The following is a 135,490-nucleotide window of genomic DNA, read 5'->3' on the forward strand; positions in this document are numbered from 1 at the left end:
AATCAAACTTTCTTTATATAGAACTTTTCATGCAGAAAAATAGAAGAAGAGAAGAAACCATACACATACACAATTAACTGTCATGTTAGTTTAAAGGCCTACTGAAATGAATTTTTTTTATTTAAACGGGGATAGCAGATCTATTCTATGTGTCATACTTGATCATTTCGCGATATTGCCATATTTTTGCTGAAAGGATTTAGTATAGAACAACGACGATAAAGATTGCAACTTTTGGTATCTGATAAAAAAAAGGCTTGCCCCTACCGGAAGTAGCGTGACGTAGTCAGTTGAACATATACGCAAAGTTCCCTATTGTTTACAATGATGGCCGCATGAAGTGAGAGAGATTCGGACCGAGAAAGCGACAATTTCCCCATTAATTTGAGCGAGGATGAAAGATTTGTGGATGAGTAAAGTGCAAGTGAAGGACTAGTGGGGAGTTGAAGCTATTCAGATAGGGAAGATGCTGTGAGAGCCGGGGGTGACCTGATATTCAGCTGGGAATGACTACAACAGTAAATAAACACAAGACATATATATACTCTATTAGCCACAACACAACCAGGCTTATATTTAATATGCCACAAATTAATCCTGCATAAAAACACCTGCGTGTTTGTTACGCTAGCTCCTAGCTCCTCTGCTAGCTCCTAGCTCCATAGAACACGCCAATACAATTCAAACACCTGATCAACACACACAATCACTCAGCCCAAAAGACCGTTCACCTAACCCAAGGTTCATAAAGCTTATATATTTTTAAAAAGTTACGTACGTGACGCGCACATACGGTCAAGCTCTCAAATGTTTAGCAGCCAAGGCTGCATACTCACGGTACCTGATATTCAGCTGGGAATGACTACAACAGTAAATAAACACAAGACATATATATACTCTATTAGCCACAACACAACCAGGCTTATATTTAATATGCCACAAATTAATCCTGCATAAAAACACCTGCGTGTTTGTTACGCTAGCTCCTAGCTCCTCTGCTAGCTCCTAGCTCCATAGAACACGCCAATACAATTCAAACACCTGATCAACACACACAATCACTCAGCCCAAAAGACCGTTCACCTAACCCAAGGTTCATAAAGCTTATATATTTTAAAAAAGTTACGTACGTGACGCGCACATACGGTCAAGATCTCAAATGTTTAGCAGCCAAGGCTGCATACTCACGGTACCTGATATTCAGCTGGGAATGACTACAACAGTAAATAAACACAATACATATATATACTCTATTAGCCACAACACAACCAGGCTTATATTTAATATGCCACAAATTAATCCTGCATAAAAACACCTGCGTGTTTGTTATGCTAGCTCCTAGCTCCTATGCTAGCTCCTAGCTCCATAGAACACGCCAATACAATTCAAACACCTGATCAACACACACAATCACTCAGCCCAAAAGACCGTTCACCTAACCCAAGGTTCATAAAGCTTATATATTTTAAAAAAGTTACGTACATACGCAAAAAAAAGTTGCGCACATACGGTCAAGCGATCAAATGTTTAGAAGCCAAAGCTGCATACTCACAGTAGCACGTCTGCGTCTTTGTCATCCAAATCAAAGTAATCCTGGTAAGAGTCTGTGTTGTCCCAGTTCTCTACAGGCGTCTGTGTATCGAAGTCAAAAGTCCTCCTGGTTAGAGTCTCTGTTATCCGAGTTATTCCATCTTGACTGCATCTTTCGGGAATGTAAACAAAGAAGCGCCGGCTGTGTACTGTTGTGGCTGACTACGTTCGAAAAATACGTCCATTTCGCACCGACAACTTTCTTCTTTGCTTGCTCAGCTTCCTTCTCCATAATGCAATGAACATGATTGAAACAGATTCACGAACACAGATGTCCAGAATACTGTGGAATTATGAAATGAAAACAGAGCTTTTTCGTATTGGCTTCAATGTGGAAGGCATACCCGTGTTCGCCGCGCGACGTCACGCGCATACGTCATCCTCAGAGGCGTTTCGAACCGGAAGTTTAGCGGCAAATTTAAAATGTCACTTTATAAGTTAACCCGGCCGTATTGGCATGTGTTATAATGTTAAGATTTCATCATTGATATATAAACTATCAGACTGCGTGGTCGGTAGTAGTGGGTTTCAGTAGGCCTTTAAGTATAAATACGAGACGGAAATGTTGACAGACACATAATCCAATCATATTTAATTTAGTCTTGTTGATGGGTGGGTCAAGTTCGGAATATATCTAATCACAGCGCTTTAATGTTGACATTGAAAGCCAATCAGGTGGTTTTCCTTGCGAGATCAAGAAGTCACCGCCAAAACCAAAATGTCTGGCTTTCACATGTTCCACATTCTACATGATATATGTGTACACCTGGGACAAATTGAAGAGAACACATTTTATTTTTATTCCTATGATGTCATCAGCCGGCGAGTCATCGATCGTGACATCTTCACAACTGTAAATCAAATCTATTATTTGCTGCTATTGGTATTGCGCCAAAAATGTATTCCCGCCGCCTCGCGAGAGCGCATACCACTTTGGGCTTTGTCTGTCCACAACTGATTACTACTGTAAATGTAAGACATACACTTATTTGTGGTTATCATAAGGATATGCTTAATTTGAAATTATTTAAACCTTTACCTAGTCCGGTAAATTACAGACTTAGCCATTTTTCTATGGTATAAATGAGATTGTAAAAGACTGTTATTGATCCAATGTTGATGTGCTAAAACATCTTTCTTGTTTAGAAGCTACATTATAACTGCTCTTTGTTCACACACATAATAACTAATAATCAAGTGTTAGGATCTATTTATTTAAGAGAATTACATATTTGATAATGAAGAACATATTGTACTGTTTATGAGTTGAAGTACCCTTTATACCCATTAAGAGTTACATGTATGATAATAAAGTATACATAGTACTGTTTACGTGTTGAAGTACCATTTGAAAACCCCAAATCTACATGACCCTTAAGCTGACCAATACACTGGATTTTAGTCATCTGGAGGCGTGTCTTAATGAAATTAAACAATGGTTGTCCGCTAACTTTTTGCATCTTAACGCTAAGAAAACAGAAATGTTGATTATCGGTCCTGCTAAACACTGGCACTTATTTAATAATACTAGTTTAGCATTTGACAACAAAATAATTATGTAAAGTGACTCGGTAAAGAATCTTCTACCCAACTCTGTCGTTTGAGTCACACATTAAGAGTGTTACTAAAATAGCCTTCTTTCATCTCCGTAATATCACTAAAATGTGTCGTATTTTGTCCACCATGGACACTGAGATTATCATTCATGCGTTTGTTACGTCTCGTCTCGATTACTGTAACGTATTATTTACGGGTCTCCCTATGTCGAGCATTAAAAGATTACAGTTGGTACAAAACACGGCTGCTAGACTTTTGACAAGAACAAGAAAGTTTGATCATATTACGCCTATACTGGCTCACCTGCACTGGCTTCCTGTGCACTTAAGATGCAACTTTAAGGTTTTACTACTTACGTATAAAATACTAAACGGTCCAGCTCAATCTTATCTTGCTGCTTGTATTGTACCATATGTCCTGGACAGAAATCTGCGTTCTAAGAACTCCGGCTTATTAGTGATTCCCACAGCCCAAAAAAAGTCTGCAGGCTATGAAGCGTTTTCTCTTTCGGCTCCAGTACTCTGGAATGCCCTACCGGTAATAGTTAGAGATGCTACCTCAGTAGAAGCATTTAAGTCCCATCTTAAAACTTAAAATTAATTTAGACACATTTAAATAGACCCCTTTTTAGGCCAGTTGATCTGCCGTATTTTTTTCTGCTCTGCTGCCCCCTTCTCCTATGTGGAGAGTTTTTAGGTGGCCGTGGATCAGTTTCCACGGAGGAAGTGCTAGCTGTTCCAAGTCAGGACCCGGGATGGACCACTCCTCCTTACATCAATTGGGAATGTCTCTGCGCTGCTGACTTGTCTACATACAAGAAGATCCCCTGCTGGCCTCACCATGAACTGGGCTCTCATGTTATTAACCGTATCCATTCGGCATCCATTGCACCAGGGTGACACATTTGTAAATCAAAGCTATATAAGTAAGCTTCAATTGAAATGCACAAAGAAAAGGGTATATTTGATGTCCAAAGCCATGACAAGTCGTTCTCTTGACAAGAAAAGACTATTTTATCTTTGAACACTGTGAGACGAGGTCACTGGAGCGAATGCGGGCTGGCGTGCTTTGCTGCTTGCAGAAAGGAGCTTATTTTCCGTGTTTGGATGCAGTTTACTGCATTGATAACATAAAATGTGGATTGTTACTGTAACTGCTTTAGTAAGATGGGGTAAAAGCTCAACACAATGGAAAGACAGGCAGAAGGCAGACAGTAGGCAGGAAGTCTTTATAATTATTTTTCTTTATTCTTTTCATCAAACATGTCAAGACACCTTCTCAAACAAAACACAGACTCTGTGAAAACAAGAACCGTGTATAAAGAGAGTAGGGACAACTAAACAACAGGCGCCATGTTTGCTACCAAGGACGTGTGCGGTTGTGCCCAGGAAGCATGCATTCTGGTCCTTCTGACATTAGTTTTCCTGATTAAATAAACCAAAATATTATGTCTAAATATAGTTCCAAACATACACCAGCACTTAAACTTACAAAAGCACATGTTTTTATTTTGTCACCGTCAACGTAAAATTTTGCAGCTGTCGATCTCACGATCCACTCTTCCCTCACACAGGTATTAGAACTCCTTCACTTGGGGCAAGATCTCCTCCCCAACCCGGAGATGGCACCCTTTTCCGTAAGAGAACCATGGACTCTTACATGGAGGTGCTGATTCTCATCCCATTCTCTTCACACTCGGCTGCGAACCGATCCAGTGAAAGCTGAAGATCGTGGCCATATGAAGATATAATCTTGCAGCCACCAAACCGGATCCCCTCAACGCCCTGACTGCGCATAGAAATTCTGTCCATAAAAGTTATGAACAGAATTGGTGATAAAGTGCAGCCCTGGTGGAGTCCAACCCTCACTCGAAACAGGTCCGACTTACTGCCGGCAGTGCGGACTAAGCTCTGACACCAATCATACAGTGAAGGGACCGCCACAATCAGACGGTCTGATACCCCATACTCTCTGAGCACTCTCAACAGGACTTCCCGAGGGACACAGCCAAATGCCTTCTCCAAGTCCTCAAAGCACATGTAGACTGGTCGGGCAAACTCCCATGCACTCTCAAGGACCCGGCCGAGAGTATAGAGCTGGGCAGATGATCCCCAATGTCTGTTATAAGTACACCATTTGTAATATTATTATAAAAATAATTGGTAAAAATTAGGGCTGTGAATCTCTGGGTGTCCCACGATTCGATTCAAAATCGATTCTTGGGGTCACGATTCGATTCAAAATCGATTTTTTTTCAATTCAACACGATTCTCAATTCAAAAACGTTTTTTTAATTTATTTTATTTTTTTAAAAATTAAAACAATACACAACAATACCATAATAATGCAATACAATTTCAAAACCAAACCTGACCCAGCAACATTCAGAATAGCAATAAACAGAGCAATTGAGGACACACAAACGTGACACGGAACAATCTAAAAGTAGTGAGACAAAAATGAATATTATCAACAACAGTATCAATATTAGTAACAATTTCAACATAGCAGTGATTAAAAATCCCTCATTGATATTATCATTACAAACATTAATAAAATAAAAAAAATTAACAATAGTGTCACAGTGGCTTACACTTGCATCGCATCTCATAAACTTGACTTCACACTGTGTCCAATATTTTCCACAATGATATAATAAGTCATATTTTGGTTCATTTAATAGTTAAAACAAACTTAAATAATGGATCCCATATTCCAATATATGACTCATTATTATCTAAACTAAATGCAGTTTTTTCTACCGATATCATCTCCATAGCTTGTGTGTACCAGTCAGTATGAGTTGGACTATCAACATCTATCCATTTTTTTAATATTACCCTTTTTGATATTATGCATATTGAAAGAAATGCATTTTTACACTTTGATGACACGTTACTAAATTGATGGAGATCCCCAAGAATACAAGTTTGCAGTGTCATTGGGATGTTTATATTAAGGACTGATTGCTTTTTTTGTTGTTTTCAACCATAACTCTTTTATTCTCTGACATTCCCACAATAAATGAACAAGAGTTGCCTCGGCTGCCCGACACTTCATACATAACTTGCTATCTACGACACCAATTTTAAACAGCTGAGAAGATGTTTAATGCAATCTATTCAATATCTTAAATTGATTCAGTTTATCTTCAATGCTTCAAACGGGCTTATTGGCATTTTTCCAAATATCATTCCATGATATGTCTCTTTCATCTAAAATGTTTAAGTCCATCATCTATTTCCGAACACATGCATCATTTGCATTTCTAGTGTGGTGTTCATTTATCATCCATAAAATAGTTTAATTAATTTCTTAAATGTATCTTGATTAAAAAGTTCCATGTGTTCCAACTATCGTGGGATCACACTCCTCAGCCTTCCCGGTAAGGTCTATTCAGGTGTACTGGAGAGGAGGCTACGCCGGATAGTCGAACCTCGGATTCAGGAGGAACAGTGTGGTTTTCGTCCTGGTCGTGGAACTGTGGACCAGCTCTATACTCTCGGCAGGGTCCTTGAGGGTGCATGGGAGTTTGCCCAACCAGTCTACATGTGCTTTGTGGACTTGGAGAAGGCATTCGACCGTGTCCCTCGGGAGGTCCTGTGGGGAGTGCTCAGAGAGTATGGGGTATCGGACTGTCTGATTGTGGCTGTCCGCTCCCTGTACGATCAGTGTCAGAGCTTGGTCCGCATTGCCGGCAGTAAGTCGGACACGTTTCCAGTGAGGGTTGGACTCCGCCAAGGCTGCCCTTTGTCACCGATTCTGTTCATAACTTTTATGGACAGAATTTCTACGCGCAGTCAAGGCGTGGAGGGCATCCGGTTTGGTGGCTGCAGGATTAGGGCTCTGCTTTTTGCAGATGATGTGGTCCTGATGGCTTCATCTGGCCAGGATCTTCAGCTCTCACTGGATCGGTTCGCAGCCAAGTGTGAAGCGACTGGGATGAGAACCAGCACCTCCAAGTCCGAGTCCATGGTTCTCGCCCGAAAAAAGGTGGAGTGCCATCTCCGGGTTGGGGAGGAGACCCTGCCCCAAGTGAAGGAGTTCAAGTAACTAGGAGTCTTATTCACGAGTAAGGGAAAAGTGGATTGTGAGATCGACAGGCGGATCGGTGCGGCATCTTCAGTAATGCGGACGCTGTATCGATCCGTTGTAGTGAAGAAGGAGCTAAGCTGGAAGGCAAAGCTCTCAATTTACCGGTCGATCTACGTTCCCATCCTCACCTATGGTCATGAGCTTTGGGTTATGACCGAAAGGACAAGATCACGGGTACAGGTGGCCGAAATGAGTTTCCTCCGCCGGGTGGCGGGGCTCTCCCTTAGAGATAGGGTGAGAAGCTCTGCCATCCGGGGGGAGCTCAAAGTAAAGCCACTGCTCCTCCACATCGAGAGGAGCCAGATGAGGTGGTTCGGGCATCTGGTCAGGATGCCACCCGAACGCCTCACTCGGGAGGTGTTTAGGGCACGTCCAACCGGTAGGAGGCCACGGGTAAGACCCAGGACACGTTGGGAAGACTATGTCTCCCGGCTGGCCTGGGAACGCCTCGGGATCCCCCGGGAGGAGCTGGACGAAGTGGCTGGGGAGAGGAAAGTCTGGGCTTCTCTGCTTAGGCTGCTGCCCCCGCGACCCGACCTCGGATAAGCGGAAGAAGATGGATGGATGGATGGATGATTAAAAAGTGCATCTTCCAGTTCATGGCTATTTAAAGACATACTTTCAGAGGATATGCATTTATTTACAGCGTGTTTTAAAGAGATACAATTAAAAAATATATTTCTGGGTACATCATATTGATCAACTAAATCATTGAACGATTTAAAATAGTTTTGATTAATAATATGATGAGGTTTAGTTATACCTCTGTATTTCCATGTTGTCCATTTAACCACATTTTTATTAATTATGATATTAGGATTGTACCAAAGCGGTTGATTTACAGATGTCATTGACTTGATTCCTAGTATTTTCTGACACCGTTTTAGAATGTTAAAGATGGCTTCTATTGGGTTCTGCCTCAACTCATTAGGTATTTTTTTATATAATATAAACTCCCCACATCAATGTCCAAATTCATTACCATATTTTTTTCTATGTTGATCCAGTCCTTATCTGCAGAAGAATTAAATAAGTGGCTTGCTTGTTTACAACCGAAGGAGATATAATAATGTAAGAAGTTTGGTAATTGTAGTCCTCCTTTATCTTGTGTACAAGACAATCTTAAGTATGAGCATCTGGCCTTCTTTCCACACCATATAAAATGTGATATCATTGTATGTATTTTCTTAAACCAACTTTTATTAATGAGGAAAGGCATCATTTTCAGTATATAATTAACTGCTGGCAGTATACTAATTTTTACTGAGTTCACCCGACCCCAAAGTGATATTTGGAGACGTGACCAGCGTTCCATTTTGGATTCTATCTTAGTTTTTTAAATGTTTAAGATTTAGATCTCTGCTTGTATAAAGGTTTGGTGTAATGTGTAATCCTAGATATATGATTTCTGCCTCTTTACATTTAATTTTGGAGTTCTGAACTTGTGATTTCTTACAGTGTTTATTAAGTGGTAATATGTCACATTTGTCCCAATTGACTTTATACCATGATAAACAGCCATATTCAGTGATGACATTATTGATATAGTGAAGAGAGGAGTTAACATGTGACAGGTGGAGAATTATGTTGTCACAATACATCGATAGCTTATTATACTGAGAGCCAATTTTTATACCATGAATATTATTTTCACTTCTTATTTTTGCAGCTAAGGGTTCAATAACCAAATTAATTAATAATCCAGATGCAGGACTGTTTTACTCCTCTTTTTAACGAAAAAGGTTCTGAAATATGATTATTGGTTTTGACTGATGCCATGGGCCTTTTAAAAGGCATCTTAATCCATTCTATAAAATTATCTCCAAATCCAAATTTACATAATGTGCAAAACATAAATGACCAGTTTATGCGGTCGAATGCCTTCTCATGCATCAACAGTACATACTGCTGTGGGATAAGGAAGACTTCTAGCATAGTAAGTAACATTAAACAATTTCCTTGTATTGTCTGAAGATTGTCGACCTTCCATGGTCAGTATGAATTAATTTTCCTATTACATTTGATAATTGTGTGGCTAAGATTTTTGCCTAGATTAAAAAGGATTCTCTATTCATTCAATACATAGGATTTCAGCAGGATCTACCCCAGTCTGCTGACATGCAAGCAGAGTAGTAGATTTTTGTAAAACGCTTTTATAATTGTAAAGGACAATGTTTTATCAACTGATTGCAATAATGTAAATTTGTTTTAACTATTAAATGAACCAAAAATATGACTTATTTTATCTTTGTGAAAATATTGGACACAGTGTGTTGTCAAGCTTATGAGATGCGATGCAAGTGTAAGCCACTGTGACACTATTCTTTTTTATTTTTTTTATAAATGTCTAATGATAATGTCAATGAGGGATTTTTAATCACTGCTATGTTGAAATTGTAACTAATATTGATACAGTTGTTGATAATATTCATTTTTGTTTCACTACTTTTGGTTTGTTCTGTGTCGTGTTTGTGTCTCTCAATTGCTGTTTATTGCAGTTCTGAGTGTTGCTGGTTCGGGTTTGGTTTTGCAATTGGATTGGATTGTTATGGTATTGCTGTGTATTGTTTTGTAGGATTGATCAATTAAAAAAAAAATTAAAAATAAGCCGATTTTTAAAAAATGAGAATCGATTCTGAATCGCACAACGTGAGAATCGCGATTCGAATTCGAATCGATTGTTTCCCACACCCCTAGTAAAAAATACTATCAATAAGCGTGGCACAGTGTCCTGTGATTCTGCTTGGTTTTGTCATTTTAGGATTTAAACTGATGCTATACATTCTATCAATAAAGTCATCAACAGACTTTTGCTTATTAGGGTTCAATAGGTCAATAGTAAAGTCACCACATAAGAAAATTACTCTTTGACCGATGTCCATAAAATTTGTCTTGATCCAGTCTTCAAATGTTTCAATACTTGACTTAGGTGATCTATATTTACAACTGATGAATATTATTATATTATCATCAACCCACGTTACTGTGACAGCGATCATTTTGAGGGGTTTGTTGAATTGTTCTACGAAGTGCTTCATGTTGCTATCCGGATTCCGCATACAGAGGTAGTAGCTACAGCTACAATGACAACGACAAGTATTAGCACGACAGATAGTGATGACAATCACATCGACAAGTATTACAATGACAATACTCCAGCACAGACTGGCTGGCAAGGCAGGTTTAAATAGCATCTGGCTGATTGACACCAGGTGTGGCCAGGTGCTAATCAGCCGCAGCTGAGGGAACACAGCGCTCAGGGAGACAAGCAGGAAACAACCAAAATAAAAGCGCTGACAGGAAATAAAGACAAACAGAGGAAAAACTAAAACATAATCAAACTGTCAGGCACAAGCCTGACAGTAGCCCCCCTTCCCATAACGGATACCAGACGTTCTAGAACCCCCCCCCCCCCCCCCAAAAAAAAAAAAAACAGTCCAAAGTCACGGGAGGTTGGAGGGAGGACAAGGCGGTGGGCCGGCCAGGCAATGTGTCCCCGCAACCAGCGGGGAAGAGTCAGGTGGCGACGGCGAGTTGAACGCCATCACAATTGGCTAGGCGGCTCGTCCGCCGGCGTGGGAGGACCCACCAGAGAGGATGGTGGAGCCCTCTGCTGGGCCACCGGAGAGGATGGTGGCGCCCTCTGCTGGCCCACTCGAGAGGATGGTGGCGCCCTCTGCTGGCCCACCGGAGAGGATGGTGGCGCCCTCTGCTGGCCCACCGGAGAGTATGGTGGCGCCCTTTGCTTGCCCACCGGAGAGGATGGTGGCGCCCTCTGCTGGCCCACCGGAGAGGATGGTGGCGCCTTCTGCTGGCCCACCGGAGAGGATGGTGGCGCCCTCTGCTGGCCCACCAGAGAGGATGGTGGCGCCCTCTGCTGGCCCACCGGAGAGGATGGTGGCGCCCTCTGCTGGCCCACCGGAGCGGATGGTGGCGCCCTCTGCTGGCCCACCGGAGAGTATGGTGGCGCTCTTTGCTGGCCCACCGGAGAGGATGGTGGCGCCCTCTGCTGGCCCACCGGAGAGGATGGTGGCGCCCTCTGCTGGCCCACCGGAGAGGATGGTGGCGCCTTCTGCTGGCCCACCGGAGAGGATGGTGGCGCCCTCTGCTGGCCCACTGGAGAGGATGGTGGCGCCCTCTGCTGGCCCACCGGAGAGGATGTTGGCGCCCTCTGCTGGCCCACCGGAGACGATGGTGGCGCCCTCTGCTGGCCCACCGGAGAGTATGGTGGCGCTCTTTGCTGGCCCACCGGAGAGGATGGTGGCGCCCTCTGCTGGCCCACCGGAGAGGATGGTGGCGCCCTCTGCTGGCCCACCGGAGAGGATGGTGACGTCTGCTGCTGGCCCACCGGACTGCATGGTGACGTCTGCTGCTGGCCCACCGGACTGCATGGTGGTGTCTGCTGCTGGCCCACTGGACTGCATGGTGGCGTCTGCTGCTGGCCCACAGGACTGCATGGTGGCGTCAGCTGCTGGCCCACCGGACTGCATGGTGGCGTCTGCTGCTGGCCCACCGGACTGCATGGTGGCGTCCTCTGCCGGCCCACCGGACTGCATGGTGGCGTCCTCTGCTGGCCCAACGGACTGCATGGTGGCGTCGGCTGGCCCATGGGAGTGCATGGTGGCGTCTGTTGCAGACCCACTGGGGTGAGGAGTAGCTGTGCCTCCCCAGCTCCACCTCCTCATGCTCTCTCAGGGAGAGCATGTCCAGAATTCCAAGCTGCTGTTTTGAGGCATGTTAAAAAAAATTATGCACTTTGTGACTCCAATAATAAATATGGCAGTGCCATGTTGGCATTTTTTTCCATAACTTGAGTTGATTTATTTTGGAAAACCTTGTTACATTGTTTAATGCATCCAGCGGGGCAAAATTAGGCATAATAATGTGTTAATTCCACGACTGTATATTGATATCGGAATCTGTAATTAAGAGTTGGACAATATCGAAATATCGGATATCTGCAAAAAAGCCATTATCGGACATCTCTACTTATTTGTATTTGACTTTGATAAATGGATTTATATTATTATTTGGTGCAGCTGGGCTGGAGCAGGAGGGAATAGAAAGAGAAAAAAGGAAGACAGAGGGGGAAATTGTGGGGACAAGAGGAGGATAAGACAGAGAGATAACAACAACAACAACAATACCAATAACAACAACAACAACAACAATAGAACAACATCAGCAAATACGATATGTACAAACATGATGGTAAAAGTGAGAGCAAAGAAGCAGTTAGTGAAATAAATAATAATACAGAAATTACAATAAACATTATTACACTACAAATGGAGCAATACAAATACCAATAGAAATAACACTATTGATATTGAATAATAACAATAATTACCTCTATTATCAACAATACAATTGTTCAAATGCAACAATACATATATGTAATGATAACTTCAAATGCAAAATAAAGCAGACACATGGAGGGGAAAAAAGAGAAGCCAGCTATATTAACCTTGTACATTGTTATAGTACTAATAGGTTACGCTTTGTCAGTGTGCCATGTGTTACCCAGTTTACTATAGGGCACCAACGTTAATATGTGTTTGATGAAACTTGCTAATATGCATCAGTGTATGTATGCATATGTACTTGTATATGTACAGAATGTGTATATGTATGTTTGTACTTGTATATGTAAATTTCAATGAAAAGAAGACAGAAGTAATGCACCTAGTGGTACCTATGAGCTCCCCCCTGTTGACTTTGGCCCCTTGGCTTTGCACGTTAAGCCCATGATCACCAACCTGGGCTTTCTTATTGACATTGATTTTAAATTGGACCGTCAGATTGGCACATTGGTGAAAGCCAGCTTTTTTTTATTTACGTCAGCTGGCCAAGGTTAAAAACCTTCTTTCTAGGCAACAGTTTGAGACAGTAATCCATGCCTTTATAACATCTCGGCTGGATTACTGCAACTCTTTGTACGTTTGTATTTTGGAATTAGTCAATCCTCCCTCTCATGTCTGCAGCTGGTCCAAAATGCAGCTGCCCGCTTTTAACTAACAAAAGAAAAAGAGAGCACATTACTCCTGTTTTAGCCTCCCTCCACTGGCTGCCTGTGTCTTTTAGAGTCCATTTTAAAATGATCTTACTCGTTTTTAAATCCTTACGTAGTCTTGCCCCACCTTACCTCTCTGATCTGCTCCACCTCTATGCCCCCACCCGGTCCCTCAGGTCAGCTGATCAGCTGCTCCTGGAGGTACTCAAATCAAAGTGCAAGCTCAGAGGGGACAGAGGCTTCTCTGTTGTGGGTCCCAAATTCTGGAACGATCTCCCTCTCAATGTGAGACAGGCCCCTTCTTTGGCTTCTTTTAAGACCCTTCTTAAAACCCAATGTATTCACTGGCTTTTAACCCAGCATGAGACTTTAAACTGTTTTTAACTTTTTTTTTAAACTTCTTAAACTGTTTTTAACTGCTTTTTATCTAAGAAATTGTTCTTAGGGTAATTTGTATTTGCTTTTTCAATGTGTATTTTACTTCTGTTTTAAATGTTATTTTTTAGTCTGTCCTTTGCCTGTATTTCTTTGTGGTGTACAGCCCTTTGTTCTTCAACTGTGGTTGTTTTTAAAGGGCTTTATAAATAAAGTTGGTATGGTATGTTATGGTAAGATTGTACTTATTAGTTACAGGCTTAAAGGAACAAGTCATTGATTATATATATATATATATATATATATATATATATATATATATATATATATATATATATATATATATATATATATATACAATGTACGTGTTTTTTCTGAACGTATGGAATAAAATAATGTATTTTGCGTCAATCCATTTAGTTTTTAAATGCACTGGATATTTTCATTCTCCAACACACCGTTGTATTCATCCATCCATCCATGTTTCTGCGGTGCTTTTTTTTTGTGCTGGAGCCTATCCCAGCTGCATTCGGGGCGGTACCATGTATTTGATATTCCAAAGACAAGTCTACAGATCACATGACCATACAGTTGCTCTGTGGGGAAGACCCTGCACTGTGCTCTTAATTGTCAGCCTCCACAAGGTGGCAGTAAAAGCTTGACTGCGCGTGCGTAATTGTGACCGTGCGTGGGAGTTCCTTCTCTCTCTCGCAATTCCGGGGTGTTGCCAAGCAGCCAGCTGCACATCCTTGCATGCGGAGGTGTCTTTTAGTCTTATTATAACCTCCCATGTACCACCACCACCACCACCACCACCTCTGTTCCGAGCATGCCGCCTACAGAGCCCCAAAGTCCCCGCAGCAGCGCAGGCTTCCCCCGGCCGAGGACACGGCTGGGACGCTTTGGTGAAGCGTGTTATCGACGCCTTGTCCCCATTGATGAAATGACGAACATGTGTGCAGGTTGTGACGTCACTCCTGCAATAAAAGACCACGTGACCCTCGCAACGTGTGAGTGGGCTGCACTCTCCACTCCCCCTAATGTGTCCCCCCCCCCCCCCTATTCTTTTTACAATCCTCACTTGAGGCAATACCCTATTTTCCGGAGGAGGGAGGGGTGGTCTTGTCGTGCGCGGGCGGCGTGTACGCGCACTACTCCTAGCGGTGGTTGGCTGCTACTGAATAAAAAAAACAAAAAAAAACCAGAGTCACCAACCGAGCGTAGAGAGAGAGAGAGAGAGAGAGAGAGAGAGAGAGAGAGAGAGAGAGAGAGAGAGAGAGAGAGAGAGAGAGATGGGCATCTTGTTGGGATGAAACACGGAGCAGTGTGACGATGACGGCGAAAGGCAGACATAAAGGTAAAAAACCATGCTCCTTTTTGCGTGTGTGTGTGTGTGTGTGTGTGTGTGTGTGTGTGTGTGTGTGTGTGTGTGTGTGTGTGTGTGTGTGTGTGTGTGTGCTGACAGCGGTGCTGATGCTGCGGTGATGGGAGGAGGAGGAGAGGTGCGGGGGGTTCAAGGATGCTGCCACGAGAGGGGGGGGGGCTGCATTTTTTATTTTTTATTTTTTGGTTTTGACGTTTTATCGTGCCTTTCACTTCCGATGTTGACGTTTACACGATGCATGTGCGCGCTTTTCATTGTTGGAGACCTCTAGATGTGGACCACAGCTGCGGCTGCTAATCGATCGGGGTTTTTAAGTGAAAACTTTGGCGTCACATTTTGGCTTGATGGCCGCCCACTTTTGCAGGTCCTTTGTTATGATCAGATGTATTACAGGTATATCCTTCAAACACGAACATGACAGTCCTCAAAGGCCTCGTCCATGTTGAAGACTCCTCCTTGGCTCCCACCCCCCCCACCCCCAACCCCCCCTGGTTTCCACTGGCGGTCAAATGAGAGACAAAATGGAGTGAGGGGATGCATGCATGCATGCAGGGCTGCCATGATGGCGATGGTGATTCGTGCCGCGCTAATGATGTTATTGCATCATTGGATTGATGGAACATTTCATGGCCAGGCATGTAGGAGAGGTGGGCTTTGCACACGTTGTCCTGTTTTATGTGGCCACAACATGACAACCCCCCCCCCCCCGCGCCCTTCCTCACGTCATGTGCGACGATGCCTGGTCGACTCTCTCTCTCTCTCTCTCTCCCTGGTAATAATGTCACAAGGTCTCTCTGCCGGAAGAAGCCGAGGTGACAGCTGGACGCGTCGCTCGGGCATGCCCCGGTATTCCGTGCGTGAGTCGTGCTCACAGGAAGCTGGGGTGTGGGGTGCATGTTTGCCACGTATAGCTATGTAGTGGGTGTGCAAGCACAAAACTACACTGTGCACTATAGATCAGTGGTCCCCAACCTTTTTGTAGCTGTGTCTCAGTGGTTCTTAACCTTGTTGGAGGTACCGAACCCCACCACTTTCATGTGCGCATTCACCGAACCCTTCTTTAGTGAACAATAAAATGTTGTTTTTTTTTCAAATTCAAGACAAAGATATATGTTTTTGGTAACACTTTAGTATGGGGAACATATTCTAAGTAACAAAGACTTAATTTAGAGTTTTTTGGACACTAGGGGAACATATTCTAAGTAACAAAGACTTAATTTAAGAGTTATTTGGTTAGGGTTAGGGTTAGGGTTAGATGGTTCGGGCCAGGGTTGGAGGGTTAGGGTTATAATAAGGCCATGCCGAATAAGGCATTAATAAGTACTTAATAATGATTAGTTAAGAGCCAATGTGTTACTAATTTGCATGTTAATAAGCAACTAATTAATGGTGAATATGTTCCCCATACTAAAGTGTTACCATGTTTTTTTACTGGTGCACAAAATGAACCGTGCATGAACATCACCTTGTTCAAAGAACAAAACCAACACAGTGCATGAACTCACAACAAATTACACACCTGCAAATCAGTCTGATTTCTGCTGTTGCCGTATCCGTAATACGCCGATAGGGAGAAGTTTTTATTTACACGATGAGTCGGGTGTGTTTTGACCTCCGCCAAACCCCTGAGCCCGACTCACCGAACCCCTAGGGTTCGATCGAACCCAGGTTAAGAACCACTGATCTATACTGACATATAAAATGTAGGAACCAGAAATATTAATAACAGAAAGAAACAACCCTTTTGTGTGAATGAGTGTAAATGGGGGAGGGAGGTTTTTTGGGTTGGTGCACTAATTGTAAGTGTATCTTGTGTTTTTTATATTGATTTAATAAAAAATAAAAAATACGAAGGTCCTGAGTTCAATCCCGGACTTGGGGTCTTTCTGTGTGGAGTTTGCATGTTCTCCCCGTGACTGCGTGGGTTCCCTCCGGGTACTCCGGCTTCCTCCCACCTCCAAAGACATGCACCTGGGCATAGGTTGATTGGCAACACTAAATTGGCCCTAGTGTGTGAATGTGAGTGTTAATGTTGTCTGTCTATCTGTGTTGGCCCTGCGATGAGGTGGCGACTTGTCCAGGGTGTGTACCCCGCCTGAGATAGGCTCCAGCGCCCCCCGCGACCCCGAAAGGGACAAGCGGTAGAAACATGGATGGATGAATAGAAGAGGCAATTCCTGAAGGAATTGTGTGTGAATGCTCCAATGTTGAAGTTGAACCGAAATGCTGACAGAATGTACCGTATTTTTCGCACTATAAGGCACACCAGATTATAAGGCGCACCTTCAATGAATAGCTTATTTCAAAACTTTGTTCATATATAAGGTGCACCGGATTATAAGACGCACCAATGCACCCATTAGATGGAGCTGCGCTGAAGGGAATGTCAACAAAACAGTCAGATAGGGCAGTCAAACTTTATTAATAGATTACAAACCAGCGTTCTGACAACTCTGTTCACTCCCAAAATGAACAAACAGCTGTTATATTATTTTCCCCGAAGTAAAGTCAGTGACGTGGTGTTTTGTTTATCTTTTAACAACAGCAAGGTATAACATGTAGTGCAACATTTATATCACATAGTGGAGGGGAACTTTTCCCTGATTCAATAAACACGTAAAAAACAGTGATACTGTTACGGTAAATCAAACGTTAGTGCAATCACAATATAGTAACACTCAAAATAGTGCAGTGCAATAACAATATCAATAACGCAACGTTGCTCAAAGGTTAATGTCACACAACACAACACACAAAATAAACATGTAAAGCTCACTTTATGAAGTTATTCCTCATCCACGAATCCCTCAAATTCTTCTTCTTCATAGTCCGAATTAAACACCATTGATTCGTTTATGTTAAATTCTCTCGTTGCTGCTCTATTTCCGTGTTCTACTGCGTGACTGATCGTCTTAAGTTTAAACTCTGCGTCGTAAGCGTATCTCTTAATAGGAGCCATTTTTGGGTTAGAAGCACTTCTTCTTCTACGGGGGAAAATGAACTCGGCGGTTGCTTACCGTAGAAGAAGAAGCGCTTGTTCTTCTACGGGGGAAAAAGAAGTTGGCGGCTGTTTACCGTAGTTGCGAGACCTAAACTTTATAAAAATGAAGTTTAGGTTTGTTGTGGCTCAATATTGGTCGATATATAAGGCGCATCGGATTATAAGGCGCACTGTTAGCTTTTGAGAAAATTGGAGGTTTTTAGGTGCGCCTTATAGTGCGGAAAATACGGTAGTATGAATGTAAGAATAGTTTGAATGTTGGAATGGTTTGAATGTTGAAGAGCTGACGCTCAACTGAGATGCTAATGGAATGTAGGATGTATTTAGAAATGGTTGAAATGTTGAAATCGTTTAAACACTGAAATGGTTTGAATGTTGTAATGGTTTGAATGTTGAAGTGTTTGAATTTCCAGGAAAACCGGAATTTGGTTTGGAACTTGGGAAAGTGTTAGTTTGAATGTCCATGATGAGTGGAATGGTGAAAATGCAAAAAAAAAAAAAAAAAGGAATTATGGTAAATCTGGTAATATTTTTTAGAATTGTTGAAGTAGAGCACATAATTCCTGAACAGGCTGAATATTTTGAAGTTGGAACGGTTTGAATGAGATGAAAAATGTGGGAATTGTGAAACTTTGTAGAATGTCCCATTGATTTCAATGGGAATTTCCCCCAAAGCTGGAATTTTTTTGAAAATGGTAAAAAAAAAACTGGAATGGGCTGAATGAGTTGAAATGGTTGGTGTTGAAATTTCGCAAATCGGTCGAGAAATGTTTAAGTAGTAACATGTTGAATAGAGAAATGGTATTACGGAATTCTGGGAATTTCGGGAAAATCTGGAATTTTTCCAGTTCAAAAAACAACTTCGTATTTTGTCCCGATTAAGAGGAATGTTTTGACGGAGGAATGGTTGAAATGCGTTGAAAAATGTGGAAAATCCTGGAATTTTTTTGAACTTGGAAAAATTATAGTTTGAATTTCCAGAATGGTGGAATGTGTTGAAGGTGGAATGCTTTGAATTGGTTGAAAAATGTGGAAATTATGAAAGTTTGAAAAATGGCCAATTCATTTTGAATGGGAAAAATGTCCAGGAAAACCTGAAATTCTGGGAAATCTGGGAATTGTTGGACTTTGTCAAGGGAAACCCTGCGATTCCTGAATAGGCTGAACAGTTTGAAGTTGGAACGGTTTGAAATCGGATGAAAAATGCGGAAGGTAGAGCGTGCCAAAATCTAGAGAAGAAGAATAATAATAAGTTGAATAAATAGATGAATGTTGGTGTAGAAAACCATATGTGTGAATGCTTTGGAGCATTCACACAATTAATTTCTCCCAGAGACAGCACGGTGGTTGGGTGGTGTTGCCTCACAGCAAAAAGGTTCTAGGTCCGGAATTGTGTGTGGAGTTAACATTTATCTTGTGTTTTGTGTGTGGGCTCTATCAGGCCTTTTTCCCTCCCACATGTTAGTCAGTGGGAAAAAAGGTCCATGGTAGGGGGCCGAAATAAGAAAAAAAGAAATGGCTGTAATAGCGATGACGATATTAAAACCATTGCATGTTGTACTTATGTGGAGCTAAGCAGAAGTACTGCGGCTCGAAGGGTTAAAAAGGATGAGAAAATAGTGCTCCAGGTTCATGGCTGTGTCACAACTATACACTTAAATGAGTACAGTGGAACCCCATCCATCCATCCATTTTCTACCGCTTGTCTTTTTCGAGGTCGCGGGGGGAGCTGGAGCCTATCTCAGCTGCATTTGGGCGGAAGGCGGGGAACACCCTGGACAAGTCACCACCTCATCACAGGGCCAACACAGATAGACAGACAACATTTACACTCACATTCACACACTAGGGCCAATTTAGTGTTGCCAATCAACCTATCCCCAGGTGCATGTCTTTTGATGTGGGAGGAAGCCGGAGTACCCAGAATAACCCACGCAGTCACGGGAAGTTTCCGAGCCCAGGATTGAACGCAGGACCTTCGTATTGTGAGGCACACGCACTATCCCCTGTACCACTGTGCTGCACGTAAATGGCAAGGCCTTGACCTTCGATCCCTCAGGCGGTACTACATCAAAAAGCAACATCAGTGGAACCAAGATTGATAAATTCCATTGGTTCTTGAACAGGGTTAGTAAACAGAAAAGTTTGTATATTGAAGCAATTTTGTCCATAAGACCCAATGTAAATATGAATAATTGGTTCCAGCCTCTACAAAAGTATGTGTTTTAATAAAAGCTAAAGTGCTATACCAGGGACATTCATCGCAATAGTTTTGTGGGCCACATTTCCAGAAAGCTAAGGACCGGGGGCCAAACTTCTCCATTCAGTATTAGTCTTATTTTGTATATTCCGAAGAACCAGACACCAAAGGTAGTATCGGTAGTATACTAGCGAGATTAGGTCCATATTCTTATTTTCACAAAAAATGTTTTGTGTTGTTATTGTTCATGTTTACAAACGCAGGGAATTATTCCTTTGACACAGGAGGACTTTGAGGGCGAAAATGATTTAAAGTATATATACTAGTCTTTACTTTTGTTTAGTTACTGCGTGGGCAGCACGGTGGCACCGGTTTATGCGACGTCACGTGGGTTCACTTCCTGTTGCAGAAATGTATGGATCTTCATATTCATCACTACAGCGCACAGCCTGTAGGTTCAATGTACACAATACAATCTCAGTTGCATAGACAGCGATGTGTTTATACACGTTTAGATTGGGCTATATTGTTTTTAATTAGGAATTATGTTATTGTCTCTAGTATTCATGTTAGCATTTAAGCTAGCTACTGTGCTAGACGCTCCCCCAGGAAATGAGCACTATCGCCGTGAGTTTATCAAAGTGCGGTAATCAATCACGATTTTACGCTAATTTCACTTTGAAACTGTAACACTAACTGTAGCATTATATTTGTAATGCAGAGGAACATCACACAACTGGGCAGCACGGTGGACCAGGGGTTAGTGCATCTGCCTCACAATACAAAGTTTGATCCTGGGCTCGGGATCTTTCTGTGTGGAGTTTGCATGTTCTCCCCGTGACTGCGTGGGTTCCCTCCGGGTACTCCGGCTTCCTCCCACCTCCAAAGACATGCATCTGGGGATAGGTTGATTGGCAACACTAAAATTGGCCCTAGTGTGTGAATGTGAGTGTGAATGTTGTCTGTCTATCTGTGTTGGCCAGGGTGTACCTCGCATTCCGCCCCAAACGCAGCTCCAGCACCCCCAGCACCCCCAGCAATCCCGAACGGGACAAGCGTTAGAAAATGGATGGCTGGATGGATGGTTACTGTGTACAGTTGACTTTCTTTTTTATCAATCAATTGTATGTAATTAAAAGAGAATAAGGATCCAGTTTAAATATTGTGTTGATAAGTTAAACTGTCAATAGCGCTCAGCATAAATATGTTGGAATATGTATAGTTAATACATGTGATTAGCTTGGTATCGGACTATATCACATTGGTATCGGAATCGACGGCATAAAACTCTGATCAGATAATTCCTAGTAAATACAGTGATGAAAGTTGGAAAAGGAACCAAAATAAAGTAGCCGAAGCTGTCCCTGTGTCAGTCTTGTGACTGACTGGCAGTCAGTACAGAATCTACCCCACCGGGATAGACTCCTGCTTCTGGCGTTGGAGTGATGGATGTTTGTTTATAAATACATATATGCTTTTACATCACGGCTCCCCCTGCGTTGTAAACATCCAGGCCACCAAAGCTCAGCTGCCTCCACACTAGAGCAATTGTGCAGCTTATACCCTCATGCATTAGTCGTAATAGCACACACACACACACACACACACACACACACACACACACACACACACACACACACACACACACACACACACACACACACACACACACAAACAGAGCGACACCACACTGCAATTCATCACACCTGGAGAGAATGATTTAATGTGTTTGGGCTGAAGGGGGATGATGGCATCAGTCACACAGACAGCACTGTGTCGCTCAGACTGTTGCCTACGTTATGGATTTTAGTGCTGTTTGTCAGATAGAAGTGCACGGAGACGGAGCCAAAGGACAAAGCATACCCGCAGGAATGGACAGAAAGTGTGGGGGCGAGGCGAGAGAGAGAAGAGCGAGAGAGAGGGAGTGTGTGACAAGGCCACAGAGGACTCTTGCTGGAGCAGGGAAGCACAAGAGGAGGGCCAAGGCCATGAAAATGATCTTACACCTTTCTAAAGCGCTTATGATGGAAACCCTCCACAAGTTATCATAGCCGAATATGTTATTGATACTGCAGAGGACTGTACTATAGTTAAAACAAATAAATGCATTCTATATTATTGCATATTTATTGGCGACAATGTTTTCTTTGAAAAGCTTGGCATTAATTCAATTAGCATCTGTTAAGAATTTTCAGATTTAGATGTATGTTTAAGGTGTGGTGATCTCGTTCTGTGCGATGTGGAAGTGCAGTGTTGTGAGGTTGGTGGTTTTAGGTAATCCCCGGTTTTATTTTTTTGCCACTCAAATTTATGAATGGTCGGTCTGGTAAGAGAACTTCACTGGATTTCCTGGAAAGCTTTTGAATTTTCTCACGGCACAACTTTAGGAATTTGCTGCGCAGTAATGGTTGTAGCTTTTTTTCTGAAAGTGGGGCCAGGTGTAAGAATTTAGAAACTGAAGGATAGAGATCTAACGCTGTTAACGTTTCTTGTCATGGTTATCATTATTATCACGGTATTGTTGAATTTGTATGAATTGTACTGTACTTGTAGGTGATGTACGATACCACTCATTTTCTTTCCGATCCGATACCGAGTACAATTTAGGGTGGTAAATGAGTTATTTGAGTAGTAGATAGTAGTTTTTTTTAAACTTTTGTTTAGTTACTGTGTACTATTGACTTTGTTTTGATCAAACAATTGTATATAATCAAAAGAGAATAAGGAACTAGTTTAAATATTGTGTTGATAATGTTAAACTGTCAATACCACTCAGCATAAATACATTGGAAAATGTACAATTTATACATGTGATTAGCTTGGTATTGGTATCGGACTATATCGCATTGGTATCGGTTTCAGTTACGCGACATAACGTAACCAATCCAACACCGATATTTTGTGCAAATATACCCAGTGTGTCTGCTAAAACTAAAAAAGTTGTGTATTTCAAATAACAACATATCATAGCATAAAGAATGCAAGACTAGAGTTACTTATTTATTTCAAACTCTGTAGCATATTGAGGTAGTGGCATGGATATATATAGCCAAACTAATACAACAGAAGGGCAAAATCATACAAAGTACACAAAAATGGTGTTGCAAGTCATTAAAAAAGGAATTACGTAAAATAATAAAAGCATTAAAACTATTCGAATAAAAAGTGATTGATAATTCAGTTACATGAACACATTAACGTAAAAAATACTGAACATGTAAACACCACTCAACAAAAGGATCTGACACATTGCTTCATTCACAGGTTTAGTTACTTTTTTTACACTGTGTTCCTGTTAATGTTACACATGATCTAAAATAAGTGTCAAAAGTATCGATATTTTAATTTAAGAATCCATATTACAGCATAACTATCTGGTATCGGCGGTATCAATATTTCAGTATCGATCCGCACATCACTAGTACTTATACACACAATGAAACCTTTTAACCAAGTTTTGGCTTACCTACTCAGATGTGATTATACAAGTTTAGATTGGTGTGACTTTTCTTAATGCGGAAAGACGTTAATGCTGCTAGTTATTGTAGCATTTAAACTAGCCAGCCAGCCTTTAGCGTACTTGCTTGCTTCTTCAGGAAATGAGCAGTATCACCCGTCCATTAGTTTATCAAAGTGTAGTTATCAATCACGCTTTTACAATAGTTTTAATTTAAAGAAGAACTATGTAACTTTTCGACCTGTAAAGTTTGAGTCAAATATGTTGGTTCCTACTGTGGAAAGATCAGTCCTACTGAATCATTGTGGTATTATTGTGTCAGTTTGTATGTACGTGACAGTAGTTTCTGACGATTTACAACGCAATGCGCTGGTCCTCATAGGAAATGTGGTCTGCATCGGTCCACTGGTGCTGCTAAAATCAAACAAAACTGAAAGTTCTTAAGTGGGGCTTAATTTAAAATGGTAATACTAACCGTCTGGAGTTTTACTGCGGTCCATCATTAGTACTGTTTATTGTTACGTCCCTCATCTCCAAATATAACTACCGTAATTTCCGGACTATAAGCCGCACCTGACTATAAGCCGCACCAGCTAAATTTAGGGGAAAATACAGATTGCTCCATATAAAAGCCGCACCCGACTATAAGCCGCAGGGTTTTGATGTGTAATTACCGTAGTATATAGGGGTTCCTGCTACCACGGAGGGGATTGTCAGGACAGAGATGACTGTTTGGGAACGCAAAGCGTCCCATTTATTAACAATAAATATTTCAATCATTCAATCAAACTTTCACATCTTTGACATGGCGAACAGCATTCGTGCAGAGTACAAATAATACAACGGTGCAAAGTAATACAAAGTGCTCGCCTGTACGTTATCAAAATAACCAGCCTACCGGTATATGAAAAGTCAGTCTTTAATCATTGTGTCATTGTCTTCCTCCTGCGTACTAAAACCACCAAAATCCTCTTTGTCTGTGTCGGAGAAGAACAGGCCGTAAATAAGCCGCACTCTTGTATAAGCCGCAGGGACCAGAACGAGGGGAAAAAGTAGCGGCTTATAGTCTGGAAATTACGGTACATATATTCAAGGAGTAAGGCAGCAATGGTGGGAAAACATTTTTTTCCGAGAGATGCAAATAAATTCCAAAGTAGTCAACACTACTATCGCTAATACTGCCCATGCATTGTGTTTGGCAGCAGTCAAGGATCCAAATTAATCTAAAACGTCTTATTATATTGCTGATGGTATCATAAAATGTGGCCATTGCTTGATGAAACTAAACCTGAGCGAGCTTTATCAAATAATAGCATCACTCAATTGTGCCATTTTATTATTGTAGCTTGAAAAATATGGGAGGCCATCTGTATTTTAGCCCTTTCTTATCAGTGGAAACAGAAAACGGAACACAAACAAAGCATCACATTAAAAATAGGTACAGTCTGTTGATGCAATGCCTGTAAGAGAGATAACAAAAAGGGGAAGAGTAGGCAATGAAACCGATGAGGGAGCACAGGTCCTCCATTGTACGAGTATGTGGGGAAAATAGTAGCAAGCTACGTCTCACTGTAATGCCCTCCAACAGACCCTTGTTACAGTGCACATTTTGGTTTGTAAGCACAACCGTCGCTAAAAGTGTGAGTCATAGCTGTGTTCCATTTATATGTCCCACACAGTCATTGTGATGTGACTGCTGGCTGAGTAGAGGATGTTGTTAGTTACATCCTCACTGGATGCTTGATGGATAGTAATAGTAGTGTTTTTATTAACAAATCAAAACGTTGCTCTCTTGATGCCTGTTGTGCTTTTTTAAAATTTATTACAAAACATTTACTATTACCAAATGTAACTATTTAGGAAATGTTGCAATGTAGATTGACAAAATTGCTCTAATCACTGGAATTCTATTTGCTGAACTACTTGTCGCTAGGCCTTCTATTGTTTGAAGGGAAAACTACAGGCTTAAACAGACCCTCAATAAGGACAATACTCTAAAAAAATATGATACATTTTCCACATTATTTTACCATTTAAATTACTGCTCAGCATTATTTTAGTAGCATTGCATTGTTTAGCATACTGTATGCATGTGTGTGTTTACTAGGGATGCTCTCATCAGGGTTTTATGCTGCCGCATCTGATACGAATCATCCATGAATAAGATCGGCCGATACTAATACTCACCGATCACATGTATCAACTGTAAATTTTTCCATGTATTTATGGAGAGTTCGATTACTTTAACATAGGGCTGGGCGATATATCGATATACTCAATATATCGCGGGTTTGTCTCTGTGCGATATAGAAAATGACTGTATCGTGATATTTGAGTATACATTCTCACGCAGTTGCTTTTAGCTGCGGGCTTTACACTACATGTATTTCCCACTCTTTCTTGTCTCTCCTTCTCGCAGAGACATAAAACAAGCGCACCTTCTTACAAACGTCACATGTGCAACGTCACACGCTCCCGCGGAGCAGAGAGGTAGCGACATGGTAACGTTAGCTGTGATGCTAACGGTGCGGTGCAGGTGGTAATACGAAAGAGAGAAGGTGCGAATCTGGTAACAAATGGAGGAATAATTAATTCCCAAGAAAAACAGCCCGGGGTCCATCGTCTGGCGGAGTTTTGGCTTCAAGCGGGAAGATGTTGAACATTTGTGCGGCAAAAGCGTTGTTGCAAAAAGTAGCAGCACTGCTAATGTAGCATCATTTGAAAAGTCACCCGCTAGAGAATGAAGAGTGCTTGAAACTGCATGTCAACATCTCCGTTCGGTGCCACAGCCAACAAAATGCCGAAGCAACTATTTCCAGATCAACACCGTATGAAAAAAAAAATCAACAACAGAAGGAGATAACGTCCGCAGGAACTTACCACATAGTGAAGGACATACATTATTTGATTTCCTATTATGCAGCTCATTTTTATTTGACACTTATTGAAATGTTTTGTGTGACATCATCAGAGGTGGGTAGTAACACGCTACATTTACTCCGTTACATCTACTTGAGTAACTTTTGGGATAAATTGTACTTCTAAGAGTATTTTTAATGCAACATACTTTTACTTTTACTTGAGTATATTTATAGAGAAGAAACGCTACTTTTACTCCGCTCCATTTATCTACATTCAGCTCGCTACTCGCTACTAATTTTTATCGATCTGTTAATGCACGCTTTGTTTGTTTTGGTTTGTCAGACAGACCTTCAAAGTAGGATCCATGCATGCCTGCGTTTCACCAATCACATGCAGTCACTGGTGACGTTTGACTCCGTTTCACCAATCAAATGCAGTCACTGGTGACGTTTGACTCCGTTTCACCAATCACATGCAGTCACTGGTGACGTTTGACTCCGTTTCACCAATCACATGCAGTCACTGGTGACGTTTGACTCCGTTTCACCAATCACATGCAGTCACTGGTGACGTTTGACTCCGTTTCACCAATCACATGCAGTCACTGGTGACGTTTGACTCCGTTTCACCAATCAAATGCAGTCACTGGTGACATTTGACTCCGTTTCACCAATCAAATGCAGTCACTGGTGACGTTGGACCAATCAAACAGAGCCGAGCAGTCACTTAAACAAGTTGAAAAACTTATTCGGGTGTTATCATTTAGTGGTCAATTGTACGGAATATGTACTGTACTGTGCAATCTACTAATAAAAGTTTCAATCAATCAATCAAAAGTGTGAAGGAAAAAAGATACTTTTTTATTTCAACCGTACGTCTCTCAAGAAGTTTTAGCTACTTGTAAATCATTAATACTCGCCTTCATTGCGACAAATAAAGTATGTTTCTTACAAGTATCATCCCTGCAGGACGAGGAACAGCTAAACATGCTTCACTACACACCGTAGCTCACCGGCGTCAAAATGTAAACAAACGCCATTGGTGGATCTACACCTGACATCCACTGTAATGATACCAAGTACAGTAGCATATCTAGTCGATACTACTATGATTACGTCAATATTTTTTATTATAATATAATTATAATATTTTTTTGGCATCACAACATCTTCTTTCGTTTTTAAAAAATTTAATATTATGTTTATAAACTCAGGAAATATGTCCCTGGACACATGAGGACTTTGAATATGACCAATGTATGATCCTGTAACTACTTGGTATCGGATTGATTCCCAAATTTGTGGTATCATCCAAAACTAATGTAAAGTATTCAAACAACAGAAGAATAAGTGATTATTACATTTTAACAGAAGTGTAGATATAACATGTTCAGAGAGAAAATAAGCAGATATTAACAGTAAATGAACAAGTAGATTAATAATTCATTTTCTACCACTTGTCCTTCATAATTTTGACAAAATAATAGAATGGAAAATGACACAATATGTTACTGTATATGTCAGCAGACTAATTAGGAGTTTTGTTTGCTTACTTACTAATTAAAGACAAGTTGTCTTGTATGTTCACTATTTTATTTAAGGATAAGCTTGCAATAAGAAACATATGTTTAATGTATCATAAGTAAATAAAGCCAATAATGCAATTTTTTGTAGTCCCCTTTATGTAGAAAAGTACCGAAAAGTATCGAAATAATTTTGGTACCGCTACCAAAATATTGTTATCGGAACAACACTAATCTCGTATTACATACAATTGTTGAGCTAAACAAAGTCAGTATTACACAAAAACTAAACAAAAGCAAAAACTTCTATCGACAACTCATTTAATCCTTTGGTTTATGCCCTCAAAGTCCTCCTGAGTCCAGGGAAGTATTTCCTGAGTTTGTAAATATGAACATAAACAATATCGACCTAATTACTCGAGGTAATTAACTGTACTTATACTACTTTTGGTACTGAGACCACACATCTATGGATCAATCTGTGTACTGACTGTGACAATGCTGACAAACTAACAGTTGTTATGTTATCCTCTCTCAAACTCGTATTATTCTACTTGTTAATTTCCTGTTACGTGGTTCAATCTACACTTCTTAAACTTTACTAAGCAATTGTTTCTTCTGTTGTTTCAAGCTAGCCTATTAGCATGCCTGCTCTTGGCCTGTTCACAATGTGTAACATGTTTAGCCCCCTTTCAAGTGACAATGTTATTTGACAACGATTAAGTACTCAAAGAGTGAAGTGAAGTGAAGTGAATTATATTTATATAGCGCTTTTCTCTAGTGACTCAAAGCATGTGGGTGGCACTGGGAGCAGGTGGTTAAAGTGTCTTGCCCAAGGACACAACGGCAGTGACTTGGATGGCGGAAGCGGGGATCGAACCTGCAACCCTCAAGTTGCTGGCACGGCCACTCTACCAACCGAGCTATACCGCCCATATAAGAGGTCATATTATGATTGTTTTTCTACATTTAAAACATTTCCTTGTGGTCTACATAAGATGTAAAGGAGGTTCGTTGGTCAAAAATGTTCATAGATTATGTAATACAGACGATCTTTAAGCCCCTTCTGGCCGTCTCTTCAGGATGTGCCTTTTGTGTGCGGTCTTATTCACGTGCCTTCACTTTGACCTTGTCTTCTCCCCGTCAGCCATGTTATAGTTTTTAGCGCTTCCATATCGAGTCTACTGACAGATATAATTTAGAACTACTGCTACTTTGTATTAGAAATGACAACAGCGGAGGTTGCATGTGCATGTACGAGCCAGTATGACCCACATGAGGATAGAGAAAAAGAAGGAAATTATTGACTACACAGTCAGACTGTAATGGCTGTCTCGCGCAAAGCTCTCCAGGTTAAACTTTACCATATATGGAGATATCCACTAACGTCACCAATGGGAAAAACGTCACAAATTGGGCAAATTCCAAACTTCTTTTTTGGAGAAAGTATGAAGGAAGGCAAGATAGTTTAATGAATATTTCTGCCATGCCTCTATGGCAGACCTGGGCATTCTGCGGCCCGCGGGCCACATCCGGCCCTTTGTGCGTCCCTGTCCGGCCCGCGTGAGGCCAATTATAAATTACAAAATAAATTTAAAAAAGTATCTATGTCGAGTGTGCAATACAACGGTGCTGCTTTTGTTTTGAAAATCGTTATTTGTATTACTTCCGTGTGGACGTATGCGTGTGCGTGATTGTGAGCGAATGTGAACAGCTGCAATCGCAAATTACAAAATAAAGTTGAAAAAACATCTATGTCGTGCGCGCAATACAACTGTGCTGCTTTTATTTTGAAAAGTATTATTTATGGGCGTGTGTAACCTGCGAGTGAAGGTGCACATGCAGCGACAAGTGATGCACGCTTTACACCCGAGACGCTAAAAAGAGAAAAGTTGATGAGGAATGGCGTGTTTCCAACAAGACATGGACTGCCAAGCAACGTTCCCTCTAAGGTGCGCGCCTGCGCAATTGCGCACTGCTCAAGCGTCCGCTGCGCGCAGCAAATATATGCCGCGCACCAAATCAAATCCCATCTGAATTCTAAACAAAATAAACATATTTATTCTATGTCATTTTGCAATGCAACTTTGAGTGACAGTGACAACAAGCGGCCCTAACGGTGTTCGTCAACACCGTTCAATTGAACACCGTTCAATTATTGTAACGTCTATCGAGATGCTTCGAGGACAGGAATTATATCCATCACTTTATTGAGCAAAACTGTTTATATTCGGACATAACCACACCAAAAACATGAATAAAACACTTCTATCTGGAAAAACTAGACATTTTCTGCCGTACAAACCAGGCCAAAAGCAACTTGTCATCTGTCACCAACACGCATACCACTAAGCCACTGGTGCGTTTATGGCCACACAAAAAGTCGGACAACTCAAACACCACACAAAGTTACACTATGACTCCTCAGTCATATGTGTGCTTATTTTACTGTCATTTATTATTAATGTTAATTTATTTATATTAGTCATGGAATGCTGTTACACACACTATGTTGAAGTATTACTATTATTATTAATTATTATTATTATTATTATTATTATTTATCTTACGGTATATATCAAAAATAATATTGAGCAAAATTGAATTGAAATATTGTGGATGTGGCCCTCAAGCAGTGCTCGGGTTGCTCATGCGGGCCCCGGTAAAAATTAATTGCCCACCCCTGCTCTATGGTTTGCTTTCAAATATTTGGAGCTTATGCAGATCCCAAGTACACAAAATCAGGTACCAATAGGCAATAAAGGTAGTTTTTTTTATAATAGGTTCCCTCTAAGATACTAAGCAATGCAGTTTATTTGACCAAATGGAAATTATTAATTAATTTAGAGAAGCAGCTCCACATTGTGTATGGAGATACATACCGTAATTTCCGGACTATAAGCCGCACCTGACTATAAACCGCACCAGCTAAATTTAGGGGAAAATACAGATTGCTCCATATACAAGCCTCACCCGACTATAAGCCGCAGGCGTTTTGATGTGTAATTACCGTAGTATATAGGGGTTCCTGCTACCACGGAGGGGATTGTCGGGACAGAGATGACTGTTTGGGAACGCAAAGCGTCCCATTTATTAACAATAAATCTTTCAATCATTCAATCAAACTTTCACATCTTTGACATGGCGAACAGCATTCGTGCAGAGTACAAATAATACAACGGTGCAAAGTAATACATGAACACTTCCTTCGCGCAAACTGTCGCTGACGCTCTCCTACTCTTTGTTTTGCTCTCGTTACCTGGCGCCAGATGTCTGCCTCGGTCTCGCGCATCCTCGGTAGTGCGCGCCCCTGGTTACCGTAAGCCGTAAAAAAAAACGCACCGTTGTATAAGCCGCAGGGACCAGAACGAGGGGAAAAAGTAGCGGCTTATAGTCCGGAAATTACGGTAATTAGCTGTTAGCCGCTTGTCAGCCGGCGGACTAAAATTAAATAGTGTCAGCCAGAAGGCATCTGTGTTTGTTATTGGGATTAAAAGGCATTAATTGGCTGTGACGATCACACACTTTTTCACAAAAATCGACTGATACTGATCGGCACAATCCTATTGTTTACTGTATAAACTATGTACTGTATGTCAGTACGTTGTTTTGCTTTGTTGCGGACATTAGTCACGTTTACAGTAAAACAATAGGTACAAGGTTTACACACAATAATACACAATTGTTTAGAGGGGTTGTGCATGGGCCAAGTAATAATCCATTAAATTTAGGTGATTATCTTTACGAAAGGAGCAGACATAGGCTGTGTTGTCATCTGAGAGGCTTTTACACTGCCTGCTACAGGATATTTTCTGTTTAAAGAGTAGGGAAGACGCTGCCTGTGTGAAAGGGAATGGCAAAAACTTGTTTTGAAGGCAATATCACTGTCTTGGTCGTCACCTGTCTGGGTATTTGCTGTGCTGTGACGCTGTGTAAAAGCACAGACATTTATGTTTCATTTGCTTGAAAATAAGATGCAAAAAATGCAATGATCAAAAAACACTGCAAATGTAAAGGAGCAGAAAGGAGTCTTTCGGATATGGCCTTTTTTTTCAGTTGCACCGTCTTCAGTATTGTGGCTATTTTGCAGGATCTCTGTGTAAAAGAGGCTATAGTGGCGTCAATGAAACGGTCCAGCTCTTAAAAATCATAGCGGCATCAGCATTGTTTGTTATCCTTCAAGAACCAGGAAGTGTCCTGCTAACCACCTAACTACCGTATTTTCCGAAGAATAAGCTGCTACTTTTTTCCCAAGCTTTGAATCCTGCCGCTTATTCAAAAATGCGGTTATTATAAGGATTTTTTTCCCCCACTAACGGCTAGATTATGGAATGGATTAAGCAAAGAAATCAAACAATGTACAAAAATGATCCACTTTAAGAAACTGTTCACTCTCAAAGTTTTTAAAAATTATCCAGGAAGAAGTATCCTGATAAACATCTTGAACATTGTTAAAAAAGGAGAATATTTTATTCATCTCATTAAGGATGAATAAAGACATCAATGGCTTTTCTGTTTTATTTAATTGGCTGTTTTACTGCCGTGTTACAGGCACCGTTTATTAAGGTATGCACATAAACATTTACAAAATCTGTAAATATATAAATATGTAATTTCACAATGTACAGGTAGATATCTGCAGCTTACAGTCTGTTGCGGCTAATATCTGAAAAAAAAAAAAAAAATCTAAAATTTAGTGGGTGCGGCTTATATAGTTCGGAAAATATAGTAGTTGTATGTATACCAGGGGTGTCAAACTCATTTTAGATCGGGGGCCACATGGAGAAAAATCTACTCCCAAGTGGGCCGGACTGGTAAAATCACGGCACGATAACTTAAAAATAAAGACTACTTCAGATTGTTTTCTTTGTTTAAAAATAGAACAAGCACATTCTGAAAAATAATATTGTTGTTGTTGTTGTTTTTTACACTTACATGTTGCGGTTAATAGTATTCTATCTTTATTTGTCGCTATTAATACTTTCTGAATAAATTATGTGATAATGTTCATCAGTCAACTCATTGGTGTTAATTTCCAATCTATCAAGATAGAAAAATATCAACATCAAATTACAGGACATTATTTATGTAGTTTGCTCATTTTCCTCAACTGGTGCACTAACATAATTTGGTTTATTTTTTTTTTACATATGTAGCATCATCTACAAAGATACAAAGAATTGCTATTGCGACATCTAGTGGACACATTTAAAACAGCAGTTTCTTTCATTCAAAAATTTCAGCTCATTTTTGTACTTAGCAAACTCATCCCGCGGGCCGTACGTTTTTGACACCCCTGATGTGTACACTACACTACAATATAGTCATTATAACAACTAATCAAACAGTTCCTAAGTCATTTGTTTATTACAGAACACCGAGCGTCACTTTCAGAAAGTAGTCCTATAAAGAGTGAGTGGTTTCATGTCAATATAAGAGTACTCTTAGGCGTATCAGTTCACCAAAGCTGAATGATGGCCGTATCTAATATGCACACATGCATGCATGTATTCATGCATGCACAAACGCACCACTTCTGGCATGGCTTGGGGCACTCTGGGCACATTTCCTTTTAGTGCAACATGTTCCCGTCCCCTCATGGCTGCCCCAAGGCCTTGTGTGAGCTGCATTTTAGGATAAGTGTGTTCGATTTGTGTGTCGTCTCACGAGCAGGGGGTCCCACCTTGACAGGTCTGTGTGTGCCCAGCGAGGAGGGCGGCAGGGCACTGTCTATTTATAGAGAAGGCACTCCAGGGAGAGAGAGAGATTGTCTAACGAGGGCAGGCTGTTGGGAGATAGACAGATAGATAGACAGATAGACAGATAGATGGATAGATAGATAGATAGATAGATAGATAGATAGATAGATAGATAGATAGATAGATAGATAGATAGATAGATAGATAGATAGATAGATAGATAGATAGATAGATAGATAGATAGATAGATAGATAGATAGATAGATAGATAGATAGATAGATAGATAGATAGATAGATAGATAGTACTTTATTGATTCCTTCAGGAGAGTTCCCTCAGGAAAATGCTTGTTGTGTGTCTTTTTGTGTACACAGATGGCTCTTCATGTGTGTAGTGTGCATTAATTGAATGACTTCAAACGTATCTTTGCACCACCACCTTCAAATACCCATGCTTCTGTCAGCTGATGTGGGTCAACGGCAGCAGATAAACATTAGCACAAAATCACAACTATCAGTCCTCAGTTTGTGCTACTCCTTTCTTTTAAAGACTTGCTCTCATTCTTTCATCCTCCACTTCTTCCAGCTTCATTTATTCATGCGGCGCCCAACAACAGAATGAAATGTGTGTGATCATGGTATAAAGGCAACCTACATCTAGTGTCGCGCACACTGCCACTCTCCATTCTGTACCCGTCACAATGAAGTCATCATTTCCATGCACTTCTCTACTTGGCGTCTTCTCCACCTGTTTGTAGGACACAACAATATCTTCCGTCATGTCCTCTGTTCCTGTCACTCCCGCCATCCCGCAGCAGTGCGAACAGTGCCTCTCTGTCGTAAAAACTGATGAAATCGCCCCGTAATTGATTTGAGCCATTATGAATGGTGCACTCAATAATGGGCGGACGGATTCTGATCAGATTCTGCTCCAGTTAGGGTATTAGGCCAGCCCAAACGAATTTAGGGGCTTTGGTTGAAAGCCATGTCATAGATGTATGCTCAGGCTAGTGACATTTTTGGCAGAGCTGGCGGCTTCGCCACTTCACTTCATAAATTCCACACCAGGGAGTTTGGCTGTGGAGAGTGGGCCGGAGGACGTAAACAATAAAACAGTCGATTGTGTAGGAAGCTAAACGTGATCGTGTCCATAGTTATAAACTGGAAAACAATAGTTTTAAAGTGAAATGTTTATACTATTTACAAAATGTCACACGCATACTTAGAAAACCACATGGTCACAGCCTCAACCTGCCTGTCTACTCAATCTGCAAAAGAAAAGTAACAGTATTGATTGGGGCACAGACACAAAGTGGAAATTTAGATAATCAATCATTGAAAGTTTACTTGTATAGCCCTTAATCACAGATGTCTCAAATGGCTGCACAAGCCACAACTACATAATCGGCTTAGATCCCACATCAGGGCAAAACTCAACCCAATGGGAACAACATGAAACCCTCGAAGGGACCGCGGATGTGGAGACCCCCCCTTGGGTGACCGGTGCAATGGATGCCGAGTGGATATGGTTAAAGGCCTACTGAAATGAATTTTTTTTATTTAAACGGGGATAGCAGATCCATTCTATGTGTCATACTTGATCATTTCGCGATATTGCCATATTTTTGCTGAAAGGATTTAGTAGAGAACATCGACGATAAAGTTGCAACTTTTGGTCACTGATAAAAAAGCCTTGCCTGTACCGGAAGTAGCGTGACGTCAACAGTTGAAAGGCTCCTCACATTTCCCCATTGTTTTCAATGCAGCTAGAGCGATTCGGACAGAGAAAGCGACGATTACCCCATTAATTTGAGCAAGGATGAAAGATTTGTGGATGAGGAACGTTAGAGTGAAGGACTAGAATGCAGTGCAAGACATATCTTTTTTCGCTCTGACCGTAACTTAGGTACAAGCTGGCTCATTGGATTCCACACCCCCTTTTTTTCTATGGTGGATCACGGATTTGTATTTCAAACTACCTCGGATACTATATCCTCTTGAAAATGAGAGTCGAGAACGCGAAATGGACATTCACAGTGACTTTTATCTCCATGACAATACATCGGCGAAACACTTTAGCTACGGAGCTAACGTGATAGCATTGTGCTTAACTGCATATAGAAACAAAATAAATAAACCCCTGACTGGAAGGATAGATAGAAAATCAACAATACTATTAAACCATGGACCTGTAACTACACGGTTAATGCTTTCCAGGCTGGTGAACGACGCCATTGAAGCTAACTTAGCAACCAGACCTCACAGAGCTATGCTAAAAACATTAGCTATCCACCTACGCCAGCCAGCCCTCATCTGCTCATCAACACCCGTGCTCACCTGCGTTCCAGCGATCGACGGTGCGACGAATGACTTCACCCGATCACAGATGCGTTCGGCGGCCCGGAGACGGAGGAAGTTAAGGTGAGTTCGGCGGCTAGCGCGTCTGTTATCCACCTCTCAGTCCTCCTGTTGTGTTGCTATAGACCGCCGCTAATACACCGATCCCACCTACAACTTTCTTCTTTGCAGTCTTCATTGTTCATTAAACAAATTGCAAAAGATTCACCAACACAGATGTCCAGAATACTGTGGAATTTTGAGATGAAAACAGAGTTTTTTGTATAGGATTCAATGTGTCTGCATACTTCCCGTTTCAACGAATGACGTCACGCGCATACGTCATCATACATAGACATTTTCAACTGGAAGTTTAGCGGGAAATTTAAAATTGCACTTTATAAGTTAACCCGGCCGTATTGGCATGTGTTGCAATGTTAAGATTTCATCATTGATATATAAACTATCAGACTGCGTGGTCGGTAGTAGTGGGTTTCAGTAGGCCTTTAATAATGTTAGAGTCCAGTCCACAGAGGGGCCGGCAGGGGATCCTCTTGAATGGAGACATGTCAGCAATGCAGAGAACCCACGCAGTCACGGGGAGAACATGCAAACTCCACACAGAAAGACTTTGAGACCGGGAATCGAACCAGGGACCTTCAGTATGTGTTTGTGAGTAATGTGTTTAATTTGACCTATGCATTTACCTGGTCACTGAACAAATTATAACCTTCAGCCTTTCAGGTAACCATCCAAAGTTAAGGTAAAGGAGCACATATGTCCAAAATAAATGGCGTGATTAATATGCATATGTCCATTATTATTGCAATATTTTTTTGTGATTTTTCACATGAGTTAACTTGTTAATTTTGACACCGCTAATAAATATATATTTGTTAGAATGTGTACCGTATTTTTCGGAGTATAAGTCGCTCCGGAGTATAAGTCGCACCGGCCGAAAATGCACAATAAAGAAGGAAAAAAACATAAAAGTCACATTTTTTGGGGAAATGTATTTGATAAAACCCAACACCAAGAATAGACATTTGAAAGGCAATTTAAAATAAATAAAGAATAGTGAACAACAGGCTGAATAAGTGTACGTTATATGACGCATAAATAACCAACTGAGAACGTGCCTGGTATGTTAAGGTAACATATTATGGTAAGAGTCATTCAAATAACTATAACATATAGAACATGCTATACGTTTACCAAACAATCTGTCACTCCTAATCGCTAAATCCCATGAAATCTTATACGTCTAGTCTCTTACGTGAATGAGCTAAATAATATTATTTGATATTTTACGGTAATGTGTTAATAATTTCACACATAAGTCGCTCCTGAGTATAATTCACACCTATAATTATAATTCACAACTATGAAAAAAACTGCGACTTAAAGTCCGGAAAATACGGTAATTGTATATAAACATTATTTTCAAATAATTATCTTTTTTCTTAATTAATAAAACACTATATTAATATTTTCATATTTTATATACTGACTTTATAGTTTATAGATGTCAAAACAATTACAGGAGAGGAGCCATGGCGAGAATGACAAAATAGAGTTATCAGGCTTTCCCAATCTGGAGCCAGATCTCTAAAACTAATGCTCACCTTCCAGAATGGAATTACCGTGTGGATGAAAGGCCAAAACTAGGTATGTGCAATATTACCACATACAATGTAGTAAAAACAAAAAAAGGATCCTATTGTTGGCAATGTGATTCTAACCAATGTAGTGTAGCTGCAGCATTGCTGCTACTTTGCAGGAGCATTTTACGTCACTAAAGGAACTTTATGGTGAAAGCTGGTGAGAGCATGAATGTTAACAACATTTCAAAAACAAAGACCACAATGGAAGCTAAACCAAAAATTGAATGCCAAAAACAGGATTTGTTTGGATTTAAAAAATCAGACAGGGACCATCAACAGTAGGCTAATCTAGAAAAAATGCCGCCAACAAGTCATTGCTAGCGACTTGAACACACCTATTTATTTCTATCACTCAAGACACGGCATGAAAATAGCTAAAAATTACCTCAAAACTACAAAGTGATGAAGAGAAAAACCCACAAGCCTAACAGAGTCGTTGTCCAAAGGCACGGACTGTGACAAGCAGCCCTGCAGACATTTACAAATTATAGATGCCATCTCCTTTATCCATATGTGCAGACATGACCCAATAACAATCTCTGTCGAAAAGAAGGGCTGGTACTAAAACCATTGTTTTGTCCACACACACACACACACACACACACACACACACACACACACACACACACACACACACACACACACACACACACACACACACACACACACACACACACACACACACACACACACACACACTTACTTATATTCATATATATATATATATATATATATATATATATATATATATATATATATATATATATATATATATATATATATATATATATATATATATATATATATATATATATATATATTAGGGCTGCAACAACTAATCGATTAAATCGACTAAAATCGATTATAAAAATAGTTTGCGATTAATTTAGTCATCGATTCGTTGGATCTATGCTATGCGCATGCGCAGAGGCATTTTTATTTTTTTTATTTTTTTTAATAAACCTTTATTTATAAACTGCAACATGTACAAACAGCTGAGAAACAATAATCAAAATAAGTATGGTGCCAGTATGCTGGGTTTTTTTCAATAAAATACTGGAAAGGATAGAAATGTAGTTTGTGTCTTTTATCCGATTATTAATCAATTAATCGAAGTAATAATCAACAGATTAATCGATTATCAAATTAATCGTTAGTTGCAGCCCAAATATATATATATATATATATATATATATATACTGTATATACTGTATATATATAGACACATATACATATATACACATATCTACATACTGTACATACAGTATATATATATATATATATATATATATATATATATATATATATATATATATATATATATATATATATATATATATATATATATATATATATATATATATATAAATATAATGTGTGTGTGTATATAATGTGTTTTATAGCTAAGAGGAGAAAGGCTTTTTTGTGGACCTAAATAATATTTAGTTTGTGGCCCTTTTTCAGTCTTAAATATTACTGGTCTAACACGATAGAAGCTAGGGCTGACTGGAGCCTAGTGAGTATTGGAATACAATCGTCCCTCGCCATATCCTGCTTCAAAGTTTGTGGCTTGTAACTGTAAAGGTGACAACGTGGGTGTTATTTTATTGACTAAAGTTAAGTTAAGTTAAAGTTAAAGTACCAATGATTGTCACACACACACTAGGTGTGGTGAAATTTGTCCTCTGCATTTGACCCATCCCCTTGGGGAGCAGTGGGGAGCAGTGGGCAGCAGCGGCGCCGCGCCCGGGAATCATTTTGGTGATTTAACCCCCAATTCCAACCCTTGATGCTGAGTGCCAAGCAGGGAGGTAATGGGTCCCATTTTTATAGTCTTTGGTATGACTCGGCTGGGATTTGAACTCCAACCTACCAATCTCAGGGCGGACACTCTAACCAAAGGGCTTTCTTAATGGTAAAAAAAAAATAATCAAGAAAGTCGTACAGTTCACGGGGCTGTTTGCAACATATACACAGATGCCTATAGGGTGGCAACTTTCCAATGTGTTTTATAAAGTATATCCCGCCCTCTTACAGCTTCCAGAACATAATGACATAATTACGTACGTATGTAACACATGCACGTGCATTAGCTTTAGGTGTTGTTAGCTAATAATAGCAATTTGGATAGCTAGCGTTATATTCTATCATAACAACAACATGACTGCAAATTGTTGGTTGCTTCTCTTGTACTGCTTTTGTTTAATTACATGAACTTTGTAATTGTGAAAAATATAGACAATTGTATTCTGTTAAACCATTAATGGTAACATAAGCTAGCCAGTGGTGTTCTTTGCTTTGAAAAATGTTACCGTGAGGAGGTTGCAAACAGCACCTTAAAGTTGTTTTTTTAGTTCCTTGTGGAAATTAATTTACCATGACCAGTCCTGGAACCAATTAACAGCAAATACTGTATTACTGTGGGGACCAGAAGTATATTTGGCTATGGGGGCTTGAGTGTTTGCATAAGAGACACAACCAACAAAAATCAGTTCAAGTTGATCAGAGATTAAGAAATAATGTATTATTAATATTTTACAAGTTATGTATGGATTTGTATTTACTAGCCAATATCCCAACATTGATGGCATTAATCAAAATAACGGAAGAGATTACCAATGCAATAGATAGTAAACAGTGTGCCGCTGCAGTGTTTATGGATTTAACAAAAGCATTTGACACAGTTAATATCTTAATAAAAAAAATAGAACAGTATGGCATCAGAGGGCTGGTCTTGAACTGGGTAATATACTACTTGACTAACAGGAAACAATACCTGAAGCTTGGCAAACACATGTCTACAGCACTAAATATATATTGTGGCATGCAGTACCCCAGGGATCAATAAAAAAAACAATTGTTCAATCTGTATACAAATTACCTTTGTACAGTTACAAGGGACTTAAAGTTAGTCATACTTGCTGACAATACGACTGCATTTTGTTCAGGGGAGAACACACATAAGCTAACACAAATAATAGAAGACATGAACAAATGAAAGAGATGGTTTGACAAAAACAGAATCTCTGTGAAACTAAAATAATGCACGAGAGAAAGTAAAAAACAAATACAAATAGACAAAACAGACATTTAAAGGGGGAAATAAATCACATTTGTATGTGTAATAATAGATGATAAAATGTTTAAATAAAATATACAACATAAAGTAGCAAGAAATATTAATGAATAAAATCAAACATGTGTTGGACCAAAAATCACTCCATATTCTCTACTGCTCGCTAGTGTGACCATATTGAAATTTGTGCAGAAACATGGGGAAATAATTACAAAAGTACTCTTATTTTACTAACCGTGTTACAAAGAGGTCAGTTAAATTAATACCATGTTATGTTGGCTATCGAGAACCCTTTATTTATTGAATCAACATTTTTAAATTCAATGATTTAGTGCATTTGCAAAAAGCAAAAATTATGTACAAACCCATCCATTTTCTACAGTTTGTCCCTCTCGGGGTAACGGGGGGTGCTGGAGCCTATCCCAGCTGCACTCGAGCGGAAGGTGGGGTACACCCCGGACACGTCGCCTCCTCATCGCAGGGCCAACACCAACAATTATTCTCAACAAAAGCGGAGAAATATAACCTTAAAGAAAAATCAAATTCAAAACATTTGTATGCTCGTACAAGACTTTTTTTAAAATGTGGAATTGAATTATGGAATTGATTAAGCAAATAAGTCAAACAAAGTACTTATATGACCCAGTTTAAGAAACTGTTCAAACTCAAAGAAGAAGAACCATGATAAACATCCTGAACTTGAAAAATAAAATAATCTTAATACATCTTATGTGACTTATAACTTACTTAGCTATTCATTTATGATAACTTTATTAATTATTTATTTATGTATTTAATATTTATCTACTCATTAATTGAGTTATTCACGGTTGTGTTACAGATTGAATTAATTAAATAGGCTCTGCTTCTTCCTACACCGTTTCAGACATGCTGTAATGAGAAACTGGAAATCGGTGATGTATCATATTGTAATTGTATGCATGTTCGAAATAAACTTAAAGCCCTACTGAAATGAAATTTGTTTATTTAAACGGGGATAGCAGATCCATTCTATGTGTCATACTTGATCATTTCGCGATAATGCCATATTTTTGCTGAAAGGATTTAGTAGAGAACATCGATGATAAAGTTCGCAACTTTTGGTCGCTGATAAAAAAAGCCTTGCCTGTACCGGAAGTAGCGTGACGTCGCAGGTTGAAAGGCTCCTCACATTTCCCCATTGTTTACACCAGCAGCAAGAGCGATTCGGACGGAGAAAGCGACGATTACCCCATTAATTTGAGCGAGGATGAAAGATTCGTGGATGAGGAAGGACTAGAGTGCAGTGCAGGACTTTCTTTTTTCGCTCTGACCGTAACTTAGGTACAAGGGCTCATTGGATTCCACACTTTCTCCTTTTTCTATTGTGGATCACGGATTTGTATTTTAAACCACCTCGGATACTATATCCTCTTGAAAATGAGAGTCGAGAACGCGAAATGGACATTCACAGTGACTTTTATCTCCACGACAATACATCGGTGAAGCACTTTAGCTACGGAGCTAACGTGATAGCATCGGGCTTAACTGCAGATAGAAACAAAAGAAATAAGCCCCTGACTGGAAGGATAGACAGAAGATCAACAATACTATTAAACCATGGACCTGTAAATACACGGTTAATACTTTCCAGCCTGGCAAAGCTTAACAATGCTGTTGCTAATGACGCCATTGAAGCTAACTTAGCTACGGGACCTCACAGAGCTATGCTAAAAACATTAGCTATCCACTTACGCCAGCCCTCATCTGCTCATCAACACCCGTGCTCACCTGCGTTCCAGTGATCGACGGCGCGATGAAGGACTTCCCCCGATCATCGATGCGGTCGGCGGCTAGCGTCGGATAGCGCGTCTGCTATCCAACTCAAAGTCCTCCTGGTTGTCTTGCTGCAGCCAGCCGCTAATGCACCGATCCCACCTACAGCTAAAAGATTCACCAACACAGATGTCCAGAATACTGTGGAATTTTGCGATGAAAACAGAGCTGTTTGTATTGGGCTACAATGTGTCCCAATACTTCCGCTTCAACCATTGACGTCACGCGCAAACGTCATCATATCTAGACGTTTTCAACCGGAAGTTTCCCGGGAAATTTAAAATTGCACTTTATAAGTTAACCCGGCCGTATTGGCATGTGTTGCAATGTTAAGATTTCATCATTGATGTATAAACTATCAGACTGCGTGGTCGGTAGAAGTGGGTTTCAGTAGGCCTTTAACACCATAACCAAAACCATTAAAATTCAGGTATGAACAATAGACAAAAAGACTACATTGAGAATTACAATTTAGTTCAATCCAATATGTTCAGTAGTCATGTGTTTATATTCCAGATAATGTCCAAAGTTTATATAAGAAGGTAAAAAAAAGGGTTGATAGGTCCGAGGGGAAAATAAAAGTTTTCGATATCGGCTATTGCAGTAAAGCCAATTCAAAACTGCAATGCTGCTTCGGCATTAATTAAAGCAATAAACTAAACACAATAAATACACAAAACTGTGAAAAAAACAATGTTATTTAGACATTATATCTTTGGGGAAAAGGGTCAGCTACAAAATACATTGAAATAGTATAGTCGTTTTAGAAACATGGCCGTAAATCCGTCACGGTGACGGCGTTCCAAGTGACGCTAAATGAGCAATTATCTCTATGGGCTTTTGAATAGATGCTGCTAAACCGTACTAAAACTAACACAAAAGACACGTTGACTCACCGCTGATTAAAAGTTCTGCAGCGACACAGTATAATTGTATCCATGAGGTCATTCAGTCAATCAAAGTAGAACACGCAAACACCTGCAAGAGCATCACGATTCCGTTGATGATCAGCTACTGTGGCCCTAAACAACCACATAGAGTGTTTACGCCAGGGGCTGGCCATGAGTACATGTGCAAACTTCACTCCCTGATGCTTTGAGAGTCGCGCTGGACAACAAGGTGACAGCTCAGGCTTTTGGCTGGTTGGCTCGTACTCTCTTCTCTCAATCTGCAGATTCTGGTCCAAAACTGAGGCTGTGTATCTAAACATGAAACTCCTGTGACAGGTGGAAGGGACATTTATGGTTGCTTCCAAGTATAGTTTCTCTCTCAGAGCTGTGTCTCTGCTGGGGCTCGACACTCTCATACCTATTTTCACACTTGCACAGTTACAACTCTCCCGCTCTACACACACATTCATACCTACAAATAAGCAAGTTGTTTTGCTTCCAAGCAGGAGCATGCATGTGTTGACTTGATGTGTACTAGCTTGTGTTGTCTTTGCAACAGAATATTACAGAATGATGCAGCCAGCAGAGGTGGGACCAAGTCATTGTTTTGCAAGTCATAAGTAAGTCTTAAGTCTTTGCCCTCAAGTCCCGAGTCAAGACAGGCAAGTCCCGAGTCAAGTCCAAAGTCAAGACTGGAAAGTCTCAAGTCAAGTCCCAAGTCCTGCATTTTGAATTTCGAGTCCTTTCAAGTCCTTTTAACCACAGACTAATATATTTACACAGACTGTGTATGCTTTTAAAGGCCTACTGAAACCCACTACTACCGACCACGCAGTCTCATAGTTTATATATCAATGATGAAATCTTAACATTGCAACACATGCCAATATGGCCGTGTTAGATTAGTAAAGTGCAATTTTAAATGTCCCGCAAAATATTCTGCTGAAAACGTCTCGGTATGATGACGTTTGCGCGTGACGTCACGGATTGTGCGGACATATTGGGACACCATTGTGGCCAGCTATTAAGTCGTCTGTTTTCATCGCAAAATTCCACAGTATTCTGGACATCTGTGTTGGTGAATCTTTTGCAATTTGTTTAATGAACAATGAAGACAGCAAAGAAGAAAGCTGTAGGTCGGATCGATGTATTAGCGGCTGGCTACAGCAACACAACCAGGAGGACTTTGAGTTGGATAGCAGACGCGCTACCGTGAGTACAGCTTTGGCTTCCAAACATTTGAACGCTTGCCCGTACGTGCGTGCCGCTATGTGCATGTCACGTACGTAACTTTGGGGAAATATATGTGCTGTATGAACTTTACGGAGGTGAACGGTACTTTGGGCTGTGGGATTGAGTGTGTTGTGCGGGTGTTTGATTTTTATTTGTGGGTTATATGGACAGGAGGGGGGAGGTGTTTGTTATGCGGATTAATTTGTGGCTTATTAAATATAAGCCTGGTTGTGTTGTGGCTAATAGAGTATATATATGTCTTGTGTTTATTTACTGTTGTAGTCATTCCCAGCTGAATATCAGGTCCCACCCGCCTCTCACAGCATCTTCCCTATCTGAATCGCTTCCACTGCCCTAATCCTTCACTCTCACTTACCTCATCCACAAATCTTTCATCCTCGCTCAAATTAATGGGGTAATCGTCGCTTTCTCGGTCCGAATCGATATCACTGCTGCTGGCCATGATTGTAAACAATGTGCAGATGTGAGGAGCTCCACAACCTGTGACGTCACGCTACTTCCGGTACAGGCAAGGCTTTTTTATCAGCGACCAAAAGTTGCGAACTTTATCGTCGATGTTCTCTACTAAATCCTTTCAGCAAAAATATGGCAATATCGCAAAATGATCAAGTATGACACATAGAATTGACCAGCTATCCCCGTTTAAATAAGAAAATTTCATTTCAGTAGGCCTTTAAAACGCTCTTTTTATTTATTAAAACAAGTGCATTTTAAATTGCAGGGACAAAAATAGTGCTGACATCACTTCATAATAGCACTATCAACCAGTCATTTTAAACATTTAACTCATTCCTTTACAGAATAAACACATTTGAAAAAACAAGTGCAACTTTACTTATTTGCACAAAAGTGTTAATATTGTATTTCCATGGCATATTGCATTGTAACTAGTTCCACAGCAGTTTCTATCCTGTTCTTACCTTATCTCATTGATCTCATGTCATACTGTATGTGTGTCGATGTGTGTGTACACATGAAAAACATAACAAATACATGAACATAACAATGAACAGAGTTGTACTTTTTAGATGTCAGAGCCCTATGCAATATGTACACATATTGTTAATATAGTATACATTTTAACTGACCTTTATTTGACTATGTTTGTCTTTTTGTAGGTGGCTAAAATATGCGGTGCTGCTGACCGCCGTCTAACGTTACGTTACTGTTCGTGATACATGGACTAACGTAACGTTATGTATGGGTACCTCATGCAACCCTGCTTAAAAAAAATCCCTTGACAAAAAGTATGAATAAGGTAGCGAACTGCAGTGGACGCAAAAGATTGCCGTGTTTGCAATGACGTTATAACCATATACATCTTATAAGTAGACGCAGCATTAGCTGCTGTGGCACGAGAAATTCGGCCGCCATCTTGAAGTGGTGATGAGGAGCCGGCGAGCAGCCTAAGCCGACAGTTGACAGGTAGAAAACAAAGATGGTGTTCAGCGTTTTCCTGCTCAAATGAGCGGACTGTTGCAAATAGGAATCGGGGGATTACTTTTCACAAGTAAGATTTAACATTAACGTACTATTGGTTGTATTTTGTGAAAAGAATATTACCACAGAGTTGAGAAGGAGCAAAGATCTTCAATATTTGTATGTGAAAATCACAAAGAAATCTTCTGGGGGAGGATGACCCCCCCTTACAGGGGCTTGGTTTACAAAGTTTCAGCCCCACCTAAAACAAAATTCACCAGCCGCCACTGATTATGATGCATTCTCATTTTAGGCAAAGTATAAGACAATACTTTCTTAACAGTATAATTGTAACCAGGAATAAGTCTTCAAGTAACAATATTCAAATACTAACATTGTTGGGTAAGACAGAATATGTTTTTTTTTTCTGAATCCAGTGAAACAGATGGGTGGTTTTAGCTGATATAAAGACTTTCAGGTGTTTATATATGTTTGTGTTTAAGTATTTGGCAGACGCTTTTATCCAAAGCGACATACATACAAAATACATATAAAACAATCAGTGTAAACATGATCATTTAAGGGAAGAATGTAATACAAAATATCAATACAAAGTGTCAAGACAGAATAAACTATCTGCTGCTGCAGCAACAGAGATACAGTCTATAAGATAAATAGATATTTAATGTATTCATACATTGTTAACAGAACATATTTTTTTTATATTTTAATTACAATTAATTAATTAATTAATTAATTAATTAATTAATTAATTAATTACAATTAATTATATTGAGTAAAAATTGCCTGTCTGCGTTCAGGCTTGTCACACACTGCCATCTCGTATACACGTACGCACACAGAGCGCCTGCAGGCAAACAAAAGCAGTCCAAGAAAAGCAAGTAACAAATTGCAGTCTTGTTGTTGTTATGATAGAATAAACAGTCAATGATAACTAACCCGAGCTATCAAAATGGCTATAATTAGCCAACAACACACAAAGCTAATGAGCGTGAAAGTGTTATGTACGGGCGTAGTAAGGTCATTACGTGCTAAAAGACGTAAGTGGGCGGGATATAATATTTACAACACATTGGAAAGTTAGCGCCTTCTAGTGCCATATTATTGTTATTATTTGAGTGTCTTCTCTTTTAATTTGTAAAGGTTTAAGATTGTGTTTTAATGATAAAGGCAAAATGAGGTGGCACGCTTCACCCACGGTTTATGCAACGTCACGTAGGTTCACTTCCTGTTGTAGACACGTCTGTGTATGGACCTTCGTATTCATCACTACAGCGCACAGCCTGTAGGATCAATGTACACAATACAATCTCAGTTGCATAGACAGCAATGTGTTCATACACGTTTAGATTGGGCTATATTGTTTTTAATTAGGAATGATGTTAATGTCTCTTGTATTCATGTTAGCATTTAAGCTAGCTATTGTGCTAGATGCTCCCCCAGGAAATGAGTTTATCAAATTGCGGTAATCAATCATGATTTTACGCAAATTTTATTTTGAAACTGTAACACTAACTGTAGCATTATATTTGTAATGCAAAGGAACATCACACAACTGATGAATTGCATTATGTACAGCAGGGGGGCCCCCACTTTTTCATCAGGCTAGCTACTTTTCAGATGACCAAGGCGAGGTGATCTACCTCATCTTCAAATATATATATATATATATATATATATATATATATATATATATATATATGCAGCTGAGATAGGCTCCAGCACCCCCGTGACCTCGAAAGGGACAAGCGGTAGAAAATGGATATATATATATATATATATATATATATATATATATATATATATATATATATATATATATATATATATATATATATATATATATATATATATATATATATATATATATATATATATATATATATATATATATATATAGATCTATATATCTATATATATATATATATATAGATATATAGATCTATATATATATATATAGATATATATATATATATATATATATATATATATATATATATATATATATATATATATATATATATATATATATATCTATATATATATATATATATATATATATATATATATATATATATATATATATATATATATATATATATCTATATATCTATATATATATATATAGATATATATATATATATATATATATATATATATATATATATATATATATATATATATATATATATATACACGTACGTATACAGTCGTGGTCAAAAGTTTACATACACTTGTAAAGAACATAATGTCATGGCTGTCTTGAGTTTCCAATAATTTCTACAACTCTTATTTTTTTGTGATAGAGTGATTGGAGCACATAATTGTTGGTCACAAAAACATTCATGAAGTTTGGTTCTTTTATGAATTTATTATGGGTCTACTGAAAATGTGACCAAATCTGCTGGGTCAAAAGTATACATACAGCAATGTTAATATTTGGTTACATGTCCCTCGGCAAGTTTCACTGCAATAAGGCGCTGTTGGTAGCCATCCACAAGCTTCTGGTTGAATTTTTGACCACTCCTCTTGACAAAATTGGTGCAGTTCAGCTAAATTTGTTGGTTTTCTGACATGGACTTGTTTCTTCAGCATTGTCCACACATTTAAGTCAGGACTTTGGGAAGGCCATTCTAAAACCTTAACTCTAGCCTGATGTAGCCATTCCTTTACCACTTTTGACGTGTGTTTGGGGTCATTGTACTGTTGGAACACCCAACTGCGTCCAAGACCCAACTTTCCGGGCTGATGATTTTAGGTTGTCCTGAAGAATTTGGAGGTAATCCTCCTTTTTCATTGTCCCATTTACTCTCTGTAAAGCACCAGTTCCATTGGCAGCAAAACAGGCCCAGAGCATAATACGACCACCACCATGCTTGACGGTAGGTTGGTGTTCCTGGGATTAAAGGCCTCACCTTTTCTCCTCCAAACATATTGCTGGGTATTGTTGCCAAACAGCTCAATTTTTGTGTCATCTGACCACAGAACTTTACTCCAGAAGGTCTTATCTTTGTCCATGTGATGTCAGATGTGTATGTAAACTTTTGACCACGACTGTATATATTTATAATTTACATTTATTTTAGAAACAGATGGTTTTTTTTAACATGCTAAAGGTGTTTAATAAAAATACAACCATGTTTAACACATGTATCATGTTGTAATTGTATGCATGTTCGAATCAACTCAAACCACAACCATAAAATATACATTCCTTTCTTTCATGAAGACAAAAATATACGTTGGTGTATCATTAACTGATTCTGATGACTTACATTGATTGGAGTCGGGCAGGATTCACAGTAGTGCTGATAACTTCCACATTTTTGAATTACATTGTGGAGGTGAAAATAAGTCCTCCTTTGTGTCCTGTGGTTGGTTTTGGCATCTTATTTGTCCAGCTTCCATACTCTATTTTTAAAAACTTTACAAGAAATACATTGATGGCAAACTCTGTAACTTTCTTGCTTTCTGACACCTTGCAAGCTTGGTTTCAGCACCACTATGCATGGGTGTAATCTACCATCTTTTGTGGAATTCTCCTGGTCAATGGTAGCTGTTACGCTTCTTCGCTCTCTACGCTTTCATCTGCTTTCTAGCCATGGTGGTCAGGTTCTAAGTAGTTCAGCAGTTTGAAGCCCAGGAACTGTTAAGTGTTCTCAGCATGCGGTCACAGAGGTCCACACAACCCTTGTTAGGGCCTGAGCAGCAAAGGCTGCGAGAGCCCTATTGTAATTGCTTTGTGCATGATTTTTCTCTCGCTTTGATCAAATTTTAGAGGCCCTTAACGCGCAACTCACCAATTTTTGCTGGCGCGTTTGATCTGGCAAACATTTTTTATATTGACTCTCTAGTGCCCCCTTAAAAATGAGAAAAGATTAGCCACCGCCACCAGTTTCACGTATTGTTACGAACATCGCTGGAAACGTCTAAATTATGACAAGACCCACATAAAAGTCTCAAGAACCTATAATTGAAAACAAACAAAGTTGGCCATTTTGGTTTCCGTCCGTCATTTTTTAAGGCCAAAAAGAGGGGTTGTACTTTAAACAAACTCCTCCCAGGGACGGAATGCGGTTAAAATGACAGATACTAGACAGATGGGTGGTGATAAATTGGGAAGGAATTTTGCTTTTGCCTTAGGATGTGGGCGTGGCATGGCGCCACACTTCGATTGGCGTTAAAAATGTTGATACAAATTGTTCAACATTTATAACTCTGCTCCACAAATTAAGGTCTTAGTCATAATTGGTAGAAATCAAGATATTGACAGCCTGAAGTGCTGGATGGGCCAGTATCTTTTGGTACCCATTCGTGGGGGGTGGAGACTGGCGGCGAAACCTGCTCCTCGCCATTAACCATCAAACCGTCATTAGTTCACTTTAAATGGTTGGCTCTTCTTCCAAACTGATATGAGGCTTTTAGGTTGGGGTCTATTCATGACTAGACGTTGATCTTAGGGGTGTAACGGTATTGTAGATACCGCGTAATACTGTGACGCCTGACGGTAGCAAAACAAAAACCTGGTGTGGAGTTTTAGGCGCTTTAGTGTTGGCCTGGTTTGAAAATAAACTACATCTCCCAGAATCCTCTGCTCAGCCCGGGGTGCCAAGGTGGGGGCGTGGTACGCCGTAAGCAGGAATTGAAGTGTGTTCGTAGTCGATGAGAGGAATTACTTTTTCGGACATTTCCTGAAAAATGTCATCAAAACCTATTCATGACCGCTTGAGTTATGTTGCTAACAAACACACAAACAAGCCCTGGTGAAAACATAATCTCTTTGGCGGAGGTAAGAAAGTCTGCATGCATTCTACAAAGCAATAAATGCTTTTGTCTTGAGCGTTTCTAAGGCCACAGAGAGCAAGCCGGTCACATTGCATCGCATGGAGGTAATCACCAAAATAATTGTTCAATGCGGGAAATATGAGGAAACTGAAAAACTATCTGAAAAATCCTCGATCCATCCATCTATTTTTGTACTGTTTGTTTCTTTAATGGAGCCTATTCCAGCTGCACTTGGGCAGAAGGCAGCGTACACCCTAGACAAGATGCCACCTCATAAACTGTCATCCAGAAAATATATTTGAAGCCAGCAAAGCCAAACATCATTGTGAGGTATTTACATTATTAAAAGTACATTTTTAGTTACCTTTTCTAAGAAACAACATATGCCAGACTGACATAAAGATGTCCACTGTGGAGGACACTGCTTGTCAGAAAGTAAAAGTTGATAGACACTTAAGTGAACATTATTCTTTTACACCGGATATTTACATTGTCACTTTAAAGACACACAACTGTAATTTAAAAAAAAAAAACATGTGCTTGAAACAGTGGATCTCCCTGCACAATTCTTTGCACTTAAAATGTATGTTTGAACTAATAAATATGATTAGAATCTTTTAGTAATATGTTTCTGTTCAACTGCAGTAAGTGTGTTTATCCTAAACATTCCTGCCACTCCATTTTATACACTATAATATTTTTAAGAATTTTTTTTGTTTGACATATACCACAATAATATTGTACCGTGGACCTAATACTGTGATAAAATTGTACCGTGAGATTTGATACCGTTACATCCCTATTTGATATCGACACTAAGATCGCCCCCTTGTGGTGGGAAATTATACCAGTGGTAACTTCCTTCTGCATACTCCGATCTTCCTGAAATTTTTGGTGGTGGGTCGTGGCATTAGAAATGACGTGACCACATGTGTCATGTGTTCCCGCCAACTTGTGTGAACACAGAATTGCAAGGAGGTGCCAAAGCCCTCTCAACGCTGATATATAATTGTTGATGACTGAAATATGCTGATAGTATATCTTTGTACCATGAATTGATTAACGTAGACCTCGACTTAAACAAGTTGAAAAACGTATTCGGATGTTACCATTTAGTGGTCAATTGTACTGAATATGTACTGTACTGTGCAATCTACTAATAAAAGTTTCAATCAATCAATCAATCGCTGCTCGCAGCTTTAATTGTCATTGAACCTTTCTGACTGTGGGTCTTTTTCTTTCTTCGACCATTTAATGCAGACCTTTCTAGGATCTTTCCTGTGTGCAATAGATGCCATCTTCACTGCTTTGTTGTTGTATTGACCATCACTAACGCTTCTCTCCATTCTGTTTTCTACAGTTTGTCAACAGACAACTGACATTACTTTGGGACATGTTTTGTTTTTGTTTTAGTTCCAGTTGCTGGAAAGCCCATGGCCAGAAATTAACATAATTGATGCTAAGTCAGTGGTTCTTAACCTGGGTTCGATCGAACCTTAAGGGTTCGGTGAGTCGACTTCATGGGTTCGGCGGAGCCTCCGTCGCAGAGGTCAAGACACACCCGACTCATTGTGTAAATAAAAACGTCTCCCTATTGGCATATTATGGATACCCTCAAACAATGTTCCCTCTAATTTTCCATATGCGTGAGCAAACGCAAAAACTCCTTGAGCATTCAGTGGAGCACATGTGAGCACACCTGTCCCAAACCTGACTAAATAACAAATTCAATGTTCCATCCATCCATCCATTTTCTACCGCTTGTCCCTTTCGGGGTCGCGGGGGGTGCTGGAGCCTATCTCAGCTGCATTCGGGCGGAAGGCGGGGTACACCCTGGACAAGTCGCCACCTCATCACAGGGCCAACACTAATAGACAGACAACATTCACACTCACATTCACACACTAGGGCCAATTTAGTGTTGCCAATCAACCTATCCCCAGGTGCATGTTTTTGGAGGTGGGAGGAAGCCGGAGTACCCGGAGGGAACCCACGCAGTCACAGGGAGAACATGCAAACTCCACACAGAAAGATCCCAAGCCCGGGATTGAACTCAGGACTACTCAGGACCTTTGTATTGTGAGGCACATGCACTATCCCCTGTGCCACCGTGCTGCCTGAAACAATTAAATGTTTTATTATTATAATCAAATGACAGCTGTCATTTCCATGAGGTTATTTTATAATATAAGTGTTTTGGCCCACTTACAATGGCAATAACAAAAAAATGTGTTTGTCATGAGCTGTGTACTAGTATTGTATGTCTGGGTGGAAAACGAAGAAAAGGAACAGACTTTGCTGTGAAAATAAATAAATGATTGTATTTTATCATTTATCATTTAAAATGACATGAGAGTTGCACTTGCCAAGGTGACGCCACGCATATCTGAACTGGTCTCTCAAAGGCAACAGCAGAAGTCACACTGATCTGCAGGCGTGTCATTTGTTGTGAGTTCATGCACTGTGTTGGTTTTGTTCTTTGAACAAGGTGATGTTCATGCATGGTTCATTTTGTGCACCAGTAAAAAAACATAACTTTTAATTGAATTTGAAAAACATTTTTTTATTTTTTTTCACTGAAGAAGGATTCGGTGAATGCGCATATGAAACTGGTGGGGTTCGGTACCTCCAACAAGGTTAAGAACCACTGTGCTAAGTAGAGGTTGAAGTGGTAAAGCTTTAACCATACGTGGCAAGACGGCTGCTGCCCCAATTCCCAACCTGTGATCAGCAAAAGTATCCTTCCCTTGAAAAACTTCAGAGAATGAGAAAAACTTCTTAAAGTGTTGGGCATGGCTTGCCTGGAACAAATTGCTTGCAGGCACAGTGGCACGTAAAAAGGATCATTTGCTCAGACTTTTACTGGTTTCAGCAGGCTAAAGTCATCTTGCCATACTCCATCCTCTACAAAGAATGTATTTGTTCTTTGTTTAATTTGTTCCATCCAAGTCATTGAAAATCTTCAGCGAGTTCTTTAACTTGAAGAAGCTGTTCTGGCTTATTATTGGCCCTTTGGACATGTTGATTCTAGGAAAGCCAAGGCTGATTGCTTTTTTCACTTAACTGAATACAAGCTGAGGAGGGACTGCAATGAAAGTCATTTACTACAAAGGATTTGCATCTGATTATGAAAAATGTCACTTAGATTTTCAAATGTCAGTTGTCCAAACATCACTAAGCCCCTGAAAAGTGCATACCTCTTAAATCTGGAAGTAGTTTTGGGGGGCACATTTCCAGAAAGCTAAGGACCGCGGGCGGACTTCTCCATTCACAATTATTCTTATTTTGCAATTTCCTGAGAACCAGCGTACTCTGTGGTAGACATTAGATCAGTGGTTCTTAACCTTGGTTCGATCGAACCCTAGGGGTTCGGTGAGTCGGCCTAAGGGGTTCTGCGGAGCCTCCGCCACGGAGGTAAAGAGACATCCGACTTAACGTGTAAATAAAAACTTCTCCATATCAGCGTATTATGGATACCCCCAAACAATGTTCCCTCTAATTTTCCATCTGATTTGCAGGTTTTTTGATTGATTGATTGATTGAAACTTTTACTAGCAGATTGCAAAGGAAGAGAATACAGAGTACAGTTTACCCAGTACAATACATATTCTGTACAATTGACCACTAAATGGTAACACTCAAATACGTTTTTCAACTTGTTTAAGTCGGGTTCCACGTTAATCAATTCATGGTAATGTGTGTAAGGTGTGTAATTTGTTGTGAGTTCATGCACTGTGTTGGTTTTGTTCTTTGAACAAGGTGATGTTCATGCACGGTTCATTTTGTGCACCAGTAAAAAAACATAAGACTTTTTCTTGAATTTGAAAACAATATATATATATATATATATACATATATATATATATATATATATATATATATATATATATATATATATATATATATATATATATATATATATATATATATATATATATATATATATATATATATATATATATATATATATATATATGTATATATATATATATATATATATATATATATATATATATATATATATATATATATATATATATATATGTATATATATATATATATATATATATATATATTTCACTAAAGAAGGGTTCGGTGAATGCGCATATGAAACTGGTGGGGTTCGGTACCTCCAACAAGGTTAAGAACCACTGCATTAGATGTTGGTCTATTTATTTTGCCAGAGTTATGATATTCAGAAACCAAATAGCCCTGTGGGGCTACAAGGCTTGCGTGCGCACAAACGGTATTTTGACCAGATTCAGAGGTTATTTCATTACTTTGTTTGTTGTCTGGATCTGTGGCTAAACTGGCTATGGAGCTAAAATCCAGTGTGACTTTCACATTGAAATATTACGACGGACATTAGCCTGAATACTCACAGAGGAGAGTGTGGCGTGTTCGCAGCGTCAGCAGGATAGAGACACGACAATAGTAAAGAGGGAGGAATAAACACAGACAGGGCAAGAGGAGTGCAAAACAGAGACAGTGGCAGAGTGAAAATGTGTGTGTGTGTGTGAGTGGGTGTGCAGAGAGAGAGAGAGAGAGATGAAGTGAGAGCCAGGCCTACTTTTAGCATATGATCTAGGCCATTATCTGTGTTAGCACTGGTGGGGCTGGAACAGGCTCAGTGGATTGTGTGTAACAATACCTTTAATGATCTCACATGTGTGGGTACCACCCACACATACGTGTTTTGTTTCTTACCCTCATTTCTCAAGTCCGCGGTGTGCCCAACATGTCTTGTTTGTATGTGACTCCTCACATGCAGCTGTGCACCCTCGCCGTATCACCCCCCTCCCCCTCGTTAGTCAAGCTCTCCCCCCCGCTCTCCAGCGGTGCCCTGAGGGCCCTCATTATGTAAGAAAGACATTACTGCAAAACCGAGGCAGGCAACCCTGATAAGTGTAGCAGCCCCTGCTTTATTACAACACGCTGTAACCTCCATAACTCACACACAGAGTCAAAGCCTGCAGCTCCGAATGGAGAGCACAGAGAGGTCTTATAATGTTTGAAGGCGAGGTTTTTTTGAAGGAAACATCAATTAATAATGTTCTGCTTCCCTCATTCTCTCTGCGCACGAGCTGGCTTTTTTTTACATGAGTTAATTCTTCATTTTCAGCCATTGAAATTTAAACTCTCAATCTCCCCTCCGCAGCGGTCCCCTTCCCCTTGGCCCACCGGCTCACCATGAAGGAGGTGTTCGACGCCGAGGGCCGGCCGAGGGTAGACCTGTTAAAAGCGCACCTCACCAAGGAGGGCCGCCTGGAGGAAGCGGTGGCCTTGCGCATCATTGATGAGGGCGCTGCCATCCTGCGCCAGGAACGCACCATGTTGGACATTGAGGCGCCAGTCACAGGTAGGAAGGATGTCCCTAGCAACGCTTTTGGCCTTCCATCCTGATCCAATCACTTTGGCCTCAAATCAGGTCCGATTTCGAGTCCCAAGCCAATACTTTGACAACAGATAATAGAACTGAAAATGTTTTTTTTTAGCAAGTAACTAAAGTTAACACAAAGCTCATCTTATTATATTTACAAAGTGTTAGTATTGAGGTAAATCAGAGGATGTATTCAATTTGTGGTATCGAATGCTACATTTTTAGACAAAATAAAGTGGTTAGTTCCCAATAACTAAAAAAAATCAAAAGAAAAATACTATTGACTCCAATTGAAATCATTTTGGTTTGTGTTGGAGTTTGTTAACAATGAAGTGAAGTGAATTATATTTATATAGCACTTTTCTCTAGTGACTCAAAGCGATTTTACATAGTGAAACCCAATATGTAAGTTATATTTAAACCAGTGTGGGTGGCACTGGGAGCAGGTGGGTAAAGTGTCTTGCCCAAGGACACAACGGCAGTGACTAGGATGGCGGAAGAAGGGATCAAACCTGGAATTCTCAAGTTGCTGGCACGGCCACTCTACCAACCGAGCTATACCGCCCCAATAACAAAAACCACCAAAATAAATGTTGTAATAAAAACAATAACAACAAAAATATACATCTTATTACTTCAGTATTATTTATATACTGATACCACAGTAGGTATCGATAGCATCAATATCTAGATTGATCACCCCAACTTTACATTAATGCAGGGGTCTTCAATGTTTTCCAGGCCAAGGGTCCCCAAAGTGATGTAGAGATGGAGCGGGGATTCCCTCCTGTATACAATTGTAAATATACTGGTAATAAAAGTACTTTGTTAAAGTTAAAGTTAAAGTTAAAGTCCCAGCGATAGTCACACACACACTAGGTGTGGTGAAATTATCCACTGCATTTCACCCATCCCCCTGTTCACCCCCTGGGAGGTGAGGGGAGCAGTGAGCAGCAGCGGTGGCCACGCTCGGGAATTGTTTTGGTGATTTAACCCCCAATTCCAACCCTTGATGCTGAGTGCCAAGCAGGCAATGGGTCCCATTTTTATAGTCTTTGGTATGAACTCACGACATTCCAGTCTCAGGGCGGACCCTCTAGCAAGTACAATTATTAGGGATGTCCGATAATATCGGACTGCCGGTATTATCGGCCGATAAATGCTTTAAATGTGATATCGGAAATTATCGGTATCGGTTTCAAAAAGATCGGTATCGGTTTTAAAAAGTAAAATTTATGACTTTTTAAAACGCCGCTGTGTACACGGACGTAGGGAGAAGTACAGAGCGCCAATTAACCTTAAAGGCACTTCCTTTGCGTGCCGGCCCAATCACATAATATCTACGGCTTTTCACACACACAAGTGAATGCAAAGCATACTTGCTCAACAGCCATACAGGTCACACTGAGGGTGGCCGCATAAACAACTTTAACACTGTTACAAATATGCGCCACACTGTGAACCCACACCAAACAAGAATGACAAACACATTTCAGGAGAACACAACACAACATAAACACAACAGAACAAATACCCAGAACCCCTTGCAGCACTAACTCTTCTGAGACGCTACAATATACACCCCCACCTCAACCCCCCCCCCAACCCTGCCCACCTCAACCTCCTCATGCTCTCTCAGGGAGAGCATGTCCCAAATTCCAAGCTGCTGTTTTGAGGCATGTTAAAAAAAATAATGCACTTTGTGACTTCAATAATAAATATGGCAGTGCCATGTTGGCATTTTTTTCCATAACTTGAGTGGATTTCTGTTGGAAAACCTTGTTACATTGTTACATTTGTTGTGGGCATCACAACAAAATTAGGCATAATAATGTGTTAATTCCACGACTGTATATATCGTATCGGTTGATTTCGGAATCGGTAACTAAGAGTTGGACAATATCGGAATATCGGATATCGGCAAAAAAGCCATTATCGGACATCTCTAAAAATTATTATTATTATAGTTATATTATAGTTATTGTGTAATAGTAAAATATTCAAATACTGTATAGCGCCTCTAATAGCTAGCAAACTATCCATCCATCCATTTTCTACCGCTTGTCCCGTTCGGGGTCGCGGGGGGTGCTGGAGCCTATCTCAGCTACAATCGGGCGGAAGGCGGGGTACACCCTGGACAAGCCCCAATTGTTAGCTAGCGGCGTTGCACTGAGAATAGACGACACCTTTATTGCAGCTTGCTCTCAAACTTGAACTAATGTTCTGACAAGACAGGCACCTTCCTGGAAGTCATGCAACTCCTGCATGTGTGTAACAAGGAATAGGGAAATGTAATTGTGTCTCCCTGTGCGTGCGTCCCTTTTGAAGGACTCTTTCACGTGAGTACAATCACGTGAAACGCTGGGACACAGCTGCGAGTAAGACTGCACCACCAAACCGGCGAGAAATGCGACTAAGAAGTGTCTCCAGACTCTAATCAGCACGATGGTTAGCGGTTAGTCCTGCTAGTGCGACTCCAAGGAGACAAACAGAGCGATGTGTTGCACAGGCGTTCACACCTGTCGCCATTAAATTACAGCAGTGCGGTCTTTAACGCATGCGGCGTTAGACTCCATGGAACTGAAACAAGGCCTCAGCAGCCCGGGAGAAGTTAGTTAATGCCGGCCAGAAACGTGGTCAACGTGGTAATGGGAACCCTGTGCCCATGCACAGTGGTTTCTGGCGTGGGCGGTCGCCCCTTAACGAGGCTTCAAGACAACCCGCTGTGAAAGTCTTTAATTTGATATGTAGCACAGCTTGCTTTTTAAATGTTAATATCCCAGACGGCCACCCTCGTTTAATTGTGGCAGCCAAAATTGTGGTCATAAATAAAATGATTAATTGTGCAGCCCTAACATTAATTAACCAGTCAAAAAACATTTATTTTTTACATCAAAGATATTAAAATAGTTTTCATATTTACATCCTGAAAATGCCAGTTTTAACTCAATAGATCACTCCATACTCGCCATTGTTTTACCTAGTTCTGCTTCCAGTGCCTTGCCGCCAACCAAATACTGTAGCTTACCCAGTGGTGTGCCGTCAGGGCCAGCAAGGCCTTGTCTGCTGGCCTAACATAACTAGAAATCATGATCATAATTAGAGATTAAAGATAAAAAAATGTTTTAGTTACTTTCCCTAAATATCTAAAATTATTCATATTCTCTTCATGTCATATTATGCTCCTTCCAGCGCTGTTGTAGCTTATGTTGCCATGCTGAACAGACACATACAGTGATAGACAGCTGCAATAGCCAATCAGATGATGAGTTGTTGTCAGTAAGGCCTTCTAGATCAGTGTTTTTCAACCACTGTGCCACGACACACTAGTGTGCCGGGAGATACAGTCTGGTGTGCCATGGGGGATTACCGTAATTTCCGGACTATAAGCCGCTACTTTTTCCCCTCGTTCTGGTCCCTGCGGCTTATACAAGGGTGCGGCTTATTTACGGCCTGTTCTTCTCCGACACCGACGAAGAGGATTTCGGTGGTTTTAGTACGCAGGAGGAAGACGATGACACAATGATTAAAGACTGACTTTTCATATACCGGTAGGCTGGTTATTTTGATAATGTACAGGCGAGCACTTTGTATTACTTTGCACCGTTGTATTATTTGTACTCTGCACGAATGCTGTTCGCCATGTCAAAGATGTGAAAGTTTGATTGAATGATTGAAAGATTTATTGTTAATAAATGGGACGCTTTGCGTTCCCAAACAGTCATCTCTGTCCCGACAATCCCCTCCGTGGTAGCAGGAACCCCTATATACTACGGTAATTAAACACATCAAAACCCTGCGGCTTATAGTCGGGTGCGGCTTATATATGGACCAATCTGTATTTTCCCCTAAATTTAGCTGGTGCGGCTTATAGTCGGGTGCGGCTTATAGTCCGGAAATTACGGTATCTAATTTCACCTATTTCGGTTAAAAATATTTTTTGCAAACCAGTATTTATAGTCTGCAAATTATGTGTTGTTGTTGAGTGTCGGTGCTGTCTAGAGCTCGGCAGAGTAACCGTGTAATACTCTTCCGTATCAGTAGGTGGCAGCCGGTAGCTAATTGCTTTGTAGATGTCGGAAACAGCGGGAGGCAGTGTGCAGGTAAAAAGGTATCTAATGCTAAAACCAAAATTAAACAAAAGATGAGTGCCCCTAAGAAAAGGCATTGAAGCTTAGGGAAGGCTATGCAGAACCAAACTAAAACTGAACTGGCTGCAAAGTAAACAATAACAGAATGCTGGACGACAGCAAAGACTTACTGTGTAGCAAAGATTGCGTCCACAATGTACACCCGAACATGACATGACAATCAACAATGTCCCCACAAAGATGGATACAAACAACTGAAATATTCTTGATTGCTAAAACAAAGTAGACGCGGGAAATATCGCTTAAAGGAAGACATGGAACGGCTACAGGAAAATACCAAAAAAAAAAAAGAAAAAGCCACCAAAATAGGAGCGCAAGACAAGAACTAAAACACTACACGCGGGAAAACAGCAAATAACTCTAAATAAGTCATGGCGTGATGTGACAGGTCGTGACAGTACACCTACTTTGAGACAAGAGCTATAGTGATGCATGCTTGGTTATGCTTTAAAGTCATATCCAACAATTGCAACAACAACTTTTTATTGTCAACTGGTTTTTGTTTTTTAATGATTTCTGCTGGTGGTGTGCCTCCGCATTTTTTCAACGCAAAAAATGTGCCTTGGCTGAAAAAAGGTTGAAAAACACTGCTCTAGATGGCCTCACGTTGAATGTGACATTTACGTGTCCTGTGATTGGATATGTCTCTCAACACAAAGCGTTGTGATAGCCAATCAGATCACAAGGTGTTGACAGTAGCTGCTCTGTTACAACTAAAAGTTGTAAACTCTTGTTGTTAAAGTGTATCATGCTTGTCATTTAATTAACATTGTTACATGTATATTTGTCGCCATCATGTGGTCAGGGCAGTTAATATATCTTTGAGAAATGTGTACTTTGAATCAAACTTTATTGACCGGAAGTTGCATAAGCCAAGCAGAGAAATTTAATTGCTGATGCGTTTTAATTGATTTTTAAATACGCCAGAAAATAACCCGTTTTGTACACTGTTGATGTGATTCAATGCGCAGTAGGGTGTAAATGTGTTCCTGTATAGTATTTCTCCAGCAATGATCATGTGGTGACATCAATTATGGTATTTTGAGAAGTAATCATTGAAGTCGGCGCTCACTGAAGGCCTAGGTGGGAAATGCACGGCCCGCCATTGAGCTTACCAGTACATAGATATTATATTGCATGGTAGATGACGTTCTACCAATATGTTGATTATCACACAATCAATAAGAAACAAGTCAGTAGAGGGGGAAAAAGCCCTAATCATTTACAGTGTTAATCAGACTCCATTCGTTGATTTATTATTCTGCGTGAGGAATCTGCCACCCTTTGTTATAAGAACTGCACTGAGCTGATAGACCCAATTGGCTGTTCCACGCCTCACATTAGCGGCTGCTGGCTTGGGTAATGCCTGCATGTATTTCCTTGACAGGGAAATGGTCTGATGCAAGGAGAATATGGAGGGTGGTAGCTGGGGATAGATTGAGATCGATGGAGAGCAGAATGGAAAGCATTTTTCTGAGACGCGAAGGCAATCAGACCCAGACTCATCCAATACTTACTGTGTGCATGTGTGCCTGCGTTTGTGTGTGCGTGTGTGTGTGTGTTTATGCAAATCTAAGTGGTGAGATCAATCTGTGTGGGATGTTCCAGTGTAGGAACATTGCTCGTCTTTCACGAGTACAGCTCTCTGGGGACAACAGAAGACAGACAGGCAGATGGGGAAATGGTCCAATAGAAACTGTTGTTTTTTTTCCCCAACCTGCTGCTTCAAGCAGAGCAATATTGATATCCACCTGCAGACACAAACTGTAGTATAGAGAGATACCGTGGAGGCAAAAATAAAATGCTGCCTTTCAGAAAATTCCTGGACTGTTCGGGTGGTCTTAGGCCATGTCTACATTAAGTCATTTAACCCGTTAAACAAATAATAATTTAGCCTAAGCCCCGTTTCAGCCACACTAAACCAACGTTTAAGGTCACCCTCCTCGGACAAATTTTTACACGGGTAAGTGCGCCGTGTATTTCTTGAATCTCCTGCTCTTAGCTTTGTATGGACTCATTGATCGTTTACAAACTGAGTTCGGAGAGGAAGTGACGCCAGGAAGACCGCGCCCACACAGGAAGTGACGTCAGAAAGAACACGCCACAGCCAGCTTCATAATAAAGCGGTTTCGTAACTCGGAGCTAACCACTGGAAATATGAAGGCGCATCATCCAGACATGCTGTGTTTCTCAATCTTCTACATGTACAGACGCTTGTGAAAATCACACATGAACGATTGCAGCTATTTGGGATACAACACATCTCAGACGGCAAGAGAACTTTCCAATGTTGAGGTCAGCTGTGAGTCTACTTAGCGAAAAACTTTGTCCATTTGTCGAAGGAGAGTCAATGAGAATGCGAGCTCCCGTGGATGTGATAAAAAAAGGTAGCGTGTGCTTTGTATTACCTGGCCGTAGAGGGAAGACTAACTACAGAAAACGGCGAATGTTTTTGGACTGGCAAAGCAGACTGTATCAGTTTATGTCCGCGATGTATGTCGCGGACTCAACATCTAGGTCCAGAGTATATTATGTCGCGGACTCAACATCTAGGTCCAGAGTATATAAAGTCACCAAAAACGAATGGACAATGAAAGTGACGGCAAAACAGTGAGGAGTGTCCTGACCAGATATCTAGATCCCTAGTTTGATTGTTGTAAAATGTTCTTTATCACATTGTTTACGTGTCTAATAAAGATTTGATTAATTTATGATGGCTCAGGTGTGATTCACTACAATAGCACACTGGATTCCAGTTAATTGAAATACCACAACACTGGATATTGTTCAGATAAGTTAAGTTTAAGAACACACAAAGCAACACTGGAGATGACTATGACGTGCGCATTTTCCGCGCATGCGTCTAAGGTTGCGTTGCGCCGGCGGACGGAGGGAGGGAGGGGGTCTTAAACGGGGGCATTGTTGTGTGTGGACAAGGATAAGGTTAGGTGGGATTTACCCTGCATAGCCTTATCCGGCTTAGTGTAAACGGGGCCTTAGAAGATGATTCGCCTCTCATCAATTAATGCTAATCAGTAGATAGGACAGCTTTCTCTAAAACAACCTGAACAGCGATCAATTCAACTCCATACATGGACCTGGATGAACGAGAATATTCACAGGCATATTCCAGAAAACTGTTCTTGCTTCTAAATCTGACCTCAAGCAAAGCCTGTATTTCTCCAGATATGTACTGTAATGTGTCAAAGTGGCTTATTGTCGTGTGTGTGTGTCATTCCCAGTGTGTGGAGATATCCACGGCCAGTTCTTTGACCTGATGAAGTTGTTTGAAGTGGGAGGCTCCCCTGCCAACACGCGCTACCTCTTTCTAGGGGACTATGTGGACAGAGGCTATTTCAGTATTGAGGTAAGAGTGGATTTATTTTCCAGCACGAGCTGGATACACACCTGTTATTTAATACATGTGCTCCAATACAACAGCTGTTGAAGAAGTTACACCAGTGCTTCACTCTCCATCGTGAATATAAATAGTATAATTTGTCTATAAAATATTTGTAACTATACCTCTGCATAACCTTGTAAGCTTATTACCATTAAAGGAAACAACACACCGGTATTTCCTCGTCTCCCACCATGGTTACAGTGAAGCCAAGTGCTACATAGGTTTCTCATATTCTGGTTTCTCATTTTCTGAGCTACACTTATTTGCACAGTTTGATTGACATTGGTGCTATGTGCACATGGGACCATTTTGATGGATATGGCTAAATGGTTGATTGTTTTGAAGCTTAATTGTTAATACTAACATGGTCAATTCGAAATAATCGGAGGGTTGTGGTTAAAGGTGCATTAGATTTTTGGATGAAACACAACTTTAAATTCAGGTTGATGATTGGGTGGACATATGTTTATATGAGGATTTGGATGGTTTGACGGTATTAGATGGGAGGGGTGGATATGTGTAGGGGGGGGGGGTGTGGATGTAGTTCATTGTTTGACGAGTTGGTTACTGTTGGAGTTAGTTGCTTTAAAACGAGAGTAGAAAAAAAATGAGTATGTAGGGTCTGGGTGATGTGTAGTGTAACAATAAAGGAGGGCATCTGTTGTCGTCTTAAGATTATGTGGGAGGTCGAGGATGGTTGAGCTAATTTAAGTTGTTAACTGCTAGCCTCAAAGACATACACAGAATGTTTGTAAATAAATAAAGAGGCGGCCGAATTGGTTGGGGTTACTATCACATTAAAAGCACAGAACAGCTCCATTTCAAAGAAGAGAGGAATAGTAAACAGAAAGTGAACAGAATTATGAGAATGGAATTATAATAATAGTTGTTAAAAATTTGGAATAAGGATATGTGTTGGTTTTTGGTGTTTGTTTGTGGGGGTTTTCTGCTTCATGAAAAAATGCATCCAGGTGAGATCATTTGAGAGGTTTTCACATAACTAATGGACGGATTTAGATAAAGATTTAAAAAAAATGTCCTAAATTGTTGCTGGAAGAAGTGTTTTTGTAGTTTTCATTATTATTCATATATGAGCTTGTCAAGATACTTGACATTCATTCTGTCACCATACCGTACAGACCAGGGATTCTCAGACTGTGGTACGGGTACCACAAGTGATACGCAAAATAATCACTAAATTACATATTTTGTAATGTAACAGTTTTGGTTTCCTGTATTCGAACACAGTGTTACGGTTCAAACTGTGTGTAATTTTACAATATACTTGATAAATAAAACTTCTGGCTTGTTTTTAATGAATACTTAGCCTCCTATGCTACTGTATTTTAATGTTGATCTTTATGGTGGTACTTAGAGAGCCGAGTGTTTTCTGAGGTGGTACTTGGTGAAAAACTGGTATAGACAAACAACCAGCCATGCATTTTAGGTTAATCAAGGTTTATACTTTCTTTTGGGGTTTTTTCCTGGTATGTAAAATAATGCTAAAAAAATCCACAGTATAGCAACCTTTCTTACCTTAATTGCCATGGTTATTTTGTTTCGAGGAAACCTTTAGTGTTGATGCGCATGCATGCGCATGCTGAGTAGCGATGGGTAACAAATTTTACGGGTAGCACATTTTCTTAAAACACCGGTCGAACTTATCGTCTTCACCCCTATCAGCGTGGTGGTTGGTTGGGCTTTTTGTTGTGAAACGATACTATTTGACTCAAACTTAGATTCAAATAAATGCACACGCGGTAGAAAATGGATGGATGGATGGATGTTTTGGAGTAATTTGAATAGGCTACGGAAAACAAATTGCTCAACAACTTGAGTTTAATGCACAATTTGAAATGCACAGTTTGCATGTTCTCCCCGTGACTGCATGGGTTCCCTCCGGGTACTCCGGCTTCCTCCCACCTCCAAAGACATACACCTGGGGATAGGTTGATTGGCAACACTAAATTGGCCCTAGTGTGTGAATGTGAGTGTTGTCTGTCTATCTGTGTTGGTCATGTGATGAGGTGGCGACTTGTCTAGGGTGTACCCCGCCTACCGTCCGAATGAAGCCGGGATTGGGTCCAGCACCCCCCGCCACCCGGAGAGAGACAAGCGTGGATGGATAATAATTTTTGTTTTTAGCATTTTTTTCCCCCCAAAATTTAAAAATGCTCCCCGCATGCCTAAACTTTTCAGTATGTGACCCATAGTGGAAAAACTTTAGGCATTTGTGTCCTACTTATATATCTGTATAAAATACACTGGTTCTAAAGGTATGCTGTTATTTTGCAATACTAAGATGTACAGTATAGTGCCGCTAATCACTATAGCTGAAAACTAGAGCGCCAATTGCTCGCTATCTTAAATACTAACATTAATATAATATAACAATTATTTATTCATGTTTTTATTTTAAACCTGCAAGGTATAGTGAGTTGGAAGGACATTTTAATTTGGCTACAATTTAGCACATTTACATTTTATATGCTGATTAATGTGCATTGTACAATGTAACAAAGATATAACAAATAAATAAATGATAAATGGGTTATACTTGTATAGCGCTTTTCTACCTTCAAGGTACTCAAAGCGCTTTGACAGTATTTCCACATTCACCCATTCACACACACATTCACACACTGATGGCGGGAGCTGCCATGCAAGGCGCTAACCAGCAGCCATCAGGAGCAAGGGTGAAGTGTCTTGCCCAAGGACACAACGGACGTGACTAGGATGGTAGAAGGTGGGGATTGAACCCCAGTAACCAGCAACCTTCCGATTGCTGGCACGGCCACTCTACCAACTGGCACGGCCACTCTACCAACTTATTTAATGGGATTTTATTTATCTTTTCACTGTGATTACTCAAAAATAACAATGAATTAATATCAATAGTGTCTTGCATTATTGATGTTTTTAAGGCTCTAATTACTTCACATCAAACATTGCTTTCTGCAGGTTTTGGGCAGAGGGGGAAATACTGCATATTTCAGTTTTATTGTAAAAAACAATGTTGTCTTGACAGAAAAGGCATAAAATCTTTTTGGTTTTTTAAATTTTATATCAACCTGAAGTTCATATACTGTAGAGATTTACTGTAAGCGTTAAATAAATAAAAACAATAATAATTTGACTTGTTTTTAACATTTTAATGACTTAGACCCTTTATGGTCCCTGGGAGCCCTAAAAGGTAAAAAAAAACCAAAATCCATATATTTTGTTATGATTTGAAAATGAAAACTATCAAAATGGCCCTCGCAGGCTTTAATTTTTCCGTGTGTGGCCCTCAGTGGAAAAAGTTTGGACACCCCTGCCTTAATCCGTCCCAGGCTCCACAAAAACAAGTAAATAGTACAATATCAACGCAGTACAACTACAGTAGTTTTATGGTGCAATAAGCGTTCTACATATCCTTCCGCCTACTCCCATGTAGATAGTTCTCTTTTTGTGTGTGTACAATATTAATAAATCATTGGAGTGTGTCTTAATCACTAGACATCACATTGTGAGAACCTCCTTCAAATTGTTTTCATGTCTTGTTTCCACGAGGCAGTTGTTGTCGTTGGCTGTATTGTGCACACAGTGTGTTCTTGTGCAATAACGTTACTCTTGGCATACACAATAACTTCAGTTATTTCTAACCACATTAGCCTCATGCTATTACTACATTTGAAGTTGGCTCGTTTTGTTTTTAAGAACATAGATGACAACTGCAGCGGGTGAAATCAAACATAACGCAAACGCATGTGACCTGACAGAGCCACCGGTGTAATATGATCGGATTCCAGTGACATAAAGTAACTCGATGCATTACGATCTTCATTTATCAAATATATGGACGTTTTTCTTTCTGTAGTCTGTACCAGTGTTTCTTAACCACCAGCCATTTAGAGGGCCGCCAAAAAATATGCGTTTTGTTACAGTGATCTGTATGGGCTGCAGCGGTATTCAGTTGTAATACACTCTTTTTTTTTACCACTTGTGGCAGTAATGACAATCTCAAACTAACAGAAGAATTCTGGAGCTAAAGTTGTTAAGAAGTTTCTTAAGCCCCAAAATTATAGAATGATGACTAAAGTGCTGAAGCTGTATTTTCATTTGCACTTCAATTTTATTGACGGTTTATTTAATGAATACACACACACACACACACACACACACACACACACACACACACACACACACACACACACACACACACACACACACACACACACACACACACACACACACACACACACACACACACACACACACACACACACACACACACACACACACACACAAGCACACATTCTTGTATTTTTCACCTTCTTGGAACCTCCGAAAAATGCCTGCCTCTTTAGGACCACCCTTTCTAGATATTTAAAGATTTCTATTTTACAACATTAATAATATAAACAAACCATGCAAATATAAAAAAGGTAAGCTTTTAGTTAATTTGTTTTCATCTTTGAATGTTTTGTTTATAATTGGTTTTTAATCTTCATTATTTACTTCAAGTTATTACAGTATGTCTTTATATACATATATACATATATATATTTTTTTTAAATTAATTTGGGCCAAAGGGGGCGCATTCCAATTTCTTACACACACTTGTTATTACATATGTTGGCCAGAGGGGGGAGCACTTCACATTTTTACACACACTTGTTATTTCATATGTTGACCAGAGGGGGAGCACTTTTAAAACCGACACATAGTCAATTTGAAAAATCCCTCCTTTTTGGGACCACCCTAATTTTGACAGATTTCACCACCAGGGGTGCAAATGAGACATTCTCTATTAGACACAATGGTTTTCCATATTGGGACCATGATGTATGTCCTAACTTGTTCACCGGTCCTCATATGGACGGTTGATGTCTCAAGAAAGGTAGAAATTAGAGATGTCCGATAATGGCTTTTTTGCACCCCTGACAATATTCCGATATTGTCCAACTCTTAATTACCGATTCCGATATCAACCGATACCGATATATACAGTCGTGGAATTAACACATTATTATGCCTAATTTTGTTGTAATGCCCCGCTGGATGCATTAAACAATGTAACAAGGTTTTCCAAAATAAATCAACTCAAGTTATGGAAAAAAATGCCAACATGGCACTGGCATATTTATTATTGAAGTCACAAAGTGCTTTATTTTTTTTAACATGCCTCAAAACAGCAGCTTGGAATTTGGGACATGCTCTCCCTGAGAGAGCATAAGGAGGTTGAGGTGGGCGGGGTTGGGTGGGGCGGGGTTTAGGTGGGGTGAGGTGGGGGTAGGGGGTAGCGGGTAGCGGGGGGGGGATATTGTAGCGTCCCGGAAGAGTTAGTGCTGCAAGGGGTTCTGGGTATTTGTTCTGTTGTGTTACGGTGCGGATGTTCTCCCGAAATGTGTTTTTCATTCTTGTTTGGTGTGGGTTCACAGTGTGGCGCATATTTGTAACAGTGTTAAAGTTGTTTATACGTCACCCTCAGTGTGACCTGTATGACTGTTGACCAAGTATGCCTTGCATTCACTTGTGTGTGTGAAAAGCCGTAGGTATTATGTGATTGGGCTAGCACGCAAAGGCGGTGCCTTTAAGGTTTGTTGGCGCTCTGTACTTCTCCCTACGTCCGTGTACACAGCGGCGTTTTAAAAAGTCATACATGTTACTTTTTGAAACCGATATCGATAATTTCCGATATTACATTTTAAAGCATTTATCGGTCGATAATATCGGCAGCCCGATATTATCGGACATCTCTAGTAGAAATGCAAGAACACACACACACACATGTATATAATCATTTATTATTAATTTAGTTAGATGTATTTATTTTAGTATTTTAGCACTGCGTAAATGTATGTAATAAAAATAAAAAACATCTGTTTTAATGAGTCCCTTCTTTTGCGGTATAATTTATTTAGCATTGTATTTCTTTTTGTAATCAACCTAAGCCTTAATTATAATCCTTGTTTAATAACACATGGTTTCATATTATTTGACAAGGTATATCTTTTTAAACTGTTAGTAGGTTGGATGTAAATATTGAACATGATTAAATTCAAGAGTAAGAGTATTAATTCAGCGTTATTATTTGAGTGGGTCCCGGGCCCCTCTGTAGTGGAAAAGTTGGGCCCCGAGGTCGAAAAGGTCAAGAACCACTGGTGTATATACAATGCAAGCACGCTGGTATTCCTGCTATTACTTTGTCTGGCTGAAGTGTGCCGCGGCGAGATGAGTGTTATGTCACTGACATGAGTTCGGAGGGAGGTGAGCAGTATTTAGTCCACCTTTGTAAAGCTTGTCAAGGGCAGAATGAACAAATGTAGAGCAGGTACTCTCAGGACAACGTCTGAAATATATATTCATCCATTTCCTACCGTTCAGGGTCCCAGGGAAGATGGACTGGTCTAATATACAAACAAGCATTCACACACTTATGAAAAATGTATAGTCTCTGATTAACCTAAAATATGATAGCTTTATGTCATCTGTGCTGCCCTATGTCTCAATCAGCTGTGTTCTTTATTTGATCATTTTTCACAGAAACAATTTGATTCTATGTAATCATAGTGCCCTCGCAGACATTAATGTAAAACCTTCTACATGGCATGTGTGGTATTTGACAAACTGTTGTACGATGAGACCAACATTATAAAAGCCTGCATGAATGTAACCATGACTAAATACTACTGGCAACCTCAAATTGAAGTAATGCAAGTACCGCACAGTAGTACCTCAGTTTTCCTCAGTAATGCGTTCCAAAAGAACTGATGAAAACCAAATCGTGCAAAAACTAAAGCAAATGTTCCGATATAAAAAATGATGGAAATGAAAAAAACAAATTTTTGCAAGAATAATTATAGTTTTACATGCAGAAAACAATGTGAAATAATATGGATAATTGAATATTTAACATACATTTTTGTCATGACCACTCATGACTAGGGATGTCCGATAATATCGGACTCCCGATATTATCGGCCGATAAATGCTTTAAAATGTAATACCAGAAATTATCGGTATCTGTTTCATAATTATCGGTATTGGTTTCAAAAAGTAAAATGTATGACTTTTTGAAACGCCGCTGTGTACACGGACGTAGGGAGAGGTACAGAGCGGCAATAAACCTTAAAGGCACTTCCTTTGCGTGCCGGCCCAGTCATATAATATCTACGGCTTTTCATATTCACAAGTGAATGCAAGGCATGCTTGATCAACAGCCATACAGGTCACACTGAGGGTAGCCGTATAAACAACTTTAACACTGTTACAAATATGCGCCACACTGTGAACCCACACCAAACATATATACAGTAATAGATGACATCTGCCTATTACCTGACACCTGACATGTTAGCTACTTCTCTTTGTTTATAATGGTTATAATGTTTATAATGTCTATTTTCTATTTCCTGCTGGATCTACTCTCTATGTTATGCTGCTGCTGTCACATATACTGTATATACTGTAATATTGTAAATGGTCATTGGTATATATTGTATATATGTTATAGACATAATATAATATATCTGTATGTATATTATTCTCTACACATATTATGTATATATTCGTATGTTAGATTTTTTTATCGCTATGTTAGTCTATTTATACCTGCATTGTCCTTTCCATCCTTACACTTTCCATCATTGTAACTGAGCTACTGTGTTGAACAATTTCCCTTGTGGATCATTAAAGTTTGTCTAAGTCTAAGTCTAAGTCTAACAAGAATGACAAACACATTTCGGGAGAACATCTGCACCGTAACACAACATAAACACAACAGAACAAATACCCAGAACCCCTTGCAGCACTAACTTTTCCGGGACGCTACAATATACACAAAACACAACAGACTAGGTCACCAGTATTCTTTGTTTGGGCACTCAATTCAGCTGAATGGTTAAAAAACTGACTGTTTTTTTCCCTTTGTACGTGTACACTGTACACAGAACTTGTACACGTAAGCCAACAGAATGTAGGGTGTACGAAACTGGAGATACTGCTGTAATGATCTGGGTTTGTTATAAGAACATTTGGTTGGATTTTTGACACAAAGTAATGACTAGAACATAGAAAAATGGACATGTTCAGAGTAGGGTTGTACGGTATACCGGTATTAGTATAGTACTACGATACTAATGAATCATATTCGGAACTATACCGCCTCTGAAAAGTACTGGTAAATGTATATTATGTTTATAAACTTAGGAAATATGTACCTGGGCACATGAGGACTTTGAATAATACCAATGTATGATCCTGTAACTACTTGGTATCGGATTGATACCCAAATTTGTGGTATCATCCAAAACTAATGTAAAGTATCAAACAACAGAAGAATAAGTGATTATTACATTTTAACAAAAGTGTAGATAGAACTTGTTAAAAGAGAAAGTAAGCAGATATTAACAGTAAATGAACAAGTAGATTAATAATTCATTTTCTACCACTTGTCCTTAATAATGTTGACAAAATAATAGAAGGGAAAATGACACAATATGTTACTGCATACGTCAGCAGACTAAATTAGGAGCCTTTGTTTGTTTACTTACGGATAAAAGACAAGTTGTCTTGTATGTTTACTATCTTATTTAAGGACAAACTTGCGATAAGAAACATATATTAAATGTACCGTAAGATTTTTTGTTATAATAAAGCCAATAATGCAATTTTTTGTGGTCCCCTTTATTTAGAAACGTACCGAAAAGTATCGAAATAATTTTGTCACTAGTTCAGAGTTACTTCATTACTTTTTTGAATGAATGAATGTTGAGAAAATAGTATGCCTACTAAACACTTTGCACACTCATCGTGCTGGAAAGTTTCAACACAACAAAGTGCTGTATTTTTTTGTGCATAATCTCCCACTGAATTCTTGTGTTACACATTGAATGTGCTTATATATATTCTGCTTTGAATGTTTATGATGAACTTACTTTTATTCTAATGGTTAGACAGGTCGCTGTAAAATAAGTTGCTTCAACTCAGGAGAGTTCATGTAGCATGGAAGGACTAGCAACAATAAGAATATGCTCACAAGGACAACAAAAACAAACCTCCATTTCCACTTCACGATACTATCTACAGTCATTCTCAAACTGTAGTACCAGTACCACTAGTGGTATGCGGGTGCTATCCAGTGGTACACAAAAGAATCGCTTGATTAAATATTGTAATGTAACATTTTTATTTTCCTACATTCAAAGTCAAACACATTGTTACTGTTCAAACTCTGTGTAATGTTACTTGCTAAATAAAACCTCTGTCTTGTTTTTAGTAAATACTTGGACCTATTGCGATACTGTATTCTAATGTTGGTCGTTATGGTGGTGCTTGGACAGCCAAGAGTTTTCTGAGGTAGTACTTAATGAAAAGAGTTTGAGAACCTCTGACCTACACACATGTTTAGTCTTTACAATTAATGTGATTCTTCTTTTTCTTTTTTTTCTTTAGTGTGTGTTATACTTGTGGTCACTGAAAATCCTCTACCCAAAGACGCTCTTTCTTCTACGGGGGAACCATGAATGTAGACATCTGACAGAATATTTCACCTTCAAACAAGAATGTGAGTTATCCATTCATTTCCTCATCACTTTTACACAACTAATGATTTTTTTTTCTTCTTTTAAACTACTTTTCAATTTGAAGATACGGCAGAAATTGTTTGGATAATAGTCATGTCAACGGTTACATTTGGGGTTGCGCACGTGCACAGCATAGCCCTCTCTATTGCAACCACTACTCCACTCTACATTATATTTTCACAACCTTTCGGAACAGAATGAAACAAAAAGATTCCAAACAAATCCACAAAAGAAAAAAACAAGACGTGTCAATAAGTTAATGCAATCGCTCCACCTCATGTGATATGTAGAACAACTGGGAAATGACAGCTCTGCTGCTGTAAATATACAGAAAGATGAGACCTTTTTTCTATGAAATGCATTCTTAAATTAATTCTGTTGGGATCTGGTGCTTTAGAAAATAGAATTAAAATCAAATCAAAATGAAATTAACTTCTTTTGGGGTGGGGGGGTGGTTGTGCCCTATTTTTAAACCAGGACGTCCACTTACGACTAATGAAATAATTTATTTAAAAATTCTCTTTTGTTTATAATGATAGTCATATGAATTTTGTTCTATTAAATGTATTTATTATTTCTAAATTATGTAGTGACGTGATAAACTTAGACTTGGACTTAGACAAACTTTATTGATCCACAAGAGAAATTGTTCCACACAGTAGCTCAGTTACAAAGTGTAAGGACGGAAAGTATAAAGTAGACAAAAATGTATCATAGTAGCAATATAAAATATAACATATATATAATATTCACATATTATATATACAGTATATAATATATACTGTTATATTATATTATTATGTTATATTATTATGTAATATATACAATATATAACAGTGGCGTGCTGTGAGGTTAATGTCTGATGAGGCACACTGCATCATCACAGTCAAATTTACAAACATATGAACCTGCAGTGCAGGTGTACCTAATGTTGTGTCCCTGCGGTCGTTCGCGGCTCCTGCAGCGCGAGCATTGTTGTTTTTGCACTTTTTGGCTTCTTGTTAAGTGACTTTTTTGGGGTGGATTCGGTCTTGCACGTGGAGGGTTTGGGTGTGGGCTTTGGTTGGTGCGCTCCCGTCGGGCAGTGCATTCTGCGGCGGAGATGCTTGGCACCAGGAGGCGGGGTTATGATACGAGCCTCACACAGTGTGTCTCCGCAGCAGATTTATGATCGCTCAGCACTAAAAATACGTTACACACATACAGTTGTTGACAAAATACACTGTACATTATATACCTCAGCTAACTAAACTATGGAAATGTATAATATAGTTCATATAGCATTACGGTGTCACTGCGCAGCAGGCCAGCAGTTAGCCGAGTCGCAATCCATGGTGAGGCACAAGTGCCTCAACTGGCTGCTGATCACCGCACCGTCTCTTCTCAGTATTTGAACGGCAAATGTGAAAATAAAAATAAAAATAATCTAAAACTGGTGAAGTTAAATGGAAAATAACTTTAGTATAATCACTGGATACATATAACAATTTAATTAATTTTTTTTTCTTTTTCTTTTTTTTTTCTTTCCATGATGGCAGGTGAGGCCCCGCCTCCCCTGCCTCTAGTGACTGCACGCCACTGATATATAACTATTCCCAATCACCATGTACAATATTACAGTATATGTAACAGCTGCAGCAAAAAAAAAGGGCAGCATAAAATAAAGAGTAGGTCCAGGAGAAAATATACATTTTAGACAAAGAGACATAGCTAACATGATAAACATTTACAAAAGTAAAAAAAAAAAAATCTGTGGTTCATGGAAGATGATACCATTATTATTGGGGGTGGATGATACCATAGTGACCCAAGTCCATGTATCAAATACTGGTGGCCCCCAAAATGTTGTTTAATAGTGTGTTTAGCCATTTTCTATATTTAAGATGAAGAATTTCGGGTTGGACTACATTCCGATGAACTTTGTAGGAAAACAGCTCTAACTTAACGCAAGGGCCGACGTACCATTAGGGCAGGGGGCCCCAAGATTTCCAGACGTTTGTCTCACAAAACCGATTAATAAAGTTTTTGTAATTTTTGAAACATGTATGTATTCATGTTTGTCTTAAAGGCCTACTGAAATGAAATTTTCTTATTTAAACGGGGATAGCAGATCCATTCTATGTGTCATACTTGATCATGTCGCGATATTGCCATATTTTAGCTGAAAGGATTTAGTAGAGAACATCGACGATAAAGTTCGCAACTTTTGGTCGCTGATAAAAAAAGCCTTGCCTATACCGGAAGTAGCGTGACGTCACAGGTTGAAAGGCTCCTCACATTTCCCCATTGTTTACACCAGCAGCGAGAGCGATTCGGACTGAGAAAGCGACGATTACCCCATTAATTTGAGCGAGGATGAAAGATTTGTGGATGAGGAACGTGAGAGTGAAGGACTAGAGTGCAGTGCAGGACGTATCTTTTTTCGCTCTGACTGTAACTTAGGTAAAAGGGCTCATTGGATTGCACACTTTCTCCTTTTTCTATTGTGGATCACGGATTTGTATTTTAAACCACCTCGGATACTATATCCTCTTCACAGTGACTTTCATCTCCAAGACAACACATCGGCGAAGCATTTTAGCTACGGAGCTAACGTGATAGCATCGTGCTTAAATGCAGATAGAAACAAAATAAATAAGCCCCTGACTGGAAGGATAGACAGAAGATCAACAATACTACCAAACTCTGGACCTGTAACCACACGGTTAATGCTGTACCGCCTGGCGAAGCCTAGCAATGCTGTTGCTAATGACGCCGTTGAAGCTAACTTAGCTACGGGACCTCGACAGAGCTATGCTAAAAACATTAGGAACCCTCAAGTTGCTGGCACGGCCACTCTACCAACCGAGCTATACCGCCCCAAATAAAGTAAAAGTGTTGTGATCAATGATACTGCGCACACGGCTCACCAAGCTTTATATTATATAACTTGCTTTGTAGTTTCTATGACCAGGTTTTGTTATGTGGAGGATAACTAGATAACTAGATACGCCCCTGCTTTCTATTTTCAACTTAGTGTTAACCTCTTAAGGCCCAAGCTGTTTGTTTACATGTTTTTTATTTCTCTTTGCTATTTGGGCTTATTGGACCCTAATTAGAATACAAACTAAAAATCATCTTTTAATATGATGTACTTAGTCCACAAGTGCACAAACGTGTACTTCATGTGTAGTGACATGCACATTTTTATTTTTACACTTTTTATTCCAAATTCCATTGTATGTTATACTCTTCTGACACCACCAGATAGCAGTATAAGTGTCCATATGTTGACATAAGACCCCAATTCAGTAGTGTACACAATTTTGGAAATAAGAGCTAAAAGGTGCTGTCCACACATGTGGCCACTAAGGCCTTTAGAGGTTAAGGAAATACTGCCAGATCAGCAAAAATGTTTTATGTAATGAATCTCTCCATTACAAATACAATTGCTATTAGGGTTGTACGGTATAAATTAGTATAGTACCGTGATACTAATGAATAATGTTCGGTACTATACCGCCTCTGAAAAGTATCGGTCCGCTTTTTTGTGGTCCCCTTTATTTAGAGTACCGAAAAGTATCGAAATACCGGTACCAAATATTGGTATCGGGACAACACTAATTGCTATTGAAATTTGTGATTTTGGTCATATCAATTTCCGTGTTAGATGTCTTTTCTCTTCCTTCTCATTCTTGTATGGCATTCCCGACTAGTCTGAGAAGAGCGCTGCCTACCAGCGAGTTCTGTCCGAGAGAGTTGGTGATTAGCAGTAAATTAATTTGGCCGTCAATGATTGGCTCGGGGACTTCTTCCTTTGTGTCTGATTGGCCAAGGGACGAGGAAGCTAATTTCCCCTGATGCTCTTGGCGAATGGTGGTCGCCCTCAATTACCATCTGCTGCATGCGTTTGTGTGTGTGTGTGTGTGTGTGTGTGAGTGTATGCAAGTGTCTGCACGAACGTGTGTGTGTGTGTGAGTGAGAGAGCAAAAGAGAGTTGACACCTGGCAATAATGATCTCTTGTTCTACACAAAGCATAAGGAGAGGTTGACAATGACACGGCTTGCAGACACACACTCGTACATCCTCATATTTCCCTCACTGTACAATTATTCTCGCCTTTTTGCGTACGTTTTACAGTCTCTCTTCTCTTTCATCACCTTCTCCAAATGCCCTCCTTCTCTCTTCATGAAATTATTATCCCGCTTCTCTCTCATCCAAAATCCCCCCCTTCTTTATTTTCCTTCTATCTTTTTTCCCTTTCAGCTATTTTAATCCCATGATGTTGTTTTGTGTTGGATGCATTGCAAGGGTCCGTCTGTGTGTAATGTTCTTTCAAGATGCGTCCTGCTGGATGTCTTGACTGTTATTGATGCCAAATGAAAGGAGTTTTTTTTGTGTATAGAACAAAACAATCTGCTTCACAGTTTCTCTATTCTGCTTCATGCTTGGGTCACTTTTAGTACAGTCTTTGAAAGCATACATGCAAAACCTATTCCATTCCATGTTTTTATTTATCCATTCGTGCTTGATTCTGTTAAAAATGTGGTAAATTGACTACAATATTTCTCAGTTTCTTCAATATGTTTGTAGTCTAATACAACACATGGGCCCTATTCGTATTTAGTATCACTGCTCCTCTGCTCTCGCCACTTAACAAAGCACAGTTTGAAAAGTTATAGAAAGTTATATGGTTTAAACCAGACCTGGGCAAATTAAGGCCCGGGGGCCACATGCTGAGCTTTTCAATCTGGCCCGCCGGACATTCCCAAATAATTTTTTTAGATCTTTAAGATGGAAACTGTAGCTGCCATTATGATGTTTAGTCATGTTTTCAAATGACCGTAAGTCTTCAACTAAACAAAGTATTTCGATGGTTGTAATCTGCGCTTATGGATGATTTACCAGTTACTATGGTCATCTAATTAGTTACTATGGTCATCTAATTAGTTACTATGGTAATCCACGTCACAACAGCTCAGATGAGGCACCAAGCAGTGTGGGCGGGAGGCGTTTCCACAGACGCGGAAGGAGATTTTCACAACAAAGTTCTAAAGCTTAGTGATGTATAGAATAGAATAGAATAGACAGTACTTTATTGATCCCTGGGGGAAATTCAGCAAATATCAGATACATCAGATTGTAGGTGGTTTTATTTTGTTCATATTTCACTGTTTTGTTGCGTCTCACTTGATTGTAAAATATGTCGATCGAAAGGGGGTGTGACGTTCATATTTTGTCAATATTCAGTGTTTTATCGTTCATAGAAAAATTTAAAATTCCATTACGTTTTTTAAGGCGGTCTGTTATAACGTTTTTAGCATTCAATCAAGACATTATTGTGAGGTTTTGTATTAGTGTTCCTAAAAATAGATATACCGGACCCAGACACATTTTTTTCTCTAAATGTGGCCCCCGAGTCAAAATAATTGCCCAGGCCTGGTTTAAACCAATAATGATGCCAAAAAACATACAAATGGATGGGAAGTCCTCAAATGCTTATTTTGAAAATTGTATTTTGTTTATAGATTATATGCAATCTGTTGTTGTGTTCCCTAATTTGAGTGTACATAAATGAAGGCAGCACAGTGAAAGAGGGGTTAGTGCGTCTGCCTCACAATACAAAGGTCCTGTGTTCAATCCTGCGCTAGGGATCTTTCTGTGTGGAGTTTGCGCTGCGTGGGTTCCCTCCGGGTACTCCGGCCTCCTCCCACCTCCAAAGACATGCACCTGGGGATAGGTTGATTGGCAACACTAAATTGGCCCTAGTGTGTGAATGTGTGTGTGAATGTTGTCTGTCTATCTGTGTTGGCCCTGTGATGAGCTGGCGACTTGTCCAGGGTGTACCCCGCCTTCCGCCCGATTGTAGCTGAGATAGGCTCCAGCACCCCCCGCACCTGGGGATAGGTTGATTGGCAACACTAAATTGGCCCTAGTGTGTGAATGTGTGTGTGAATGTTGTCTGTCTATCTGTGTTGGCCCTGTGATGAGCTGGCGACTTGTCCAGGGTGTACCCCGCCTTCCGCCCGATTGTAGCTGAGATAGGCTCCAGCACCCCCCGCGACCCCGAAAGGGATAAGCGGTAGAAAATGGATGGATGGATGAATGAAGGTGTGTGTTGCTGAGCCCGACCTGGACATAATCTGGACTGAACCTGGTTTTAAGAACCCTTTAAACAATCTAATTTTATTGACAACCTGGTCTGGTGAAGATAATGTCCTTTATTTTAAAAAATAAATAAAAAATAAAAAAACATTTTCTTGAACAAAAAAGGAATTAGAATAAACAGATACATAGAAACTAGTAATTAATGAAAATGAGTAAAATTAGCTGTTAAAGGTTAGTACTATTAGTGGACCATCAGCACACACAGTCCTGTGTGGGTCACGGACTGTATGTATACCTTGCAGACTGTATTGATATATATTGTAGGAACCAGAATAATAATAACAGAAGGAAACAACCCTTTTGTGTGAATGAGTGTAAATGGGGGAGGGAGAGTTTTTACGATACAAAGTATAGTACACTGTATGGTCGATACAACAGTGGTTGAATCGATATGTTTTATCATTAAAAAAAATCGTCTGTCGATGTTGTTATTGTTTACAAACTCAGGAAATAAAAAAACCTGGACACAAAAAAATTAATAAAAGAAAATAGTAGAAAATAATTGCCCGCTCAGTGGCCTTGTTGTTAGAGTGTCCGCCCTGAGATCGGTAGGCCGAGTCATACCAAAGACTATAAAAATGAGACCCATTACCTCCCTTAGGAGTTAAATCACAGAAATATTTCCTGAGCATGGCCACCACTGCTGCTCACTGCTCCCCTCACCTCCCAGGGGTGGAACAAGGGGATGGGTCAAATGCAGAGAGTAATTTCACCACACCTAGTGTGTGTGTGACTATCAGTAGTACTTTAACTTTAGTTCAAATATATAATTGTAATTGTCACACTGCCATCCTGTTTTAGTCTGATTATAATTGTGATAAAAATGTAATCATTGAAAATGTATCAGCATCGGCATTGATATGACCAATATTGCCCTTGTGACTACTTGGTATTGGATTGACACCCATATTTGTAGTATCACCCAAAACTAATGTATAGTATCCTAACAACAGAAGAATAAGTGCTTATTACATTTACATTTTGACACAAGTGTATACATAAACATGTTACAACAGAAAAGAGATATCAACATAAATTAACAATTACATTGATAATAGTTTTGACAAAATAATACAACCGAAAATGCTTCTTTTATCATTTATATACTAAATAATATATATATATAATCTCACAATATCACAATATAGATTGTAGGCCATATCGCCCATCCCTACTGAGTGGGTGTGGTCGGTGGAGCAGACTGCCGAATACAAGAGTTTCGCCCAAGAGGAGAAGAATGCAGATTTACCCCGTTCTCAACTTGACATTTATGGAGTGTTTAAATAAAAAAAACTTATTATAGTGCCTCACTGGGAATCATTATCAGTTTAAAAGCCCCTGAAGTGATCAGAATAGGACCCTTTTAAGTGTGACGAGGGAGAAAAAGTATTGCTTAAAAAAACCCACATTGCACCGCTCTCAATTCTTTTTTTCTCTAAATGACCTCCAGGTAAGATTAAGTATTCGGAGCAGGTGTATGATTCCTGCATGGAGGCGTTTGACTGCCTGCCTCTAGCAGCCCTGATGAACCAGCAGTTTCTCTGTGTGCATGGAGGCCTTTCACCAGAGATCCACACACTAGATGACATCAAGAAGGTACACACACAACCTGACTCTGCCCTATTGTATAAAATCTTGCAATTTTCAAGAAAAAAGACAGGAATTGAATCATCAAATGAGGGGCTATAGTGCCGTTGAACTGTTGAGGGACTTAATGGTGGCTGAGGCGGAGGCAGGAAGGCACCTGCGTTAGCGCGAATGCACAAAATGCAGGGACAGTCATTAGTCATCATCCTGTCCTGTTGTGATGTTGTATTTCATGCGTCACACCAGATGTCGTCATGCATCAAATGATCTCTTTGTGAGTTCTGACAGAGCCAAACTATCATAAGTCTTGGCAGAAATGTACTCATTTTTCTGTATAACATTTCATTTACATTTCTGATAGTATGAAAGTACTTCATGATGAATTCGGTATATGCATAATTGTCATGTTTTATGCACAGTATCATCTGCTCACTTTGAAGCTATGCAAAATATATTTGCTGCATTCACTTTGAAGGATAATCACAAGTAATTTATAGAAAAAACATTGCCGAGTTTGCAGATAGGTTGATTTATAGCTATGACTAAAGATGATACTACAGCAGCTGTGTCCAAAGTGTGGCCATGGGGACATTTTTGGCTCACAGCTAGTTTATTATTGGTCCCCATCACATTCTAAAAATAAGTAAATATCAATTATTATTTACATCGGTTCAATATCAGCAAAAAAAATAAAATAATAATTGCATCGGATGATATTGGCTTGCATCTAAAATCTCCGATATAATCGCCGCCATAAGCAGTCCTGTAGCATGTTTATTTGTGCAAAGTTGGGCAGCCAGTTAACATCTAATTGTCCTCCAAAAAGCACAAAAGGTTGGTATTTTCTTGTAATTTAGTCAAGTCATTTATACTTCGAGCAAGCAGCTACACAACAGCTAAGCACACAATACCACACGAGCTAGACATGCGTAATAAGTGTCCCTAATTGAACAACACTGCAGTCTAAAACACAACATTTGTCAATGTAAACAAGTATCAAATAATTATAGTTGCATATCACTAACACGTAAAAAGTGTCCGGTAACAAACATGTCCGCATCATTCAACTTCCTGCATTATGAACTTAATTTAATGGGTTAGAATAATCTAGGCGGCTCTCATAATACCGTTAGATGCATTTAGAAGGTGGTACACAGATTTTTATGCTCCAGCTATGAAATTATAATGAATTTACGGAAATTCATTTATTGCAACCACTTAACAGCAATAAAAAAGAAACTTACTTTCTACACAAAAATAATTAAGGTCATTTTGAACAAAAAAAAAAAGAATATCAATATCAAACTCTTATTAAAGTGCAGTATTTCAGAACATATTTTGATGTCTATACAGTTGTGGTCAAAAGTTCACATACACTTGTAAAGAACATAATGTCATGGCTGTCTTGAGTTTCCAATCATTTCTACAACTCTTATTTTTTTGTGATAGAGTGATTGGAGCACATACTTGTTGGTCACAAAAAACATTCATGAAGTTTGGTTCTTTTATGAATTTATTATGGGTCTACTGAAAATGTGACCAAATCTGCTGGGTCAAAAGTATACATACAGCAATGTTAATATTTGGTTACATGTCCCTCGGCAAGTTTCACTGCAATAAGGCGCTTTTGGTAGCCATCCACAAGCTTTTGGCAAGCTTCTGGTTGAATTTATGACCACTCCTCTTGACAAAATTGGTGCAGTTCAGCTAAATTTGTTGGTTTTCTGACATGGACTTGTTTCTTCAGCATTGTCCACACAGGACTTTGGGAAGGCCATTCTAAAACCTTAATTCTAGCCTGATTTAGCCATTCCTTTACAACTTTTGACGTGTGTTTGGGGGTCATTGTCCTGTCGGAACACCCAACTGCGCCCAAGACCCAACCTCCGGGCTGATGATTTTAGGTTGTCCTGAAGAATTTGGAGGTAATCCTCCTTTTTCATTGTCCCATTTACTCTCTGTAAAGCACCAGTTCCATTGGCAGCAAAACAGGCCCAGAGCATAATTCTACCACCACCATGCCTGACTGTAGGCATGGTGTTCCTGGGATTTTTGTTAGTCTGACATCACATGGACAAAGATAAGACCTTGTGGAGGAAAGTTCTGTGGTCAGATTAAAAACAAAAATTGAGCTGTTTGGCCACAATACCCAGCAATATGTTTGGAGGAGAAAAAGTGAGGCCTTTAATCCCAGAATTCAGTCACATTTTCAGTAGACCCATAAATAAATTCATAAAAGAACCAAACTTCATGAATGTTTTTTGTGACTAACAAGTATGTGCTCCAATCACTCTATCACAAAAAAATAAGAGTTGTAGAAATGATTGGAAACTCAAGACAGCCATGACATTATGTTCTTTACAAGTGTATGTAAACTTTTGACCACGACTGTATTTCGATGTCTGATAAGGACTAATGAATAAACCCCACACATACTGTATCCTGAATAAAATACACTGTACAAAAAACATGGAGAGAACACACACTTCCTCATTTAATGGCAGTGTTTCCATGGTGAATCTGCTGGTGTGACATCCTCTCCCTCCTGTGTGGTGGGAGTTGCCATGGCGATGATGTAGTATATGTGTGTATGCGTGATGTGTTTGCTTTTCTTTCCTCTGATTGAAATGACATGTGCTGGTGCGTCTGCTTTCCCGGTGTATTCCTCGCAAGCCGTAACACTTTTGTCTAGGGTCTATTGTATGTGTCCATTGTTTGTCCCAGTTGGACCGATTCAAGGAGCCTCCAGCGTTTGGGCCCATGTGTGACTTGTTGTGGGCAGACCCCCTTGAAGACTTTGGCAATGAGAAGACCCAAGAGTACTTTGGACACAACACAGTCAGAGGCTGCTCTTATTTCTACAGGTAAAAAGAAAATGACCTCACAATGGGGCGTACGCAATAGTTCTGCACGGCACATGCAAAGCGTAATATAACCGACTCTCAAAGGTGTGCGTCATGACATTTTGTGGGAGTAATACGACTTGAATTTACAAAAAATTAAATAAAGTTAAGCTGAGTCAATTTAAGATCTTGAATAGATTGTACTTTACATCTTCTCAGCTGTTTAAAATTGGTGCAGTAGATAGCAAATTATGTATGAAGTGTCGGGCAGCTGAGGGAACTCTTGTTCATTTATTGTGGGAATGTCAGAGAATAAAAGAGTTATGGTTGAAAACAACAAAAGAAGCGATCGCATTCCTAAATATAAACATCCCAATGACAGTGCAAACTTGTATTCTTGATGATCTGCATCAATATAGTAACGTGTCATCAAAGAGTAAAATTGCATTTCTTTCAATATGCATCATAACAAAAAGGGTAATATTAAAAAAAATGGATAGATGTTAATAGTCCAACTCACACTGACTGGTACACACAAGCTATGGAGATGATATGAGAAGAAAAAACTGCATTTAGTTGAGATAATAATGAGTCATATATTGGAATATGGGATCCATTATTTAAATTTGTTTTAACTATTAAATGAACCAAAAATGTGCCTTATTTTACCTTTGTGAAAATATTGGACACAATGTGTTGTCAAGCTTATGAGATGCGATGCAAGTGTAAGCCACTGTGACACTATTGTTCTTTTTTAAAATTTTTTTTATAAATGTCTAATGATAATGTCAATGAGGGATTTTTAATCACTGCTATGTTGAAATTGTTATTAATATTGATACTGTTGTTGATATTATTCATTTTTGTTTGACTACTTTTGGATTGTTTTGTGTCATTGTTTTGTGTCTTCTCAACTGCTCTGTTGATTGCTATTCTGAATACGGCTGGAATTGGAATTGGAATTGTATTATTATGGTATTATTGTGTATTATTTTGTTGGATTGTTTAATTTAAAAAAAAATTTAAAAATCAATAAGTTTTAGGTGGACCAACACTATTATTTTGTGACACTAGTGATGACAAGATGCCTTCTAATCTAATAACCATCAATAGGATTACTGCTACAGACATAACATCTTGGCTAGTTCACACACACTCGCACACACACACGCACGCACACACACACACGCACACACACACACACACACACACACACACACACACACACACACACACACACACACACACAGTTATGAGATCAAACACGTAAACACAGCGCGTCCATGCGCAAACACATACACACAGTTCTGTTTCGGCATGAAACGATATCCCACAATCCCTGGGGAAGCTGCGCGGTTCTGTTGCTATGACGACTGGCTACTCTTGCCAGTTACAGAGTGATATTAAGATACAGTGAGAGAAGAGGGAGTGTGGTGGTGAGGATAAGAAGATAAAAAAAAGATGCACATAAAACTGTCCAAATGGAGAAATGTAAAGAGACAGGCTGAGGTTTAAAGAGAGATGACTGTTTAGATACGGCAGTTTTTTAGTTGGTATAAGTTGTTTTTATTCATGTAATATCTGGGATTTTTTGGTTTGTGAGAATGAGTTGTATTGTGTCCAGTACTATGTCTCTCGAGCTCACTCACGGCCCCTGCTGGCAGTCAGGAATGACCGAGCAGCTCAGTCTCATCCCCTTAAGGAGCTTTAACATATGCAAATGATGTATTGTGTTTTATGGTTATGTCTTCATTCAGATTGACTGATGCTCTTTTACACCTTGTCTTTTGGTCCCCTCTCCCAGTTACCCAGCAGTGTGTGAGTTTCTACAAACCAACAACCTGCTTTCCATCATCCGAGCACACGAAGCACAGGATGCTGGGTAAGCTGACGTGCTGAGAACAGCCTAACCTTTCTTTTCATTTACAGGCTGTACCCTTCAAATGAACGCACCCAGACATTGTGTTCTAGTGAGAGAATACCGTGTAAACCTCTCCATCGGATGTGTTGTCGGTTGAGGATTACAAACAAATGGGCAATTATGATTCTGGGGAACCATTGCCCTCGCAGATTGCTGTGACTCAAGCGGGGATACGTCATCTTTGTCACCTGCAGAACCAGAAAGTTGCTATTTTTGGATGAAAGTTTAAATGCGGAAAATTTAGGGGAAACTATTTAAACAGGAGGACAGAAAAGCAAGGCTGTAGTTTTTTTGTCGGGAATACTGGAGAGTTGGCAAGTCAGTCACTCCAGGAATTTGGTTGCGCCAATTCCCGCAAATTGAGCCAATCCCCGCGAATCTTCGCCAATCAAATTTGTCTCTGAGCAGCACTCAAACGCACAAGTCAATTGTCAAATCAATACTTATGTTTGTTTCTTGTCTAGACGAAGCAGGACCAGCAAAGTGTAAAAATATATGAAGAGTTTAGGCGCAAAAAACGATAAACGCCACTAAACAATTTACACCAAGGAATCACTTGATTAAAGTACAGCGTTTTTATTTTCCCAGATTTAAATATGGTGTTACTGTTCAAACTGCGTGTAAGGTTACAGTGGCCAAAAATATTGAATATACCTGTTAAATAAAACCGCCGGCTTCTTTTCATGAATACTTGGGCCTACAACGCTACTGTATTTTATTGTTTGTCATTATGGTGGTACTTTGAGAGCCAAGTTTACTAAGCCACTTTATATTATTATATAATATATACAATATATTACAAATCCCAATTACCATGTACAATATTACAATATGTGTTACAGCTGCAGCAAAAAATAAATACATACAAATGTTTACTCTGCTGTTGTTGTCTTGTGATGCAACTGTCAATGTAATCATGTCATAATGCAGCAGTCAATGTAAACCCTGGACAGGGATCCCTGGACATCCTATATGGTGCCAGCTGCAAGCTGGCACCATATAGGATGAGTCTGTTTTTGCAAAAAAAAACATTTTTTTTTAAAATTCAAGACAAAGTTATATGTTGTTTTTTTTACTGGTGCACAAAATGAACCGTTCAAAGAAAAAAACCAACACAGTGCATAAACTCACAACAAATTACACACCTGCAAATCAGATGGAAAATTAGAGGGAACATTGTTTGGGGGTATCCATAGTACGCCAATAGGGAGAAGTTTTTATTTACAAGATGAGTCGGGTGTGTCTTGACCTCCGCCGAACACCTGAGCCCGACTCACTGAACCCCTAGGGTTTGATCGAACCCAGGTTAAGAACCACTGATATATATATATATATATATATATATATATATATATATATATATATATATATATATATATATATATATATATATATATATATATATATATATATATATATATATATATATATATTTGATATATAAATTAGATATATATATACATATATTAAATATATATATATATTTATATATATATATATATATATATATATTTGATATATAAATTATATATATATATATATATATATATATATATATATATATATATATATATATATATTAGATATATATATACATATATTAGATAGATATATATATATATATATATATATATATATATATATATATATATATATATATATATATATATATATATATATATATATATATATATATATATATATATATATATAGCACTTTCCGCGCGCGATGATGTCACGTTATCGATGAGAAAATGCATTTTTATACAATATGATTTGCCTATTTCCCGTAGTTTGGGAACCACTGCTTAAGGGGTTTCCACCCTTCATGAATAAAAAAAAGGTACAGGGTCAAAACATTCTCTCTGACCCATAATCCATCCCTGACATCTGTTATCCTCTCGGTAATTAAGCCGGCACTCTTCTCAGTGCTTTTTGGTGAAGCCATTAGTAACATTAGTGTCAGTCATCAGCTGTTTACTTGGCTCGTGTGTGCAACTCTAATCCGTTCTACGAAAACTTCCACAGGTACCGCATGTACAGAAAGAGTCAGACAACGGGTTTTCCATCACTCATCACCATCTTCTCTGCTCCAAACTACCTGGATGTCTATAATAACAAAGGTAACACTAACATTATGTTACTGCCATTCATTTTGCGCAACAAACAACTAAAAATGGATTGGATTGATTAAAAAAACAATAACACAATGATTAGACAAAGTGTTTGTGTGTTTCCAGCGGCGGTGCTGAAATACGAGAACAACGTCATGAACATCCGTCAGTTCAATTGCTCTCCTCACCCATACTGGCTGCCTAACTTCATGGACGTCTTCACCTGGTCGCTACCTTTTGTGGGGGAAAAGGGTATCAACACACGCTTTGCAACGACGTTATTTTCATTGACTGAATGAGGGTGGGAACAGTTCTTACTTACTTTGCAAATGTCTTCGGTCACCCCTAGCTACCTTTTTTAATGTCTCTTTTCATAGCAGTCCTTTTGGCCGAGAAATGCTTTTACACGGAATGACACACATTTACCTCAGAGAAAACAACAAAAGGTGACACAAATAAACGATTACAAGAACTGGAAAGCGACACTACCAAATCCGGGATTGACAGGAACGCAGTTCTAACGTGATGTTAATGTAAAATAGCAATTTAATGTGTGTTGCACAAAGACATGAAATATTTGAAAACAAGTCGGTGCATCAACTACAAATATTATCTTCCGCTTCAGCGCATGAAAAACATTTCTAACAAAGTATTGCTATCGCTAGCCAGTAGGGATGGGTATCGTTTACATTTTAACCTCCGATATTAGAACCCAATCGGTACTTTTGAAATGATGGGGTGCTCAAATAGCCCTCCACATTCTCTTTTTGGTTTGGATATCTATCATTTTTTTTGTAATGTACATTTGTTTATTTATTTAAATTAAGACAATGCATATTCATCAACATAGAGCAACAATGTAAATATACTCCAAAGATGAGGCAAGCATCCATGAATATCTGATAATTATCTAAATCCAAAATAGTATACTTACTTAAAATGATACAATAATGATACTTTAGAGGCTTTTAGAGGTTTAATGCAATGTAAAAGTGTTTCACAGTATTTTTGACATGTGAAAACAGTAATAATTGTAAGGCAGTTTACAATTTCATCCAAATTCTAAAGAGGGGCGATGCATTGGTAAAGACTGTCAAATTTGGTGAGGATCTGAATACATGGTATGTCTAATGCATGTGCAGATAGACAGGAATGTATTGCTAGCGTTCGAGTCGCTGTGGTGTCAATGGAACAGTCCTTCCCCCCTGAATCCTGATGGCAACGCCTCATTCTTAGGTGTTCATCCTCCATGAACCAACAAACGCAGCCCCAGTTATTTTATCTTTGGTGGAAGTCTGCATTCCACTGACAGTCCACGTACTGTGTATATATTGTAAAGCCAGGTAAAGCCAATAGTGTCTTTCAAAATATTGTTGCACAGTATTGTATTCTATTTCACTAGGTTGTTTGTTCTCCATCCAGCTGTCACTTCAAAACACAACACTATTATTTAATCTTAAAAAGTGGCTAGCCTGTGCTTTCAAGAATAGAGACTGGGGGGTGTTCATACCTTAGTTGGATTGTGTCCTTTATCAGGTGCTTGGTTGTGACTGTATTAACTTGTATATCCTCATTTGAGGAGATATTTATTTGGATAGCTTCTAATTAGGAAAACATATCAGTCATTGCTACGATGACACCGGATTACTTATAGTACTTTAAAAGTCTATAATATTAGTGGACCAGCCAGGACATTCCAGTCTTGTTATTTTCTTCAAGACATGATGACTCAGCTTCTTTAGCTTCTACACTTCAAATTATTTTCCACTTGCCAAGATTAAAAATGGTATTTCTAGAAATGTCCCAAGTACCTAGTTTTAAGAGCTATTTGCTTATTTTTAGTCATTGACTTTAGACTTAGACTTAGACTTAAACTTCCTTTTTATTGTCATTCAAATTTGAATTTTACAGCACAGATAAGAACGAAATTTCGCTACATAAACTCATGGTAGTGCAGGATAAAAAAGCAATAAGGTGCATAAATAAATAAATAAATATATGTAAATAATATATAAATATATATATATAAAATAAATAAATATATATAAATACATATAAATAAATAGATTACTGTACAGATAAATATATTGCACTTTTCCACATGTGTCCACGTTTATGGATGCATGTTATATTGTCTTTTTTATTCCAGCTAGTTAATCCATTTTGGGGGGAGTTGAGGGGATAATTTAATTTACATCACAATCTTAATTTTAGCATGATATGTTGTCCATATACTAGTTTAAAAAGGTTAAAATTGAAAAAATTACTTTTCAAATAAGATTTTTTGGTTTTCACTACATAGGCAATCTTCTTTAAATATTCTGCAACATCCCGAGTATGTTTATTTTAAGAATTATACGTAGAGTCATGCTTGTTTTTAGAATAAAATAAGTATTTCTATTTTAAAAGTCTAGATATAGAAATCCTAATTTAGGATGTCTTATCAAGTTAGATTAACTTGTAGCATGGACAAATAATTTCACTAGTTTTTGTATTTTTTTTTCCTAAAATCTAGTCTTTGTATCTTAGAATTTTGTCAGCTCCTTTTTGCAGTGTAACCATGACTCTGTTCCTAACGGCTGTAATGCCTTTTTAGGGAAGTGTCTAAACATAGCAGACAATTCATTCAGATTGTCCTTTAGCAGTTTCTTGGAAAATGTTCAGTGCCATGATCAAACTACCTATTTACATTAACTACACTTAAGTTTACAAAATGATAATGTTTGATATAATAAAGTATTGTTTGTTTTTGTAATTGTTCACCTAGTGACAGAAATGCTGGTCAATGTCTTGAGTATCTGCTCTGATGATGAGCTCATGAACGATGGTGATGAGATCTATGACGGTAAGGAACATTCTTATTGGTGGTATTACACATCACATACATGACTACTCTACATGTATTTTAGCAGTCACAGTAGTTTTGAGGTAGTTATTTTTTTTTTTTGTCGTCTCATTTGCAGCCAGTGCAGCAGCAGCCAGGAAGGAGGTGATTAAGAACAAGATTCGTGCCATCGGGAAGATGGCTAAAATGTTTTCAGTTCTACGGTGAGTTGACCTGTGATCATTCACAGCACTTTGAAAAGGCCTATATCAGGGGTGTCAAACTCATTTTAGATCGGGAGCCACATGGAGAAAAATCTACTCCCAAGTGGGCCGGACTGGTAAAATCACGGCACGATAACTTAAAAATAAAGACCACTTCAGATTGTTTTCTTTGTTTAAAAATAGAACAAGCACATTCTGAAATTGTACAAATCGTAATGTTGTTGGTTGTTTTTCTACAATTATCTGTTGCTGAATAAATTATGTGATAATGTTCATTAATCAACTCATTGGTGTTAATTTCCAATCTATTAAGATAAAAAAAAATATTAAAATCCAATTACAGGATGTTATTTATGTAGTTTGCTCATTTTCCTCAACTGGTGTACTAACATGTGGTTTATTTTGTACATATGTAGCATCATCTACAAAGATACAAAGAATTGTTATTGCGACATCTAGTGGACACATTTAGAACAGCTGTTTTTTTCATTCAAAAATTTCAGGTTAATATTTACATTTAGCAAACTCATCCCACAGGTCGGATAAAACCTGTTCGCGAGCCTGATCCGGCCCTCGGGCCATACATTTGACACCTCTGGCCTATAGAAATATTTTGCAGTCACTTTTTTTTTTTTTAGAAAACACCAAAAAAAACCACGCTGGAAAAATATTTAGTGTAGCTTGTCCTTTGCTTGTTTTATTTGTCACATTATAACGTCTAATGTCTACCAAATATTTTCAGATACGCTGGTCAACATTAGATTTGTTCAGACTTGATTAAATGTTTCCCAAATATTGTAAATAATAATAACAATGATTAAAAAAGTTCCCATGGAACATTTAAATGGCCCTTCTACATGGTACTTGGTGGATTTTGGGCTTTACCTTATTTTTTTAAATAAATGCTTACCAGCTAACATGCTACAACCTGCGTGGATACACTACAGTGGTAACATGGTACCATCTCTAGCTTCCATAGACGCTTAATGTTGTATGAAAATTGTGAAAATCCTACAGCTAGCTCATAACAAGATGGCTACTATGTATGTGAAGTTCTGACATGTATTTCATTTTTGGGAGGATCCCAAAACAATGTAAATGCTAACATTTGTTGCTTCAACTAACAGGCATGTGAGCACCTTTTGAAAAAAAAGAGGGACATTGAAAAAAAAAAAAAGGAACATTTATATCAGCAAAAAGTGCTCCTGATTGTCTCCCCATCCTGCAACACAGCACAGCGTTTAGACAAGAGGAACAGCGAGTCGAGCGTTCAACACATTTTATTTGGATCCTATTTTTTTTAATATTTCATTAAAAATGCAAAAGTGATATTTTGACGCAAAAATTTATGTTTTAATGTTGTAGATTTCAGCGTTTTTACTGAAGTGCAAAATTGGATGCTGGATCCCACATGAAATTATAATAATAACAATAATGATGATAAAGACAATATTAATAGCAATAATAATAATAATAATAATAAAGAATCCTGGAGGCACACATGACAGCAGTTCGAATAACAAAGTTTTGTGCCAGTTAAAAGCAAACGTTGCCATGTTATTCCACTGTTCCATTATGTGGTATGCAGTGAAATGTAGCCCAGAAGCAATCCCAATAATTAAAAAATAAAACAATCAAGGAGGTTCAAAAATAATTGAGTAACAAATTGCAACGCTGTGACCGTACAGCAGAAGAAAAAGAAGCCTTGTTAATGAATGTCCCTGATAACTTGTATTTGACTTCTGCTTTCTTTTCTCTTGACGCATTCTTGGAATGACTGAATTAACAAACAGTGCGGCCAGATGTGCTCATATTCTTTCCCACTTTTTTATGTCTCTATCTGTGCCACACACATACACACTTACTCCCAGGGAGGAGAGCGAGAACGTGTTGACCCTGAAGGGACTGACCCCTACAGGTATGCTGCCAAGCGGAGTGCTGTCAGGGGGCAAACAGACTCTGCAGAGCGGTAAGTGTTTTACTTGGTGGCAAACACACACATACAAAAACACACACACAGATGTTTGACTTTCAAACCTAACCTCCAAGTCACACAAACACCACAAAGCACATGCTTTGTCCCACGTTTGCATCCTTTTGTTGCCTTAACTCTCCTCCTAAACTGCTGTTTACCTCCTGTCATCCGTGCGCCCCATGGACTCATTCCCTCCTTCCACCTCTCTTCACTGGTGCTGAGGATACTAACAGCCTGCTGGTTGTGTACGTGTGTGTGTGGGTGTGTGAAAGAGAGGAAAGCGTGGCATTACAGAAGAGAGCGAAAGAGACAATGTGTGAGTCAGACAAAGCTGCTGCTAACACCAGGTGCTATCTAACCTGCCTTGGCCTCAGTGTTGCTGTGCAGGCCTCACATGGCCTGAAACATGCTTTCAATCAGGGCGTCTTCTTCTGCCAACAGGGTTATTCTTTAGCCTTTACGTTGACGTGTATCTGCACAGAAGCATGTTTCAGTCTTCACTCGTTTTTTCTCCTTCACCTCTTTCCTCTTCTCTCTCGGAATCCGTCATCCCTTTCTTGCTGCCTCCTCTTTCTCTCTGTCTGACCATCCTTCAGCTACCATTGAGGCCATTGAAGCCATCGAGACAGTTAAGGATGACGAAGGTAAAACCACTCATTTCACAGTGTGTGTGTGTGTGTGTGTGTATGTGTGTGAGAGAGAGAGGGAGATAGCATGGCTGCACTCTTGGCCACCCATACTCATAAGGTCAAAGATTCTCCTTACCCACAATGCACAGAGCTTTTCTAACTGCATCAACCGATAACCAACGCCCGCTGAAGTCATCGTATTATTCTTACATACTGTATGTACGCTTCATTTTCTTCCTCTTGGTGAAAAAAAACCCCATTACTACACCTACTCTACCTGCAAACACTTGCTTATCATACAGTATCATCACTTTTTTTGCACACAAACACAAAAGAGGAGTGAACGCTGATGTTAATCTGATCACTTGTTGTGGATTAAATATGTTAAAAGGTGAACATGCATGTCATCAATCTGTTTCCTGGTTTCTGTTACCTTAAAAGGGAACTCTACTCTTTTGGAATTCTGCCTATCGTTTAGAAACATTACGAAAGACATGACGATGGATGTATTTTTTTTAATGCATTCTTGTCAGGAATTGTTGGTGACGAACCGTTCCCAAGATACAGAGATGGCAGGCTTGTTGCAGGAAGACATGATCTTAATGTCCAAAAAATGCAGGGAAAAAAACGAACGAGGGACCAGGCAAACTGGAGACGGCAAACAGGATACAAGAGACGAGGAACTAGGGAGAACTGGAGACAGCAAACAGTCCACAGCATACAATACTCCAGCCCTGACTGGAGGGCGAGGCAGGTCTAAATAGTAGCCTGATTGGCAATTGCCACCAGGTGTGCCAGACTGGGAAACAAGCGCTCAGGGAGACGTGTAGGAAAAGGAACTAAAATAAGAGCGCTGACAGGAAATGAAACACAAACACAGAAGAAAAACCAAAACATAACCAAACTGTCAGTGACAAGCCTGACAATTCTAACTAGTAAAGAAACATAAATAAAAGTACGCCGACAGCGCAGACAATGAGAGCTCCTCTATTCCGCCCATTAATCCAATAAATAACCACCAACAATACTCCATTTACATTTCGTGACTTGATTATTAACCAAGAATTAGTAATATTGTTATTATAAGCGCTAATGCACACAAACTATTTATAGCGGCGCCGATCACAAGCTTGTGTGCCTTTATTGGCATCATCGAGTGGTAAGCTGCTTCCCCGCTTCTTTGCTCATGAACAATTATTCCAGATCATAAATCATGCCTCTCACCTTGATAGCCGAAAGATGAGGACGTATTCCGACAAGTTGGTACACTTTGACAGCCAATTTAGACCCGGATGTGGCAAGGGCGACACGAAAAGACACTTTGTTTGCTAGTATTAGTAGTGATTGTTCATCTAAACGGGAATATAACAAGATTCTACCAATCGGCATCCTACTGACAGCAGACAGTAAGTGATGTTTTATTATATTTGTTGGCTCTCATGAAGTCTACAGTGAGTAGAATCAGTGATGTCGTGATGCGTTTTTTTAATTAACGCGCCGTGTTTGCTTAAAATGAGCAAAATACATAAATATTAATATAAATGTGCCCGTTGCTACATTACATATGTACTTACAGCATGTATTTAAAACCTTAATGGAGGTGTTTGGATGCTTTTTAAGAGCTTTTACAGGCAGAATAGAGCGACTACCACAGACTCCACTGTAAGCAGACTTTTGATGGCCTTTATTTACTATTCAGGATGCATTAAAAAAAGAAAAATGTGTTCTTGTCTTACATAAGGATTGTGAATATTAGGCAAAATTCAAAAAAAAATGCATTTCCCCTTTAAAGAGCTACTATAAAGGTACTTTTATAAACCTAAAAAATGCAATCTAGCCAAGGAAGTACCGGTAAGTATTTTTAGAATATTTCTCCACGTGTTATCGCAGTCTGATGACAACCCCGTACTCCATGAAAATATTCATTCATTTTCTACCACATTTTGTTCACGCCCACGGACTGTTTTGCGATGTAGATTAGTGTTTTTGGAATTGAACCCGATGTAAACCCAGGTTCGAACGCCAAGTCACCTGACATTTTCCGTCGTGCTGTCCCCTCTAGACATTTGCCTTACCACATAAAACACTAATTGGTACGTCAGCTGTCCTGAGGAAATCAGCTGTACGACAATTCTGGACATTTAAAATGCTGTGATTTTATGACGATCAAACAACACTACATACCTACCTGACCAATAAAAACATAATTAATTCAGTTTTTAAGTATATCCATTGGCTTCCGGAAGTGTCAATCAAACACAGTGGGAGAGCATTTTCACTTTGTGTTGGTCGGACTGCAGAGACTTACGCGTAATCGCTGTTAATCGAAAACTGGGTAGCTCGAGTATTTTTATTCAGTATTTTCATTTGACAATTTCTGGTGTTAAATATGTCCAGTAACAGTCATTTGTTGTGTTGCGTGACATACAGTACATGGTTGTCATTAGACATCAACAATATGCTTGTATTAATGGATAATAATGTATTTGTAACCTTAAAAAAAAGAGGACAAACCAGCAAACAGACTGAGGTCATGTATTGTATTAAATGTTGTGTTGTATTTTGTGTACACAATTTTGGTGATTTTGTGCACGCTTCACTTAACTGTAATGTTTAGCTTCAATCAAACCCTTATTCCAAAATTGATGACAGACGGCAATGATTTGCATATGAGGTTTTCAGCTTTTACTGAACTTCACAATGAATTCTAAATGTAATGCCTGCAAAAAAACAGTCACATTTGAAGACAGTCATAATAGACAAATAGAAATGTGTGAAACAAATAATTAGGCTCATCATTGTACATAGTACTCGCTCAATTTCAAACCAGGATAGGATATTCTTTTTTAAATGTCTGCGTAGTCAAATTATCAAAACGTTTTAGCAATCCAGAAAAGTCTCTTGGCAGCATGGGTAGTAGTAATTGGCTATCAAACACAACACTTCTGAGTCTCATTTGAAAGTATTGATTCATTGCAGTTTGTCCTACTTTTGTTGCCGTAGTCAGTCCTTTGCCATTAAGTTGGATGTGCCAGTCTTGTCTTTTGTTGAGACCTACAACTTAGACTTAGACTTAGACTTAGACAAACTTTAATGATCCACAAGGGAAATTGTTCCACACAGGAGCTCAGTTACAAAGGATAGAAAGTGTAAGGATGGAAAGGATAATGCAGGTATAAAGTATATCAAAAATGCACCGTAGTAGCAATATAAAATATAAAATATATGTAATATTTACATAGTATATATACAGAATATGATATATACAGATATATTATATTTTTATATAATAGATACAATATATCAATTATATATATATATATATATATACATATATATATATATATATATATATATATATATATATATATATATATATATATATATATATATATATATATATATATATATATATATATACATATATATATATATATATATATATATATATATATATATATATATATATATATATATATATATATATATATATATATATATATATACACTACCGTTCAAAAGTTTGGGGTCACATTGAAATGTCCTTATTTTTGAAGGAAAAGCACTGTACTTTTCAATGAAGATAACTTTAAACTAGTCTTAACTTTAAAGAAATACACTCTATACATTGCTAATGTGGTAAATGACTATTCTAGCTGCAAATGTCTGGTTTTTGGTGCAATATCTACATAGGTGTATAGAGGCCCATTTCCAGCAACTATCACTCCAGTGTTCTAATGGTACAATGTGTTTGCTCATTGGCTCAGAAGGCTAATTGATGATTAGAAAACTCTTGTGCAATCATGTTCACACATCTGAAAACAGTTTAGCTCGTTACAGAAGCTACAAAACTGACCTTCCTTTGAGCAGATTGAGTTTCTGGAGCATCACATTTGTGGGGTCAATTAAACGCTCAAAATGGCCAGAAAAAAATAACTTTCATCTGAAACTCGACAGTCTGTTCTTGTTCTTAGAAATGAAGGTTATTCCACAAAATTGTTTAGGTGACCCCAAACTTTTGAACGGTAGTGTATATATATATATATATATATATATATATATACACATATATATATATATATATATATATATATATATATATATATATATATATATATATATATATATATATATATATATATATATATATATATATATATATATATATATATATATATATATATATATATATATATATATATATATACATATATATATAACAAAATATAACAATATACCAACGTATTTGTACTGTAAGTATTGTACAGTCTTTATTACAAACCAGCTTTTTAATTGTAATGTGCATCATAGTAATTTTGATTGCTAAATTTGGACGTGCTGAAATTGCCATATGAAAGTGCTGATGCTAAACAGTAGCATGTATATAAATTATAGCCAATGTAAATTAGCATTGAGCTTGCGCATTTTGAAAAGTACAGCCTTTCTTTAGAGCACTTTTTATCTAGCATGCTTGCTTTGTTAGTATACAAAATTGCAACAATAACTGGAGGTAGTCCGATACGAATAAACCAGTTTGTCCCTGAAGTGCTTGATCCTCTGCCGACACTGCAACCCCACGTGACATTACGTGCAACAAAGTTACTTTTTAATTTTACCTGAATCAGTACTTGGCGGTTTTAAAATAATTTGGTTAATACCTATAAAAGTACAGAATCCGGTACTCATCTCTTTTGTCAAATGAAAGTTATATAAAGTACTGTTGTTCTTCTATGTCGATTCCCTTTGAACTTAGTAGAGAGTTCAAAGAAGTGAAAATGTGTTCTATACCAAACTAAACTTTACTGCTTAATCGAAACACGGTTAAAGATGCACACTGACTACTTTAGAAAATGATAGTTAAAAATGAAAGTAAAATATGTCATTTTTTTTCAATAGTCACTATCTTTGACAGCAACATGGTATTATGGGTAATTTAAATACTATAGGTAACCCCTAATCAGCCCATGCTTTACAAACCTGTTGGAAAAATGGGTTTAACATTTTGATCTATGACTTTAAAAACTCAAAGTAAGTAACAGTATCTTCAGTTCCCAAGAAAATGTGAGTCTCAGCTTACTGGAATATTTTTGAGGTATCAAATTCTAAATGTGTGATTGTGTTATAATTGAGCACAAATGAATATTGATGGAAAAATCATTGCATTCTCCTTTTACAAAAAGTTGTACACAACCTTTTTGGAATTTGGATTTGTCTGTCTGTGCATATTTAGTAATCTGTGCGTGGCTTACCTGATGTACAGTCCATAATTTGTTTAGGCAAATACATTATGGGTATGGCTTGTTGTTATGTTTGTGTGAGTGTGTGTTTGATAATCTTTTAGCTGAATAGTAGATGTACAATGTCAAACAGAATATTTGTGGGTGACTGCATGTTTGCTGAAAGTAGTGTAACAATGCTTGTTCAAAAGTAATGTTTCCTTTATGATATGTGGTATGTACCATATGTTGTGTTTCTATTTGCCACTGTGGACCTTTAAATCAAAACTGGGCCACTGAAGAAACTGATAAAATAAGGAACTATAAAATAATGTATATAACGCCTCAACAATTGGAATAAACAAAATGAAACACCTATTTTTTGCCAATAGTCAACCATCAAAGAAACAGCCTGTTAACTTTCAGGGTACAGAAGTGGGTTGCAACTAACGATTATTTTAATAGACCACTAGTCATCAATTAATTTGGATTACATTAATTACTTTTTACCTATGATCGGATGTACACGTTTGAGTTTGAAGTTTGAGTGCGTGATTTGATTTTAACTAATTTTCAAAAACTGTTAAGGTAAATTCAATTGTAACAAAATAAAGATAAACGAAACAAATGGTTTTACCTTCTTATACAAAGCATATAACCACAGTGAAAAATAAATCAACAGACTTAAAGTGCAAGATGTCCTATACACATGACATTCAGTGCAAAAAGTATTTTATCCAATATTGTTTAGGTGATTTAGCTATTATTTACCTAAAACAGGGGTGCCCATTACGTCGATTGCAAGCTACCGGTCGATCGCGGAGGATGTGTCAGTCGACCGCCAGGCAGGCATTTAAAAAATAGTCCTAAAAATTAGCGATCATCAATCTTCACTATGATGTTACTTTCGTCACTTGATTGACATTCGCGACACCCGAGGACCTTGTGTGTGATGCTGGCTGCAGCGAGCTCAGTATTTAAAATGTAAAAAACACTGACAGGAAGGCGAGAAACACTTTTTATTTCAACAGGCTCTCGCGGCGCACCTGCTGTCAAAAGCCTAAAGACCGACCGCACAGTTCCTGTCTTCACAATAAAAGTGCTGCTCTATCCTGCCTGCCTAACAAAATAAGAGTCTCAGAAAGCTACCGCGCACAAGCCAGCAAGCTACGGAGTTTGCCGTCAATGTATTTCTTGTAAAGTGTATAAAAATTCATATGAAAGCTGGACAAATAAAATGCCAAAAACCAACCACTTTTGTGTGGTATTGGACTTTTTTTCTCCTCTACAATGTAAATTCGAAAATGTGGAAGTTATCAGCACTACTGTGAATCTTGTCTGATTCCAATCAATGCAAGTCATCAGAATCAGGTAATACACCAACTTATATTCTTGTCTTCATGAAAGAAAGGAATGTATATGTTATGGTTATGGTTTGAGGTGTTTTTTCAAACATGCATACAATTACAAAATGATACATGTGATAAACATGCTTGTATTTTGATTAAGCTCCTTTAACATGTTAACAAAAAACGTCAGTTTCATAAATAAATAAACATTAGATATAAATACATACATAAATACATATACATATAAGTATAATATCTATTAAATAATATATATAAATATGATATATTTATATTTAATATGTATGTGTGTATGTATATATATATATATATATATATATATATATATATATATATATATATATATATGTGTATGTATATATATATGTGTATAAAATATTTATGTATATATATATATATATATATATATGTATATATATATATATATATATATATATATATATATATATATATATATATATATATATATATATATATATATATATATATATATATATATATATATATATATATATATATATATATATATATATATATATATATATACATTTATGAAGATGACGTAGATCACCTTGACTGGGTCATTTGAAAAGTAACTCGCTTGCTGAAAAAGTGTGAGCACCCCTGACCTAAAAGAATAATACATAATTATATATGTATAAGACCTAATACATATACATATAAGTATAATATCTATTAAATAATATATATAAATATTATATATTTATATTTAATATGTATATATATATATATATATATATATATATATATATATATATATATATATATATATATATATATATATATATATATATATATATATATATATATATGTATAAAATATTTATGTATATATGTATGTATGTGTATGTATATATATATATATATATATATATATATATATATATATATATATGAATAAAATATTTATGTATATATGTATGTATGTGTATGTATATATATATATATATATATATATATATATATATATATATATATATATATATATATATATATATATATATATATATATATATATATATATATATATATATATATATATATATATATATATATATATATATATACATACATTTATGAAGATGACGTAGATCACCTTGACTGGGTCATTTGAAAAGTAACTCGCTTGCTGAAAAAGTGTGGGCACCCCTGACCTAAAAGAATAAGACTTTAAACGTGAACATTCCTGGCGGTTTATCATTAAAATGTTATTATTTTGTATTAATAACAAACCTTTGTCGATTGATTTTTATGAGCGATTTTGTTGATTAATCATTGCAGACCTAGACTTTTGGTAGGGTTTAGTAAGATTAACAGTTCATGTTAATCTTAGTTCCATTATTTAGTGTCTGTATGTCAAATAAATAACAACACACACTAGTTTTGAAAACAAAATGAATGATTTTTTCTGTAGAGCTGTGCTTTGTTTTATACACACTCTCTCTTAGGGGCTTTTGACTACAGATCTACTGATCAGTGGTTAGGTCGCCCAGCTAATCCTGGCTCAGCATTGAGAACAACAGATAAACACTGCCTGATGTTTGTAGATATTGGTATTAGAACATGCACGGTGCGACAGAATTCCGTTTATCCAAACCCAAAACCACAAGCAGAAAATCAGGACCGAATGATGGCATTGCCCTTACTGGAGTGCAACGACAGCATGGGAAAGTTGAGTGTATTTGTTAAGTCGGACTGGCATTCAGTCAAAGGCTTCTATCAGGAGTTTTGACACAAACATTTCTACCGAACGCATAGCTAAACACTAACTGTGTGCATCCATGTGTACGTGTGTTTTTGTGGCTGCTTGTTTTCACAGCCATTCGAGGCTTCTCCCCGCAGCATCGGATCAGCAGTTTCGAGGAGGCCAAAGGTCTGGACAGGATCAACGAGAGAATGCCACCGCGGCGTGACGCCGTCAACAGTGTGGGCCTGTCTATGGGTCGCATGAATATGGGAGAACCCAATGGGACCGATAGCAACAGCAATATACAGTGATGGATGCGCACTGTCATGCCCAAGACACAGTTAATGCAGTTACAACACTGGTACTTATACCTGTACATAGACATACTCTATAAGCAAATACATCACACACAAATTGCAGTATTTCCAACACTGGCTTCACACACAGAGAGGGTTTTGATTATCTACCCCTTCTCTTTGCTCTACCTAAAAGCCATGAGTGTGGCCGGACTTTACAACAAAAGGCCGATTTAGAGAACTCTGACTCCAACGTTACCCGAAGAAAGAGGAAAGAACCCACGCCATCACTCCCTGTGCAAAGCAGGAGGAGCTACTATTCACTGTGCATGTTGGAGATCCGCAGTGGGTTGACCGTGTCAGCGTCATGTGGATGTGGAACGTGTCATGCTGACAAGAAGAGGGTAAGGTCAGAGTGTGGCCATCAGGGACATAAATAGATTATTTTTCCTGTTTGCATCCAAAAGCCAGAAGTGGGATATGCTTTAACAACGTCCTCGCCCGTTATATTTGAGACATGTGCTGGAAAAATGCGACGCGAGGGGTGGTTGTTTCTCCTACTGCGAAGATCATCACAGCTGCAGACTGATCTGAGCCCTGGTGTTTTAATATAGGAGGAGATCATGTTTGCTTTCGGAGCACAACACCTCCACCTGATGAAAGAGTAGAGGCCCAGTCATCCCCTCTGGCCTCAGGCTAACTAGGACTCAAACTAGGCTTGTCTCTCCTGGGCCTACTTAGAACGTTTGCATTGCACACCTGATGCAAGATGCAGTGTAGCAGAAACAGAATGCTTTATTTATGCGAGTGTGAACGAGCTTGAAATGCGACGTCATACTAAGTTACACATCCCTCCTGTTAGAACACATCAATTTCTGGCCTAAGAAGTAGGCAATTATATTTTACAGAGGAAATGGACTCTTCCACTGCCAAGACGAGAAGACATCAGAAGAGCGGTTTCTTTGTGAAGCATTTATATTAACGCATCGGTGCATGCAGAGTTAAGTTAATTGATAAAAATGTGAATTATATTTGTGCTCTATGTGTTTCACTATAGTAGGATTTTTTTTCTGGTTTTCTGGCTGACATAAATGAGCGGAGGAATTATGAATTATTTATTTTGTACATAATGTTAATTTCCTTTTTTTGTAATCATTTTGTTTCCTTCCCGTTTATTTTCAACGCCTACTTCCTGTTTCTTTCGGCACTGTACAGAACAACATTACGCTTCGACTCAGAAGTGTCAAGTCCACGTTCAATACTTCTTTGTCAATGTACGGAAGGTGCTTTTTAACGACAAATATGAGTAATAACTACAAACTAGTATCGAATGACCACTGCTACTGTATATCAGAGGCAAAAGACATTCAGGCATACAAAAGCATGATCGCATGGTAAAAAAAATAAAAAAATAAACGCAGTTCAAAGCAAAAAGCAGCAAGACACATTTTGACCGGATAAGGCAGTTGTGTTGCTGTCACAATTTAAATGAAAAAAAAAAACAACCATTCCTTTTGTTATTTGATATTTATGGTTCTATTATATTTATTATGAACATTATTATTAATATTTAAGCTCTCTCTCTGCTAGTTGCTATTCATGTTGCGTTGCTCCTTGGTTGATCTTGTTGTGCTTCTTTGGGAGAGGTGAACCCCCCATGCCATAGCGACTGTGTCATGGTTTTCTCTCTCTCCCCTTCTCTCTTTCTCTCTCTCTCTCTCTCTCTCTCTCTCTCTCTCTCTCTCTCTCTCTCTCTCTCTCTGATTCAACTCCCCAGTCACTAACACTGTAAGCATGCCCCATGGGACAATCCACTTTTTTTACTCTTGAATAAAATATGCATGAACCTTTGGTATCCATACTGGGCCTTTATTTACTGGATGAATCGCATACACGTCCTAATGTTGCAAAGAACTGATAGTTTTTCCAATTGTATTAGAACTGGTCGGTATTGTTAACCGTCATTCAGTCTTGAATTACATTCAGTTCCTAGTTGTGCAAGTGTAACATTGGTGATTCTGCACAGTCCAGTCCTGAAAACACCGGGCTTGAACCAAGGTTCACAAATGTCCACAGACCAAGAACAGTATTAGTCAACGAGTCAACTCATTGTCCAGCACTTCCTCTGTAAGTGAGGTTTACACAACATACTATAGCACTAGCCATTATTTCTTACACTCCCTCCTTTAAACCTCACTCTCATATCTGTCATATCATGTCACTCACTATTGTGACAGTGGTCGATCAGGATTTATCATTGTTTTGTGATTGTTGTGGCCAGAAATGCCTGAATTCGCAGCAGCTTTGTCCAAAAGGTGCAGCAAAAGTTGCAAAGCTTATTTTTTCAATAACATTGAATCATCTTGTAATTTTATGATTTTTTTATGGAAAAGGGGTTAGTGCGTGTGCCTCAAAATACGGGGGCCCTGGGTTTGATTCCTGGTTTTGGGGTCTTTCTGTGTGGGGTTTACATGTTCTCCCTGTGACTGTGTGGGTTCCCTCCGGGTACTCCGGTTTCCTCCCACTTCCAAAGACATGCACCTGAGGATAGGTTGATTGGCAACACTAAATTGGCCCTAGTGTGTGAATGTTGTCTGTCTATCTGTGTTTGCTCTGCGATGAGGTTGTGACCTGTCCAAGTTGTACCCCGCAAGTGCAGCTGAGATAGGCTCCAGCACCCCCTGCAATTCCGAGAGGGATAAGCGGTAGAAATTGGATGAATGTAAGGTGTTCCTTGGAACTTTAACCTCAAATTGCACAGGATTTTAACACAAATTGGAAAACAAATACAGTTTCTTTTTGGACTCTAAACCGTTACTTTTTCTTCACGCTTTGAACCTAGTGGCTTATAGAACAGTGTGGCTAACTTGTGGATTTTTCTTTGTTAACGGGCATATTGTTTTGTATTCAACAAATAGCTTTCATAGAACACCAACAGAAACACTGAAAAGGTGTATTATTGTTTGTGCTATGGCGCTACCTTTTGGACGTGTTCGCTCACTGCGGGTGCTGCAGGTTAAACATGTATTACCTGTTTTGTTCTTTGAACCGGATGTATTCATCCATAGCGTTTTTTACTCAAAAGGGTTCTTCATTCATCACTCTAAGCAACAATTGTAAGTTTTACAATATAACTACAACAATTCATACTTACTAAACCGTCCCTAGTGAGATGTCTGTAGGAATGTTTTCATACCTATTTTTGTACGTGCTATAGTAATGTAATAAAGCTAGCCTTTTTAGCAGTAGCAAATATGCTAACACGGTTATAAGCATTTGTGTTAGTATTATTAACTTACAATGGCATTCTTTTTGGCTTGTTTCAGTTTCGTAAATTCCCCAAAACGTCACAGTGGAGTTATTGAGTCTGTTAAGCTGATTGGAGAGCTAGCTTCCGCAGTTAGTGGGTCCATGACGTTGACTTCTGATTTGTTTGATCAGCCGTTTTACTGCCGTGTGACAGGCACCGTTTGGAAACAATTTAGGTATGTAAATAAATATTTAGAAAATCTTTCGTACTGGTAAATAGCTGCGACTTATGGTCCGGTGCGGGTAAACACATTTCATATATATATATATATATATATATATATATATATATATATATATATATATATATATATATATATATATATATATATATATATATATATATATATATATGTATATATATATATATATATATACAGTGTATATATATATATATAAGAAATACTTGACTTTCAGTGAATTCTAGCTATATATATATATTTATTTTATTTTATTTATATATATATATATATATATATATATATATATATATATATATATATATATATATATATATATATATATATATATATATATATATATATATATATTTATAAATATTTATACACACACATATATACACATATATGTATACATACACAGATATACATACGTGTATATATATATATATATCTATATCTATACACACATATATGTACATTACACACACATATATGTGAATATATATGTACATATATATGTATAAAACTTCTTGATCATAGACACAAACATATTTCTTCTAAAATTTGGTGGGTGTGGCAACCGGTGTGTTGTATGGCCCGGAAAATACGGTACTCTATTGTTTTATACCACACAGACATAAAAATAGACACAAGATGCCAGTTGAAGCAAATACTGTCAAATTACTGTACTGTTTTGATTAACTATAACTAATAAACTAATAATTAATTATAATTACAATTAAAAAAACACTACCAGAGGCGTTCTCCGCTGTATGCTCTGTCATCCACGAGTTGCAGACATTCTCCGTGTATGTTTTATGCTTGAAAAGTGTTTGTCCATCTTAAACATTTATTCATGCCCCAACCCATTTACTCCAGCACGTTAAGAGCATTTGTAAACAGTTGAGATCTATAGCACTATTTTTTATTGGTAAATGAGAGATGATGAGAGTTTATCATCATACTTCAACATCTCTGTCATGTAAATTCTGCCTCTTTGATAAGATGTAATTCCAAATGAGAATCGTTTTTTATTTCTATTACCCTAGATCAGGGATTCCCAAACTGTGGTACAGGCTCCATTTAGTGGTACAACAAAGAAGCACTTGATTTTAATACAGTGTTTTATTTTCCTATATTCAGTGGCCACAAATATTAAGTATACTTGTTTAAAAATACCTATGTCTTGTTTTTAATGAATACTTAGGCCTACTACGCTACTGTATTTTATTGTTGGTCATTGTGGTGGTACTTGGAGATTTAAGTTTTTTTCTGAGTTGGTAGTTGGTGAAAAAAGTTTGTGAACCACTGCCCTGGATTAAAGTTATATAAAATATAAATACATTAGGAAATGAAAACCCCAGAGTGTTGACTAATGTTTATATACTACATTACCCAAAAGGCGAAGTACCATAGTTTGGAACGGGATGTACTGTCGGTCTGAGCTACGCTGTGAGCACAATAAAGAGATGATTTATTGTTACACTTTGCTGTACCTGCTTCATATATACAGAAACAAACATAAATTATCATTAGACGGTTGACATGCGCGTTCGAGCACATTTGATTGGTAAAAACGATGCTCATTGGCCAAAATGTGTGGTGTATATGTGGGCATTGGAAAAAGTTGTAAAGCCACGCATAATTCAGAAGGATTTGTTGAATTTGCGTAAATTTGCGTGATCGCAAATTCCAGGAGGGACTGGCCAATGGTCCACATCTCTCAGCAGAAGGTTTCTTGGCTGTCACTTGGCAACTCGAAGTTGCCAAGTTCGAGCCACTGCTTTGTTGCCTTGGCCATATATGTTTTAGACAATGTGATGCTGGAAGACCCATCTTCTGTGTTCTGGATAAGTCAAGAAGGTTCTTACCCAAGATTTTACACTGTACATAGGCCCGTTCATCGGCCCCTCGATGCAGTGTAGCCTTAGCAAAGAAACAGACCCAAAGGAAAATGTTTCCACATGCATGTTTGGTAACGGATAGTGTTGAGGTCATAAAAAGCATTGATCTCGAATTGATACTGTAGAGCTCTGAGTCATTCAGGTGTTTAATGACGAACAGTAAGTAGGTAAGTGTGTAAATTTTACTTATAAAGCGCTTTTCATAAATAAAATCGCAAAACGCTGTACAAAACATAGGTGAATTAAAACAACAATTCAATCAAAACAACAGGGGCAACATCATAAAAAGGATAACAAGTGGATTAAAAATTATAGTTAAAAGGTACATTAACTAAAAACTTTACTAATAAGAGAAGTTTTCAAATGTTTCTTAAAAGTGTCAACACAGTTAAGCTCATGGAGGGACTGATGCAAATTGTTCCAGAGTCTGGGAGCTATAGCCTGGAATGCCAGGTCTTCACAGGTTTTAAAATGAGATCTTTAGGAGGCCATGGCCTGAAGACCGGAGGCTGCGCCCTGAAGTGTGGGGGCATAACAAATCAGTGATGTACTAAGGGTACCCACCATGAAAAGCACGGAAAGTCATGACTAAAATCTTAAACTCTATGCGGAATTTGACTGGAAGCCAATGAAGACTGGATAAACTGTGGGTAATATAGGCTGTTCTGGGTGCACCGGTCAAAAGTCTGGCAGCTGCATTTTGTACCGTCTGAAGTCTCTTTAGCGTTGACTTGTTGAAAAGAGTGAAAAGAGTCAATACAAGACGAAATGTACGTGTGAATGATCATTTCAAGATCCAATTTTGACAGAAAATTTCTCACTTTGGAAATATTTCTCAGGTGATAAAATGACTTTAGGGAAACAATTTTAGCTATCCAGTCTCAGTAAAACATCCATCAGCGTCTATCACGTTCTTATGAAGTCAACAGAACCTCCTGTTTCGCTGCCTGGCACTGACCCAGAAGCGTCGCTCATGTGAGTCTTTGGGAGGAAAGAACAAATAAAAGCAAATCAATTAAGGTTTAACGCTGACATGAGACTGGTGTTTGTACAACAGACGTTGTCCTCATATTGAGCTTCACTGACAACATTCAGCTAGACGTTTGTCAACATGAGCTGCGCTGGGCAAGCTGTTTCTGTTAGATCTACTTCCATAAATACCCATTTCCATGTGGGAGTTATCTCTTTGTGTAGAACAGTATTGTAGAATAACGTGTGTCATTTACAGTACCTACGTGTCCTCTCAGGTTTAAAAACATAAAACAAATCTTCTTCAAGGCGCTCGCTATCTACTTGTCAAGTCTCCACATAGTGTTAAGAGATTCAAATGTGCAGCTGTCTCTGCTCCTTGTTTTTGCTCTAGGAATAGTCCTCCTACTTAGGAAAGGGCAGTTTGGTCACAGGGATGCCCTTTTCCTTTGGCTGACACCTTCCAAAGGGTGTTGGGTTGCTCCTGAGCAGAGGTGATGTGTTGTGACATTCTGCCCGGCTGCTTGTGTGGTGGGTGTGCAGGGTCCGTCAGAGGTGGCTACATCAGACATCTGGGGGAGGAAGATGAATGTGGCCCACAGCCTGGCCTCGTCCTCCTCCTCACTTGGTTGTGGGAACTTGGCTTGTGTTCTGTGACTTGTGCTGCCACTTTAGAACAATCGAATCTGTCCTGTATGTAAATTCTGCCTCAGTCTTTTAGGGTTATGGTTTATAACTGTGTAAAAAATCTCCTCTGTAATACTATTTCTAGAATGCATCCTCTAATGTAACGGAAATACCAAAGACAGCTATGTTATGATGCAGTTGCAAACAGCAATGATAAGCATATTGTTAAATAAAGACCTGCCATTTTAAAGGCCTACTGAAACCCACTACTACCGACCACGCAGTCTGATAGTTTATATATCAATGATGAAATCTTAACATTATAACACATGCCAATACGGCCGGGTTAACTTATAAAGTGACATTTTAAATTTGCCGCTAAACTTCCGGTTCGAAACGCTTCTGAGGATGACGTATGCGCGTGACGTGGCCCGGCGAACACGGGTATGCCTTCCACATTGAAGCCAATACGAAAAAGCTCTGTTTTCATTTCATAATTCCACAGTATTCTGGACATCTGTGTTCGTGAATCTGTTTCAATCATGTTCATTGCATTATGAAGAAGGAAGCTGAGCAAGCAAAGAAGAAAGTTGTCGGTGCGAAATGGACGTATTTTTCGAACATAGTCAGCCACAACAGTACACAGCCGGCGCTTCTTTGTTTACATTCCCGAAAGATGCAGTCAAGATGGAAGAACTCGGATAACAGAGACTCTAACCAGGAGGACTTTTGACTTGGATACACAGACGCCTGTAGAGAACTGGGACAACACAGACTCTTACCAGGATTACTTTGATTTGGATGACAAAGACGCAGACGTGCTACTGTGAGTATGCAGCTTTGGCTTTTTTTTTGCGTATGTACGTAACTTTTTAAAAATATATAAGCTTTATGAACCTTGGGTTAGGTGAACGGTCTTTTCGGCTGAGTGATTGTGTGTGTTGATCATGTGTTTGACTTGTATTGGCGTGTTCTATGGAGCTACAAGCTAGCAGAGGAGCTAGGAGCTAGCATAACAAACACGCAGGTGTTTTTATGCAGGATTAATTTGTGGCATATTAAATATAAGCCTGGTTGTGTTGTGGCTAATAGAGTATATATATGTCTTGTGTTTATTTACTGTTGTAGTCATTCCCAGCTGAATATCAGGTCACCCCCGGCTCTCACAGCATCTTCCCTATCTGAATAGCTTCAACTCCCCACTAGTCCTTCACTTGCACTTTACTCATCCACAAATCTTTCATCCTCGCTCAAATTAATGGGGAAATTGTCGCTTTCTCGGTCCGAATCTCTCTCACTTCATGCGGCCATCATTGTAAACAATAGGGAACTTTGCATATATGTTCAACTGACTACGTCACGCTACTTCCGGTAGGTGCAAGCCTTCTTTTTATCAGATACCAAAAGTTGCAATCTTTATCGTCGTTGTTCTATACTAAATCCTTTCAGCAAAAATATGGCAATATCGCGAAATGATCAAGTATGACACATAGAATAGATCTGCTATCCCCGTTTAAATTAAAAAAATTCATTTCAGTAGGCCTTTAAACATAGCAGTATCAACTGTATTCAATTCCACTACATTGTGCAGTGGTGTGTTGATAAGCTGCATCTACTGTTCATACAGTAATAGTACCACCTACTGGTAATTCTGATAATTCATCTAAGAAGAGACTGTTTTGTAAAGCAAAGTAAAACCGTCATCAACCAGCAAACAACATTTAGTATACAAGGATATAGGATTGTAAAGAAGAATGCTTTTAAAAGTGTTATATGATTCCAATTGAATAATTGTATTCTTTTACATATAACCCTGAACCGTAACAATTCCGAAGTTGAGAGTGCTATTCTGACTGTACATACAAAAATGTATGTAATTTTGAGTGAGGGTATTGTTACATGTGAATGTCTGATTCATTCACTATGATTTATTATATTTTACATGAACAGGTTGATTACGTCCTAATTTAGGACTAAGCGATTTGGAGTTGGAGATGGACTCTTTCCCATACATTTGTCTATTTGTGGCTGTGCGCCATGAAACTTGGACCACCGCCTCCTTGTGCTACCTGTTATTTGCTGATATAGTCTGCCAGAAAATAAGAAGACATTGCAAAGGGGATTTGTGTTGACAACTTAGCGCAGGGGTGTCCAAAGTGCGGCCCGGGGGCCATTTGCGGCCCGCAGCTAATTGTTTACCGGCCCGCCACACATTCTGCAAAAATTGCAAAATTGATAATATTGCAAAAATTTAAAAAAACATTTAAAAAAAAAGTGGAATGAGGTGAAATCTAACAAGAAAACGTTGCAATGTTGACACAAAGCTGCTATGCAGGCTGTTTTTTTTCTTTTGTATTTGTTTATTCTTCTTTTTTTTTGCCATTGCTAAAAAAAAAAAAAAGACTACAAATCTATGTTATAATGAATTATTACTTAAAAAATATCACTTTAAAATGTTTTATGTTGAAAAAATATTGCATATAATGTGTGGTTGCCATATAAAAACATCAAAGTTTTATTTGAAAAAAGAGCATAAAACAAACAAAATAATAGTTCAAACGTAAAATCGACAGATATATCTGAAGTTGATTTAAGTGTTAAAAGTTTTAAAAAAAACGAATAAAAATGTATCACTTTATGAGTGGGGGACCTTTTGGATCCCAAATATATTTAGTAGGATTTTATTTAACTTTTCACTGTGATTACTCAAAAATATTAAATAATTAAAATCAATGGTGTCCTGCATTATTGATCTTTTAAGGCTCTAATACTAAATACTGCCTATTTCAGTTTTACTATAAAAAACCAAGTTGTCTTTGACAGAAAAGGCATAAAACCTTTTTTTTTTAACTTTATATCAACCTGAAGTTGATATAGAGATTTACTGTCAGCGTTAAATAAAAAACAAATAATAATAATTTGACTTATTTTTAACATTTTAATGACTGAGACCCTTTATGGTCCCCGGGAGCCCTAAAAGTTAAAAAAAAAAAAAATCCATATATTTTGTTAAGGTTTGAAAATGAAAAATATCAAAATGGCCCCCGCATGCTTAAATTTTTCCGTGTGTGGCCCTCAGTGGAAAAAGTTTGGACACCCCTGACTTAGCGACTTAGATGTTATATTAGACAAGTATTCAGACTATGGATGTCAATCAATTAATCAAACTTTATTTATATAGCCCTAAATCACGAGTGTCTCAAAGGGCTGCACAAGCCACAACGACATCCTCGGCTCAGAATCCACATCAGGGCAAGAAAAAACTACAATGAGAAACCTTGGAGGGGACTGCAGATGTGGGGACTCACCCCCTCCCAGGCGACCGGTGCAATGTACGTGGAGTGGATCTAGTTAATAATGTGAGAGTCCAGTCCATAGTGGGGCCAGCAGGAGATCATCTTGAGTGGAGACAAGTCAGTAGCGCAGAGAAGTCATCAACCAATGCACAGAGGAGTGGTCCGCCCTGAGTCCCGACAAAGTTCTTTATTGCCGCACATTTTTTTTACACATTTTTAAATTTGAGTTGGGTGCATTCACATTGATAACATAAAATGTAGATTGTTATACTAACTGCTTAGGTAAGATGGAATAAAAGCTCAGCAGAAAAAAGAGACAGAAAAGAGGAAATGTAGTCACTTTTTAATCAGCGACATTCATCAAAACTTGTCAAGACACCTCTTCTGATACCAATCACACACTTCCTGCTTCACAATAACAGCGCTACATCTGGTCTAACTACCAAAGCAAAATGAAAACATTTCTTACATTACGATCATGCCTTGTCAAATATGTTTTGTAATATTCCTACCTAAATAAATGTTTTCTGCCAGATAGAAATAAAGTGTATATTATTGCATAACCCTTTCTGATTGACAGTCGTCAATTACAAAATGTTTAGCAGGCTAAATATTGCATTGTATTAATAAATAGAGAAGGTTAAGACATTGTTTTTATGGCCCCACATCTGTGCTGAGCGAGCATTTAAAGTGGAGGCATGATGTCAGCCATCTGGAGGGAGGACGCGGTCCCGGCTTTGTTAGGAGTGCTATCTTCTGCCTTGCTAGCTAGCTAACAAGTGTGAGACAAAGTTGTGTGAAAAATAACTTTAACTATCATTTTAGCCAAAGGAGCGTCAGTTTGCAATGCCGTAAAAAAGGGCACAATAACAAACGTGACACACACAGAGAGAGAGAGAGAGAGAGAGAGACAGACAGACATGCAACAATGTGGAGGTATCATAAGATTAAATATACAATCTATTAATAGCCAACATTTTAAAAATTAATCAAAGATACAATTCTACACATTGAGTCTATTAAAGTGCTAAAACTGCCAAGAGTTAATCAATAGTCAATATACCAGTGTGCAGATTTTCAAACATCATCACAAAATGCTTTTTTTCTTTTTGAGGAAGTTAGATTCTGTTTTGTTGTTTGTTTTCATTGCTGCTTAAATGGACAACATTTCAATAGTCATTTTATCTTTTGCAACAGCTCTTTGAGCCGCACAGTTACTGTAAAAATAAATATTTATGAATTAATTAGTCATCTTTGTTGTTAGTAAGCACATGCGTAAAATAACGTAAGCTGCATTTAGAAGTCGATGGAAAAATTAGAGCCATTAAATATGTACACGCTTTATTATCTGACTAATGGACTTATCGTTAAGATAATCGTTGACTAATCGACTATCAGAATAATCGTTAGTTGCAGCCCTATGGGAGACACTGGATTCGATTCTGATTCGAAATATGTCTTTGAAGTCCTACAAAAACACAGAGTTTCAACATCCATCATGCGAGACATCAGCATGTTTTGCAGGTCTATGCCAGCTGACTTTGGGCAAGATTGAGGGTAAATTCTAGACTAATGGCACATATGGACACACACACATTCACTGCACAGGAATAGAAGTCACTTTGGCTCCACAAAAGTCAGCCCACATAGTATATCATAAAACTATAACAAGTGAACTATAGTTGCCGACACCAACCAACGGAAACACTCAACAACAGACTAATTTCAATGAAGCGTAATGAAGATGAATTTATGTGTTGTAAACAAACTGCATTGCATAATAAGTCGTCGTGGAAAAACACTGAACAGGTCGGTTCGTGTGCGTACAATTCACCTCGATTGTCCTCTCACTTCCTCCCGAGAGAACAGAACATTATCTGTCCATCCTGTTAATAGACTGTGACATTGTTCCACAGTAGACCAAAGGTTGTATTCAATCTTGTTGGTTTCTTGCTCCTTTTGGACGCACAACCTACATCAGCACCTTAAGAACAACCTCTCAGACTGTAAATGTAATAATGTATCACATCAAACAAAAACGTCCTTGTAACGAGGCAAATAAAGAGGGTTTGTTGCCAGTCCATAACAGTTATGAGCACAAACAGGAAACAACCCGCAGCTGTAGGGAGGATGATGGAGACAAGCCAAATAGCAAAACAACAAATTTATGACGACATAAATCAAAACAAAAAGAACAAGTCATCTGACAAGGCACCTGACACCACACCTGTTTACCAGGCTGCAACTGCCCTGGGAGGTTGCATCAGACCTATCTCAAGTCAGTCAATCTTCTTGAGGCCCAGATTTGATACAGCATTACATTACATGGCTAAACTGCTTGCTCAAAGGCTTTAAAAGATTAAACTTCCCACAAAGGAGCGTTGTTGTATCCCAGTGATGCTCGTGTGTACGCACAAGACTCTTAATAGGTCACAGTTCACTTGCACCGGACAGAGGCAGCTTTCATAACACACACATTTTCATTTGTACTTGGAATTACAACTCAAAGATACAGTTGTCACTCCATTATATAATTAGACACTTTGTAACACAATTGTCACATACGCAGCAAAGGTTTTATAGCATACCACTTTAAAGGCCTACTAAAATGAAATGTTCTTATTTAAATGGGGATAGCAGGTCCATTCTATGTGTCATACTTGATCATTTCGCGATATTGCCATATTTTTGCTGAAAGGATTTAGTAGAGAACATCGACGATAAAGTTCGCAACTTTTGGTCGCTGATAAAAAAGCCTTGCCTGTACCGGAAGTAGCGTGACGTCACAGGTTGTGGAGCTCCTCACATCTGCACATTGTTTACAATCATGGCCACCAGCAGCGAGAGCGATTCGGACAGAAAAAGCGACGATTACCCCATTAATTTGAGCGAGGATGAAAGATTCGTGGATGAGGAAAGTGAGAGTGAAGGATTAGAGGGCAGTGGAAGCAATTCAGATAGGGAAGATGCTGTGAGAGGCGGGTGGGACCTGATATTCAGCTGGGAATGACTAAAACAGTAAATAAACACAAGACATATATATACTCTATTAGCCACAACACAACCAGGCTTATATTTAATATGCCACAAATTAATCCGCATAACAAACACCTCCCCCCTCCCGTCCATATAACCCACCAATACAAATTAAACACCCGCACAACACACTCAATCCCACAGCCCAACGTACTGTTCACCTCCGTAAAGTTCATACAGCACATATATTTCCCCAAAGTTACAAACGTGACATGCACATAGCGGCACACACGTACGGACAAGCGATCAAATGTTTGGAAGCCAAAGCTGCGTACTCACGGTAGCGCGTCTGCTATCCAACTCAAAGTCCTCCTGGTTGTGTTGCTGTAGCCAGCCGCTAAAACACAGATCCCACCTACAGCTTTCTTCTTTGCTGTCTTCATTGTTCATTAAACAAATTGCAAAAGATTCACCAACACAGATGTCCAGAATACTGTGGAATTTTGCGATGAAAACAGACGACTTAATAGCTGGCCACAATGGTGTCCCAATATGTCCGCACAATCCGTGACGTCACGCGCAAACGTCATCATACCGAGACGTTTTCAGCAGAATATTTTGCGGGAATTTAAAATTGCACTTTACTAATCTAACCCGGCCGTATTGGCTTGTGTTGCAATGTTAAGATTTCATCATTGATGTATAAACTATCAGACTGCGTGGTCGGTAGTAGTGGGTTTCAGTAGGCCATATCAAACCGGGCAATAAATGCAGCCTAGCATGACAGAGTCAGTGTGTAACCTGGCACAATCTTTTATCAGCTGAAAAAGAGAACATTGGTGATGAAAATATTGCTAAGGTTAACTGATTCACAGTAAACATATAATATTAGTTTTCCACAAAGTAAAACAGTTCTTAGATATCTTAAAAGTGGAGCTGGTAGGATGAAGCCTTACAAGAATCACATCATACTGTATGTCATCAGTTCCTTAAAAATGTGTGTTTTGCTCAACAAAGATTAGTTAAACGCTCGTGTGTGTTTAATAAGATAAATCCATTTGTGGAACCAATCTTTGTATACATTAACTAACTAACTACACTTCAGCAAGCTCGGACACAGGCAACTAGAGTGCCTGTTAGCCCGGGAGAGGACTCAGTTAAGCTAGAACTAACCAGCAGCAGGCAGGAAAATTCCTGCACACATACCATTTCTCGTAGAATAATACAAGACTTACATAATGTTTTTTCTGAAGTGATTGTGCCAGATGTAGACATGCATTCTACTGAGGTGGCAAATTATGAAGGGTTAAATATATTGCAGCAGCAAGCAAATAATCTCAAAATCCCCACCATATCAATTTCTAGATGTGATCGAAATTATTTAAGGCGCCCCACGCGAAATAGGCGTAACGTTGTTAATATCAGTACTACGGATACCGTTAACAAAAATGCCTATGCCTATTGGCTTTTTAAACATTAGATCTTTGTCTCCCAAAACGTTATTAGATAATGAGGTCATTTGAGACAACAATATTAACTTCATTGGTCTCGGTGAGACTTAGCTAAAACCAAATGATTTTTTTCCACTTAACGAGGTATCTCCTCCTAACTATACTATAACTCCTCCAAAGTTATAGGACTCCCGTACAGTAAAGTAATGTCCGATCACTACCTAATAAAATTCAAAGTTCTGACTCATTGTCAACAAACTACTAATAATCGATGCTTTAGCAGTTGCTACATTAATGCTGTCACAACTATGAGGCCTATTGCCCTCGGTATTGGCACCATTCCCAAATTATGTAGGCTCTATCGATAACCTCACTAACAACTTTAACGATGCCCTGTGCAACGCCATTGATAGTATAGCACCAATAAAGCCAAAAAAAAGACCCCTAAAAGGCGTACCCCTGGTTCACAGAAGAAAGCAGAGCTCTTAAACTATCATGTAAAAAGCAAATGGCATGCAACTAAAATTGAGGTTTTCCACCAAGCATGGAGTGATAGTTTAATAACTTATAAATACGCTCTTACCACAGCTAAAACTAATTACTACTCAAATCTCACCTGCCTCAATAAAAACGATCCTAAATATTTGTTTAATACAGTAGCGTCGCTAACCCTGCAAGGAACTCCTCTCAGTTGCTCCACCCACTCAGCTGATGACTTTATGAAATTCTTTACAAAGAAAATTGAATTCATTAGAAAGGAGATTAAAAACAACGTGTCCCAGCTCCAAATGGGTTGTATTAACACAGATACGAATGTATGTACGACGGATATTGACCTTCAAAATAATCTCTCTCTTTTTGAAGAAATAACATTAAAGGAACTCCTGCGACTCGTAAATGGACAAAACAAACAACATGTTTACTTGACCCACTTCCTGGGAAACTTCTGTTTGTGACATTAGGACCATCAGTGATAAATATTATGAACGTATCACTTTCCTCTGGTACTCTTCCCCTAGCATTCAAAACAGCGGTTATTCACCCTCTGCTCAAAAGACCTAACCTCGGTTCTGACCTCATTGTAAACTAACGGCCGGTGTCCCACCTTCCCTTTATCTCGAAAATCCTCGAAAAAACATGGTTGCACAGCAGCTAAACGAACACTTAGCATTTAACAATCTCTGTGAACCCTTTCAGTCTGGTTTCAGGGCAAAACCCTCTACTGAGACAGCCCTCGCAAGGATGACTAATGATCTATTTTTAACTATGGATGCTGATGCGTCATCCATGTTGCTGCTACTTGATGTCAACAACGTGACCTCGGATTATATCAAGGTAACGTGCGGCGTTACACAGGGTTTGGTTCTTGGCCCTGCACTCTTTAGCATCAATATGCTGCCGCTAGGTGACATCATATGCAAATACGGCTTCAGTTTTCGCTGTTATGCTGATGACACCCAACTTTACATGCCCCTAAAGCTGTCAAGCTGTCATCTGGAAGCCTGTCTAAATGAAATTAAACAATGGATGTGCAGACACTTTTTGCATCTTTGCAATTCTTTAATAATACCACCTTAACATTTGACAACAAAACAATTTTACATAGCGACTCGGTAAAGAATCTCTGTATTATCTTCGACCGAACTCCCTCTTTCGAGTCACACATTAAGAATTTTACTAAAACAGCCTTCTTTCATCTCCGTAATATTGCAAAAATGTGTCCCATTTTGTCCACCACCGGCGCTGAGATCATTATTCATGCGCTCGTTACGTGCCGTCTCGATTACTGTAACGTATTATTTTCGAGTCTCTATGTCTAGCATTAAAAGATTGCAGTTGGTACAAAATGCGGCGGTGAGACTTTTGACAAGGACAAGAAAGTTTGATCATATTACGCCTATACTGGCTCACCTGCACTGGCTTCCTGTGCACTTAAGATGTGACTTTAAGGTTTTACTACTTATGTATAAAATACTAAACAGTCTAGGTCCATCTTATCTTGCTGATTGTATTGTACCATATGTCCCGGACAGAAATCTGCATTCAATGAACTCCGGCTTATTAGTGATTCCATACCCAAAAAGAAGTCTGTGGGCTATAGAGCGTTTTCTGTACGGGCTCCAGTACTCTGGAATGCCCTAAAGTTACTACTACTAAAGTTAGAGATGCTACCTCAGTAGAAGCATTTAAGTACCATCTTAAAACTCATATATACACCGTAGCCTTCAGATAGGCCCCTTTTTAGACCAGTTGATGTGCCGTCTCTCTTTTCTGCTCTGCCAGCCTCTCCTGCATGGAGAGGTTATTAGGTGGCCACAGATCAGCTTCCACGGAGGATGAGCTAGCTGTTCCCAGTTGGGACCCGGGATGAACCACGGCTCTATGCATCTGTTGGTGACATCTCTGCGCTGCTGACTTGTCTCTGTACAAGAGAATCCACTGCTGGCCTCACTATGAACTGGACTCATTATTAACTTTATCCACTTGGATAAGTATATAAGTATACTTTGATTGATTGAGTGATTGATTGATTTGTTCCAGAGTCCAAAAAGATGCAATATAAAAATAAATTGACATAATTATCACAGGAGAGCAGCAATACAGAACACAGAACTAATCGCAGTACATTGGTGCAGTGCTTCTCCATTATTTTCCATCATGACTTCCCTATGGGCCGTAAATTACTGCGACCCTCGATAAATATAATTACTATTGAGAACTGTATTTATCTATACAACACACTGTGTGAGTGAGTTACATTCTTTATATACTGTATGACGACAGGCCTTTTAAATAATCTAATCACTGCTGCCATCTAGCTGGAGACTTGTGTATTGTTCTAACAGGAATACTAGAGTGTAGACCAGGCCTGGGCAATTATTTTGACTCGGGGGCCACATTTAGAGAAAAAAATGTGTCTGGGGCCGGTATATCTATTTTTAGGAACACTAATACAAAACCTCACAATAATGTCTTGATTGAATGCTAAAAACGTTATGAAAGACCGCCTTAAAAAACGTAATGGAATTTTACATTTTTCTATTAACGATAAAACACTGAATATTGACAAAATATGAACGTCACAACAAAACAGTGAAATATGAACAAAATAAAACCACCTACAATCTGATGTATCTGATATTTGCTGAATTTCCCCCAGGGATCAATAAAGTACTGTCTATTCTATTCTATATATCACTAAGCTTCAGAACTTTGTTGTGAAAATCTCCTTCCGCGTCTGTGGAAACGCTTCCCGCCCACACTGCTTGGTGCCTCATCTGAGCAGTTGTGACGTAGATTACCATAGTAACTAATTAGATGACCATAGTAACTAATTACATGACCATAGTAACTGGTAAATCAACCATAAGCGCAGATTCCAACCATCGAAATACTTTGTTTAGTTGAAGACTTACGGTCATTTGAAAACATGACTAAACATCATAATGGCAGCTACAGTTTCCATCTTAAAGATCTAAAAAAATTATTTGGGAATGTCCGGCGGGCCAGATTGAAAAGCTCAACGGGCCGCATGTGGACCCCGGGCCTTAATTTGCCCAGGTCTGGTGTAGACTTATATATATATATATATATATATATATATATATATATATATATATATATATATATATATATATATATATATATATATATATATATATATATATATCAACAGTTCTGGTTGGTGCCTGCATCTGATTTTTCCCACTGTCTATTTCCAAGTATTTTCTATCATAATTTTCCCATCATATTTATTTGACTACTTGCTGTAATTTTGATTTAGCATGACTTGATTGATTGATTGATTGATTGATTGATTGATTGATTGATTGATTGATTGATTGATTGAAACTTTTATTAGTAGATTGCACAGTACAGTGCATATTCCGTACAATTGACCACTAAATGGTAACACCCGAATAAGTTTTTCAACTTGTTTAAGTCGGGGTCCAAAAGTGGGGCTGAAAGTAGGGTTGCGCAATGTAGACAATATGAGATATAAATTATATAAATTTGGCCAAAGATAGTACTTTTAATACTATTTTTATATTGTGATAATGCATGTTGATGACATTCTAGCTATGTCCTGCAAATTTGACAGCAACAGGCGAACAAACACATCTTCAATGGTATGGTCCCTGCTAGCGAGCTAACGGCTAACGTCCCTCCACAGTGCAAAGCCATGTATAATTCAGCAATCCTCGACTCCAAACAAACTATGTTTTTTACACGTTTCATGCCTGGAGGATGAGGAATAGCTAAACATGCTACACTACACATCATACGGGTATAAACTGACCCCTAACCACAAGCTAGAGCTCTTGAATGTAAACAAAGGTCGTCGGATTGATACGATGTATGACATCATTATATGATCAATAGTACTGTGCAGCGGTTAGATCAATATTTTTTGTCATTTTGTCATTGTTTACAAACTCAGGAAATTACCGTATTTTTCGGACTATAAGTCGCTCCGGAGTATAAGTCGCACCGGCCGAAAATGCATAATAAAGAAGGAAAAAGACATATATAAGTTGCACTGGAGTATAAGTCGCATTTTTGAGGGAAATTGATTTGATAAAACACAACACCAATAATAGACATTTGAAAGGATAGTGAACAACAGGCTGAATAAGTGTATGTTATATGACGCATAAATAACCAACTGAGAACGTTGAATATTATGGTAAGAGTCATTCAAATAACTATAACATATAGAACATGCTATACGTTTACCAAACAATCTGTCACCCCTAATCGCTAAATCCGATGAAATCTTATACGTCTAGTCTCTTACGTGAATGAGCTAAATAATATTATTTGATATTTTAAGGTAACGTGTTAATAATTTCACACATAAGTCGCTCCTGAGTATAAGTCGCACCCCTGGCCAAACTATGAAAAAAACTGCGACTTATAGTCCGAAAACTACGGTAGTCCCTGGACACAGGGAATAAAGATTTAAATCGGAGCCAGTAGTAAGAAACTATTGAAATATTTATCTAATATTGTTACACCACCATCCTGTATTTTTGTCTGATTACAATTATAATAAAAAATGTTATCATTTAAAGAGCTTGTAAAATTTGAAGTATCAGTATCAGCATTGATATGGCCAATACTGCCTGTGTTACTCCTTGGTATTGAATCAACATTTGTAGTAATGTAAAATATCCAAACAATAGAAGAATAAGTGCGTGATACATTTTAACAGATAGAAAGAACCATGTTGCAACAGAGAGTAAACAGATATTAACAATGAATTAACAAGAAGATTAATAACAATTTTGAGAAAATAATACAACTGGAAATGACACAATATGTTACTGCATACATCAGCAGCCAAATTAGAAGCCTTTGTAATTCGTTTTGAAATTGTTCTATTATCATTTATATACCAAATAATATATTCTGATATGTATCGTCATCGCAAAAGTCTACAATATATATATACTGTGGTTTAGATTTTACGACATCCATCCCAGTATTTCTATTTGAGGCTTGCATTGACAAAGTAGATCCTATGTATACATTGTCATTGTTAATCATGTTACTTAGTAATATACGCTATTGATCTGGACTGAAACAATACGTTCCTAAACTATAGCCCGAAACGTGTTCTGATCAGCTGAGAAGAGCTTGTTTTGTTCTTTGTCATGTGCATTGAAATCACACAAACACTGCAGGTGCATGAGTTCTGGTGTTAGCCACAGTAGGGATGACTACTGAGACAGGTCGGACTTGTTCTCCACCAATCATTGCATTGATAGCAGCTGTCATCAGCTGACATCCTGGCCTGACGCTATAACACCAATGAGTGTCAGTTTTCCAGGCTCAACTATACAATAGATCTGATATCGAATATATACAGGGCCTTTATTACCCATATCACACTGACATCGATATTTTTTACTTAATATTTTTCTTAAATCATTGAATGATATTGTAATTATGCCATAATTTTGTACATCATGATTATACTCATAAGAATCTACTTTGTGCTTGGGAGACTTAATGAAAGGAAAAATGTTTAAAAAAATGAATAAAGATGATGTGGTCCTTTCTCAGTGTAGCTACGCATTACTATGTATTCTTCCACCGTGCCCTATTAACTATCCTCAAACAAATCTTGTATTTACGAACCAAACCACCTAGTCGAAAGAGGGGATTAAGAGGGGAGGAGTATATTTACAGCTAGAATTCACCAAGTCAAGTATTTCATATATATATATAAAAAATACTTGACTTTCATTGAATTCTAGCTATATATATATATATATATTTATTGTATTATATATATATATATATATATATATATATATATATATATATATATATATATATATATATATATATATATATATATATATATATATATATATATATATATATATATATATATATATATATATATATATAAATAAAAGAAATACTTGAATTTCAGTGTTCATTTATTTACACGTACACACACATAACACTCATCTACTCATTGTTGTACTTGAAAGTGCAATGCTTTGCTGCCAGAAGCACAGCCTTATATATTACATACATACTAAATACACAGTAACGAAAACACAGTCGTTCTACTAACTGTACTGTGCTTGCTGCTTACTTACTAAAAAACAACAACATCACTTACCTTTCACTATTTGAGTAGCCTTTGTTCTGCCATTCGCATACCGGCAAGCGATATCTGAATCCGGGAACATATCCTTCACGGATTTGTTGTAGACATCCGCAAATGAGAACGGGATGTTGCTTCCAGCTATCAGCACAGCCATTTTTGTCTCGGCATATGTTACAACATCGGGTCTCCATTTAGCGAGGTGGCCCATAATAGTGGGCTGGGACCGGTGCTGCGTTGCCGCCGCTTTGTGCTTCGCTGACCGTTCATGACTGAGTATATCCGTTCGGCCACCGTGTTCAATGGAGAAGTCTGTTCTACAAAATTTACAGGCAACATACCCCTTGCCCTTCGAACTGTCCTGGATAAACTGAAATTCTTGTTTCCATTCGTTTTGGAACTTACAAGCGTATTTCTTCCTCTTACTCGTCGTCTGCGTCGCCATGGCTGTATCTTCCTCGTTCTTCTGCTTCGTCTCCTTGTTGTGTGCACAGTTGTGAACTCTCTATAAGCCGTAGATGTTATAACGTGATTGGGCAGGCACGCTGTTTATATCGTGGAAAAGCTGACGTGAAAACAGGCTGTCCTCACTCAGGTCCGCATGGAGCTGGACGGGGCGTGGCCTCCAGCTCCGGCTGAAAATCGGGAGATTTTTGGTAGAATATTTGTCCCGGGAGGTTTTCGGGAGAGGCACTGAATTTCGGGAGTCTCCCGGAAAATTCGGGAGGGTTGGCAAGTATGTCCTTGTTCCAGAATGCTAGTGCTGAGTGTGAATTCTTAACAGTGAGCTATTCAAGGATTCAAGGATCTTTATTGTCATGTGTTGAGTGGAGCGTTCATGCTGGGTTTTCCCCTATCCAGGTGAAACACACCCTTTTGCGACTTTTGATAGGGGGTATAGGTAATCTTAGTTATTCTTCATTTGATTCCAGAAACCTTGTTATTGAACATTCACTGCTATATTTATTTTATATTACATTTACAATGTTATTTTTTAAATAAGTTACCTTGGTATTAATCCAATAGTGATACTACCCTATATTGTTATTTACTCTCGCCACAATTTCACAACCTCTTCCTTATTGTTCCCGATAATATATTCTGTCATTATTCTTGTAATTTCCCCAGCAACACCAGTCAGACACTTGGTAACACTATTGCTAACAATATTGATAATGCCACAAGGGTAGTAACATGTTTGAAGACAGTGACTCAGCAGAGACATTTTATGACTCAACACGTATTCCACAAATGTTACAAAAAAGCGGGAATTACCTAAGGTGCTTTTAAGACAATTTAAAATACCAAGGAATATTTTAGGGAAACAACAAACACCTTAGCACCTTAACAAGACACTTTAACAAGGAACTAGACAACTTGTTTGTTACTTGGCAGTGTCAGACAGGTGTTGCTCACCTGTGAGTAAGCCAGGGCTCATGTCACATGTCTTGACCTGCTGGGCTCACGTGCTCACAGCCTCACCGTCATCTTGCGCAGGTAGAAGAAAGAACAAAGACGGTATTTAGCATTCAAGCGGTTGGGCTACTTTGATACATTGTGTACATTAAATGAATTAAACCGGTGATTCTCAAACTGTGGTACGTGTACCACTAGTGGTTTACGCGCGCTCTATCTAGTGGATCACTAAATTAAATATTGTAATGCAACAGTTTTAATTTCCCACATTAAAACACAGTGTTACTGTTTACTGGCCTACTACACGATACTGTATTTTAATTATGGTTATTACGGTGGTACTTGGGAGAGCCAAATGATTTCTGAGGTGTTACTTGGTGAAAAAAGTTTGAGAACCACTGCATTAACTCATCCAATGTAGGTCAATATAATGTATAGTATATATAATTAATCATTATATTATAATTAGTATATGATTGATAAAGAATGATACTAAATGATAACACTGACTATATTATATCATACTAACATTGTTTAAAAATGAACAATATTAACATCAAGTAAATTAATACATTCATTCAGGAAAATGATGATACTGGGTATCATTTTATTTAAATTAAATTAGAATGAACATACCAAAACTATCTAGCTAGCTGGACTTGAGTACTTAAATTATGAACCAAATATAACATTTTACTATAGTGTTTACAATGGAATCCTTTGTTGTTAACATTAAAGTATAATGATTGTATATATATATATATATATATATATATATATATATATATATATATATATATATATATATATATATATATATATATATATATATATATATATATATATATATATGTATATATATATATATATATATATATATATATATATATATATATATATATATATATATATATATGTATATATATATATATATATATATATATATATATATATATATATATATATATATATATATATATATATATATATAGATAGGCTCCAGCGCCTCCCGCGACCCCGAAGGGAATAAGCGGTAGTAAAATGGATGGATGGATATATACAGTATATATATATACATATATATATATACATATATATATATATATATATATATATATATATATATATATATATATATATATATATGTATATATATATATATATATATTATATATATATATATATATATATATATATATAATATATATATACTGTGTATATATAATATATATAAATAAATGATAAATGGGTTATACTTGTACAGCGCTTTTCTACCTTCAAGGTACTCAAAGCGCTTTGACAGTATTTCCACATTCACCCATTCACACACTGATGGCGGGAGCAGCCATGCAAGGCGCTAACCAGCACCAATCAGGAGCAAGGGTGAATTGTCTTGCCCAAGGACACAACGGACGTGACTAGGATGGTAGAAGGTGGGGATTGAACCCCAGTAACCAGCAACCCTCCGATTGCTGGCACAGCCACTCTACCAACTTTGCCACGCCGTCCCGAGCGAAGTTTTTTATATATATATACATATACATATATATATATATATATATATATATATATATACATACACACACACACACATATGGATATGGATATATATCATTAAAATCAACATCACAATCATACACCTAGCTAATGGATTAGGTTTATATAGCTGACTTGGGTATTAGTTTAGTTATGAACCAATTACTCTATAGTATATGTATTAAGTATATTAATACATTCACCCAGGAATAAATCATATCAGAGTGTGTGCCTTTACAACACCAGGGATATATATTATATTAATATACATTACATTTTAATTCGATTAGAATGAACACAACACAACTTTCTATGAACCAAGTTTACATTTTACTCTATTGTGTTTACAATGGTACCTTTTGTTGTTGACATTAAGGTATAATGATAATAAATTGGTAATGTATATAAATATATATACCGCCCGATTGCAGCTGAGATAGGCTCCAGCGACCCCGAAGGGAATAAGCGGTAGAAAATGGATGGATGGATATACTGTATATATATATATATATATATATATATATATATATATATATATATATATATATATATATATATATATATATATATATATATATATATATATATATATATATATATATATATTTTATATATATATATATATATATATATATATATATATATATATATATATATATATATATATATATATATATATATATATATATATTACTGTAAATTATATTATATCTAAATTAGATTAAAAAGAACATACTTTCAGCTTTCTAACTTCAGTAGTTAAGCTATGAACCAAAATTAACATTTTACTACAGTGTTTACAATGGCATCTTTTGTTGTTTACATCAATATATAATTAAAATAAATGAATACTATCCATAGTATTTTACAGTATATTACATTATATTAAGATTAGACTGAAACGAACAAATCATTACGATCTAGCAAGATAACGTGGGTCGTTTAGCTATGAACCAAATGTAAGGTTTTATTAGTGTGTGCACCTTCTGTTGTTGGCATTTAGGTATGGTATGATTAATCTTATTCATATATTATTGGCATTTGTGTATCATTAATGAATGTAGAAAGCAAATGTATATGAAATGGTGCCTGTTGTTGTTGCTGGGCAACAGGTGGCGACCGTCAGCTCCTACCTGCTGCAGGTGTAATGTGCCGACATGTTGCGTGAGACACTTCGGGAACTTTCGACAGTGCTAAGCCCCGCCCACACGCGGGAGCTCAGCTGATGCAACCGATGCCTACCGCTATAAAAGCTCGCCGCTCTCTTCCTTGAGGACTCCATTGAGAACTCATCCAATACATGGAGGGCTTAGCCGATAACCGCTGGGAGGACACACGGGAGGTCTCCACACAGGACTCGGGATGGCCTATACCGCGGCTCTGCTCTTCGGACAAGGGGAGGAAAAAAGCCTCGTCGACATGATAGGAAAGTACTTTATCGGGCGTCAAGAGCGGAGCTTCGTGAGACGAGGAAGTGTCGAAAGTTGCGACGACATTTCGCCTCGTAAGTATGAAATGTTTTGACCATTCCTTCAGCCATCACCTGACTCCCGGTGGGTGGAGGAACTACTTCATGCGGAAGGTTTGCTGATGCAAGTGATGCGGTTCTTGGATCAGCTGATGATTTGCTGAGTTGATGCGCGCTGGAGTCTGCTGACTCGGCATTTTCACGGCTTTACCCTGCTTGTGGCGATTAGAAGAATACACAGATAAATAAAATAAGACATGCTAGTGAGGTGCGATACCACTGACTCTTTTTCCGATCTGATACCGAGTCAAATCTAGGCTGGCATCGGCGATACCGACCCGATATTTTATCATAAAAGACTCGATTTTAGGAGAGAAAAAATACTAACAACTATTGCAGTGGTTCTTAACCTTGTTGGAGGTACCGAACCTCACCAGTTTCATGTGCGCATTCACCGAACCCTTCATTAGTGAAAAATACAATGTTTTTTTTTTTTTCAAATTCAAGACAAAGTTATATGTTTTTGGTAACACTTTAGTATGGGGAACATATTCTAAGTAACAAAGACTTAATTTAGACTTTTTTTGGACACTAGGGGAACATATTCTAAGTAACAAAGACTTAATCTACAGTTAGGGTTAGAGGGTTAGGGCCAGGGTTAGAGGGTTAGGGTTATAATAAGGCCATGCCGAATACGGCACTATTATGTACTTAATAATGACTAGTTAAGAGACAATATGTTAATAAGCAACTAATTAATGGTGAATATGTTCCCCATACTAAAGTGTTACCATGTTTTTTTTACTGGTGCACAAAATGAACCGTGCATGAACAACAAATTACACACCTGCAAATCAGTGTGACTTCTGCTGTTGCCGTATCCGTAATACGCCGATAGGGAGACGTTTTTATTTACACGAATAGTCAGGTGTGTTTTGACCTCCGCCGAACCCCTGAGCCCGACTCACCGAACCCACAGGGTTCGATCGAACCCAGGTTAAGAGCCACTGAACTAGTGACATTAACTACCTGCATAGACAGGTAATTTTACTGGCTAAGAATTCCTGGATTAATCCAAAAATTAGCATGGCAATTCTTAAATTAAGCATCCTCAGATGTTGCAGAATCTTTAAACACGATTATCTATGTGTTGGGGGGGAAAGCAAAATATCTTGATTGAAGTTACAGTTAAACTAGGTGTGGTGAAATTATTCTCTGCATTTCACTCATCCCCCTTGTTCCACCTCCTAGGAGGTGAGGGGAGCAGTGAGCAGCAGCGGCGGCCACGCTCAGGGAATCATTTTGGTCATTTAACCCCCAACTCCAACCCTTGATGCTGAGTGCGCAGCAGGGAGGCAATGGCTCCCATTTTTACAGTCTTTGGTATGAACTCACGACCTACATGGTTATTTTCTCAATTTTAACATTGTTAAACCAGAATGGAAACCATATAATTATTCATGCTAAAATTAATAGTAGTCAATTACCAAAATTAAGTAAATAGCTCTTAGAACTATAGGGACACTTCTAGAAATAAAATGTTAAATCCTGGCAAGTGGCAAATAATTAGTAGTGTCTCTGAATAGCCTACTGTAGAAGGATACGTACACTTACTGTTTTGCAACACTGTGACTCATTAGAATTTGCCTGTCATTTTCTAGCTTGTGATTAACTTACCTGGGCGGAAGAAAAAGTAGTACCCATCAATTGTGTTTCATTCAAACACGATTGCAATGATTATTAACTTACCACTGTTACTAATGATCTTAAGTAACATCGATATTTCAGTATTGATGCCTACATTATAATTTCATGTAAACTAAAGCTAATGCTGACCTTGTGGCCCTTGCCCCCCACAGACCCCAACATGGATGCAGGTGTGGAGCAGGAGGAGAGGCTCCTTCAACAGGATGTGACTCGCCACATCGAGCGCTGCCTGACCGAGGCCAAGGCTTCCGTCCTTCACTGCGAGGCGCTGCTGCTTCCTCGCCAGATGACCGCCAGGGTCGGCCGGGATGTTCTGAGCGCCGCCACAGACGAGCCGTGTGGGCTGCGGGGTGCCTCCATCAGGGTCTACGTGGAGACCAAAGATGGCGTCAAGTCTTTAGGGAACATCCGCCCCGACCCCGACGTCACGTCCACATTTGAACTGTCGTTGGTGCTGAAGGCGCACCAGGCGCACGGCTGGCCGCCACTCAAGCACATCTTTGATGGCAACAAAGTGATGAAGCTGAGACCAGAGTACAAGTTGGTGAAGAGGAAGCTCTACTCTTCTGCCAGTCCTGTCATCCACCAGTTTAACTAGAGCCCGTTGCACTTTTTTTTTTTTTCTTCCCACTGGGATTTTGGAAAATGTTTCATTGTAGCAAACTTGAGCACTATTTTGCACAAATGTCTTAAAATGTGTTTATTTACTTGGATTCTGCTGAAAGAAAATGCTTGTAATTATGCAGAACAAATTGTACACTTCATTATGTAACAAGTGGAAGCATCATGTCTGGAAGGGGCAGGTCTCATTCCTTAGACGTGCTGGTCAATAAAACCTTTTTTACAAAATATGATTTGTTTCAAACATTTCCTGAAGCATTTAGAGCAGGTCTTCAAAATGCGGCCTTGGGGCCATATGCGGACGCAGCTAATTGTTTAGCGGCCCATTGTAAAATTACAATTACAAAAAAAAACAAAGAGCATACATCCATCCATACAGGTGAAATTCCTTTAATAAGTTGCAATGCTGACTAATTACAAAGTTGTTTTTTTTAACTCATCAAAATCAATGTTATGAATTAAAATATTTGAAGCTCCAATTACTTCACATCAATATTTTTTTAAATGAAAATATTGCATATTTTGTGTTTACCATTTAAGAAAACAAGTTTTGTATGACTAGAGCATAAAACAATGGAATTTTATATTTACAAACACATATAATTGACGGATAGATCTGAAGCTGATCTAGAGATTTAAGCATTGAAAGTAATAAAAAAAATAATGTACTTTGGTGAGTGGGGCCCTTTTGAACCCCTGAGAGTTTCATCTGGATTTTCCTTTAACTATTAAGTTCAAATTAAGGTCCCAACGATAGTCACACACACACTAGGTGTGGTGAAATTATCCTCTGCATTTGACCCATCCCCATGTTCACCCCCTTGGAGGTGAGGGGAGCAGTGAGCAGCAGCGGTGGCTGCGCTCGAGAATAATTTTGGTGATTTAAACCCCAATTCCAACCCTTGATGCTGAGTGCCAAACTGCTAAAAAGAAAAATAATGAATGCATATCAGTATTATGACTAATTGACTTATTCAAGGCTCCAATTACTTCACATTAAACAACCTACTTTGATTATTGTTTGAGGGAAAGGTTTGCAGATTTAGTTTTTGCCATGAGAAAACAGGTTTGTTTTTTTTAACATAAGGGGCATAACATTTATTTTGAAATATCTACAAATATCTGCAGTTGATCTAGAGCAGGGGTCACCAACGCGGTGCCCGCGGGCGCCAGGTAGCCCGTAAGGACCAAATGAGTAGCCCGCCGGCCTGTTCTAAAAATAGCTTAAATAGCAGCACTTACCAGTGAGCTGCCTCTATTTTTTAAATTTTATTTATTTACTAGCAAGCTGGTCTCACTTTGCCCGACATTTTTAATTCTAAGAGAGACAAAACTCAAATAGAATTTGAAAATCCAAGAAAATATTTTAAAGACTTGGTCTTCACTTGTTTAAATAAATTCATTAATTTTTTTACTTTGCTTCTTATAACTTTCAGAAAGACAATTTTAGAGAAAAAATACAACATTAAAAATGATTTTAGGATTTTTAAACACATATACCTTTTTACCTTTTAAATTCCTTCCTCTTCTTTCCTGACAATTTAAATCAATGTTCAAGTAAATTAATTTTTTTATTGTAAAGAATAATAAATACATTTTAATTTAATTCTTCATTTTAGCTTCTGTTTTTTCGATGAAGAATATTTGTGAAATATTTCTTCAAACTTATTACGATTAAAATTCAAAAACAATATTCTGGCAAATCTAGAAAATCTGTAGAATCACATTTAAATCTTATTTCAAAGTCTTTTGAATTTCTTTTAAAATTTTTGTTCTGGAAAATCTAGAAGAAATAATGATTTGTCTTTGTTAGAAATTTAGCTTGGTCCAATTTGTTATATATTCTAACAAAGTGTAGATTGGATTTTAAACCTATTTAAAACATGTCATCAACATTCTAAAATTAATCTTAATCAGGAAAAATTACTAATGATGTTCCATAAATTCTTTTTAAGTTTTTCTCTTTTTTTTGGTTGAATTTTGAATTTTAAAGAGTCGAAATTGAAGATAAACTATGTTTCAAAATGTAATTGTCATTTTTTTCGTGTTTTCTCCTCTTTTAAACCGTTCAATTAAGTGTAAATATAATTAATTATTAATAACATAGAGTTACAGGTAAATTGAGCTAATTGGCTATTTCTGGCAATGTATTTAAGTGTGTATCAAACTGGTAGCCCTTCGCATTAATCAGTACCCAAGAAGTAGCTCTTGGTTTCAAAAAGGTTGGTGACCCCTGATCTAGAGATTTAAGCATTATAAAAACATGTATATATATTTTATTTTTAACATTTTATTACTGAGAGCCTTCCAAATCCTCGGGACCAAACTTGAGGGGAGCCCTAAAGGTTCAAAAAAAAAAATCTACTATCCATATTGTAATGGTTTTGAAAATTAAAAATATCAAAATGGCGCCCGCATGCTTGGATTTTTCCTGAGTGGAAAAAGTTTGGACACCCCTGATTTAAAATACAGGACTGCCTCAGAAAATTAGAATATTGTAATAAAGTCCTTTATTTTCTGTAATGCAACTAAAAACATGAAAATGTCATACATTCTGGATTCATTACACATCAACTGAAATATTGCAAGCCTTTTATAATTTTAATATTGATGATTATGGCATATAGCTTAAGAAAACTCAAAAATTCCATCTCAAAAAATGTTAATATTTCCTCAGACCAAGTAAAAAATAAAGATTTATAACAGCAAAACAAAATCAAACATTTGAAAATGTCAATTAATGCACTCAGTACTTGGTTGGGAATCATTTTGCACCGATTATTGCACCAATGCGGCGTGGCAGGGAGGCAATCAGCCTGTGGCATTGCTGAGGTGTTATGGATGCCCAGGATGCTTCAATAGCGTCCTTTAGCTCATTTGCATTATTGGGTCTGGTGTCTTTCAGCTTCTTATTCACAATACCCCACAAATTCTCTATGGGGTTCAGTATTGCCATGGTCAGTACACCAGTTACTGGTGGTTTTGGCACTGCTGGATCATGCTGGAAAATGAAATCATCATCTCCATAGAGCTTTTCAACAGATGGAATCATATAGCCATATTCCCATGGTCAAGCCACTCCTGAACTCAAAACATCGGAAGAAGCGTCTGACTTTGGCTATGGAAAAGAAACACTGAACAGTTGCAGAATGGTCCAGAGTACTTTTTTCAGACGAAAGCAAGTTTTGTATTTCATTTGGAAGTCAAGGCGCTAGAGTCTGGAGGAAGGCTGGAGAGGAGCAAAATCCAAGTTGCTTGAAATCCAGTAAGAAGTTCCCACAGTCAGCAATGGTTTGGGGAGCCATGTCAGCTGCTGGTGTTGGTCCACTGTGTTTCATCAAGTCCATAGTCAATGCAGCTGTGTACCAAGAGATTTTAGAGCACTACATGCTTCCATCTGTTGAAAAGCTCTATGGAGATGATGATTTCATTTTCCAGCATGATCTGGCACCTGCCCGCAGTGCCAAAACCACCAGTAACTGGTGTAATGACCATGGCATTACTGTCCTCAATTGGCCCGCCAATTCCCCTGACCCCCATAGAACATTTGTGGGGTATTGTGAAGAAGAAGCTGAAAGACACCAGACCCAATAATGCAAATGAGCTAAAGGCCGCTATTGAAGCATCCTGGGCATCCATAACACCTCAGCAATGCCACAGGCTGATTGCCTCCATGCTACGCCGCATTGGTGCAGTAATCCGTGCAAAATGATTCCCAACCAAGTACTGAGTGCATTAATTGACATTTTCAAATGTTTGATTTTGTTTTGCTGTTATAAATCTTTATTTTTTACTTGGTCTGAGGAAAAATTTTAATTTTTTGAGATGGGATTTTTAAGTTTTCTTAAGCTGTATGCCATAATCAGCAATATTAAAATAATAAAAGGCTTGCAATATTTCAGTTGATGTGTAATGCATCCAGAATGTATGACATTTCCATGTTTTTAGTTGCATTACAGAAAATAAAGGACTTTATCACAATATTCAAATTTTCTGAGACAGTCCTGTATATATGCAGGTGAAACTTACACAATTAGAAGAATATTGTTCAAAAGTTCATTCATTTCAGCAATTCATTGTGAAATTTAATGTGATATAAACCCATTACATGCTGAGTGAGATATGTTAAGGCTTTATTTGTTATAATTTTGATGATCATGGTGTAGAAATGGATGGATGGATGGATGGCTTACAGTGTTTAAAAAAAATAAAATTCCAGGATTTTTAAATTGAGTTTTTGATAAAGACTAAACTGTAATTATAAAACATATATCAAAAGAAGGCTTAACAAGTATTGGGTTGCATGGTATGAGCCTATGTCACATATTAGTTAGTACACACAAAGCAACCTATAACCTGCTACCGAAGAACGAACAACAATTAGAAAAATAAAAATATAACCTCAGAGAAAAATGTAACTGAAAGCATTTGTATGCACGTACAACACTTAAAACTTTTAGTATGTGGATTCAATTATGGAATGGATTAAGTGAAGAAATCAAACAGTGTACCAATATGATCCAATTTAAGAAAATGTTCAAACTTAGTGTTTCAAAAGTACACAGAAGAAGAACCAGGATAAACATTCTGAGCTTATGTGAAATACAACTAACTTCACTATTTATTTATTTTTAAATATTATTCATGGAGTATATAGTGAATAAATTGAAAACAGGAAGTGAACAAAAGTGTTAGTAATTGCTATGTAATGGAAAAGGGATGACAATTAATATTATTTAGCTCATTCACGTAAGAGACTAGACATATAAGATTTCATGGGATTTAGCGATTAGGAGTGACAGATTGTTTGGTAAACGTATAGCATGTTCTATATTTTATAGTTATTTGAATGACTCTTACCATAATATGTTACGTTAACATACCAGGCACGTTCTCAGTTGGTTATTTATGCGTCATATAACGTACACTTATTCAGCCTGTTGTTCACTATTCTTTATTTATTTTAAATTGCCTTTCAAATGTCTATTCAAATTTCCCCCAAAAATGCGACTTATACTCCAGTGCGACTTATAT

At 38.3% G+C, this 135,490-nt stretch overlaps 2 protein-coding genes across 3 annotated transcripts; both read left to right on the top strand.

The window, feature by feature from the left end:
- The first annotated feature begins 14,757 nt into the window (after nucleotides 1–14,757).
- Nucleotides 14,758–104,220, top strand: LOC133648900 (protein phosphatase 3 catalytic subunit alpha-like). 2 transcript variants are annotated; one of them, XM_062045424.1, is made up of 14 exons: nucleotides 14,762–14,987; nucleotides 56,173–56,373; nucleotides 63,788–63,912; nucleotides 73,387–73,498; nucleotides 81,116–81,261; nucleotides 83,977–84,116; nucleotides 85,900–85,977; nucleotides 88,045–88,139; nucleotides 88,257–88,382; nucleotides 90,898–90,975; nucleotides 91,094–91,178; nucleotides 93,050–93,147; nucleotides 93,750–93,797; nucleotides 102,206–104,220. In XM_062045424.1, exons 1-14 carry the CDS (start codon nucleotides 14,963–14,965, stop codon nucleotides 102,382–102,384), a joined length of 1,536 nt encoding a protein of 511 aa, XP_061901408.1. In that variant the 5' UTR covers nucleotides 14,762–14,962; the 3' UTR covers nucleotides 102,385–104,220. The 2 variants fall into 2 exon arrangements, with proteins under 2 accessions (XP_061901409.1, XP_061901408.1); XM_062045425.1 differs by lacking the exon at nucleotides 93,750–93,797 and having other exon boundaries at nucleotides 14,758–14,987.
- Nucleotides 104,221–127,910: 23,690 nt separating this feature from the next.
- si:ch211-39i2.2 (DNA damage-inducible transcript 4-like protein-like) lies at nucleotides 127,911–130,686 on the top strand. The gene is made up of 2 exons (XM_062043706.1): nucleotides 127,911–128,164; nucleotides 129,988–130,686. The coding sequence occupies exons 1-2, from the start codon at nucleotides 128,023–128,025 to the stop codon at nucleotides 130,431–130,433; spliced, it is 588 nt and encodes a 195-aa protein (XP_061899690.1). The 5' UTR covers nucleotides 127,911–128,022; the 3' UTR covers nucleotides 130,434–130,686.
- Nucleotides 130,687–135,490: the final 4,804 nt, after the last annotated feature.

Source organism: Entelurus aequoreus, linkage group LG04 (genome assembly GCF_033978785.1).
Source record: "Entelurus aequoreus isolate RoL-2023_Sb linkage group LG04, RoL_Eaeq_v1.1, whole genome shotgun sequence".
Taxonomy (NCBI): Eukaryota; Metazoa; Chordata; class Actinopteri; order Syngnathiformes; family Syngnathidae; genus Entelurus; species Entelurus aequoreus.

What these genes read in the sequence shown, in the direction of transcription:
- LOC133648900 (XM_062045424.1), top strand. Translation starts at nt 14,963, where the DNA reads ATGACGGCGAAAGGCAGACATAAAG. An exon ending in GAGGCTATTTCAGTATTGAG is followed by an intron (nt 63,913 to 73,386) that starts GTAAGAGTGGAT and finishes TTTTTTCTTTAG; the next exon opens with TGTGTGTTATACTTGTGGTC. An exon ending in GGCTGCTCTTATTTCTACAG is followed by an intron (nt 84,117 to 85,899) that starts GTAAAAAGAAAA and finishes CCCCTCTCCCAG; the next exon opens with TTACCCAGCAGTGTGTGAGT.
- si:ch211-39i2.2 (XM_062043706.1), top strand. Translation starts at nt 128,023, where the DNA reads ATGGCCTATACCGCGGCTCTGCTCTTCGGACAAGGGGAGGAAAAAAGC. An exon ending in TTGCGACGACATTTCGCCTC is followed by an intron (nt 128,165 to 129,987) that starts GTAAGTATGAAA and finishes TGCCCCCCACAG; the next exon opens with ACCCCAACATGGATGCAGGT.